This window comes from Mytilus galloprovincialis, chromosome 14 (assembly GCF_965363235.1).
Source record: "Mytilus galloprovincialis chromosome 14, xbMytGall1.hap1.1, whole genome shotgun sequence".
Classification (NCBI taxonomy): Eukaryota; Metazoa; Mollusca; class Bivalvia; order Mytilida; family Mytilidae; genus Mytilus; species Mytilus galloprovincialis.
In genome coordinates, this window is record NC_134851.1 from 23,602,111 (window position 1) to 23,746,289 (window position 144,179).

At 30.9% G+C, this 144,179-nt stretch overlaps 2 protein-coding genes and 1 long non-coding RNA gene across 3 annotated transcripts; all 3 read right to left on the reverse strand.

The window, feature by feature from the left end:
• Positions 1-3,398: 3,398 nt before the first annotated feature.
• LOC143058605 (uncharacterized) lies at positions 3,399-9,501 on the reverse strand. Its single transcript, XR_012973148.1, has 5 exons — positions 9,083-9,501; positions 7,482-7,551; positions 6,799-6,864; positions 5,871-5,947; positions 3,399-3,846 (listed from the first exon to the last, which is right to left on the reverse strand). It is a non-coding gene; the product is annotated as an uncharacterized LOC143058605 (long non-coding RNA).
• Positions 9,502-15,202: 5,701 nt separating this feature from the next.
• On the reverse strand, positions 15,203-60,392 carry LOC143058771 (cardioacceleratory peptide receptor-like). Its single transcript, XM_076232214.1, has 7 exons — positions 60,083-60,392; positions 23,117-23,225; positions 22,242-22,371; positions 19,975-20,300; positions 18,313-18,448; positions 17,723-17,809; positions 15,203-16,112 (listed from the first exon to the last, which is right to left on the reverse strand). The coding sequence occupies exons 2-7, from the start codon at positions 23,201-23,203 to the stop codon at positions 15,868-15,870; spliced, it is 1,011 nt and encodes a 336-aa protein (XP_076088329.1). The 5' UTR covers positions 23,204-23,225; positions 60,083-60,392; the 3' UTR covers positions 15,203-15,867.
• Positions 60,393-94,132: 33,740 nt separating this feature from the next.
• On the reverse strand, positions 94,133-103,918 carry LOC143058772 (cardioacceleratory peptide receptor-like). The gene is made up of 6 exons (XM_076232215.1): positions 103,722-103,918; positions 101,614-101,743; positions 99,425-99,750; positions 96,238-96,373; positions 95,632-95,718; positions 94,133-94,470 (listed from the first exon to the last, which is right to left on the reverse strand). Exons 1-6 carry the CDS (start codon positions 103,800-103,802, stop codon positions 94,238-94,240), a joined length of 993 nt encoding a protein of 330 aa, XP_076088330.1. The 5' UTR covers positions 103,803-103,918; the 3' UTR covers positions 94,133-94,237.
• Positions 103,919-144,179: the final 40,261 nt, after the last annotated feature.

Sequence of the window (144,179 nt, forward strand, 5' to 3'; positions counted from 1 at the left end):
CTTTTTTTTTGGTATTGAATCATCTGGTTAACATTCATATAGATCCATTTAGTTAAATTAAAGTTATTATCCAGAAATACGCTGACGTTGACGCTGACGACATCATACCAATATACGACGCACAATACATGTTTGTGGTCGTATAAAAATGTGTGTGCATAACTTTCAAAAGTAGTTCGCACGACTATCAAACAAAGTTTGACTGATTCTATACGGAGGAGCGCACAAGTTTGAAAGTCGTTCGAACTAATTTTGAAAGTTATGCACAAGTGTTTTCGAATGTTTGAGCTCTGTTTATAACTTTTGTAAACTGACTTTTTTTTACATTTCTAAACAAAAATTTAGTTGGTAATTTATATTTATATATTTTGCCATTTCAATTATATAATAACGTGTTTATTCTATCGTTGAGTGTGAAGTAACTAATGTTTTTAACTGTTTGTCTAGAAAAATAATCAAAACTATGTGAAGATCTATTTCACGTGACTGTCCTATTTTTTCGGAGTAACACTTACCCATATATATATATATATATATATATAAAGTATATGCATATCTTCCGACAGTGTACAATATTGTGTTTATCCTGACGTTTGTCGCAACACTTGAAAAAGTAGTTATTAAACTCTAAATCATTGTCTCTAAATTCTTAAAGAAATCGACATAGTTGAAACGAGAAAAGCGAAGAGGACCACAAAATGAACTGGTTACGAAACAGAAATATTGATAATCCTGCTTGCTCAACATGGAAGTGGGGTAACAGGAGGTTCACAAGTATAAATAAAGCAAATATTCATTTGTATACCTGTTATTTGAATAATAAATGGGTAATTGCAGGATAAAGAACTTTTAAACATACGTAACACTGATTAACTCATTGTGTAAACGATTGTAATAAATTAGCATGCACAGTATGGAAATATACGAGATGTCAGCGACGCATGCAATTGCTTGCAATAAATCCAATCAACGGATGTGTTTATGCTCATACAATCAGACATTTATAGGTATTCTTAACAGACGTGTTATACTGTTGTTATACGTTACTGATTTACATTACCGTTCACAATTTCAAAATCGCAGGAGGCAACTTACTATGTAATGAATAGAAGGAATGAGCCTCTTAAATAGGTCACTATGTGATGTTCAATTACATATGAAGAGGGTTAATAATGCAAATAAGATATGTACAATCATTAGGATACTATTAAAACTTGCTTCAATATATCACAAGTATATGTAACGTATCTGATGACATTAGTTATTCCTGATACAATTGAACAACAGCCACAAATGCATCATCTATTTAGCGAACCAATGAATTTCTATTTATCTTACAAGGTGGTATTTCCACTGATGCAAGTTGATGATGGTATTAATCCGAAATTCAATACTTGTACATACTATTACCATACAAAGGTTTGTGTAGATGCAACATGATAACAATTATTTAAGGAAATTCCGTAGAATCACGACAGTCTTTTAATAGGGAACTGCAATGAGTCTTATGTATCAGTTCTTTTTTCATTTAAAACGTAAAGTGTTAATATCTTACCAATCATATTTTATACTTTATTTCTATGGACATAGAATTGTATTAATAATAAAAGACTCACAAGGTGTATATAGAAAGAAGTGTTGAAGAGAAGTCAGAGATTGGTAAATGTTGTCAAGTGTTTAATAAAATAGTTTGGTCAGGTTTTCCTTAGTATAGATTGAAATAGGTTGAATGCTAGAATTACAGAGAAGTTATTCGGACAGTTGTTTTTGGTCCAAAAAATAAAGGTTCACGTTGCTTTTCTTAACGTAATTTGTACTTATCTCCTATGCTATCAATTTTGCACTTAAAAGTACGCGTCACGTCCTATTGTTGATGTTTTAAAAGTAGTAGTTTTCACATATTCTTAATTAAAGGAATCTATCCACAGATCTGTTTTTTGTTGTTAAATATCGAAATACGAAACTAGATCCGTTTTCTTTTTTAATACACAATGTATCCAATAATATATGAGTAAGTGTTATGAGTAATAATGCAATTCTTAGATGGGCTTTTCAACTTCAACTTGTATATTTATTTAACTTTTGTTTTCATACCAAAAGTCAGAGCTTCCATCCGCAAAACATAGGTGTAAGTGACCATCAAATATCAAATGGTTTGTCATTAAGAGTCATTCTCTGTAAAAACCAAAGAAATTCAAGGGACTGTTCACACCAATGTCACAGATTTTCAATATCTTTTCAATATTAAGCCCATATGATGCCCTGATAACAAAAATAACTTTCATTTTTGTTTTTGGGGTTTCTGTTGCCATGGTTACAGGTCCCATATATATAAGCCCAGTAACAGAGTAGCAAAATCTCAAAATGCATCATTTTTCAACTTTCATTATTTTTAACAAAAATACATTTTTAGCCTAAATCATAGGTATACTGAACAAATAAAGGTCTGAAATAACACATTAAAGTAAACAGACATTGTCTTGAACCCATTCAAAACATTAAAACTTGTATCTGAAAAGTGCTGATTTTGCATTTTTTCAAACTGCTGAAAAAGGCATTTTTTAGTAAATTTCAAAATGATTTTATTTTTTATCCCAACGTCAGATTTATTTATTATGCCTCCAAAATTATCTTTATATATCACTCTTTCACCAAGAAAAAAAATGGCTGTGTGTTTTTTGTTGTTAAAAAAAAAAATTGTTCAAAATTTTCTGAAATTTGGCAAAACTTGAAATTGCATTGTGCAGATTAAAAGAAAATAAGTGGTTGTATTCGTCAATTTCAAAGTTTTTCTTATTTAACTTTGTAAAACCATACCGATTAGGAATTTTTTTGATACACAACTAATATTATTCAAAATAAATATCAATAACAGTTGCTATGGAAACACATTACAAAGAACATTGCAGTTGGCTTCAGACCACAATTAATTCCCTTTTTCTATGGCCTTTGAATATAGTTCCCAATTATTATATGGGGTATTTCTTCCTAAGTATTCTGGCTACTGTTTTCTTTGAAATGTTTACTATTTAATTGGTCCTATTAGTTGCAGATATATATTGAAAAAAGTAAAACATTTGAAAAAACAAATTGTTTAAAGTGAAAGTAGTGATTTGGTCAAAATGAAAGTAAGGTAAAATTCACAATGGAAAATCCCTTATCAAATGGCAAAATCAAAAGCTAAAACATGTCAAAAGAATGAATAACAGCTCTCATATTCCTGAGTTGGTACAGACCTTTTTTAATGTAGAAAATGGTGGATTAAACCTGGTTTTATAGCTAGTTAAACCACTCACTTGTATCACAGTTGGATACATTTCTAGAGGTTACAGGTAAAACATGAAACTTGAGATGTGACTATGACAAAATAATTGGCATTAACAAAAGAGATTAACAGAAAACTTGAAATCAGTTTTATTTTGCAGCTAGATGTCACATAATATTTATTCTCAGATATGTCTGGAAGCATCTGATAAACTTGATTATACAACATGGTCTGTGTCTAGAATGACAGTATTTTTTTTGTGGTGCTAAGATTCAGCCTTTTCCAATGAATCAACAAAAGAACCAAATGAACCTTTTGGTAATACTTGAGGTTTCTGTTCCTGGTTATTAGAACTCAATTACATTGTCAGTGAATGAAGGACATCTTCTATATTTTGTGGAAAAACAGTTGTAATAATTTTCTTCATTATTTCAAGTAATCTATTACAATAAACAGATTTGGAACTTTTAGAATACATATTCTAGGAACTCATTTCTTCTTCTGAAAAACACCTCATCCTAACTGCTTGTAAAACTCATTATCATGATGAAATTCATAATCTGGAAACTGCTGGATTATTTCTAAATAAAAGAAAGTATTTTATTTTACAAACTTAATCAAATATTAGATATAAGCCATTTTTACTACTGTGGATTCATTTATTTTCGTGGGTACCAATTTTCGTGGATTGCGAAAAACTCACATATTCGAGGATATTTAAATTCGTTCTGTTGGAAAAGTTTGCATGCATTTCTTTGGTAAATTTGTATTTCGTTGAACATTTAAATTTCGTGGTTCCCCTGTTCCCACGAAATCCACGAAAATTGGTATCCAACGAATATTAATGAATCCACAGTAGTTTAAATATTTTTTTCCTAATGATTGATGCTTACACAAAATTCAAAAGATAGTTTTGTTTCTTTCATGGTTAACTTTTGAGTGCCTTATTTATGCACTTTTTATACATCATTTACAGGACTATTATGGCATACTGTTGTCCGTTTGTCTATCGGTCATCAACATGTCAGACATGAACTCAATAAACTGCTGCGCTATGAGTGTATGATATACCCTTCGTCTTAAGTGTAAGTTTTATGCAATAATCATCAACATTTTCTGAGATACAGCACGACAGGTGGAAAAAACCCTTTTAACCAGAAAACTCAATATCTTTAAAATATAAACATTTTGAATATTCACCAAAAAGTAAACAGATCTTTAGATTAACATAACTAAGAAGTGTGTACAGTTTTGAGCAATCATCATAAATCATTTTTGAGATACGGCGCGACATGTGAAAAAAACACACCCCTGTTTTAGTTACAAAGTCCTGTAACTCAAAAAGGTTTAATCTTATTTTTACCAAAAAAGTATACAGATCATTTTGACCATTATAAGTAACAACTATATTATGTTTCATAAAATTTGGAGAAGTCCTTCTAATGTTTTGGTGTGACATGTTTACGCTGGACAGACAGACGGAGGACATTTGTATACCATAATAGGTCTTGGGCATATAATTTCTTTTTAACCAATTTGCATAGCCAGAACCAGGCTTGATACAGCTCTGAATTTGGATTGTGATTAAACATTTGACAATTAAGCTAAAATGGTTCAATATCCAAACTCTAAATAGATTCAACATGTCAAAGAACCCCAAGATTTCAATTTTTGTTGAAATCAAACAAAGTTAAATTTTGGAACTTGCAATTGATGTGGACCAACTTGAAAACTGGGCCCATAATCAAAAATCTAAACACATGTTTAGATTCAGCATATATAAGAACCCCAAGAATTCAATATTTGTTAAAATCAAACTAAGTTTAATTTTGGACCCTTTGGACCTTAATGTAGACCTATTTGAAAACGGGACCCAAAATTAAAAATTGAAATATACAGTTAAATAGGGCTTATCAATTAACCTCAAGAATTCAATTTTTGATAAAATCAAACAAAGTTTAATTTTAGACCCTTGGTACCTTATAAGGGTAGATCAATTTGAAAACGGGACCCACAATTAAAAATCTAAATAGACAGTTAGATTTGACATATCAAAGAACCACAATAATTCAATTTTTGATAAAATCAAACAAAGTTAAATTTTGGACCCTCAATGGACCCATTTAAAAAAGGGACCCAAAATCCCTAAACTTAATACATGTTTAGATTCAGCACATGAAAGAAGCCCCGAAATTCAAGAATAAAATCGCATTGAAATGGGTCAAGAAATAAGCAATTTATAAAAAATTATAGAAAAGTATTGTTTCTGAGTCATGTTTCTCCCTATTGCATAGATATTTCTAATTAAAAGAAAAATTTGGCTCTAATTTTGGCCAATTGATGTTATAATCACATGTAAGCATTAACATTTTGGTATTTAGTTTAGATTCCCAAATGTTTTTGACTGGAACTGGACAACAGATTGTTTATTAGATAAATACCCCCTCCCCCCCCCCCCCCTTTGCAAAAAAGGGCAATTCTATATATAGCTAGTTTGAAGGGGTTTAGTAAAACATTTAAACACAACTTTAAAATATTGATTGAGAAACTGTTGTTGTTGATTTACAAGGCAAAACACTTTTTAATCTGTCTGTCTAAATAATACCTGTGATAAAAATTCCATGCTACTTTTAGAAGTGATGCTGTTTCATTCACTTAAATTCTTGCCTGTGTTACATCACTCTGAAAAATATAAGGTTTCTGATGACGTCATGTTGAATTGCTATTTCCCCTGGTTAATTCTAAGGAATATGTCAAATAAATCTGGCTTTGAAAAGATAAAAAAAACAACCTGAGGAACATTTGTAACTTACTACAATAAAACTCAGTTATGGGCACATAAAATATTGACTCTGACATGTTTGAGTGATCATGGCTGACCTATACTGTTTACTTCTATGTTCTTTGATCTCTAGTAGAGATAATTTTCATTGGCAATAATTCAGCAAAAATATATTTTTATTTTTGCCAGTAATAGTTTCTAGGGGTTCAATTCTATGCAATCACTTAATGATTATTTTTTATATAACATTTGCTTTCTGTACACCTTTTCATTAACAGTCTGCATTGATAAAATTTCTTTAAAGAATAAAATTGAGAGTGGAAGATTTATTACAATGATTACACAACCTCAGGAATAATGGATGTCAGCATTTCTGATTGTGACAAATTTTACCTTTTAACTGATGAGTTATGGAACTTAGTTAATTGGAAAATATCGCTTATGTTAGATGTCTTGTTACTTGTGTTTTATATTTGTATATTGGCTGTCTTATATTGTTTATATACTCTGTATGCACTGCATATGAATTTCAAGTAGTGAGACTAATAAAATATTGAATCTGAATCTGTCTTGATGTTAGATAGCATTGCTCAGCAATTGCATAAAATACAAAGTTGATTATAGTTCTTAATATAAATAGAATCTTCTTAAATGGATTGTTTTGGGGAAATACAGGGATAAATTATTTGGCAAACATTTTTGGGAGAATAACAAAATTACTAAAGTGGGTTGATGTTGTCTGATAACATACATCTTCTGTTGTTTCCATCTTTTCTGGATATGTTGGCAAATCCCCTTTTCTACTTGTTTATTTAACCTGTAAAATAAATTTTAATTAATACTAACAGGATCTATAATACTAACAGCATCTATAATAAGCTGAAATATTTGCCCGTAATAAAAATTAAATTGCAAAATATAATTTTAAACAGCAATTAATTCCCTTCATTGTATCTTACTAAATATATAAGGCATTATCAGTTTAACAAAATATTTTCTATTTAGTGGAAGTAAATTTAATTTTGATTATGTAAGAATAATAATTATTTACACAACAATTAAATTGATTCAGCTTATTTAAATGGAGAATAAAAATAAGAATCAGCAATATAAACAGCAAATAAGGTTTGTAATTTTTGTTAAAATGATTATTTTTTCATAGACAAAAAAAATTATTATGATACAGTTAATAAGTATAATTTTTTAAATAAATTTAAATAGGTGCAATTTGTGAAAAGGACAAGACTCTCTAACATATATTTTTTCTAGCCTACCTGCCTCAGGGAATGTAGCAATTAGTCTCTATCCTTGTTTGTGAAGACTTTGTATGACAAATATGTACATGTCTGTATATCATAGTATTATTGCTAAACACATGCTGTACCTTTTGTGAAGATACAAGGATTACTTTTAAACAATATATATTATTATTACCTCATTTCACCTTCAAGTACTGCATCATTGACATTTATTCTTATTTTCTTCAGAAACAAAGTACAACATGCTGGAAAAAATGATAGCAATTATTTATAAAACTACAGTTAAACATTGAAACAAGTTCTGTGTTAATCTATACATGTATTGCTGTTCAAGATTTATTACAGCTAATTTCCTAATGCTTACAAAGTAAAACTTTGGTTTTCTTGCTTGCTTTGTTTGTATAATTGTTTATACAAGCTTTATAGATAAGAATGACATCTTCAAACAATTTATATTGGCATAGTTTAACCTGTATATCATATTTGAATTTAATTGGGTGTTATCCTTATGAGTGTACAATATACAAACAAAGCAAGCAGGCTAACCAAAATTTTATTCTACATGCATTAAGAAATTAGCTGTAATATTGCATACCAATTATTCATATGTTAAAGTGAAAGGTACTAAACCATACACAGATTTTATTTGCAACAGAGTACTCATCTATTTTCTATCATTATACAATTTTTTTTCAATATATTTTTTTTGGGGAAGCTGGTTATTTACAGCTTCAAACCATTGTTAAAAGATAATCCTTATTTAGGATGTTTACAAAAACCTGATCAAATCTCAGAGATGGGGAGGAGGGATATAGAATTCACATCTAATCTTGGGTCAGGGGGTGGGGAGCTTGATATTGAATGCAAATCAAATATTTATATTCACAACAATGGTGTTATGTAAATAGGAGTTTTAAAGTTTTGACAATTTTACAGCTAAAGTACTGTTTTGAAATCAATATCAAATAATTCATAAATTGTAAAAATAATTTAAACCATGAACACATCATTTAAGAAGCTTAATAGGGTTTACCAAACAAAGAATAATTAATATAAGCAAATTATTGAATTAAAAATAATTATGAACATTATAATTGGAGATAAATAAGCACACATAATTGATCATAATTAAAATAAAGAATAATGGGATGCAAAAGTAAGGAGAATAACTGTGGAAAACAAAATAAGGTAATACAATCAGAGGTGGATTTAGGGGGGGCCAGCCCCCCCCCCTTTTAGGAAAAAATTTGGTTGCTTATATAGGGAATCACTGAAGCGTGACTGAAGCGGGCCCCCTCTTAGGTCAGTCAGTGGGCCCCCACTTATGAAAATTTCTGGATCCGCCACTGACAATATAGATTATAAATCTCAGAATGAAGGACAAACATTAAAAAGAAATCAAATTACTACAGAAATCTACATTTTAATTATAAAATCATTTTCCTTAGAATTGTACAGAATAAGGATTTGTTTTAGAAAATGTGTAAAAAGTAAATAATACATAAAAATTAGAGGACCCCAATTCTTACACTCATGAAAGTCATGAAAGGAGGTACATTGTAAATTATATATCTGTTTTGAAACTAAATAAATACATAGAAAGTGCTCCTGCTTTTCATTAAAAAAATGTTTGCATTGTCTTAGTAATTGAGAATGTTTAACAAATAATCAATGATGAATGATAATTATGAAAATCTAAATATTACATAAACTAATCCAAACTATAAAAGGGGGAAAGGGGGGGGGGGTCAATTTTATTTTATTTTCATTACTCACATTCTTGTCTAGTTAATAAGATGAATAAAATCCTTTTCCTTCGGTCAACTTCTTGCTAGTTTAAGGCTAGTTCTGTAAGGTAACGACTTGAGTCCAGAATCCTTGATGTGGTCAATATCTGGATGAAAACTTTTTGTTGGCATAACATGCGACGTGCACAATTTGAATTGTTTTTTCTTCTTCATTTAATTGAAATACAATATTGATGTGAAGATCTAGAGCTACTGATGGTTTAAGACCATTCTCAGAATAAATAGCAAGCATTTGGTACATGTATGTACTGCCTGTGTTTCACTGTTTCAGTGTTTGGCAAGAGGTTCATCAAATGAGTTCATCACAATCCACAAACGTTGGAGAGATATTGCACTCCATAGTACTATCTACCTTGATATATCTTATTTTTACCAACATTATAATGATTTTATCAATGTCTGCATTTCGTCTGCACTTTATTTTGGGCATTAACCCTTGTACTTCCTGTTGTTTCTTTATGTTTTCAATGAAGAAGAACCATAAAAGGGAGATAATTCATAGACACATAGTTGATTTTTTCAAGTTTTCAATCCACATTTTTTTTCTTAAATCAAAAAACACATCCCTGAATTTTTTTTAATTTTTAAATGGGGGGTTTATCTTTATGATTTTGACAATATTTTCTAAAAACTATCTCGGAAATTTTTTCAAAGCTTCAATGAATTTTGGTGAAATTTGGGTTTCATTAGATGTCAGAATCACCCCCTTCTCCAATAGAAAATAAGCATATGTACACAATTGTCAGCCAAATATGTGATATATTTTTAAAAAGGCAAAGGTAACAGCTTTTAGATGTGATAATTGTCTGCATCATTTACAGTCAGAATTACGGGAAAATAAGCATTGATATTTAGGAAATTTTTTAGAATTTTCATTGAAAAAAAAGCCCAAAATCAAAATGGCCGCCATTTCCATAGTAACAAAGCCCAAAATCAAATTTTAAAGTGTTAGTTGTTAAGTATATTAGTTATGTAGTATGTGTACAAAGAATGGTAAAAATCTGTGACATAGGTGTGAACACTAATTTTGGTCCTTACAGAGAATGGCTCTTAAGTGTTATTTTCCTGTACGTAAAGGGTTATTATTTTGTAATTGTGTTGAACAACTTGTTTGTATTTAAAGGGTTATGTTTTTGTTGTTGTGTTAAACAACTAGTTTGACTTTTTAATATTATTTTTGTTTAAAAAAACGCAAATTATAATCTAATCTTAATGTGTCGATTATGAAATTAATCCAAGTGTTTATTAAATTGCTTATGTTTTTTTTTATCGGATCAATAAGGTAATGAAGTAAGTCGCATTTTATATTACATACTTTGTTATGTTTATTTGTTAAAGAAAAAAACCAAAAAACCAAGGTTATTAAATCATGATACTACACAAAAAAAGTCGTGGTGTTTCTACTTGAATCTCTTGACACGAGAAAGGACACTTATAACTTCATACTTTATGTCCAAAATAAAATGTAAAAGATACTGTATCAGTTTGAAGTGTAAAAAAAAAAAAAAAAAAAAAAAAACAACACACATTTTAAAATTAAAAAGAAAATCAGTTATTATATTTTTTGGAATACTTTTTTGTAAATTCATACATTAGTAATTTCGTATTCAGTATATTTACAGCTAATTAATTTTCATCTTTCTTTTATACAATATGTCGAAACAATTAAAATATGCATGTATAACGGGGTAAGGTGTATATTTCAACTAGGAATGGTGCATTGTTCCATATAAGTTGCGGTGACTTTAAATAGGACATACATTGACTTGTTTGTTTCAGTTTGATGCTTTACCTAGTATGTTTGTTTGTTTTGTTCGCACATCGTTGTCTTCATGAAGGAATACAAGTACGAGGTTTAGCTAGATGTACAGTTGTACTACGAGGATTATTCTACTTAAGAAAATGCATTCACCAAGTAGGGAATAGTACTGGTAATTGACTCGTTTCATTTGTTTGAGCTTTTAATTTTGCCATTTCATTACGGACTTTCCGTTTTAAATTTTCCTCATATTTTTTTTTCATTGTACTTTTAAGAATTGTGAAACGGCAATTTCCTCTGTTTTTTGTTTAGATCACTTAAATAACCACGAAAAAAAACCAAAATAATCTGATCAGTAATGATATTCGACACGAAGAGCTGTGTTTTAATTAGTTTGAACGTCTTTATCATATGGAACAAAGTCCTATGAAATGCTCAAAATTGGAAACATTAGGAATTAGTTCTTGATAGAACATATGTGGAAATGGGTCAACTTTGAATTAAGTCATTTTCTACAAGGTTAACGAAGCCAATACATGAAAAATGGAAATAAATCAAGCAGTTCCAGTTCAAGATACAAAAAAAATATCTCGTTCAAATGCAATTGATAGCATGTATGGTATTGTATTGCAATATTTCATAATTATAGCAAATTATTGTGTTTGCTTTGGACATGCATGGTTATCCCGATATGGTTGGTTTAACGAATACAATGCAACAGACAATTTCTACAATTTCGAATTACTTTTTGTAAAGGATCTTGTTACTTCTGATCACTAATAGAAAGTTTTGTAGTTTTCATGTAGATTATAAATATTTTCTTGTTTTCGCATCAAACGATCGATTTTCAACACATGTTTATTCTGGCGTATAACGAAGAAAGCATTTGCAGAAATACATATTTATTTAAGTTTATTTCCGTTAAAATCAGCAGTAACATTCGTCAGGAACCTGCTGTTCAGCGGTTACTGTTTATTCATATGGTTCATATGGTTCTTAAGTGTATTTCGTTTCTCTTTTTGCATGAAGATTACATTGCTGCTTTTCCTGTTTGAATTATTTTACACTAGTAATGATACATGTACTGATTAAACGTATTCTTTAAACTGTGCGGAAATAAAAATGGCCGTAAACGACGATTTTTTTTACTACTGATGATGCCATTATAATCTTTTGAATATCCTTTATTCATAATATTTATATCATGAAATATTGCTAATTTATTAAAAAAAAAATCATAATTTGGTTTTTAGTCTAGCATTGAGCATTTACCTAGTATCATGCTGAGGATATCGCCTTCATGGGTGTAACTAATTCAAACAATCTATCTAGCAACGAAACGATATCACAGCTCAATGATAATATTGTATGCATTCCGCAAATGATTATGTAATAAAGAACCTTCTGTTTTAAGATCGCCTTCTTATCATCACAATTGCAAAAATAATAAAATCTATCGCTCATTTAATATATTTTGTCTTTTTATAATATGAAACATATAACAGGTGGTGTCTTTCAGGTCAGAAATACATGATATTATCTAAATGATAAGGTGTTCTTATCAAACGTGATGTAAAGTTCAGCAATAAATGTGTTACTTGATTTAAAAGTTCATGTGTTTGTTATTTTTCTTTTGAAAACGTAAACAAATAATGTAATGACGATATCTTAATGTGTATTGGTTGATAAATTCATTGATTCATGCAAAAGCTTACATTTGTTGTAGCTTACTTTTCATTTCCTGTGAACTTTTTCACTCAATGTGTACTATCATTTCCTGTGAACTTTTTCACTCAATGTGTACTATCATTTCCTTATTATTATACATTTAATATGGTAGAATTCAATACAAAGCACAGACATATGGTTATTCATCCAAACACATAATCAAACAGTTTGCATGAACCTGTCCACAAAAGGCTTGAACTATAGAGGTCTAAATCTTTAATTGGATGTTTCAAATATTGATGTTCTTTTATTTAAGAAAATGCCTGTACCAAGTCCGGAATATGACAGTTGTTTTCCTTTACTTGGATGTTTTTGAGCGTTTTATTTTGCTTTTTTATTACGGACTTTTTGTTTTGAGTTATTCACGGAGGTTGGTATTTTTCTTTTATTTGACATTGTAAATTTTAATGTTAGCCTCCTTTATTGGAAAAAAAGACAACATTCAAGATTAAAATATGAAAGCTTTAAAGTATCAAATGCTTAGGAAGCGATAAAAATAGATCATTCAATAAACATTCATCTACCATTGCCACCGCACAGACGATCAAACCACATCAGAAACACTTAACTGAAAACCAAACGGTGATAATAAAGATCTCATACGAAACAAGGATGCAACAAATGCATTAGCTATCTTAACGAAATGAAATATTTATACCTATAGGTCTCGGACATCATGAATGTATCTGAAATCGGAAAAAAAAACATTTTTTAGTTGTCTTCTAAGTATCACTGTGACCGCAAAAAGTCATAAAAAGGGACATGTATGGCTTAACATTTACAATTTTTTATTTCGACATTTGTTCAACGGGAAAAAGATTCAATTTAAAATAACTTCATCTTTTTGTTTTACATCTACATTGGAAATTTGAATTACTATCTAAACTAAGAAGTTTGTGGTAGATATTTAAATTATACAAAAGAAGATCACTGTATCTAATTCATTTGCAACATTCGAGCATTTTTTGTATATAAACATGAGTTTTGCCGGAAGCATGTCCTATTTTATATAGTGTATCATACCCTGTTTACTCGGAGGGTAAATACTTCAATACTTAATGAATAGGGGGTGTCACTGGGGTAATGTTGCCCTCCCTTTTTATATAATTTAGAATATATATTTGTTCATATATTGCGTAGGTGAACTGTTAATCTTCGCCATATTGGTTGGTTTTCGTGGGGTTTGTTGGAAAAATTGAATAACGGCGAGACTTTAGACTGTGAAAAACATGACAGGGGTTTTCGTATACAAGTAATTGAAACTTGATCGACATTATCATACATATGCCTGATGATTTTCCCCGTTCCCAAATTTTCAAGCTGGAAAAGGTTACCAATATCAGGGGCACGTAATATCACCTTGTATATAGGAATTGACCGCCGAGATTATTTATTAACACAACTACATATGTTCACTTTATCTAAAGTAACATGACTGGTGACTTGAATATACTTAACGAGATTCATTTAAATACAGCAGCTAACCCAAATAATGGGGTATAATAGTAATAGCAGTTATATATGAATTGTCTAAAGAATAATGCACTCGTAAAAATTGATTACCTTAGCTGTATTTGGCAAAACTTTTAGCAATTTTGGTCCTCAATTCTCTTCAACTTCGTACTTTATTTGACCTTTTTTAACTTGTTTTGAATTCGAGCTGATGAGAAGTTTTAACTTTCAATATTTTGCCGTGTTCACATTAATCTAAACTCGGGTGTTATGTTAGAGTAATTCACATATAATCTAAATACAATTTCGTTCCCATTGATAAAACTCAATGTTTTTTTCTGACATGAATAGTCATCCTGTTTTTTTTTGCAATGAGCTGTCTTGCCTTTTTACAAATTTCCTTTTCAGCTGTTGTTAACGAATGTTGGTATGTGGTAGTGTGGTTTTGTGACTAATATTGGTAGTGTTATGATCATACATATGACAACTATGAAATTATGTCATTGTGGTACAGGTGAATCCATTTATCAACATCACATCAGTGGTTGCATATACCTTGACATGACATTTAGTCGTTTACAACAAATGCTAACTGTAGAAAAGAAACAGAACAGGAATAACATAAATACAAATTAAGGGAACCTATTGTAGATTGGGAAATACTTGTTTTCAGGTTTTGTTTGAGATACCAAGCAAATGTTGGATTTTTTTAGAAACTTTAGATTTATCGCACTAGTATCAATCAAAAGAAAAGAGCAACTCGAACCAAGATAAAAGATGAACAGTGTTAACTCATATAAAAGAAGAGGTGGTATTATTGCCAAGTATACATACAACTCACAATAGACAAAATGAAACAGAGATTAACATCTATAGGTCTCTGTACCACCTTCAACAAAGCCCATACCACATAGTCTGCTGTAAAAGGCCACATGAATAAAAATCACAAATTTAAAATAACGTAAACGAGTAAACTAACGCACTTATCAATCTACAAACAAAACATAAAAATGAACGAAACAGAAATATGTAACACGGTAGCAAGCAACAACTACTGAATTTTAGGCCCTTGACTTGAGACAGGTTATTTACAGTCAGTATATGTTAAAGTGAATAAGATATTCACAAGTGTAAGTATTTAAACACAGATATTGTCTATTTTTTATTATTTGTATGGAGAAAAGCAAAAACATGTATCTTTTAAGTTTAAACATGTGTCTTTATTGAGTATTTGGAAAAAAGATATAACAACTTCTATTAAACCCTGTAACCGTTGCGGATGCAAATGTTACCGTGTAGCAGCATTAACATGATCTTTTGTGAAATCTACACGGTTGTCTTTTCCGTGCAAGATATATTGCTCTCTTAATACATGCGCCAGTCTTTTATGATCCACTTCCATCGTTTCTCAATACCATATTCGCAAATGGTGTCAATGGAAAGCCGAAAACTAAATCCCTAAATATTTTCCCCCGAAACGGGGATCGGATTAGGAGCCTTTGTGTTGGTAGTCCGATGCGTTAACGACTTCACCACATTATTCTATTAAATGTATAATCGCTGTTTGTTGATTAATCTTCCGTCGTTCTTGGGCTTATATTATTACATTGTCTTCTTTAGCTAAACTAAGGAGTCTTTTGTCGTCAAATCGCACTCCTGCGTACAAAATGTTTTGCCTGTTATCTATGATGAGTTTATTGACCTAAAAATGCTCAAACAACTATAAGCCATACTTTTGTTATCATACTCTTCACATGGATAATGAAATGCACCATCAGATCATCTGCATATAGAGAAATCTTGCTTAAAAAAATTTAGCTACCCAATGATACTGTTTCGGTTTCGGTTTTAAAAGTTGTACCACTAAATACTTTTTTCTTCGTCCTATTCGTCTTAGAACGAAACATTTTCTGGTTGAAAATAAGAAACACTAAAGGATTAGCCAGGCTGTTAACCGGAGCAAGTAAATAGAGTATCAGAAACCAAAGCCCATATTCTGCTATTTCATGGTGTGTTATGACTGCTGCGATTGTAATTGGAGCCCAGCAAATAATGTATGCTGTAAAAATATTTGTGAACTTATATTATTATTAATTGAAGTCATATTAAGTAGACTTTTTTCATGAATATATACATATATATTTTAGAATCATGATACGTATTATTACATTTAACATGCAGTTTAGGTACTATAAATAGATATAAAAACAATGTAGCTCGCAGGAGGATATATGTTTTGCACCAGTTTGTTAGGTCATGTCATTTTATTTTACGGTTTAATGGGATAATTTGTTCGACTAATGATTTAAAGCTTGATAGATATGAATTTTCTAAGGTCGTATATTTTTTATGGTCTCCTTGTGTATACATCATATATATCAGGTTCACATGTTTTGTTTATCTTTAATTTTTTATCTATCGCATCTAATTATTTGACTGATGAATGCTTTGTTTTTCTTCGTGAAGTTGACATTGTGCTACTCATGTTGTAGCAAAAACTCGTTTAGAATATAATTTTTTATTATTAACATTGATGACACAGGTATTAAATGGCATTTCTCTCATGCTCCAAGTTTGAAATCGTCTCATGTTTAATTGTATTTATTGTATTTAAATAGACACGTGTTCAGGCATAATAGAAAATAAATGATTATATTGTTGATATTTGATACATATTATTTTGTTCTTGTATATTTTACGTGAAATAATGACTTTTGGTTGCATTTAGGTATATATACAACACATGTCCTTAAATGAAAAAGAGCAGACAGTTGTAATGTTCTATTTTTTTTTTATCTTAGAAGGAGAGAGAGGAATAATTGACAGGACCAATCATTATACAGTTTATCTTAATGATAACACAATTTCAAGGATATCACTATTGTAGAAACCAAACAGTATGCTTCACGAATGATCATACAACACAACACTGTACATTGTATGTCGTTATTTCCTGAAACAGACAATAACAAACCTACAGCATGCATGTTTACAAGTGTAATTATGGTAATTTTACTCACTGCCGCAGGGGTCGAATTTAAAGCTTGTTTGTGTACTGGCCAGCCGGACCAGTGTACTGAAAATCTACTGGTCCGGCTGCAAATCTACTAGTCCTGCAAAAATGACATTCCCGTAGATGTTTTTGTGCTGTTCTGGATTGTTCATAAGCGAGTACAGAATCTAACTTAAATCGTGAAGATTCCGTTACAAAATTACATTTCTTTATATCAGGTCTGTTACTGCAAAATTTTCACCTGTTATCCAATTCATAACAGTGCCATCGACCATATAATTTAGTCATTCGCGATCTTTTTCCAAGGATTTTTGATATTTACGTTTCCTTTTGTCAATTTCAAAAAAATTATACCGATCAGTCTTTAGAAAGTCGCTTATTTTAATTATTTTGTCAAGCGTTTTAACTCCTTCGAAAAAGTCCACATTTTGTGTTGTTGTGAAGGACGCTCACCCATAACATTAATTAACTTAATCAATTGTAATACTTAGTACACCAAATAAATATAATTTCTAACTAATGCCTAGGCGACACCAGTATTGTAATGGTTGTTAAAAGATATACATTGAAAATAAAAAGTAATTTATGTTTAGATTTAAGAGTTGCAACCGTCGTGTTTACATAATGCAAACGGGTATAAAAAAGTTAATTCTTACCACATACAACAACGCATAGTAGTTTTATGGTTCTGATCTTTGCCTTTGAAATGCTGTTACTTCTTACATTTGTATCACACCCATTATCTACAATGATTAATTATATGTTCTAAAAACTAATTTTCATTTACTTTTCTTAGTTAATTTTTTAAAAAAATAACATCCTTCCTTGTTTAGAAAATTGTGGGATTGTATTCTTAAATTCAGAAACAAAAACAAATATAAGATATGAATATCTTTTTTAATTATTTGTTGCAGATCATTTGATTATATGCATGGTACAACGATGGTATGCAGTCTGAGAGCATCTGTATTTTGGTGTGCAATTTTTAATAAGGTATATCTGTTCATCGTTTCCAGGTTTTAACTACTATTGATTCGAAAATGACTTTGATTAGGTTCGCTTAATAATGAATCCTCGGGAGAGTAAAGAAATAGACATGAAACGTTATCAATAAAATCAAATTTAAAAACAATAGATTTCCTGTTTAAAAAAAATTGAATTTTTCGAAAAACTAAGGATTCTCTTATCCCATGCAATATTAAATTATAAGCTTGTACTTTTGATAATAATAAGATTGACAATGTACCTGCATCATTGTTTTTACCACGCAAGAATCCATTTCTTTCCCGACCACGTATAGTAATAATGATCACAATGTAGCATACCGTTATGATTACGATTGGCAGAATGATGATAGTGGTAAGATCTACGTATAAGAACACCTACATTAAATAACAAAACAAGAACAGTATATCAATACCTACAACATATAAGAAAATGTCTGTATTGCAATATCAAATAAATAAAACAATAGGTATGATAACAATATATGATATACGTATCAATAAGACAACTTTCGACCCTAGTAACATTTGCAAAAGTATGACAATATATGTGAAAGTACGGTCTTCAACACCTTTACTCACACCAAACAACAAGCTATAAAGGGCCCCAACATGATTAGTGTTAAACCATTCAAACGGGAAAACCAACGGTCTTATCTATATCAACAACGAGAATCGAAGAAACACTGATAAACTCTAAAACATACGACAACTGCTAAAAATCAGATTTACAAATTAGAACAGGTGCAAACAAATGCACCGGGTTCAAACTTTCTGAAAGGTACCAACCTTTACAACAAACACACTGTAAACTATCAATTGAAATGGCTCAACGAAATCGATAGACATATTAACACGATTGAACATACACTGATTGAACAAAATATCTACAATACTATTACCATTATGCATGACATTTTATGTTCAGAAGAAAATAATATGCATTTTTGATGCATAAATATTTATTATTAATGGTGTGGTTTTTTTTAACAATCTTAGAGTAACTCGTTATACTATCGAAGTATACTGTTAATTTGAGATTTGTATCAATTTGTAATGCATGTTAGTCATGTTTTGTTTAACTTTTGTACCCATACTATAAACAACAAGTTGATTTATTTTGTAACAAATGTTTTCCTTTTCCTATCAACAAAATTAGTATATTTACATCTACCTTTGAAAATTATCTAAAGCCATGTTGTTCCAGGTTTTAGTTGTCATGTTTACATTGTTTTATATCCCCTTTTTCAATTTATAGTGTACATGTTACATATTGTATAAATATAGTGTCATAGATAAATTTGACTCATTCAGTGAACGTCCACATGAGACAATAATATTTTTTTAATAAAGTTATTTTTTTTTCGTAGATTGTTTTGTTAGAAATAAGTTTGCCTAAGTTAACGTTTTTAGTGTGGAATTCAAGGTAAGTATTATATTGGGTTTTCAGTAACAGGACATTATGAGTACGGCACTCAAAAAACATATGAACTAAACAAGACTATATATGTAGGATGTATTCATAAAATTAAGAAGGCCGTACGGTTACAAATAATTTTTCACATCGCTTTATAAAAACTCGGTTTAAAAATTGTTTAATTTTCAGTCATGTTACCTTTAGTTATTGATATAACTAATATGTTGTGAAAGATATGATACATTACTTTGACATTATCATTACGCTAACTATTATATGTTGTTATCTAAATTGGTTGTTACGAGAGATACAATTTATTACAATCGGGAGTTATTGTGTGAATCCCTTTATCGACCTAACCACCAAAATGCAATTATGTACATGACAATGAATGTAACTGACTTCAAGGTCAATGCTTATACATGTTTGACTTTGATTTTTTTATATCCAGTCCATACCTACTTGTATAAAAAAAAAACAAACTTACAAAACTTGGTGAATCGTGCATACAGTAGACCTCCTTTTCACTATATGTACCAAACACTCCGTACGGAATTGCAAGGACACATCCAATAACCCATGCCGACAATGCTAGTCCATAACGGTATAGTTTGCCCTTAGAAGCAGCGGCTAATGGTCTTACAATAACATATGCACGGTCAATTGATAACACAACAATTGCATATGTTGACACATAAAACGGAACCATTGAGAAATACACGTAGTAAATGTAGCACACATGGGAATTCCATGGCACATCAAACCAATTAAAAAGGGTTTCAGGTAGTACAAAAAATACCCCTACACAAAAATCTGAAAAATAAGAATAAAACCTGGTATTTACATGTTTGTATCTTAGTATGTAACTTTTGCTTTTTGTAAATTAATCTTCGTTTAGTTGTGTGTACTCGCGACTAATTTTAATATATATATAAATTGGTGTTCGTAAATATTTTTGTGACTGTATCAATGTTAGCAGGTTCACATCAAATCATCTAATTAATTCCAATAACTGTGTACCCTTTTTTAACACCTATATTTAATTTGGTTTTGTATGAAATTCATGATGTTCAATATATTATATCGTGGGTTTTGCGGATTGTTTTTTTCTGTCTGCTATACATGCTATATATTGGCAAATTTTACCAATGAGACGATGCAAACATTTGCTATGAATTATCGCTTTTGGTTTTCGTTAACGCAAGTCGTATGTGTATAATCCTCAGTTTCTCTGATATTTAGTTTGCAACTGCAATGTTTTTTATATTTGTCGCGTCATGATTTTAAACTTCTGATATTGGAGATCTATCCTTGACACCAAAGCAGAACAAATGTACATGCACAGCAAACAAAAAAAGAACAAATGCGCATGTACATACAAAAAAAAAAAAAAAAAAAAAAGACAACAAGCGAATGAACATTATTTGTTTTGCTTTTTCATCACACAATCTATACGTAGCCTTCAAGACGTAACAAACACATTCTTATATCAATACATGTACAAGAGGTACTTTTGCATTTGTCAATGGTTTTAGACTTTATCCAATTCCTGTCCTTTGTTCTTGATTGTTTATTTAATTTGTTTGTCTATTTTTGGGTATTAACTAAGACATATTTAGTGGAAGAGAGAAACTGTTAAAATCCCACTTTAAAAGCATAGAAATTAAAGTAAATATATCTTAATTTTTACTATGTTTAACATATCTATTTAGAACGGTAAACATATCCCTTAATGAATCAATTAATCAATCAATCAAATATACACATAAAGTACGGTCTATTTGCAATATCAGCTTTGAGATCGTATACCGGTATATTATAGCTACTCTCTAGTCTGAGTCAAAAAATATATCTCATCTTTCAAATTATATAACTTAAAGTAGATCTAATTTTTTTCCACATTGTATAATTGACATAACAACCTTCATTTTTCATTGTTCAATGAATGTATATCTTGGCAGAAATGATAAAATAGCATCATATATTAATCAGTTGTAATTGTATTTGCTCTTTAGAAAGCTGTTGTAATCATTATCCAAAATTTCTTAGGTTAAATATTTTGTGTATGACAAAACCAAAATAGTAATATATCATTTTCTATTGGATGATAAGTGAAACGAAATAGGTTTCAACCTATTTCTGATGAGAAAATACTTTAATTTGTAAAATAGAAAATGAATTGAGTTGAAAGGATTTCTGATTGTTATTTCGGCTGAATGAACCAATTCGGAAATATACTTCCGTCTAATTGAACACTCATGAAAAGTAATATGCTGATATTTAAGAACACACACAAGACGCGTGTTCATGCATTCTTATTCTACAGGTAAGCTCTAATCAAGACATATTAAAAGCTGTGCCAAATACGACCCTGAACATTAACAGATAATTTAAACCACACAAATAAATAAGAAACCGTTCCACATCTAAATTAAAACATGTAGGCTTAAATATGAAAATAGTTTTGGGTTATAAATAGTTTTTACAATTAATTATCAGTAAATCAACAGAGCTGACGTCATCAAATATATTTCATATCAACACCATAGTGCTATTTTAAGGATTGGTTACATCATCTAGAATATTTTGTACTACATCAGTAGTTTCGAGCTGGAGGCTTTAAAACTTTGCCATAGAAAACAGGGTTATCATTTCGTACTTGCAGTACATGAGTCTGAATAGTGTAAACTGTTTCATACCATTATACAATATCGGTTCTGAATTATTTCATTGTAGATCTATACCATGTCTTACCTGCAATGGCTAGATTTGTTACGAAGAATCGCATTCTCGATTTAGGATTTCTTGAAACCAGTAGCACTACCACCAAAAGGTTGAAAAATATTATTCCAAGAAGAATGACCAAGGAAATCCATTTTAGACCCTGCAATAGATTGATACATAATAATAAATATAGTTTAAATGACTGCGTGATTAAAATATTTCTTATTAGGATATGATTTCCCAAAATTTATGTAATGAATAATGTATTTTTGTTTGTATCAGAGAGTCACCACATACTAAAAAGATATCCACTCATAAATGTAGAAAATACCCCTACAATGCAATGGCAACCTAGTGATGCCGCTTATATCGAGCTTCCCAATTTAGGAAACAGAACTCGGAAATGCAGTTAAGACTATTCGAACAAATTCGTCGTCGTATGTGAAACAGATATTCAGTTATGGTCAACCAACTTAAAACGTTTACGAAAGAGCAGCAGCACTGTATCATTGAAATCAGGGTAAAAACGCAATCCTTGGGATATTATCATTTGGGAGATACCTATGCAATATGCAGGCTTTACATACATTTGATTGCTAATGAGACAATTCCTCACATGAGATCAAGTCACACAATATTTAACAATTATAGGTCACCAAACAGTCTTTAACAATGAACAAAGCCATACTGCATACTCTGCTTTAAAAGGCCCCCAAATGAAATATGCAAATTAATTCAAACGAGAGTATTGTACAAAAAATAAAAAAAAAATAATCGAAAATAAATACGGCACAGCAGCGAACGACAACATAATAACAGTCTCCTGATGCATGCAACTTATAACTTGTTGTTTTAATTGTATGAGGTTAACAATTACTTGATTGGCTTAAAATATAATAAATTACCTGAGATTCGCGTGTGTCGGTTGTCGCTGTTTCATTCCCAGCGTCACTCCCGTTTATTTGAATTGTCATATTACTTAAGAACGCCATTGTTTCTTAGAATCAAATTAGCCTACAAATTAAAAAGAAACAAGTTTGCAACACAATTTTGTAACGTGTAATGTTTAAACAAATCTAATTGGAATAACAGACTTTCAAACCTCTGATGATTCGTAGTATATACATCAATGTGGTCGTTTGCTATTATTATCAATTCTTCAGATATAACATTAACAGTTTTGTTGCACTGTTATACATCAATGGACCCAGATTATGTAACTTATTGCATATCGGCTGAGACACGAATCGCGATCTATCAGATGATTTTCATAACGGCATCAAAAAAGAGAAGAGAAATTCGCATAGAAGACGTTAACATTGCTTATACCGAGAAAATCATTTTACTTAAACAAATTCCATCATTACAGATTTTCAAAAAAAAAAAATATCTTTACAAAGAAGTATGTCTTCTCATGAGAAAATATTGAGTTTATTTCTCATCTCACCTCTGGTTGATTTTTTTTTTATAAAAGTCCTTAAATCATACAACTTACAGTGCTGTAATTCAAGTGTTTAGTCTAAGAGTAAAATAAAAATGGTGGTGATTTTTTAACTTCATAGTAATTTCAATCTCGGTAAGGTTTGTATTTATACATATATTAACCAAGAACATATTTCCATGTTCGAGAACCTCTACATTCATTAACATAGATTCCCGTACACGTAGACTTTACAATTTATAGAAATATGTCGTAATCGGTTTAGCATAAACATGATATTATATTTTGTTTTCACAATATTAAAGTAATCTGTGGAATAATCTATGGAAGGTGGTGTCGATAAGGGATAACTTTATCAGTGGAATAATCTATGGAAGGTGGTGTCGATAAGGAATAACTTTATCAGCAGTCAATCAGTTATAAAACCTGATGTTTCACGTTTTGGTTCATTTGAAATTTTAAAATCTAATATTATCGCCAAAAGATCAAATGAATATGTTTGAGGATTTTTGTATATATGTCACACTTGTACGACCTGTCGAAGTTGCCGTACTCATCGAAAGCTAAGAAACATCTGCTCTTTACCTTTAGGATTTCTTTAGTGATAGTTGAAATAAAACATCCACCATTATGAGTTCATATCTAATTTATGATGGGGCTTATCTTTGTTTCAATCATTTGTCTGGTTAGATAGACTGTTGTCTGGCTTTGCCTATTTTTGTTCTCATTGTCATTTTCTTGTATTTTTTTTTATCTATTACTATTTATCTATCTCTTTTACATTGTATTCTACATTGCCGTTTAATAATATTTTATCACAATATTCGATAGCAACTAAACCTTTGCGGTTTTATAGATATGTATTGCAGAGCTTTCGATATTTTGCTGACACTTCTTTTTTGTTTAAAGATATGAGTAACTAGTTAAAAACAACCGTACTGAACATTAAAAAGTTAGCAACAGAAATATTAAGTATTTTTGATAAAATTGCCAAAAATTATTTTCTTTAATGTTTCAACGTCATTCTCCAAAAGGTTTGAATGTAATACAAATGTATCATGTATCAACTTCATGATTTAAAACAAATCTTATTTTCTGTTTAGCTCATTGATATGTAATTAAACCGGAAAACGACCTTGAAATTTCTTGAAAATGGTAGGCATTTAAGTCGGGTAGATAAAGGTGTAATACCACCAAATCATGGTACGTCACATCCGGTTGTATACGAAAGTAGGTCGAAAAAATATTCCCTTGAATTTGACAGTTGTAGGTAATTAATCCTACATTTTATTGCAGTAAAACCATTTCTGTGTAAACATATGTCTTGGGTATTTCAAAACACCATTATTTTTTATTTGGGATTTCTATAGAAAATTTTGTAATCTTGAGGTTACATGGTGTCCAAACCTTGTACACAGATAAAATAAGGGGAGAAATTTGATTGGTTAACTTTCAATGATTGTTATTTTCTTATATGCAATGAAATCTTATGTGAATTTTTTTCTATAGAACTTGACAGGATAAAACTTTACTCAAGCCAAGTATTTCTTTATTTGAAACAAAGATAAATTCTGCACATTTTTTTGAAAAGTGCAAATTTAACAAAGACTAATAGGGGGAAATCAATGGTGGTATTACACCTAAAGAGTATATACAGCCTACATTTAAGTATCACAAATGGATCTTATTAACATGTAAAGGCAAGAGCAATTCTAAGAAATGACTAAGATGAATGACGTTGTTTCGTTTTAGTCACTACGCGGACAAAAGTTGGGCTCGTAACACCAATCCCAGTATTGTGATTGGTTGAAACAGAAAATAGTTTGTAAAGCTATTCTCTTTATGATTGAATTGTGTTTGTGTCATACAGCTGAACCCCATTTTGCGTGTTATGTATGATAAAATCAAACCATTATTTTCACCTACCAGTTTAAAACACAATTATTCAACCCCTGGAGAAATGTCAGAATATCACAGGTATGAAATGGGATTTTTTGCTCTATGATATGGATTTTATGTGGTTTTATTTAACTATCGCCTACGCTTCTAATTAATATATCCTTTTTATTGAGAATTTTCTTCCCTTTTTTCGGCATGGGAAATCATAATTTTTGATTAGAAAACGTAAACTAATATGTTAACTCTATTGTGTTCAAATTATGTATGGTCCAATGATTGTATGTTCATGTTGTTAGCTGTTGATTGGTATTTATTTGACAATTTATCTTATCACATGTATCAGTCGAAGAGAAAACGATTTGAACACATTGTTTTATTGTTACAAATAAGAGACGAATCCACGAGAGACTGAAAGATAATTATATTCACAAACACGGCCTTCAACTGATTAGTAAAACTACAGCCAGAAGATATTGCAATTAATCAATACATAAAAGGCATAATAAATCTACGATGACGTCTATGTATGATGATATGTTAAACAGGTGCTAAAATTTGGACTAATAATAGACTATATACTAGGGATCCTGGCAGAGTTGTAACAAGGGTTCTGCCAAATGTAGGCAGTATGGCATTTTTAATAAACGTTGCACTACGTCGATTCTCATTTAATAGTCGGACTCTGCAATGGAGAAACAGGAATTAATTCGTGTACCCCGGGTACCTTTCGAGCAGGATAACTGTTGTTGTAGATTTTACATAACAAAATATCCTGTAAAAAAGGCACCAAGTCAAGAATATGGCAGTATTTTCTAATCGTTTTATACTATATATGTTGCATATATTTGATTTTGTTGCATTTCGGTGTTTCTGTTGTTTCGTTATTTCACTCTGTTTAAGTTTAATTATTAACCTGGATTATTTTACTCTCTATCGATTATTGACTTTTGAACAGCAGTATATCTATCGTGTCTACGACTTAATATCTTCCCTAGATACTACGCTCGTTAAAGATTAATGTTCTCGTCATTGCAATCCGATCGGTTACCTACTTTTGTATACATGCACGAACTGTGGTCTCTGTAAGATAGTTGTATGATTGGCAATCATATATTTGAAACACATCTTCGTTATATCATATTGACGTGTTTGCTTTCCGACTTTATCGATAAAGTGAGATTAAATTGGATTTTTACTCTAAAAATACTAGTTACGCAATTTCCATATAAATGCATGCCTGTCTTAAGGGAGTTTACATAATAATGAATAAGAGACCAATATCACATCTTCTTTTCATTTCCTTGCATTTTATATCTACGATTTTATGGGAAATGTACCCACAAACTAAAACAAAAAAATCGGCAATCATACCTGATAGTGAATATTGGACCATTACAACATCATGAACATGTTCTTGTAATATTCCTTGCATTTTTACATTTCTTTTATTTTTATTTTTATATATATTTATGGAAAATACACCGATAAAAAGTAGAGCATTATGCGGCATTATAATCACTGGTATTAAAGAGATAATCGTAACTGGAATTACGACTATCTCAATAAGGCGATCGCAGATATAGGTAAAATCTTTACAGTCATTTTTTCTTAAATGTAGCATACTACTTTTACTGTCCATCGGTTTTTGTGGTATCCATTTTACGTCTCGTCATTATGTATGTGTTCAATTATAATTATACATGTTATAGTAGACTTAACTTTGTGTTATAAGAATATGCTTTGTCTATATATTCCTTTTTGTGTAGTTTCGTTCCATATGACGTGACTCTGTACTCATGCATACCGGCTTTGTGTTATTTTTCTATGAGCATTTATGTATTCTTGTCTTCTTTTTTTTGGCTATGTTCTGCCTTTTTGTGCTTCTTTCTTACATATGACATAGCTCTGTACTTAAACTTGAATCATTGTGTTATTGTTCTATGATACTTTTTGTATTCTCGTTTAACATTTTTTGCTATTCTTTGTTAGTATGCCTTTTTGTGTTACCTCGTTAAATGTACATATGACGTTTGTTTCTACTGATTCATCCCGTCATTGTCTTTTTTTTTCTATGGTAATTTCTGTATTCTTATTGTATTATTCAGTCATGGTAAATGTTTGTTTGCATATTTAAAATTGAGAATCGAATGAGTTCATACATGTGTTTGTTTAAATAGAGATTGACATAATAACACAATGTTGACTGCCGCATTCCTATTTCTGACATTTTTACCTGTTATATATGTTTGTTTTGTGCACACATCGTTGTCAATATAAAGGAAGTTAATGCACCTCTCATACAAGTGAGAGGTTTCAATCATTGTTTTTTCACTATTGTTTCATATGAAAAATGTATGTACCAAGTCAGAAATATGACAGTTGTACTTTCGTTTGATGTACTTTAGTTGTTGATTTTGCCTTTTGATGAGAGACTTTTCGTTTAGAAGTTTCCTCGGAGTTTAGTATTTTTGTGATGAGGTTTTTGTTTTAGATATCTACATTGATTCCTATACGGAACATACTATAATTCATAAATGAATCGTTATATTTCTATCTAAAAAACATAATGTCATATGTTTTATCTCAGCAAAGTAAACTATTATAATCTATGACAGGTGGTTTTGATAAGGGGTAACTGTATCAGCAGTAAATCAGATATAAGCCAAACGCTATGTTTAAAGTTTTGGATCATTTAGAATTAAATGTAAAATCTGATATTTTCACAAAAAGATAAAATGAGCTTTTTTGCAATTTTTTGTATATATGTATTCTCATCATAGGGTTATAAATATATGCTATTCAAATGTTTAATTGCATAAGCGGTAATTGAAATAAAACTTTCGGAGTTCCAATAGAAAGTAAGCGTTGTTGAGATCGATATTCTTTAGGTTCCACTTTGTAATTACATTTATTTCTCAAGCCACGCCTCTTTTGGGGAGATCTAGACTATTCATTGAAAATTTTTTTGTGTACATACTGGTTCCATGTTCTGCTCTCTGTGTTGCATCTCACAGAGACTTAACTTGGGAATGTTACCAGTTAATATACATAGATATAGGGAGATGTGGTGTGAGTGCCAATGAGACAACTCTCCATCCAAATAACAATTTAAAAAAAAGTAAACCATTATAGGTCAATGTATGTTCATATTGTTTATATTGAAATGTGTGGTAACCCTACTTTCGAAGTAGGGGTAGTTAAGAAATGATTCTAGGTTTAAACTCTGAGAAGTTCAGGGCATATACACGTTGAAAATATGACGCACAGCCCTATATTATGACCTTTGAAAAACAATTGTAGTCATATCCATTTTCAATTTTAGGATACGAATTTTTAATAACTTCATAGTACAGTTTTGGCCGTAAAAGGAGTTCCTATGGGACATTGCATTGTCAATATTTACAGAAATGCAACCTATGATTAATAAATATTGACCGATTGTGGGCTTGCATCTCTATATGGGCACGTGTATACAGCCAATATAAAAGCTGTTTGTTGAATCAGATAACATTTTAGTTTCAATGATGTAATTCGGTTACTTTCTCAATTTCTTTAAACTAAAAGAGGGGTGCAGGATACAAGAGGGACAGTCAAACCCATATATAAACTTTGCGAATGCTGAACGCTTTGACAACCCTTACAAGTAATGAAAACTAACAAAAAGTAGTCAATTCTTATAGATTTATCTAGTATTTTGTTTGTCAGTCTTTGCATTGCATAATTGCATATCATTTTCGTGGATATCATATGCTTTCAAATCTGGTGTATGTAATACCTTAATGAGATATTACTTTTAGAATAAATAGACAGATCAATATAGCGAGATTAAATTTGTACAATACTTACTTTTTGGTTGATTTCTAAGATGACGAACATAACTTCATGTATAATATATCTAAATGTAAAGTCATCCAGAAGCAAGTCAGTATGAAAAGAAATTGCACCATAGTCAATAAAATACAATTCGTACTAACCATTAATCCACGATATATGTTCCTCACAATCTAACTTCCGTCCTGTACATTATTTGAAGTTTCTGAAGGATGTGCATCGCAAAAATGTTCATTACATTGTTAACTTGTTAGCAACGACAATACGATCGATGTTATCATTTATAAAAAAAAGTTACTTTTTAATAATGAAAATCTTGTCGAAAGACTGAAATATACATATTTTATTTCAATAGATGATTTCCCGTTTGCTTTCATATCATCCCATACAATCACACAGACTTCCTGAACTCACAATGTACTTGTTAATATATGTTTTATTTAAATACAATCGAATAAAAAATTAAAGTAAAATATATATTATAGAACATAATCACGTGAGTGATATTTACCTTTGTTCACACATAATGTAATCTACGCTCCTTTTGAAGTAATTGCTATTCCTTATTTTTTATTTAACCATATTATATATCTTTCTAATGGTTTTATGAAATTTAATACTTGTAAAAAACTTTGATCTATACTCCCACTCTACGTATTATTATTATAACTCATATGAATAACTGGGTCACCGATCGTGAAGTTGTTCTCAGTTGTGACCAAACTAGCAAATGCAGTGTTTTGATTGGCTGTTTTTGGAATTTGTTATCGTCTTTAATGACCACAAGGTTAGAACCAGTTAATGATGGTACAGAAACTAGTTAATATTTCGTATATCTATTCCTGTAATTATTGAATCATGCTTGAATCAAGCAGTTGAATCCTATTTCTAGTGTTATGGATATAAAAGACAAACCATTATATTCAATACAACTCACTGTTTATAATACGTGTATCCTTTCCCTGAAGAAGTGAGAATATTAAATGCATAAAACAATTGTAATACTTCCCTTGAGATAATCTATAATTCGAGTTGACTTTGTTGTCATTAAACAATGTACTGTTTGTGTTCTAATGTATCCAACTATCGCCTACGCCTATAGGTTGCACTTTGTAAATACAGCTGTTTCTCAAAACACGCCTCTTTTGGGGAGATCTTGAATATTCATAGAACATTAATTTAGTTTACACCCTTGTTCCCAGTTATGCTCTCTGTGTTCAATCTCACAGAGACATAACATGGGAATGTTACCAGTAAATATACATGTGCATATTGTTTACATTGAAATCTGTGGTAACCTTCCATGCCAGGTAGGGGAAGTTAAGAAAATTAGTGTTAGTTTAAAATCTGAGAAGTTCAGGGCAAATAAACGTTGAAAATATGCCGCACAGACCTATATTTTGACCTTTGAAAACAATGGTGGTGTATATGAACTTTCAATTCTAGGATAAGATTTTTTTTTCAAAATTTCATAGCAAAGTGGTACAGTTTTGGCCGTTAAAGGAGTTCCTATGGGAAAGTGCATTGTCAATATTTACAACCTATAATTAATATTTTCTTTATTGACAATTATCTTCAACTTTTTATATTGAGAATAGATTTATCACAGTTTTGATCAGTTTAACAATATGCTAAATTTCTTTTTTTTCTTAAGGTTACTCAAAGTCCAATTAGTCTTTAGTATCTAATTGTTGATATGCAATAGTCAAACATTAAACAATTGAAAAACATTGTTTTGTGATTGTTTATGAGAGAAGTATCCACAAGAGACTGAAAGATAATTACTATTAACGTACTGCTTTTACTTATTATTTAGTAGTAAAACCACAGTTAGTAGATATTTCAAACAATCAAAATTTTAAAGATATTAAATAAAGGCAAGGGTAGTATACCGGTGTTTAAAGTAAAAAATTGATCAAGAGAAACCGAGGGAAACACATCCACTATCAGAGGAAAACAACGAATCAACCGAAACACTGAAGTGCACACATAACAATCGACAATGCAAAACACACAAACACGAACAATAGTATAACAACTGTTATTTTCCTTATGACTTGGTATAGGACATTTTAAGAAAAAAATCGAGTTTTGAACTTGGTTTTGTGGCTAGCCAAAACTCGCACTTCTGTTGCAATGTTAGATATAACACTTAATTGACATCAACAAATGACAGTAATACAGTACAATTAAATGCAAGAATATTGGGGACAGAGAAATACAAAACTTAACAATACACTAGTACATTTCGACATGCTAAAAACACAGACCCGTAAAACAACATAGACACCACACAAAAACAACACAACATAAATAAGAACTGTCTTTCAGACGGTGTCATCCTGGTTTGTCCACTTTTAATTAAATGAATATGTAAACATAGAGGGAATTGTTGTTTTAACAATTATAGTTTTTTTTCTGAATTATAGTCACATTTGTACCTTTTATTATACCTGTCAAATTAAAAAAGAATATAATATTCTGCTATTAAATCAAGGAAAATGTGAAGATTTTTTCTATATTCTATATATATTTGGCACGATAATGTATTTATCAAAACGAAAAGTAGGAAAAATTGAATTATTATTCCAATTTATCAACAAATAGTTTTAAAAATAATATTGGCTCATTCTAAAAAAAAAAAAAGGAAAAAAGTAAAATAATAAAACTAAAGATTTTTAAGAAAAAATAAAAAAAAAAATATCTTTTAATTAATTTAACTTGTTTTTGTTAAATTTTAACAAAACACACTGTTACAACTTCAACCAGAAACACTATTTATTGATCTCGAGACTCCAACCAACAACACAGCACAGACAGTGTGGCTAGGGGTAACCGTGAAATGCTGCTTCTTCCACTTCACCCAGTGTATTTGGCGAAAGCACAACAATATGGAATATAGTCCTATTATAAAAAAAATGAAGACATAATTCAGCTGATACGACGAGTCGCAGTACTACCATTTGTTCCACCCCACCTTGTTGATGATGTTTGGCTAAACACTTTTGAAGATATTGGAGAAGCTAAAAACACACCCGCTAAAAATGCGTTTACAGATTACGTGACAAAGTTTTGGGTTGAAAACTACCGCTTTCTTTGAAACCACTATTACACAGATGGACCCCGCACAACAAATTGCCTTGAAGAATGGCACGACAAACTTAAGAAGAGACTCAAACACGCCCATCCCAACATCCCAAACGAAATTTGTTTGTTATCTGTTATACATGTATGTTGAATGAATTGATTGAATTCATATTAAAATTACTTGAGAACAAAAATATTTTTTTTTTAATTTTTCTAAATAAAAACAAAAACATAATGAATATCTAGAAAACACTTAAGTGTCTAACTGTTATATTCATATTTAACAGAGATATAGATGTGTTTCAATCAATAAACATATCCCGTTTCAATCGAGAATTGTGCTTACGTAATGCACCAATTTGACTATCGTGGTTACATAATCACGAAGTAAATGATTTGAAAAATACGTTGAATGTATAAAGAGTCATGATATTTCCGAATGCAATCAGGGTCTATCCGAGCACTTTGGTTGAAAACCTTGGTCCCATTTGGGTGTTCTGATTCTGAACCTTGTTTCTATCCAGGTTTTTAAAATGTTATCCTTGTCCGTCTGTCCCGTGCATTCCAAAAATAGTTTCCGTTCTCTTAACTTTTGTTTGCCTCAACAAATTGTAATAAAAATTATGCACAATCCTTGTCCCAACAAAACACAAAACCAAATTCGAAATTAGGAAGCTTCAACTTTAATGTTTATGAGTTATGCCACTTTATATTTAAAAAAAAACATGTGACCAGTATAACAGAGTATATCACTGGATTGAGCTCTCTTTTTTTAAGGTTTTAATTAGCATTGAGTTCAGTTTATTGGTATGCGTATACCTTCGATGTGTATTTTGAAGATTTAAAAACAGACGACCGTATCTACTAATACATGAAATGAACTGTAAGGTAAAATGATTGAAACATTTTGTATTATCTATATTTAAATCTCTTGCACAAGTGTCAGCACTTGTACTGAAATTAATTGTTCACGGATATTAAAGGATTTTAATTTTCATATACTCTGATATTAATCACTGTCAAATATTTACTTAATATATTATAAGTTATAAAAAATAAAAAAATGCACATTTGGCGGTGAGACAATTCGCCGCCGGAAACTTAACGACTTTGATAATGAACAAACCCATGCCGTACAGTAAGCTTCAAAACGTCACTGAAATTACAAAAATTATGTAAAATAATACAAACGAGAAAGCCTGATTTGTGTTAAAAAATTTACGAGAAAACAAATGTGATAAATGTGATAAATATATGTAACCAAGACTAAAATGTCAGGCAGTACACATCCAGAATCGAATAATCTAATTTTGAATGTAACGCGTCTTTTGATTGGCTTACAGTGTTGTGTCCACGAGTTCTTAACATAATTTTGAAATATGACCGTAAGGTCATCAACGTTTTTTCATGATTTACTCAAGTTTAAAATGTAATTTTGAATTAAATTATAAAGAATAACTGTAAAAGTTTTACCCGTATATTCGAGATGAAAAATGTGGTTCACACTTTAAACAACCCGCTACGTTGGTTATTGGGTTATATATTGGTTATACACATATTACAGTCATAATTTCTATGGATTAATATATAGACAGCATTAACTGTCGATGACAAACATGACCTTTTACAACGAAATACAGATTGTGGGATACTAAATTTACGATTGTGTATAATGATGATATGCTGTTTAAAAGTGCTTATCATAATCTTTTACTGAAAACATAAACTAAGGCGCATATAAAGGCGATTACAATCTCAATCAAAATCAATCAAAGAATACAGTTAGCATCATTTTATCAGAAATCCATCAAATAAATATAACAAAAACACAAGAGGAACACATAGTTATGACGAATGAATTGATAAACAATTGAAATATATAAAACGCATTACGATTCAAACAAACCGTTACTGTAATGTGCCAAGAGCTATCAAATGTTAACAAAACACGTTTGATAGTTCGGCCTCATGTTTTAGGGACATGCAGTTGCACATGTTACCGGGTTATATATTTTTTAATTTCGTGTTGATCTTTAAAACAAATGTTATCCTCATTGAACGTTTTTGAGCTTTTGATTTTTCCATTTGATGAAATACTTTCCGTTTTGCATTCTTCTCAGAGTTCAGTATTTTTGTTTTGAATTTTTCATCTAAAACCTCTACTTTAATTCCTATACGGAACATCCCATAATTCATAAATAAATCGTTATATATCTAAAAACAATATCATATTATGTTTTAACTCATCAAAGTAAATTCTTATAATCTATGACAGGTGGTTTTGATAAGACATAAACATATCATCAGTCAATCAGATATAATTCAAACGTTATGTTTAAAGCTTCAGATCATTTAACAAAATGCAGAAATCTGATATTATCATAGAGATCAAATGAATATTTTTTGTTGCAACATTTTATATATACGTATTGCTTATGAGAAGTTATACGAGTTATGTGATATCACTCATGTCTGCCATTCTCATCATAGTGTAATGGATATATGTTGTTCCAATGTAAAATTGCATATGCGCTATTTGAAAAAAAAAAAAAAAAAAAAAAAAAAAAACAATCGAAATTTCAATAGAGCGTTGATAAGATAGATATTCTATAACTTATCAATATTGGACGATTTTTGGCTTGACTACTATATGAAAGCTGTATGTGGACTCAGATTTTATTTTGGTTTGATTGATGTTTTTGAGTTACTTTCTCAATTTGCTTAGCGCTTTACACTAAAAAAAGGTGAAAGATACAAGTCAAACTCATAGATAAACTACGCAAATGCTGAACGCTTTTACAACCATTGAAAGTAATAAAAACTAATAAAAAAGTAGTAAGTTCTATTAAAGTTAAGTCTAGTATTTTTGTTTGTCAGTCTTTTCATTGAATATCGTTTTCTAGGATAACACCTGCTTTCAAATCTGTTGCATATAATACCTTTATAAAGTATCACTATAAATTAAATAGACCGATCACTACAACGAGATCAAATGTGTGCAATACTATTTTTTTGTTGATTTCTAAGATGAAGAACATAACTACATGTATACTATTGCTCAATATGACTCCTTCAGAAGCAAATCAGTATGAAAAAAATTAAACCATAGTCAATAAAATACAATTCGTACTAACCATTTATCAACGGTATATTTCCCTAACAATCTAACTTGTATATGATTTGTAATTTTTGAAGGATATTCGTTGCAACAATGTTCATTATACTGTTGAATTGATAGCAATGACAATACGATCAGTGATATTATTTATGTTATTTTTAAATAATACAAAATCTAGTCGAATGTCTAATTTGTTTTTAATATGTTATTTCCCGTTTCCTTTCATATTATCCCATGTAATCAAATACACTTCCTGGCCTTAAAATGTACATGTTAATACATGTTTTATATACATTATGAATATGCATTATTTTGTTTTAAAGATTGTTATTGTTGTAATACCGTCTCAAAAATGGAACATAATTACGTCAGTGATATCTTTATTGGTGCACAAGTAATGAATTTTAAGCTTCTACTGAAGTTATTGCTATTCGTTAATTTTTACATTTTTATTTAAGAAATAATTCTGGGCAGTCATAAAAATTAGAATGGAAATGGGGAATGTGTCAAAGCGATAACAATCCGACCATAGAGCGTAGCGAGAAACTCCTGTGATTGGAGACGTGCTTTAACTAGTCCCTAAACAAATAAGCATACTAGTTCAGTGATAATGGACGTCATATACACAAGAAACTAAAATTGAAAACTCCAGACTAACAATGGCCGTGAACTATTTCGATTCTAATAGGAAACTTACGGTCATTAAAAATCTGAAGCGAGGATGGGAATGACCTGTGTGAGGCGTTTTTTTTTATTCTCTGTTAGATAGAGATAAGACATTCTAATAAATATGTATTCTGCATGAATTAGTTTGTAAATAACCGCTTGAAAACATAAACTTAATTCTTTTAATTCTTAAACCGAACATTTGCCTTTTTTAGTCTACATGTTTTTTTTCCTCGTCAGCTACCGTCAAATTCAAAGTTGACATTTCAAAACTAAGGAACCAGCATGTTGACTTGCTGAAATAAATAAATAAATGCGAATAATGCAATGGAATAAAACATTAAACACCAACAACCTAAATAACATTATCATGTAATATTATACGAATTTCGACTGTTCAAGTAACGTAAAAACCTTTAGTTTTTTATCGTTTTGTTTTTACAACGTCATGTTTTGGAATGACTTAAATGCGCCAAAAGCATTAATGAACTTACCCGGAATTTTGTTTAATTTTGATTTTGTACATTTCTACGAACTCTTGCGCATTAATTGTTTTTATTATGCATTCGACTAAGAATAGTAGTGCTGGAGTTATTTTTGGATATAATTTTTTAAGACAATAAAATAGGCATAGCGTTTGCAAATAGGTACAGATACATTTAGATTTACGTTTATTGTAGCGTCCATTATTATGTATATCTCTGAGTCTGCGCTAAGTATAGGTACATCGAGATTTTTATCACGGTGTTGTTTACAAAGCGAAAGAAACACGTCATATTATAATAAATCATGATATATATCTCTCTAAAGGATTTATAAGATTTGATATCTGTAAACTACTTTGATCTATTCTTCCACTCTTTGTATAATTATGTTCATAACTCAAATGAAAACCTGTGTCTAAAATTGTTAAGTTTAACTCATTTGTTATTGCAATAACAAAAACAATATTTTGCTTGGTTTACTTGGGAGTTTGCGATCGTGCTCGAAAATAAAATGACTACAATACTAGAACTCGTTAATGTTTTAACAGAAACTGGATATTATTTTGTAAAGCTTATTTCTCTGTGTTTGGATCTTTTTTGAGTCTAACAGTTTAATCCTATTTTAGTCATATGCATACAAAAGGCAAACCATTACATTCATGAGAACTCACTGTTTAAAATACGATATGTTATTCCGTTAGGAAATCTCCATATCAAATGTTTAAATCAATTTCAATTTTGCCTATGAGATAATCTTATATTTGATCGACTGTTTTGTAGTAAAACACTGTATTATACTTGGTTGGTCTTATCCATCTATCGCCTACATTTCTAATTAATCTATCCTTTATTTGAAAATAATCTTTCACGTATTACCATGGGAAAAGATTTATTACATCTCTGATCAGGTAAATATTAAGTTAACTGTTTTATTCTTAGGATTATCTGTAGTCCAATGATTTTTGTTAGCTTATAATTGGTATTTATTAGACAATTTATCTTCTCAGTCAAAGATTAAACAATGGACAGACGTTGCTTTGTGATTACACAATGATAAAAGTATACGCCAGTGACTCAACGATAATTACTATTTATTGTACTGCTTTAACTAATTATTTATTAGTAAAACCCCAATTAGTAGATATTCAAAACAATCAAAATTTAAAAGTCATATTAAATAAAACGCCCGTCGTAGAGTAATCAAACGATGACTTTGATTTGTTAAAAAACAAAATTATAATTTTATATGATTAGTCAAATATATATAACGATTCATTTGATGAATTGTAGTATTTTCGGCGAATGGATCAATGTAGAGGTTTTAGAAAAATACTAAATAGATACCTACTGTATGTTTGAATTGTTTTTTCGTCAAGCAGTTGAATCCTTTTTCCAGTCTTATGCATACAGAAGGCAAACCATTACACCTCAATGTTTAAAAAACGATATTTTATTCCCTCAAGAAATCTCAATATCTAATGTATAAAGCATTTCTAATAATGGGGTCAGTAATTTCAATATGGAATTCACTGACCCCATATATACCGTATTACGTCACTAGCGCACTATGTAACGAAATTATCTTACCGACTATCTTAACGTGTAAAATTTAGACTAGTGACCTATCAAAAGGAGCAAGTCTTCATTACAGTTAGCATTAACATGATTAAGAACCTATTTCCTTTGATCCTCCAAAAACAGATGCCAACAATGACAACTTTAAATTTAAATATGTTTTATGAATTTATTTCATTTTATCACTTTCTCCGTCTGTTTAAACCTTTAAGAATTTTTCTCAGTACTGTTTTTTTTCTAAAAGGACGTAACACCACTACTTACCGTGTATGAAATAAGCCCCGCCTCCTTATTACCTTATATGGAATATAATGGGACGTAACTCCAGTTCTAACCGTGTATGAAGTTAGCCCCGCCTCCCAACTAACCTAATATTAGATATACATGGTTTCCACGATGACGCTTTTAACCAATCATATTCCTAGAAATGTATAGGAGGTAAGATAATAGGTATTCATTAGACAATTTATCTAGTCTGTCAAAAAATAAACAATTAGAATATTTATTTTGTGGTTGTTTATGACAGAAGTACCAACCAGAGACTTGTAGATTATTACTAATAAAACAAATGGAGAAATCAAAACTCGAAAGAGTTGTAAGGCGGGACAGTCAAAGTGTTTACGTTACCAATGCAATTTCAGTAACAAAAAAATGAAAATCGGAAGTGTCTTAATAAGATTAGTATTTAAAACAACTTCAACTCTTTTCTGGACTTAATGCCTCATTTTCTAATAGCTTATTTTCTCGTCATTGAAAACCAATATGTAACCTTTATTTGCTTATATTTACTTACTTTGGTCTTTATTGGATAGCTGTATGATTGCCTATGAAAATACATCTTCATATTGACGTGTTTAATTTCCGACTGTTGAGATGATGCGAGATTAAATTTGATTTTAGCACTAAAATTAATTAACTAGTTACAAATTTTCAATTACATGCATGCTGGTTTGTAGTGAGTTACATAATGCAAAATAATGGACAATTACAAGACCTTTTTAATGATCTTTCTTGTATGTTTATATCAACAGAAAACAGACCAACAAAATTAGAATTGAAGAATATGGGGTATCAAGAGATAAAAAGAAGAGATAGATTAATATAATCAGGACATGCAGAATAAAATTCCCACATCTCGATCCTCATATTTGAAGTCACATTTATCTTATTCGGCGTTTCTGTATTCGTCATGTTCGTTAATTCCTAACAAAAATGTGATATCTGCATTTTCTACAAACATCAATCATTTTTTATGTATAATCTATGAGCTGTTTTCGTTTTTAAATAAATACATTTTACCCGCGATTAGCTAGGAGATCAATAGACTTGTATTAAAGTATTGTTATGAACAGTTTTTATTGTAATGAAACAGAAAATGTAAAAAAGTAACCCGGATTTGTTTTATCTTAATCGATTAATGACTTTTGAACACTTGTATACTATTGTTGACTTTATATCTATCTCGAAAAAAGGTGAATAATATACTGAAGGACCAATCACGATTTGCATAATGTCACAACAGGAAAACTCTAACCAAACATAATCCAAAAAGTGAATACAAAAAAAAACCTGTTATTATGCCCTTTTCAGTGATTATCTACATTTTCACAAAAACATAACAATATATTCATGGTTTTGTCTCGTTTCAATTGTTCAACTTTTTTTCAATTTGGGACCTTTTATAGCCAACAATAAGGGGTCGGGTTTATTGCTGAAGACCGTATAATATCTATTTTAAGTATTACTTCCTACTACTGCATTTTAAGTTTTATAGATTTAAAAAAAGAGAGTTGTTTCATTGGCAAATTATTACATATGTCATCATGTTTGATATGATAATTTAACCTCCATAGATGTTAAACATATACATACTTATCATATAAGTTACTCATAGTTATATAAAAAGGAGCATATGTTGATTTCCATTGCATTTTTGTCCTTCAGAGAACAACTCAAAATTTAAAAGTTATTTAAACCTACCTATATAAATGTATCAAAGAGTATACATATGGTATATATATATATATATATATATATAAGTCTGAAAATTACACCAAACAGTGTTAGAGTTAGATTTTATACTGACAAATTTTTGTCCGTCCCTCAGCGGGATTCGAACTCACACCTTTGATACACTACAGCACCAATCGCTTAGCCTCATGTCCAGCGCTCTAGACCACTCGACCACATCCGCTATATAAAAATATAACTTCAATAGTCGTAGTGTTACCTTGTCACGGAAGGTGAATCTAGAGATAGACATGAGACACGTGTTTTTTAAGCGTGTGTAGATGTTATATTATTATTTTCATACACAATGTATTTATTATTTGTCAGCAATCTAACTCAACAATTTTTATATATCATATAGGATCATGATTCATTTCATTATACAGTCACTAGAAATAAGTGTATTTTACAAACAAGTCTGAACAAGTGACAAACCATACAATATACATGTCCACTGGATCTAAGAGTGATATAGATACAAGGTTAATGCAAATATTTATATAAGTCTGAAAATTACACCAAACAGTGTTAGATATATATATATCAATATCATTAGATAAGCATTTTTTTTTTATTTTAAATATTCCGTTTTGGTTTTCGTTAAGAAAAATCTCTTATGTTTATTCTTTTGAAAGTATACTTTGTTGGTAAATAGTGAATTTTGTTTTAATTTTTTCAAAGTTTTTTTTTTTTTATTTTTCGTTTATAGTGAGGACGTAGCCTTTTTATTGTGTAAAACGGTTTAGATTTCACGCTGTTAAATTTCATTTGATATTGATATACACGTCTTAACATGCCGAAATCATTTTATAGCATATTACAGCACATCTTAAAATGTGCTATAACCATAACACAATGTAAGATGGAAACATAAGCCAAAATAAAAAGGGAATGAATTAACTAGCTGAGAAAATTACAGTGATAAAACCAACATACCTTACTCAAACAAAACTATTGCACAAATTAGTATTGAAGTTGTAATTTGGATCATTGGTAATACGTCTAGAGCCTCCTAAGACTACTTATCTTATAAAATGCAAAAATTTAAGTAGTAGAATTATTTTGCCACTCCTGTTTTTGTCTACTCTTAAAAACAGTCGCCGTTGATAAATTGATCAATGCGTGAAAATAATGTGGATGTATGACAATTATTTAAAAGGTTTAACTATAATTAGTTGCTTTGGTATGCATGCTAATAAAACAATTATCGACAACAGCTCAGTGCGCTGTTTCTCTTTTGTTTCGTAACTGCAGACATTCGAGCTTAAGGATGTACGGTAGTCATGTTTTGGGATTTTTGTCAGATTCTTAGAATCCTCTGTTTTATTCTGTATGAATGATTTTAAAAATTGCCCATTGACCCCAATTATTCTTTTTTTATAAATTTTTATCATGTGTAGTTATAGTCATCTGTAAAAATCTAATAAAACGCAGTTCGTGCTGTTTATTCTTTAGTTTTCTATGTTGTAGGAATTGTACTACTGTTTGTCTGTTTGTCTTTTTCATTTTTAGCGTTGCTGTTGTCAGTTTATTTAAGATTTATGAGTTTGACTGTCCCTTTGATATCTTTCATCCCTCTTTTATATATATACTTTTTTTTATAGATTTTAGAACTTGAACTTGTCAATAATAAAGCTATGAAAAATCAAGAGAGAACATTTCCCCGACAACAATTTTATGGCTAATATCTCGAAAACAAGTACATTGACCTATATATTTCTGTTTCGTCAATATTCCCCTAATAATATATATTTTAAACTATACTAGTTTTAAAAAAATCGAGTAGCGAACCTCCTGAAGTATAAATAGCGTAGTTTTTAAGGTATATTTTTTATGTCGATATGTTTTATAGACGTAGTTGCTTCTTTTTTTGTTTCGTTGTTTTCTTCTCATTAGGTACCCTATGTTATTCCAATTATCAAGACAATGATTATGCAGATTGATATTGAATAATTATATAAAACAAAATAACCTCTACAAATTCATATAATATATGAAAAAGAAGATGTGGTATGAATGCCAATATGTTTGTGAATGTTTCAAAATCTGCAATTTCGTCTCGTCCTGTTCGAAAATAGCAATTGTTATATTTTAGTTCGTTTCTGTGTGTGTGTTTTTTCAATGTTGTGTTGCTGTTGTGTCGTAGTTCTCCTCTTTTATTTGATATGTTTCCCTCAGTTTTAGTTTGTAACCCGATTTGTTTTTTTTTTCTCAATCGATTTATTAATCTCGAACAGCGGTATACTACTGTTGCCTTAACTTAACAAGAATCGGGTTAGAGATTGAGTGTTATGTGCTTATCTAATGCAACAAAAGTGTTCTGGAAGGCTTCTTAATATTTAGCCACTTTTCCTGTCCTCTAACGATATTATATCACAAATTAACATGTGAACCCACTGTTTACCATGTATAATTCTTAATTTTCTTTTCTCTGTTCCAGTACCTAATTATTCTCAATTACTGTTAATTAATTCGTTACACGTTTTGACCCTGATTCTGCAATTTTAACCACCATTTGTATGTATTATATCCACCCTATCCGATCAGTCATAGATATTATACGTATAAAAAAAATACTTACTATCTGCTTTTCATACAGTTATGTATCCTCAAATATTTATTTTAGAATTAAACATCCAAAATAAAAACAGCACACAAGACATATAGTGAGATTGATTACCATCATACGCATCCAAATCAATAAATAATATCAGTGTTAATGTCTTCATGGATTTGTGGATAGAATATTAAAAAAATCTAATCAAACATGAATCTCCGACACCTTTCTCATTACTAGCAACTTTTTGAAATAATGAACTTTACTTACAAAAGTGTTTATGTCTCTTTGGATAAAGAATTTTATGATTAGAAAAAAAATAACTGCGTTCTTTAAAAATAAATCGGTACCATGGTTGAGTAATTTATCGAAGCTAAATTCAAAAGACATATTTTACATTAAATAATACTTTAATAGACAAAAAAGTTGTTTACTCATTTGGGAATAGTGCATGCCATTACAATACATTTAAACTTTGAGCTGATGTTGTGTTGAAACATCATTTTAGATAAATATTTAATGAGAACAACGATCAGATAATATTCCAGGATACAGTTGTAGATATGCTGAAATTAATTGAAAAATTGATTTCTTTCTGAGCATTAATCTTTTTTTTCAAATCCATATTTTATGTTACTTCACCTCTAATGTATTCATTTACTAACAACAGTACATATATGTGGTGTGTTGTACATGTCATCGTGCATAAGATGGTAACTAAATCACTTAAGCGTAACAATACGTCAATTATAGCATAATTAAGAGTTGAAGGTTTCTGTATATGTAGCATATACTGGTAATTCGCTGCAAAGTGTTCATCTAAAATACCTTGAAACTGTTTCAATTTTTTTTTTTTTGTATTATTTAAAGTTTTTTTTCTGCAGGTCTCGAAAGAACATAATGTAAATTTGGTTTTACACATATAATGGAATTCTATTTCTTTGCTTTTTTTGTAGATATTTTTCTAAGACATGAATACTACATGCAGGGGCATAGTGTGTTTGCAAATTGATAAGTGCATGGATCATTTGTTCGAATAGCTACTGTCTTATTTAGCTATGTTCAAGGTTTTTTTTCATAGATACTTTATATGTCCTTGAGGCCAGGAATAAAGAAATAACTTTGTACATAATAATACTACAAATATTAATGTATCTTGTTTTCATTAAAAAAATGACTTACACTAAGAGAACTCATCATAGCAAATTATCAATTCTAACTTTTTCTTTAGAATTCTACTCATCAATTGTACAATACAATGGTATGGAAAACATATATGAAATATACCATTCCTCTCCAATTACAGATATTTCTAATAAATTCTAGAATTGTTATAGTACTGCAACATCTGTGTGACTCTCACAGACTTTTAAAAAAAGCTTTGCCTTTTCTCATAGAACCACTTGGACTAAAGAACTAAGAATAAAGACACACTTCTTGTAGTCAAAACTATGAATTCGGGTAGGGTGACATGTTTTCCTGCGAACTCCTATTCTGAGCACAAGCACACTAAGAAATTAATCAACGTGGGCCTCGCGTAAAAATCAGGATTAGGAATAAAAAATCATATCGCAGAAACATGTTCTCGCGCTCATAATGCGATCCATCATCATCGTAATAATTAACCATTTCAGATATTGAATAATTTTGTATTGAATGTTACCTCTGAATCATGAACCCGCTTATGCATGCTCGGAATAATGTCCCCTCAAATTCAGACTGATAGTGTATTCGCCTTGTGCATGTTGTGGGTGATGCACATAAAACGTTTAGCATATCGATACGTTCGGGTTTGCTCCTTTTTGGGTGCATGAAATTACTTTAAGTGAATGAATATTCTAATTGGGCAAATAAATGTTTGACTGAGATAAAGACATGTGCTAATCAATAAACATATCACGTTTCAATAGACACTCGTGCTTAGTAAGGCATCCACTTTACTATCTTTATTATATTAAAACGAAGGAATGTCTAGCCAAAAAGGAAAAAAAAACTACAACTCTTTCATAGTAGATTCAATCGATTTCAAAATGCTAAGGAAATTGGGCAATCGAGTCAGAGTACTTCAATTGTACTTTAAACAAAATATATATACACTCAATAAATACGGAAAATACGTTGAAGTAGTTATCAAAAGTACCAGAATTATAATTTAATGTATAAAAAGTCATGAGATTTCCGAATGCAATCAGGTTCTATCTGGGCACTCTGGTTCAAAACCTTGGTTCCATCCGGGTCTTTTGGCTCTGAACCTTGGTTTTATCAGGGTTCTTTAATAGAAACCACGTTAACTGGTTCAACAGCTTGGTTGCTTGGTTATTGCAACCCAATATTCAAGTGGTATAAAAACTTTATTCCAAATACTAATTCAACCGCCGTCAATCGAAATTCCCCATCTAAATTTAGCAGTTTTTATAATTGTGTTAAAGGTGGCAATGCTGCTGCAGCCAGATTATTCAATAAAAATGCACGTGGATATCCACAAATATTTCCGTGCAATGCCAGAAAATGACAAACCTGTTCCAGATTATCTTCATATAATACTATAAGGTCAACAGTGAACGGGAGAGCTTTTTCGCTTTCCCTTTCCTGTGACATAACATGAAAAACCCAAAGCCTCATTTATTTGGCTACATGAACTAAGCCCAAGTGTGATATACAATATGTAGGACAAACACAGGAACATCTATACCGCTTCCGAAAACCTAAGAAATTCAAAAGCATAATTTATCAACATTTAGGTAAACACAACCACATATTAAATTTTTTAGATTTCAACCGCTCGAAACGGTCAAGAAACAACAAGGGCAGTCGCATAAACAATTTGAAGATTCCTGTAAAATTATCGAACTGTCTTGGATTAAACGACTTCAAACAGCTTATCCCCTTGGTCCAATTGACAATATACTTGGACAGGTCGGGACCACTACCTTATATGGAAATGCATAAATTAGCATACTTATGTTCTATCACATGTAATTGTTTATGTACATGTGACGCAATTTATTTTTACCTAGGTTTTTGACCAATCCACTAAATGAGTCACAATGCATGATGGACTACTACGTGTTTACAATCAACCAAGAACACGTGTTATTTACTAAAATACAACACATTTTTTCGTGCAATAAGGGATTCACAATTTCGCTTAGTTTTTCATTTTGTGTATCCTCATTTATAGTTCGTGATATAAAGTATTACTTCCATGCTCAGATTAACGAAGAGTTGTTTCTATGCGAAGAAAAAAGGGTTTGAATTACCCGATATATAGCCATTAACATGTTTGATGATGGCACAGAGATTTCATGTATTTGTCCACCAGAAGCAACGAAACAACAGCGAAAAAAACACAATTACCCATGAGACAAACTTACTGGTGTAAAGTAAGCCGTCGATAAAATGCAGCCGGTGCTGATATTCAAGAGTACAGCAATGTTCGTATAGATATTTAAAGGCAAATGTGGGATCCTTGAATTTTGTGTTCGTAAAAAAGGCGAAGAAATATTTACATACATGGCAGTGTTAACAAAATCTATAAGTATTTTTGTTGGTCACATTTCAGTATATGGGACTTCCAAACTGTTCCCTTTTTTTTAAGGTAGTGAAGTCAGCAACTGTAGTTTCAGTTTGTTCTTTTTTTAACGGGCTCGGACATCTGCCAAACTGAATAAAATCATTACAGCTGATTTCTTAAACCTGCAAAGTAAAACTTTGGTTGGCTTGCTTGCTTTGTTTGTATAGTTGTTTATACAAGCTTTGAAAATAAGATTGACATCTTTAAACAATACATATATATAGGCATAGTTTAACTTGTATATTTTATATTTTGTACAATATACTTACAAAGCAAGCAAGCTAACCAAGGTTTTGCTCCACATGCATTAGGAAAAAAGCTGTAATGATTTTATCCATATGTATGTGCGACAAGGTGGAAAATTTGATATGTTTTGTGAAAATTGCAGCGTTGGATCTATAATAAAAAAGAAGATGTGGTATGATTGCCAATGAGACAGCTGTCCACAAGAGACCAACATGACACAGATATTAACATTTATAGATCACTGTACGGCCTTCAGCAATGAGCAAAGCCCATACCGCATAGTCAGCTATAAAAGTCCCCGATATGACAATGTAAAACAATTCAAACGAGAAAACTAACGGCCTTAATTATATAAAAAAAAAATTGAACGAAAAACAAATATGTAACACATAAACAAACGACAACCACTGAAATACAGGCTCCTTTACAATATATTTATTTTGATGGGATAGATTTCTTGTCCTTTTATATATTTAATTGGGCCCTTTTTTTCTTTTTTTTTGTTTGGATTGTTTTACACAAGTAATTTTTGGGTCATTAATAGCTTACTTTTTAGCATTTGAACTATGACTGCTTACTTTACTAAATTATGTCTTTGTTGGAAAGATGTCTCATTTGGCACTCATACCTCATCTTCTTATTTCTATATACAAAGCACGTTTTAGAAAAAAAATTAATAGGTAATATGGCACCCACTATGATCCAGAGACTTTTAATATTGGAGATATTTTACTTATGTCAACAGGACAGCAGCCGAACGATAAAAAAACCTCTGAGGTATATTTTGTGATAAAGTTAGCAACAAACGGATATTATCGATGGATGAAACTATAAAAAAAATGTATTGAGCTATATACCGTACTCGCTCAGTGGCGGATCCAGGGGGGGGGCGGGGGTTCCGGGGGATGGACTCCCTTTTTTTGGACGATCAGTGCATTTGGATGGGGACATGTAGTTGGAACACCCTCCCCTTTTGTCCAGGGTGAGGACCCCCCTTTTGAAATGGCTGGACCCGCCCCTGCCGCTTTCATAACACTTCTTTTTAGCATACTGAATATTATGATGTTCTTACTATTAGTTCAGGTCCTGATAAAAAAAAATACACATTCAGTACAGAAAGAAGTGTTTCAATAAAAGTTTCGTGTTTTTCTAGGCAGAAATGATTTTGCAATGACATTATACAGGTTTAAAAGAGCTCAAATGATTTTCTTACTGGACAGTGGTCACTTCAGGTGGATATTTCACTGTGTCATGTCGTGAAATTAATGCAGGTTCAAATTATAACAATGCACAAAACCGGTTCAACTACTTTTGCAAGGCGAAAAAGAAAGTCGAATCGTGAGACCAATAAACAATATTTTTTTAATCTGAGCATGCACATTGAAGATTACGTTATATATTTTACATTAAATATATTTGCAGAATAAAAACTTTGGTAATGAGAGTCCCAGACAATATATTAATTTACTGTTTTCCCACTAATTCCACGTGTTTTAAGTAGTAGTTTACTCGTAGTAGCCCACAATGCATTGTAGTTCATTGAGTTGATTGGTCAGTTTTTCAAGGCCATATTGGCCTTGTGTTTTGAAAATTACTATGCAAATATATTCTGACGTCAGAAAATCTAGAGTTCTCGACCTGTTGGACAAAGGAACATATCTACTACTTCCTCTATTGATATCATGAATATAATGGATAAAAAACAACGAAATAAAAGGTCTCATGGGAAACGTATCAATCGAAATCAACGAGTTAAACATCGTATAAATTATACACTTGATAATCTCCTATATCTAAATTTAAAAATAATGGTAGGCTTCAATTATTATGTAAACTGGGTCAAATACCCATTAGTAAATTACACGATATTTTCAAAGAGTGTGACACCATCTCTTTCTTCAGCCCACTGTATGAATATTCTGGTATTGTTACAGCTTTTGACGATCATAAACGTCATTTTTTGAAAATTAAATATATTAGCAGAGGCATTGATTTTATCAACTTATCTAGTATATTTAATGACTCTACCGTTCAAAACTTTATACCTCCCTATTTTGATGATATAGAACCACCTATAATTTCATACACTTACAAAAAACCCAGCAGAAGTTTAGTTTTTAATTATACGTCGGTTACATCAGACGTGAATATAGATAGTAATACTCTCTTAACTTGAAACTGTGAATCGTCGAAGTTTAGATATTTTCCTTATGGTCATGTTATTACAGAGGACCTCAATATCGTCCAGGACATAGAGGTTAAAAACTTTTTGAAAAAAGGACCAAAATATCGTCCTCACCGTCAAGTCACCAAAGATGCACTTTCCTCGTTTTGTAAAATATGGTGTAAACGGGAAAATTTGATAAAAAAATCTCTTGATTCTTATTCAAATAAAAGTATTAATTGTGGTAGATAAGAGAATATCACATTTTGAAAATAATTTAGAAGTAAATAATAGAGTACATAATACATTTATTTCCAAAATAAGAAATAAACTTCAAATACTTTCAAAGCGGTTTGTGTTTGTACCGGCCGACAAAGCAGCCAACAATGTGGTGATGGTATGCCGTAAATACTACACGGACGTTCTTAAGAATGAAATTTTAAATTCATCTACATTCAAGTCGATCCGCTCAACAGAGAGTCATATAGTAAACAAACATATCACAACCACATCAAAGCGTAAGGCTTCTTCTGAACATTTGAAGGTCCTTACTATGTATTAGCTACCTAATCTACATAAAAAACCACTTAAATATCGTTTCATCTCGGACTCTAGTAAGTATTTTACAACTAATCTTTCAGTGCTCTTAACTAGTTCATTAACTACTATTAAAGAGCTTATCATAAACTATTGTAATAAAATATATGAACATAGTGATATAAACCATTTTTGGAGTGTAAAAAATTCTTTGGATGTTTTAGATAAATAACGTGCTTATGCTGGTCCTTTTTATTCTGTTAATAGTTTTGATTTTTCTACTCTTTATACTACACTTCCACACTATCTTATTAAACAAAAGTTTTCCTATTTAATTAATGGTCGTTTGGTAAAGCTGAATGTAGATATATTTGCTGCAACTCATCTAAAGCCTTCTTCTCTAATGAGAAAGGTAAATATGCTAGATATACTTACTGGGGGTGTGATGAGATGATTGAAGCTATTAATTTTCTCCTTGATCACATTTATGTACGTTCGGCAACAAAGTTTATGGACAGGTTGTAGGTGTCCCCATGGGCACTAATTGTGCCCCTTTAATAGCAGACTTGTTTTTGTACTGTTACGAATCACAGTTCATGACTAAACTCAGTAAAGACCCGTCGAAATTGCATTTAATTGATAAATTCAACAACACTTACCGTTATCTTGATGATATATTTTCGTTAAATAATTAAGAGTTTTCTGAATATACTGCTGAAATTTACCCAAAGGAACTTACTTTAAATAAATCAAATTTATTTGGTAATAACTGTCCTTTCCTGGATTTAGATATTTCGGTTTTAAACGGGAAACTCTGGCTGTTTATGACGTCTTTACACTATCCATAGGATGTTGGATGTGTACGGATTGATAGTTTAGTCTTAGTTGCATGATTTTTTTTATTCGTTGTTAGTGGCTTTGAACTAGCTGTCAGATAACTGCAAGTACTCTCAGATCTGTTCATTATGTCTGTTTGTGTCGGGATGTATCAGTACCGGGCCACGTCCACTTATTTTTTGTCCATCTGATGAGTAAAGCGTTTTTCAACTGATTTTTATAGTTCGTTCTTATGTTGTACTGTTATACCACTGTCCCAGGTTAGGGGGAGGGTTGGGATCCCGCTAACATGTTTAACCCCGCCATATTATTCATGTATGTGCCTGTCCCAAGTCAGGAGCCTGTAATTCAGTGGTTGTCGTTTGTTTATGTGTAACATATTTGTTTTTCGTCAATTTTTGTACATAAATAAGGCCGTTAGTTTTCTCGTTTGAATTGTTTTACATTGTCTTATCGGGGCCTTTTATAGCTCACTATGCGGTATGGGCTTTGCTCATTGTTGAAGGCCGTACGGTGACCTATAGTTGTTAATGTTTGTGTCATTTTGGTCTTTTGTGGATAGTTGTCTCATTAGCAATCATACCACATCTTCTTTTTATATATTCTTCGTTTTATCCGGGTTCTTTTCTAATGTTCCCTTTGAAATGTGGGAAGATATCTGCAAATATCCGAATAAAAAGATTAAGTTGGTCAAAGACGCTTATCTTGTTTATTTCATTATACAGTTTTGTATCGCCGAAAAATGACGCTGTTAGGTAAATAATTATTATCTTCTCATATTATTTAAGTTTGATTAGGAAACTGGACAAGAATATAGCATCGCATATATTTATTTGAATTCAAAATATATATAAATTATATCTAACGTTATTTTTTTAATCAGTGTCCGTTTTTTATTTATTTTTCACTACTCTTTCCTTAATTCCTTTCGTTTTTTTTCTAGAAGTAGAAGTTTTAAAAAAGCTTATCTGGACATGTTGACAACGATATGTGCATATAGCAACTTGACAACTTGCATGTAAACATGATTTTAACTTCGCCTGAATTGTATTTTGATTGACTTTGTAATAATGTGTAACATAGTGTAAATAATGTCAGATTTGCTAGGAATACATGTACAGTATATGTAACAAATCGTTTTGTTCAAAACGGAATATTAATTAAGAATTGAATGCTTCTTTTTGTAAATTTAATGGGGTGTAAAAGCGTTGACCGAAGTACATTTTGGACGCATTTACTCAAGGCTTTAAGATTACGATTGAATATTTCTTTAGTAAAATTGTGTTGGTTGATGTCAGTCCTGGAGTATCAACATCCCGGTAGTCAGAACTTATGTGTTGGCACCGTAGCTGAGGGAGCATCAATTTTACCCTTGTCCGTCTGTTTCGTACGTCCCAAAAAAAGTTTCCGTTCTCCTAACTTTTGCTTCCCTAAACAAATGATTATCAAACTTAAACACAATGCGTACTCCTACTAAACACAAACACAAATGTGAAATCGGGTAGCGTCAATTTTATTGTGCATGAGTTATGCCACTTTATAAACATAAAAAATGCTGAATTTTTCGTTTCTGTTCTCTAACTGAAGGTTGCCTCAATACGTAAAGCTGATGACCACAAAACACATATCAAGCTCGATATTCGGAGGCGTCACTTTTACTGTTCATGAATTATTAGATATTTAAGAAGATGTGATATGAGTGCGAATGATACAACTTTCTATCCCAATCTGAATTGGTAAAAATCGAACTATTATAGTTCAAAGTACGGCCTTCAACACGGAACCTTGAAATGGCAAAAATGTTAAAACTGTCGTTTCTGTTCTATACTGTTAGTTTGTCTCAACCAACGGACTCATGTATATTAATAAGCGGGGTGATATGTGGTCCAAAGACATATTCTACATTTATTTCAAATAACAGTTTCTTTCTTCCTTTGAATTCTACTTCTAATATAGAAGTAATTTGCATATTTATTTCAGGATTTCAATGCAGTTTGGCTTAGTAAAGTAACATGTGACCATTTTAAAGTATATCACTGGATTTAGCTCTCTGTCTTAGTATATTTTTAAGGTTCTTGGCATTGAGTTCAGTTTATTGTTATGCGTATAACTTGTGCGTGGATTTTTTAAATTTAAAAACAGACAACCATACCTTCTTGTACATGAAATGAACCGTACTGTAAAAAGATTAAAACATTTTTCAATATCTATTTTTAAACCTCTTCCGCAAGTGTCAGCACATGGCGCTACTGAAGCAATAAATCATTTTCATTAATTGTTCACGGATATTAAAGGATTTTAATTTTCATATACTCTGATATTAATCACTGTCAATTTCGGGAAATATGTTCTTACTATATATATTATTAGCCATAAAAAAATACAAAATTGCATAATTGCCAGTGGAACAATTTACCGCCGGAAACCTAACGGCGTTAACAATGCGAAAACCCATGCCGTACAGCAAGCTTCAAAACGTCACTGAAATTACAAAATTTATTCAAGAAAATTCAAACGAGAAAGCCCGTTTTGTGTACACAAAATTTACAAGAAAAAACAAATGTGATATATATTTATCCAAGACTAAAGTGACAAGCAGTACACATCCAAAATAAAATAATTTAATTTTGAATGTAACGCATCTTTTGATTAGCTGACAGTGTTTTGTCTATGAGTTCATAACATAATTTTGTAATGAGACCGTGACGTCATCAAAGTTTGTTAATGATTTACCCTAGTTTAAAATGGAATGTATAAATTATAAGGAATGACTGTAATATTATTTCTGTATATTCGAAATGAAAAATATTTTGCACACTTTTACATAACCCGACATAATGACAAGTTGTACTACATTTTCTATGTTATGTTTTCAAAGACAGGACAAATATTACATACTTTAAATGGATTAGGTATAAAGACATCATTAACGGTCGATGATAAAAATTACTTTTTGCAGAAAAATACATATTGTGGGATACCGAAATTTACAAAATTTATTTGTGTAATGATAATAGGTTGTTTGAAAGTACTTATTAAATTATTTAATTTTAAACCTGGTACCTTTTGTTACCTATTATTCGTGTGTTTTTCTGTCCTATATGTTCTTCCATTTATGTGTATTGTAGTCCTGTCATAAAATGTTTTCATTGTAATGTTATATTTAACATTGCCATAAAAGTGGGGGGGGGTTTGGCAAGCTACAAAACCAGGTTCAAACCACTTTTGTTTGGACTGTTGAAATGTCCTGTACCAAGTCAGGAAAATGGTTATTGTTATATTATAGTTCGTTTCTCTGTGTGTTACATTTTAATGTTGTGTTTCTGATGTTTCGTTGTTCTCCTCTTATATTTGATGCGTTTCCCTCAGTTTTAGTTTGAAACCCGGATTTGTTTTGTTTTTCTCAATCGATGTATGCGTATCGAACAGCAGTATACTACTATCAATCTTAACTTATCATAATCGTTTACTGAAAAAATAAACTAAGGTGCATATAAAGGCGTTTACAATCTCAATCAAAATGAATCAGAGAATACAGTTAACATCATTTTATCAGAAATACGTCAAATAAATACTACAAAAACACAAGAAGAACACCTTGTTATCACACATAAAGTGATAAACAATTGACATATATAAAACAGATTACAATTCAAACCAACCTTACTGTGATTAGTCAAGAACTATCAAATATTATCAAAAACATTTGATATATCGGCCTCAGGATTCAGAACATTTAACACATGTAACTGGGTTATATATTTATCAATTTTGTGTTCATAAGAAAATAGATGTACCAAATCAGAAATATGGCAGTTGTTATCCGTTCGTTGAGTGTTTTTGAGATTTTGATCTTGAGAAGGGATTTTCCGTTTTCCATTTCCTCGAAGTTCAGTATTGTTGTGATTTATTTATTTTTTTCTATAACCTCTACATTGATCCCTACGTGCAAAATGCTATAATTTATAAATTGAATCGTTATATTTTAAGCTAATCATATGAAAATACATTTTTATTTTTTAAAAGTAATCTTTTGAATACCCTACGACTGGTGGTTTTGATAAGAGATAAAGACATCAGCCGTCAATCAGAAATAAACGATAATGTCTGAAGTTTCGGATCATTTGATATCTGATAAGATCGCAAAGAGATCAAATGTGTATTTTTGTGTTACAACATTTTATATATATACGTATCGCTTATGAAAGTTATACGACTGATGCGATATCACTCAGGTTTGCCATTTTCATCATAGTGTGATAAATATATGCTATTCAAATATACGAAAAATAAAAACTTTCGTTATTTCAAAATCATCAATTGAAAGTAAGCGTTGTTTAGATCGAGTTTTCTATAACTTATAACTTGTATTTGGGCTTGACTAACTATATAGATACGGGTTTACAGCCTGTGTGAGAGCTGTATGCTGACTCAGATTTCATTATGGTTTCATTGATGTAATTTGATTACTTTCTTAAACTGCTTAGCGCTTTAAACTAAAAATACGCGAATGTTGAACGCTTTTACAACCCTTAACAATAATGAAATATTCAATTATCATAGATAATACACCAAATATTTAATCTAGTGTTATGTTTGTCATTCTTTGCATTGTGTATCGAATTCGTGGATAGCACGGTATTTAAAATCTGTTGCATTGTATACAATTAAAATATGTTACTTTTAGAATAAATAGACCAATCAATATAACATGTATAACGAGATCAAATGCGTTAAATATACAAATCTCGTCAGTGATATTCTCATTGGTGCACACATTATGATTATACCCTCCTCTTGAAGTTAAATTTATTCCCTACTTCTTGTTAAGTTTTTATTTAACCATTATATATAACTTTCTAATGGATTTTTCAAATTTAATAGTTCGAAATTATTTTGATCTATACTAGCACTCTAGTATAATTAAGTTCATAACTCATATGAATTCCTGGGTTCCGATCGTAAAGTTTAGTTGTGCTCGAACCATCACATTCAGTATTTTGATTTGTTAACGTCGAAGTTTGTGCTCGTGCTCAAAAAAATAATAACCATAATGCTGAAACTAGTTAATGTTATAAAAGAGGGACGAAAGATACCAAAGGGACAGTCAAACTCATAAATCTAAAACAAACTGACAACGCCATGGCTAAAAATAAAAAAAGACAAACAGAAAAACAATAGTACACACGACACAACATAGAAAACTAAAGAATAAACAACACGAACCCCACCAAAAACTAGGGGTGATCTCAGGTGCTCCGGAAGGGTAAGCAGATCCTGCTCCACATGTGGCACCCGTTATAACTGACACTAGTTATAAACTCGAATTACTATTCTCTTTATGATTGAATCATGTTTGCGACAAAAAGTTGAACCATAATATGGTTCAGGTTTTGATTATTTTACACCAGGCAGTAAAAACTGAAATCTTTTTATCGATTATTTAGAATTAAATGTGTATGTTCCACTGTATGCGAAAATATCTGATCTTCTAACCAATAAATTACCAAGACGAGCAAAAATGTCTGCACCTATATTGTATTTTAAAAGCTTTTCATATTATTTCTAAGCTTTATTAGCTTTGAGAACCTAAAATTGATTCAGTGAACTGTAGCTGTTATGATGCCAGCTGCCGTGCCGTGTGTTTTTCTTTTGAGATACGATATTTTCGAACAACAAAATGTCTCACCAATCCGACTACACTTTTTCGTCACATGTCAGAATTCAGGTTAATGATTGGTTAGAAGATCAGATATTTTCGCATACAGTGGAACATACATATTTAATTCTAAATAATCAATAAAAAGATTTCCACAAAAAATTGAGATACGAGGTTTTTGCATAACAGCGACGAATATTTCCAATGTTATGCATACAAAAGGCAAACCATTATCTGCATCAAATCTCACTGTTTGGAATAGGATAGTACATTCCCTCAAGAAATCAGAATATTTAATAGGTAAAGTAATTGCAATATTTTCTTTGAGATAATTTACAATTGGATTTGTCTTTTTTGTCGTAAAATAATGTATTGTACGTGGACGATCTTATCCAACTACCGCCTATGCTTCTAATTAATGTATCTTTTATTGAAAATAATTCTCTACTTTTCAGCATGGGAATATATTTATCACAATTTTGATCAGAAAGCGTTAAATGATATTTTAACTCTCCTTATTTTTCTACAATTATTTATAGTCCTTGTTACCTTATACTTTATATTTAATAGACAATTTATCTTGTCAAGCAAAGAGTAAACAAATGAAAGGCGTTGTTTTGTGATTGAAAATCCACCATAGACTTAAAGATAATTACTATTTACCGTACTGCCTTTAACTGATTAGTAAAACCACAGGAATTAGATATTCCAAAGAATCAAAATTAAAAAGTTATATTAAGATATTCACAATTTTTAAGATTGTGATAAGTTAGTCGACGGGAATAAGGTGAGGGGTATTCGACTACTTGTTGAAAATAATGGCACATGGACGTGATGAGGGCTACACAGGATACCTCTTTCCATTGACGTTGTAAGGTGACGTTGTGGAGAGGTCTAGCCACAAATGGAAGAACTGGAACTTATTTTATTTAACTCGGATACCTTTCGAACAGGGGGACTTTTGTTCTAAACCTTACAAATTGTAGCGGATGTCTTTGCCTATAATTTAACTGTTTCTTATATTTTTCACAATATATGACGTTCTAATGCTTTATGACAATCAAATGCATAGATGACGATAGTACATAACAAAATTCCAAAATCATTCTTGTTCGTTTTAATATTAACTGAAAATTATTTAAAAGTCAGCAGTTTCATATGTTCATTTTGTTATTAAAGGAATGAGTAAAATTTTTTTTTTAACTGTATGAAAAATAACATAAAAAAGTGGGGTGCACACTGAATTAACCGCGTTTTCTTTCAAGTATGCATCACATTTTTACGTTATTTTGAATACACACAAAAATACAAAATCCATTTCTTATAGTTTAATCCTAAATTTCATTTTAAACCAGAGTAAACCATGAAAAAACGTTGACGACGTCATGGTCACATGACAAGATAATGTCTGTCAGCTGATTTACAAAAAACTCAGCCAATCAGAAGACGCGTTACATCCAAAATTAAATTGTCAGTTAATAATCTTAACACAATTATATTATTGATTTTTTTTAATTTCCAAGTTCTACAAATACAACAATGAAACATTCATGAAAATAAGAAAACTTGTATATCAACAAAAGTTTTAGTTTTACTTTAAAAACTGATGAATTCCAGCTAATGATATTTACTGATGTCTTAATTTCATTAATTGATGAAGGGATCAGATCAAGGTTATAAATAAAAACTGAAATCAAAACTCCAAACGGTTTTGATTGCAAGACTTAAGGAGGCTCGCGGGTATAAGATTTGCAGAAAAAAATTAAACTTAAATTGTTCATTACAAAATGTATCTAATACTTTTAGTAGTTGTTACTTCGAGTGTTATGTGAAACTATTTAGATTTAACGCTGTTAATTTTCGATAAACATTGATATACTTGTCTAATTTGGTCAAAATCATTTCATATTGTATTACAGCATATTTTCAAATTTGCTATTACAATAACACATTGAAAAAAAAAAACATAAGCCAAATCAAAAGGGAATGAATTAAATAACAGTAATATTTCCCACATATCTTACTGTACCAAAAACTATTGCACAAATTAGTATTGAAGTTGTAATTTGGATCATTGGCAATACGTCTCGAGTCTCCTCAGAAAATTAATCCTATAAATGTAAGTTGAATTTATTAATATCATAAATAAAGGCAACAGTAGTATACCGCTGTTCAAAACTTATAAATCTACAGACAAAAAACTAAATCGGAGTAACAAACTAAAACTGAGGGAAACGCATTAAATATAATAGGAGAACAACGGCACAACATTTAAATGTAACACACACAGAAACGAACTACGCATTAGACACAATTCGATGAGAATAACAAATATAACATCAAAACCAAATACATGAATTTGGGCTAGAAAAATACCGAGACACTTCTTATAGTAATGTGAATTCACACTCAAATAAAAGACAAGACAAACGACACAACGGAAACACAACGTTAAAATGTTACACACACGGAAACGACCTATAAAATAACACTGGCCATTTTCCTGACTTGGTACAGGACATTTTTAAAGAAAAAAATAGTGGGTGAACCTGGTTTTGTGGCATGCCAAACCTCGCACTTTAATGGCAATGTTAAATATAACATTAAAATGACAACATAATATTACAGGACTACAATACAAATAGGTAGGAGAACATATTAGACAAAGAAACACATGAATAATAGATAACAAAAGGGATCAGGTTTAAAATTCAAAACACCAAAATAACGCGCCTCGTCCACTCAAGACTTACTAGTGACGTCCAGATATAAAAGTTTGAAAGTAAAAAAAAGAACAAAGTTGTACAGCACTGAGGATCAAAAGTTGAAAAAGGTTTTGCCAAATACTGCTAGGGTTTTCTGCTTGGGATAAGGACATCCTTATTATCTAGAACAATTTATGCTATTGCAAACAGTAAATTTTATCAAATGAATATAAAAGATATGTATGATAAAACTGAAGTATTAACTAATTACAGAAAACAAAACCCGAATACATAATACAAAAACCAACCCAAAAAATAGACACACCCGACTTATTCCAGGCCTCAACGCAAAAAGTCATAAAAATGACGTCACATGCGAAGCGGTGAAAAGGTTACGCAAATTACGTCACATTAGAATTTCTGAAACAGCACAAATATGACGTCACATTTAAATGACTAAAACTATAGCTCAAAGTTATAATTAGTTGCTTGGGAATCATTGCTAATGATACAATAATCGACCACAGTTCAGTGCGCTGTTCCTCGACTGTTTCGTTACTACTGGCATTATACATTACGGATGTACGGTTTTCATGTTTTTGGATTTTTGTCAGATTTTCGAAATCCTCTGTTTTGCCAATATTGAATGCCTTGAAAAAAATTGCCCATTGTCACCCATTTTTTATATTTTTTTTCATGTTAACTTATTCATGTTATTAGCTATCTTTAAAAGTCTATTTTTTAAATTTTTATAGTTTTTGAGATCTTAAACTAGTCAATGATAAAGCAATGCAAAATCAAGATAGAACTTTTCCCTGTCAAAATGTTAAGGCAAATATCACGAAAACAAGCACATAGAACTATATATTTTAATCTCTTTTGGTTCCTTTACTTATCTCCTATTAACATATACTAGTTTCATGAACATCTTGTTATTTTACTAACATAGTAGCGAACCTACTTGATTATAAATAACGCAGTTTTTATGGTAACTGTTTATGGCAATATGTTTTATAGATTTAAGTGCTTCTTCTTTTGTATCGTTATTTTCTTTCATTAGATATTCCAATTATCAAGATTAAGATTATGCAGATTGATATTTTATATTTTATTGAAAAAAACCTATACACGTTCATATGACATGTTTGTGAATGTTTCCAAGTCTGCAATAGCCAGTGGTTTTTTTTGGGGGGGAGGGTGTCGTACGACCCCCCTTGAAAACAAATAAGAACTGTTTAATGTAATGTTCTGTTTGAAATGTTACTGTTCAAGTTGAGCTCACGAGTCAAAATAACCCCCTTTGGAAAATCCTGGCTACAGGCCAGAACATGCATATGTGGGAAGGTCATTTATTTATTCTGTAACTTATTATTCTCAATTAATATTAATTATATCGTTATACGTTTTCACACTGAATCTACAATTCTATCAACCCTATATAATCAGTCATATAACGTATTCGTTTAAAAAAGATACTCACTATCTGCTTTTCATACAGTTTTAAATCCTCAAATATTTGTTTAAGAATTAAACATCCAAATTAGAAACATCACACAATACATTTAGTGAGATTCATTATCATCATCCGCATCCCAATCATTAAATACTATTAGTAATAATGTCTTCATGGATTTGTGGACAGAATACCAAAAACATCTCATCAAACATGAATATCCGACACCTTTCTTATTACTAGCCACTTTATGAAATAATGAACTTTACTTAGTAAAGTTTACGTCTCCTTGGAAAATGTTTTTTATGATTATAAACAAAAAGATTACTGCGTTCTTCTTTAATAAGTCGGAATCGTGACTGGGTAATTCATCGAAGCTAAATGTAAAACCATAAATATTACTTTCATAGTTAACTCCCTCTGGAATATATAGTGCATGATGTTACAATAGTTTTAATATATTGAGCTGTTGTTGTGTTAAAACATCATTTCAGGTTAATATTTAATGAGAACAAAAATCAGGTAATATTTATAGGACACAGTTAAAGATATGCTAAAACTAATTAAAAATGATTTCTTTCAGAGCATTGATCTTTTTTTCCAATTCGTATGTTAAGTTAATTCACCTTTAATGTATTCATAATATAACAACAGTATAAGGAGGTGTTGTTTTGGTAAAGTCTGCATGCATACAATAGTATATTAGTCAATCAAGAGTAACAATACGTAAAATATAGCATAGTAATGAGTTGAATGCTCCTTTATTTATTAGCAAGTTTTTCAATAATGTTTTTCTATATTATTTAAAGGTTTTTTTTTCTGCAGGTCTTGAAAGAATATTATGAAAACATTTGTTTTTCAAATATGAACGAATTCTATTTCTTTACTTTTCTTTGTAGATATCTTTCTAAAACATGAATATATCATGCAGGTGCCTAGTGTGTTTGCAAAAGTGCTGTGCGTACGGTTCATTTGTTCGAATACCTATTTATTCACGACGATAAACTGTCTCTCTCTTGGCTTTTTTCAAGGTTTTGTTCATAAATACTTTATATGCCCTTGAGGCCAGGAATAAAAAAAAATAACTTTGTACGTGTAATACTTATAGTATTAATGTATCATTTTTTTATTTAAAATTTGGCTTACACTAAGAGAACTCAATTATTAGTTACATACTAGTAAAAAACTATTATTTCTAACTAGAATTCTACTCATCATTTGTACAATACAACGGTATGGAATAAATGTGTGTAATATACCATTCCTCTTCAATTACACATATTTCTATTACACTCTATGCTCGTCCTGAACATGCATAAAAATATTCGTCACTGGAAGTTAAGCAACTAACAACCGATCGATCATTCACTTAAACTCTATGATAGTTATGGTATTGCAACATTTGACTGACTCTCGAAGTCTTTTAAAAATCACTGGTGCTTCTCCGAGAACCACTTGGACCAAAGGATTGACAGTAAAGACGGATCTTCTTGTAGTCCAAACTATGAATCCGGGTAGGGTGACATGTTTTCATGCGAACTACTATCCACTTAAACATGAAATCAACGTGTACCTCGCGTACAAACCATGATCAGGGATAATAATCATATCGCAGAAACATGCTCTTGCACTCAAAATGCGATCCATTATAATCGTTATTATGAATCAGTTCATACATTGAATTATTTATGTATTGAATGTGACTTCTGAATCATGCATCCGCTTATACAGGCATGAACAATATGTCACCTCAAGTTATGACGTAGTGTGTATTCGCATTGTGCATGTTGTCAGTAACGCACGGAAAATGTTTAGCATATCGATACGTACGGGATTGGTCCTTTTTGGGTTCATTTACTTCTCTAAAGGGACATATCATGACTGTAGTGTTACAGAATTGATCCATTGTTTTTTTTATTGTATTTTGTTAAAATAGTAAAGTTTAACTGTTTTAATGTTTGACAGATATATAGACATATTGTAAACAATAAACCTATCCCGTTTCAATAGAGAATCGTGTTTACGTACGGCACCTAATTGACTATCTTGGTTATATCAATGCGAAGGTACGTCTGGTTGAAAAATGAGAATTAACTGAACTATTTCAAAGAGGGTTCAATAGGTTGTAAAATGCGAAGGAGATTGTTCAACCGAGGCAGTAAACTAGAATTGTACTTTGAACAAAAATCAATTGATAAATAAATAAATCGCTCCATCCATTCATTCATCCACACAAAGAAGATCTATTTCCATCCTCCCCTACCTACCTACCTAGCTATCAATGGCTATGAGTTTACTCAGAGATACATGTGTGTTTATATACTAGATGCATGTTTCAAAATGTAATGTTTTAAACTTATTCACAGATTACAACATGGCGAATTAAACACCAGAAGAAAAAAACTAGTTTGTTAAGGGATTCCTCTTTTTAACCCCTTTTCTCCGTTTCTGTTTGAAAGTAAATTACAAAAATACCAATCAGAAACTCCAATGAAAACAAATCAATAGAAATTTCGTAATACAATTGCAATATCGAAAGTTCATGCACATCAGACGAATGGATAACAACTGTTATATATCATGTATATCTAACTTTATAAAAGTATTTTCTTATGTTAACAATGGTGGAGTAAACCTGGTTTTGTAGCTAGCTAAAAATCTCACTTGTATGATAGTCACAAAAAAAATATAATTATTTTACAATGATATGTGAACAAAACAAACAGACGTAATATGTTACATGGAGAATGTTTTTAAGAAATCTCTCCTCACACAATAATCTTAAACACAGTTCTCTACAATAGTAAATTAATGAAATAAAGAATTGTTACTAACGTTACAACTACCCTTGCTCCAATGAGTATTATCTTATCGTTTATTCTTAAGACAACAACACTTTAAACTCCTTGTAGAATTGTTTTCGATAGTTAAACAGTTTAGACGAGAATTAACTAGAGTTCACGGAAATATGATTCCAGCTACTATAGATCATGAAACATCCTTAATAAAATGAGCAAAATTGCTGTCTTATATTCAGCTTTAAAAAAATCAGTATCATTAATAATGAATCAAAACAAAATTAATAAAAATAGTGCACTAGTCGATAGTAGTCACGAAATACAACTTAAATGCAGACTACATGCATGGGATTAACTTAAAAAGAATTGATCAGATTAAACAATATTTACCTGAACCCCTCAGTTCAGAAACAACTTACAGAACGACACAGAAGAATATGCTCTACGAGAACCCATTAATTATCGAAAGCGAATTCAAAGTCAATTGCAATACAGAAATACACCATGATTTTAAAGTTTGAACTTTTAATCAGATCACGTTAGCAGCTTTAAAAAACTAGCATTATGCGGTGCCAATATACAGGTATTGACAAAACGCAGGGCAATAATTGATCGATCGATCTTCCTTATGTTCTGTTGTACATACTGCGTCAAGAAGTCTGCAAATGTTAAACATTTACTTAATATTCAAATGCATGTACAAAATTCGAGAGAAAAAAAAAAAAACTCAAATGGATTTCGAATAAAGTATGACTAATTAAAACGTCATATGATATCTCTGTTCTTCTGATATTAATCAATGTCAAATTCAGAAAATTTGTTCTTACTTTATATGTTATTAGTAATAAAAAATAAGAAATTGCATAATTGCTATTGAGACAATTTGCCACCGGTAATCAAACGACGTTAAGAATGAGTAAACCCGTGCCGTACAGCAAGTTTAACAAACGGCACTGAAATAACAAGATTTATGTACAATAATTCAAACGAGAAAATTTACAGCCTGATTTATGTACACAAAATGTTTAAAATTGTGAAATTTATATGTATCCAGGACTCAAATGTCAATTAGTACACATCAAAAGTCAAATAGTTTAATTTTGAGTGTAATGCGTCTTTTGATTTCTAGACAGTGTTTTGTCTATTAGTTTATAACATAATTAATAATGTGACCATGACGTCATCAACGTTTTTTTTTATATAACCCTGGTTTAAAATGAAATTTCAGAATTAAATTATTATGAATAATTGTAATATCTTTTCCGTCTATGTGAAATGAGAAATGTGGTGTACATTTTGAAATAACCCGCTACGTTGGTTATTCAGTGTACACTACGTTTTATAGTCTTTTTTTTCAAAAACAGGACAAATATTACAGTCATTCTTTAAATGAATTAAGTACAGACATATCATTAACAGTCGATGATAAACACAACCTTTCGCAGGGAAATACAGATTGTGGGAGACTGAATAAATAAATGTGTTTAATGATAATATTTTGTTTGATTTTTCTTAATAGATATTGTTGAAATTGATACGTTCCTTTGTAGTTTATATACTGTTTGAAAGTGCTTATCATAATGTTTACTGAAAAAACAACTAAGGTGCATATAAAATCGTTAACGAAATCTAAGTCAAAATGAATCATAGGATACAGTTAACATTATTTGATCAGAAAGTCACCAAATAAATACTACAAAAACAAGAAGAACACATAATTATCACAAAAAAGTGATAAAAAATTGAAATATATAAAACAGATTACACTTAAAACCAACAGTTATTGTAATGTGTCAAAAACTATCAAATGTGAACAAAACATTTGATTTTTCGGGTTCATGATTCAGAACATGCATTTGGACATGTTACTGGGTTATATGTTTATCAATTTTGTATTTATCTTTCAACAGTTATATAGGTAATAATCATGTTAAAATTAGTGCAAAAGCACGTGTGTGGTCTTTTGATGATATTTTTTTTTTAATTTTTGATTATTTATTTTGGAGAGGTTTGTAGGGTATCGCATGGTTGTTTTAACATTGAAGTACTGCAACATCTCCTTTATTCATACTTCAGATATCATTTTTCAAGTATCTTTCTTTTCATACTGGATGTATCTGAAAATGTTTTAAATTCTTTAATGTATATGTTCTATGTCAGAATTCAAATGAATAAATCCAGATGAACTGTGTAATGTTTTTTTTGTATGATGAGAAGACAATACCAGAGCACAAGATAGTGTATTGAATTTAAAATGCAGATAAATTTGAGTTAACATTGACATTCAATGATGGATCATGCAATTGAAAGTGATAACAAATATCAATTGAATACTGTTTGTGTGAAACATAAAAATTAACATCTTCTTATATAAATCTTCTAATTTAAGGATGTTTGCTACTCTTTTTAAAAATAACAAGCTTTTTAAAAGACTGTTATGAATTGATAGTATATAAATAAAGAAACAATAAAAGCAGAAAAAAATGGAGGGTCCATGTGCTTGTTTTCGAGATATAAGCCATAGAAAATTTGGCGGGAAATAATTCTCTCTAGAGTTTACATACATTTAACATTGACACCTTTTTTGGTTCAAAAACTATGAAAAAATAACAAGGATTTTATAAGATTTTGAAATATGGCTTTTTGAACTTTATGTGACAAAATTATGAATAGAAAAGTAGGGGTTGATGGACAAAATTTTGAATGGCAATGCATGGATAAAACCAGAGGATTCCGAAAATCTGGCAAAAATTCAAAAAGTAGAGGAGCAAACATCCTTAAGTATTTTCCTAATATTAAAATTCAGAATACTTAGACTACTCTTACATTAAGTGTCAACTAGAAAATAACACGTTTCTTTGTGTACACAATACTACTTGAAAGAGTATATGCTAATCTTTTAATGAAAAACAAAGTTTGGTGCGTGTAAACGCATACAATTTCAATACAAATTTATTTAAAGATACAGTATGCATCCTTTCATCAGTAAAACAGCAATCAAAAACCAATCATAACTAAAACACAAGAAACACATTTGTTCTTCCGCAATTTATATAGTAATAATTCTTCAAGCGATCAATAATTTACAGATTAACTACAGTTTTTAAAACAGTAGTAATTCACCAAGTACTACGAAATGATAACAGACACAACTACTGTCTAGAATATTATATTCATTATCGTACTTGTCGCCGTGTTATACATTCACTATGTTGTTGCCTTGATACATTTAAGATTAAATTACACAGAGCAGTCGAAAGTAAAAACAAGTCAAAAGAAACGCACTACCTAATCGGAAGAACAAGTAAAGGGAACATAAAGGTACTAGATAGAAAGCGTCTTAACCGTTTCACATATTTCTTGTAGAAGAATAAGATTTCTTCAAACGCAAATGGTATATCAATAATCATATACAGTAGTTACTGAAACAATTTGCACCCTTGATTGGAGACTGTTTCTCCGCCTTGTAATATACAGGTATCTATGTCAATAAAGGCAACAGTAGTATACCGCTGTTCAAAACTCATAAATCTATGGACAAAAAACAAAATCGAGGTAACAAACTAAAACTGAGGGAAACGCATTTAATATTAGAGGAGAACAATGACAGAACATTAAAATGTAACACACACAGCAACACACTAAGCATTAGACAAAATCCGATGAGAATAACCAATATAACATCAAAACCAAATACATAAATTTGGGATAGAAAAGTACCATGACACGTCTTATAGTAATGTGAATTAACACTCAAATATAGGAGAAAACATACGACACAACGGAAACACAACGTAAAAATGTCATATAATCAAACTATTTCATGCAGTTGTCGGAGTAAAACAAATAAAGAACAGGTAATCAGTATATAACAAATTGCTGATATGAGTGCTGTTGCTTTAAAATACTTTTGAAATAATTGTTACCTCTACTGATTCATTCGGCTTTCACGTTCTAAGAAAACAACAAGAATAAATTTATCGTGAATTTCAAACATACCGAGAGGGAATAAAACACAGAGAGACGATTCAGGACATTCTATACGTATTTCTTTGAATGTGTTTAAATCAGTTTCATAACATGATTTTAGTTATTAGTTTGTTCATGGGTATATTGTCTAATTGAACTATTTATTCCTTTGTTCGTATACAAAATATTTTCGACTGAATAACTCTTTGTCATATGATCATACACCTGTTCATTGTAGTCGTGGAATATGAAAAGGGATTTGCTTCAATGGAACAATAATCAAACACCCACATGATGAAAGCTAACGCACAGAAAAACTGTCGACTTTGCCATAAGGATTGGTAGATTGTCGCTTGCTGATCGTCCAGTGTCAGAAATGCCATGAACGTCCAGGACAAATTAACAACTTAACGTAGAATTAAAACGTTTCTCATTCCATGTTCAGACCAATATTTCGTTTAATGTTGACAAAGAAGCCTTCGAAAATCAATCTTTTATTTGAACAATAAAAGAGAGGAAAGAAATATATTATTTAACCAACAAGCCTATTGTAATATACAATTTCAACAGAAACAGTTAAAATTTAATATGTCATGATATTTAAACGTGGGGTGTTGTTGACAACCTATACACAGCAAGAAAGACAAATATTTAATACATTTTTGTACAAATTTTATAAAGCGTATCGTTAAGCAAAGTAATTGCAAAGAAATGATGGACCTTATTGAAAGAAAAACAGAGGACATTTAAAGATAGAAAGCGTGTACAATGTACCACAGTGTTGTCTATTACAGTATAATTTGAGTAATGATTAAAGTGTGTTTCTTTCGAAATATATTCGATGTTTCGTTTTCAGTATTTACAAAATACTATGTATGGTGTTGCAATATTAATTTTTCTAATCATTTCTACTAATACTTATCAAACAATCGTGAACATGTGTACATAAAATGTTGATACCTATCACACATGTATGTCAGATTTGAAAAGTCTTCTGGTAAAATATAACAACTGTTAAAGTATTCTTTCAATTAAATACATTCTGTCACAATATGTCGATAAAACAAGATAAAACGTTGCTGTAAAATTAACTAGAATCTAGGATCACTAGAATTTTAACAAACAAGATTGAATAGTGGGTAATATTTCGTCATTTATCAGAAAACTCAATCCTCAAACGTATCAATGCAATGAAATGTTAACAATACGTGTACTTAAATACTGATTAAACGTTAAACAACATATTATATTACTTCTATTTTATATAATATAAATGTTTAATGTGCAAAAATGCATTTTAAAGTAATGTTCCAAGTTTGACGGTAGGATAGCATTTATCAATACATGATACAAAATCACTACATGCCATTAAAACAAAATATGTAAAAGAATAACGCATTAGTTGTCCTTGTTATCTCTGATAGAGGAATTCAACGTTAAGAAAAGACAATCTCTTCTTGTATTTTATATCGACGGCACCTGTCATAATATTTTTGTTCAATTAAACGTATAATTATATATAATAGCTGTTAAATAGTTTGTATAACATCAAGCTTCTTAGCGTTTTCATATTATTGCGATTTCTGATCTTAATATTTATAAACAAAATTACAAAAAAGTAGTTTTTTTGTGAATCATTATGTATACACGATCATCAATGTCCTTTTTCTCGAATAAGTTAAAAGTTTTGGTTCAATTAATTACTCTTTATTTAAGAAAAACAGATTTCTGTAAAGTACGAGTGTTTTATGTTTTAAGGTAGCACTACAGTCATATTGTTCTGACTCCAACCAACAGTCTGTAAAGGTTAATTTCTCCAAAACTACTCAATGCTTTTTTAAAATCTTTAACTCATTTCAAAGCTGAATTATTACTCCTTTTTAATATGTAGATGAATTTATTTTGGTATGATTAAACTCAAAATCTAGCTCAATAATTGCCAAAAAAGTGGTCTTCCAACTTGGATGAAATGGCACGTTCAGGTCAACTGGTAGTAAAAATTTGTTTGCATCACTTTAATCAACCTTTCACAAACTACAAAACAGTGTCTCAGATTTTTTATATATACCACAACATGCACAAGTGAAAAGATATATTCATTTAACTGCTGGGTGCCAAACCTCATTTCACCTTTCATCTTTGGACACCTATAAATTCATTTAGAAACAAATTATCAAAGTCAAATCGAAAGGGATACCCATAAAGTTTCTATTTTATTTTGTTTGCTAACAATTCTCATGAAAAATTGTTATGCAAAATGACCTAATAACTGAATTTCCCCCTTAGAACACCTATACATGCTACATAATTACACTGAGAACACCCCAGGAGTGTTCTGACTCCAATTTTTGTAAAATAAAACTACGCACTTTGTGTCTTTCATGCTCTAATACTGTTAATTGTGCATTATGTGTAAAATGAACAATACTAACTTGGCATTTGGCGGGGGTTTGACGTCACAGATTTGACCAACATCTGTGATGTAGTTATTCAATATAGACAAAGCTCCGCCTTTGTCCAGACAACGAGACAGTACATTAATGAAACTAAAGGTGACTTCCGGTTTCAAAATGCCGGCATGAAAGTCAAAAATTTCAATTTTTATACTTTCAAGCAACTTCACAAGGGATGTATATCTTTGAAAGATGTGTTATAGGTATAATCCAATGTAAGTTATGATAAACGTTAAAAACAAGTTCATAAGTACGACAAAACTACACACAAATGAAGAAAAATAGTGAGTTCCTGTTCCAAAATGGTGGCAAATACGTTGAAAATATGTTTTATAATTTCCATCAACTTAACAAGTGTTCACACTTTTTGTTAAGTTTAAATGTCTAGTTTGGTTAGAAAGACAGGTTGCTTATTTTATAATCATCTGATAGTTGCCTATACAACAACCCGCACAAGGATGGCCAGAACGGTAGCATCTTCAGTTACCAGCACAACTGAATTTTTGCCTCCGTATTTTAAAATTTTACGGGGATGCAACGGCAGTCAAAGAAGTCAAAGAAGTCCATTTTGGTTTCTAACTGTCATTGATTCTTTCTTTCATCTAATCCCATTGTTCATAACTTGAAACACGTACCTGTCGAATACATGAATCAGACTGAGCCCAAACAACTCCTCCTTGATAAACTTCTCTTTTGATGTGCTCTGGAAAAGAACCTCTTGTAGGCGGAATCGTATCGTGCCTCGCTTCATACTTAAGCCTAAAAAAACGTCCTTTACATCTGTAAAACCTTCCATTGTTAGCCAAGCTGATCTTTTGCCTTTCTCATGACAATTCGACAAAGTGCCACATCCACTAAATACATGGACGAAGGGAAGAGCAGCTACACAAGGACCAAACGCATTTGATATGTCACGTGCAGGAAGCCATCACAAGTCGTTGTTCCTTCCATAACCTATCCACAATTTGTTCTACCTAATTTTGCGATTGCTGCAATTCTTGATACTATTACATCTGTGTCAGTACTACCTACAACTACATTTTACAGCACTTTTCATAACCATGCCGAACATGGACAAACTTTCGTGTATCTGCTTCTTCATGATTACACGGGATAGATAGGAAGTATCTTTATTGAAATTGCAAAGAACATTTTCACCATGAGTAACATGCACATTTTCATTAGTCTATTAAGAAGCAATTTTGTAAGCAAGAAACTTGAACAATTTCGTTTTGTTGTCATCTTCACAGAGAAAACCATACCATTGGTGTTCTACCAGAACCAACACCTTTCCATCTGGCCCACGAACCTTGCCTTTGTCTTGTCACAGCCTTTAAATTATTCATTTAGTAAACATCAAATACAATGTCTACTTTTGAATACTTATCGATGCAAGATTTTATATAAGGCAGTATGAAATCAGTAGGATAATCATCAAATATTTTTGCCCAACTTTGTGACCTGGAATTAACCATTGCTGCCCCACCAACGATAAATGCGTCCGAATTTGGATCAGCAAATCGCAGAATGTTTCAAGTAAACCCATTTAATACCACTATTTTAAGTGACATCCTGATATAAAGACGGAGGAGCAGTTTGGTTTCTATGGATAAAGAAATATTCCAAGTAAAACTGTCTACTGTAACAAGAAATGAAAAGTCTAGAAAAAATATTGCAATCACTATTAAGGTTCTGTAGCTTTGTTTCTGACAAAGACGTTTCCAGTTTCATTTTGCGACCAAAATAAGAAGTTTTTCTTTTTATTTGGTTATAAAAAGCAGGATTGGAGTCTTTTTTTACAAATCTGACGACTCTTCTAGAATTGAATTTCCAAACTCGTTTCTCACTTTGCAAAGTCTTTAACGCTGTTTAAAGAAATCTTTTTGTGCTTTCGTAGAGTCTTCATTATGTCGTTCGTCTGTTTTAGAATGACCCAAACCACTAGATCTTTCAAATTAATCTTCTAGTATACTGACTCCTGGTCCAGCTACCATCCATTTGTCTAAAAGGAATCTTCGGTTAATCCTATGGCACCAACATCGCCCTTCACAATTGCATTATTCTGTCTTGTGCCTGATCAATTGTGTTACAAGAAAGACATATGCTGGTCTTACGTACAGTGAAATTATCATTTTCAAAACCCATTGCCACCTGTGGGTGATGTTCGGGAAGGGAAGTCATATCTCGAAGATGAGTCGGTAACGATCGAGTATAATTTACACGATCAAGACATAAAACAATACGCTATCATGCTTTAAATGGACTGTTTGAAAATTATGAAATCTCACTCATGAAATGAGCATAATTCCAAAATCAGAAGAAGTTCTTACTTTATAATTGAATGCCAGGAATTAAACTTTGGTCGAGATGACTCTATTTCCTTACACTAGTCTTTTAAATCATTGAACGCCAGAGAGTCATTACACAATTATATAATATTCTGAGTAAAGCTTTCATGATCTGAAATTAACAATTTTGAAGCAAAATACATGTACATGCAGTTGTCTGATGCGCCTGTCTAGTCCTAGGTACATTTGAACATACATGAAAGGAATCTGCCGTTCTTGGTTTTGCAATATTGGCTCCCGTAAGACAACATGTCTATCCCCTATCACGCAATATATCATCCAGAGTTTTATAACAAGTCATTTCAATGTGCAATCCACCAAAGATGACCATACACTTATATTTTTCTTACAAATCAGGCCATTCCCACTAAATTTGCTTAGGCATTTCCAAAAGTGGCTGATCTGCAGATACAATTGATATTTTTCCGGGATTAACCACATTTTTGCCTTAACCATCAAATACCTGTGAATTGCCTGGTAGTGTATACAATCGCTCTTGGTGTTAATAAATAGTTTACACATGTGCAAAAGTGTGAAACACATGTGTATCTTAACCTTAAAAAATGTTATAAAACCAATTCATAATATCATTAGAAATCCAAAAACACTAATATTTATTTTTAATAAATATGTGATGTAAGGAAGGTAGCTACCAAACCTGGTAATTGATTTTTACTAAAAGAAGTTCAAAGAAAAGTTTTCCAAAAAAATCAGTATTTTCAAACTAAAAAAAACAGCCATTTTTTTTAATGGCCAGCAGTTATTTCTTACAAAGTATAAAATAATGATGCTTTGTGGTAATTTTCATGCTTGTATCATTATTTGCACAATTCCCTCGATTTTGCTTGCTAACATCTTCCACTATCTGTTTACTTCCAGGTTATATAAATAACTTTTGTTGCAATACACATGCTATAATGAGAAAAAACCACACTATATATCTTGTGGTCAGGGATTAACAGCTGTGTACACTGGTATCCTAGCCCTCCTAAATGACATGGTGATAATTTAACCCAGTTTTTTTTCAAAATTCTTGATTTAACTTCTTTATTAAAAAAACGATAGCTTAAATCTTAGCGAATAGGTTCTATTATTCAAATTGTAAATGAAAATAACACATTATTTTGAACTTATAAATACAATAAGTTGAAAGACAAAAAAGTATGCGTACTGAATACGTGTAAGTGACATCTCTTACTTAGTTTTTACAATTAATACTCAATCACTGACTGAGGGTAATCAGTCCATTGCGTACTGGTATCTTTACAGTTTCAATCAAAATTGTTAAAGGTATACTTTGCGCATCATTTCATCAGAAAGCAATAAAACAACTAATAAAAAATACAAGATAAACACATGGTATTCTGTAATAAACACATTTATCGTAAATTAAATGAACAGGAAATGACAGAATTAATACAGATAACAAATAAAACCAAAAGTTCCATAAAATCATCAGAACAATCAAAGTAAAAAAAAAAAAAAAAAACACTGTCACAATTTTTGATTTAGGACCGACACTTGAATGTATTGCCAAGTCGTATATTTACCCGATTGTTTTAATCATCAAAATGCATTTGTAGTAACAGTAAGGATTGCAATGCAAAAAACAAATGGAAAGAAACACATGGTGTGATAACATCGATAGTACTGTCAAAAATCCGATAGCATTTGTGAAACGGTTATTCCATAACGGCCAAACAACTCGTGATGGCGTCCGTAGAATTTACGGAGGGATTATTTCAACTTCACCATTTGGAACTCTTGGTTTGATAGCTTCCTTGTGAGCAGCAACCCTCTATCAAGAAAATCATGATAGGAAATGTAAGCACGGGAATATCGTATCAATTGGGAGATATATGCCCCGTATGCAGGTGCTGCTGGAATGTTGCTACTTAGAAATGGAAAGTTCACAATTGGAAAGCTGAAATCATCTCTTTTGTCGTTAAGTTTTGTTTTCAACGCACCCTCATTGTCAATTTCTAGATGTAGGTCAATATATGAGGCCAAATTAACTGTATCTGTAGTATCCTTTATCTCTAGTTGAATACGATAAATGCGTTCCACATAGTCACCAAATTTTGAATTATTTAGTGAAAGAACATCATCTATATAACGGAAGTAGAGTTGAAAGGATATCGCTTACTTCTTATCATTCTTCCTAAGAGGTTCCTGCATGAAGTCAGCCTCATAATAATAAAGAAAACTAGTCAGCAAGTAGAGGGGCACAATTTGTTCCAATTGGAATGCCGACAGTCTGTTGACAAACACGTCCTACGAACGTAACAAATATGTTGTCAATCAAGAAATTATGCATCTTGAAAATATCAGTTTCAGAGAACTTTTTTGTTTGAATAAGAGTGATCCTTTAAAAAGTAGGATGTTTCCCTCCCGAAGACAAGAGAGGGACGAAAGATACCAAAGGGACAGTCAAACTCATAAATCTAGGACAAACTGACAACGCCATGGCTAAAAATGAAAAAAGACAAACAAACAACAGCACACATGACACAACATAGAAAATCATAGAATAAACAGCACGAACCCCACAAAAAAAAAAAAACTAGGTGATCTCAGGTGCCCCGGAAGAGTAAGCAAATCCTGCTCCACATGTGGCACCCGTCGTGTTGCTTATGTGATAACAAATCTGGTAAATAGTCTAATTCAGTAGGTCACATTCATGAAAGGCAACGGTATTGTAGTGACGACGTCAGGAACATATCTGATATCATTTGTGAAACGATTATTCCATAACGGTCAACCAACTCGTGATGGCGTCCGTAAAATTTACGAAGGGATGATTTCAGTTTCACCATTTGGAACTCTTGGTTTAATACCTTCCTTGTGAGCAACAACCCTTTATCAAGAAAACCATGATAGGGAATGTAAGCACGGGAATATCGTTTGGGAGATATGTACCCCGTATGCAGGTGCTGCTGGCATGTTGCTACTAGAAATGGAAAGTTCACAATTGAAAAGCTGAAATCATATCTTTTGTCGTTAAGTTTTGTTTTCAACCGACCTTCATTGTCAATTTCTAGATGTAAGTCAAGATATGAGGCCGACTTAACTGTATCTGTAGTATCCTTTATCTCTAGCTCGATGGGATAGATGCGTTCCACATAGTCACCAAATTTTGAATTATTTAGTGAAAGAACATCATCTATATAGCGGAAAGTAGGGTTAAAGGATATTGCTAACTTCTTATCTTTCTTCCTAAGAAGTTCCTGCATGAAGTCAGCTTCATAATAAAAAAAGAAACAAGTCGGCAAGTAGAGAGGCACAGTTTGTTCTCATTGGAATGCCGACAGTGTGTTGACAAACACGTCCTCCGAACGTAACAAATATGTTGTCAATGAAAAAATCAAGCATCTTGATAATATCATTTTCGGAGAATTTTTTGTTTGAATCAGAGTGATCCTTTACAAAGTAGAATTTATCCCTCCCTGAAACAAGATACTTGTATCTACGTTGGCCATTCCTTTTTATGAAGCAAAGTTGTACCAACTCTTTCAATTTGTCTGTTAGTTTGGAATGTGGAATACTTGTGTAAAGAGTAGAAAAGTCAAATGCTTTAATACTGTTACAAGATGAAAGAGAGTTAGATTGTATGTACTCTAAAAGATATTTGGAAAGTTTAAGCATCCACATCTGACAAGATACTTGTATCTACGTTTACCATTTATTTTATGAAGCAAAGCCATTCCAACTCTTTCAATTCTTCTTTTAGTTTTGAATATGAAATTTTTGTATAAAGAGTAGAAAAGTCAAATGTTTTGATACTATTACAAGATTAAACAAACTAGATTGTATGTACTCTAAAAGATCCTTGGAATTTTTAGTATCCACATCTGATTCACGCCACCTCTAGAATAGGCAGTTTCACAATAACTTTGAAGCCTGTCTTTGATTGCTGACAAAATGGATGTTAATAGTTTAGAGAGAGGTTTCGTGGAGCACTTGGAAGAACAAGAAATATACCGTTGTTTGTAAGGACACTTATGTAGTTTAGGTATCCAATACAGTGATGAAAGATCTATTTCTTCATCTTTGGTTGAAATTTTAAAGGAACATAGAACAGACCTATGCATATCCAGGATTTCCTCTATTGCAAGTGTCGTAAAGGTATATGTGGAGTTTCCAGGTGAATTGTCAATACCTAATTCGTTAATCAAGCAGTTAATGTAATGAGTTTTACACACAAAAATGATGTTTGGGGCTTTATCTGCGGAGACAACAGCAAATTTTCATGGAGGTAGGATAAGTGTTGTGCAACATTTGGGTCTTTAAAGATTGACGTATCATGGGCATTGATAGACCCATTCAGTTTCTTAATTCTGATTTGTATCAACGACCTCACTGCCTTAATCCATTCGGAAAGAGTGTCTAGGTCTTCCTTCTTGCGCTTAGCCCATTGCCTGGCATAATCACTGACTGAATCCATCAACATTTTAAAGTTGTATTTCCAATTGATGGACTTACTTCTCTAACTTGATTATTAACAATTAATACTCAATCACTGACAGAGGGTAATCAGTTGAATGCGTACTAGTACCTTTAAAATTCAAATCAAAATTGATTAAGATATACAGTGTGTATCATTTCATCAGAAAGCAATAAAACAACAATAAAAAAGACAAGATGAAAACAGGGTAGTCTGCAATAAACACATTTATCGTTCATCAAATGAAACACAAATGACAGAATTAATACAGATAACAGTTAAAACCAACAGTTATTTAAATCATCAGGAACAATCAAATTGAAAAAAAAGCAAGCACTGTCAACATTCTTGATTGAGGACCGACACTTGAATGTATTGCCAAGTCATCTATTTACTCAGTTGTTTTTTATCATCAAAATAGTAACAGTAAGGATCGCAACGCAACACAAATGAAAAGAAACACATGATTTTATAACATCTATAGTACTGTCAAAAATAAAACCACAAGTGCTAATAACAAAATCTATGCACATCTTCTCTATAAAGGGTACTATAAATTACTTTAAAAATCTTATTTTTGTTGGTAACTGCAAGGTAACTTTGTCACACCTGGCCATACGTTCCATGCAAGAAATATTTGTCACAGAACGTAAAGCAACCAACAATCAAGCAATTAATTAAGATGTTTTCAAAATAGATCTGTACGTTTATGTCATGCTGTGATCAAATTTTCCCTCCCATAAAACATATATACAGCTGAGGAACAGTACATACTTAATTAAATAAATACTCTGTCTGCAAACAAACAGATGAACGTATACATTTAGATTGACCTTAAATAGCATCAACATATAGACAAATACAATCGAAAACTTCTGAGGGAAAACGATACTTGCTTCGTTCATGACAATAAATCTGTTGAGGGAAACATGTAAAACGAAAACACAAATAGTATAAATTAAATATATTTACCAAATTGGACTTAAATTACCAATACAAGTACATGTATAGAGACATGTACTTGTCTATAAATTAAGCCCAAGATGTCGTTAAACGAACATTGATACTCAAATTCCTGATTGCGTAGTCAGATTTTAGAAAACAAAATGTATCTTGTTCATGTTGTTGGAATATTCTCTGTATATCTTTGCAACATAAAAACACTTCTGTCACGATTTAGTCAATCGAAAACCAACCCTGATTTGGTTTAAATTTGATTTGGTTTAAATTTATTAATGGTAAGTAAAAGTTTAAATAAAATAGATTTCTTTCGAATATCCTTTACTATTTAAAACAGCCTATAATAATCATGCAATGTAAACCAAACCTTTATTCCGTAGGAGACGTGATAAAATGTCAATTAAAACTAATATAAAGATACTGAGTATATGATTTACTTACAAAACAGTCAAATTATTACCATAAAACACATGATGAACACACTGTTTCAGCAATACACCTATTTAATGCAAACCGAATGATAAACAAATGCCAGATGTGATCCAGATAACATTTTAAAATCAACAGTTACTGGAAATCATGAAGAATTATCAAAAGTTTTGATAACTATTGAAAATATTAATTTGGGACCAACATTTGAAAATATTACGAAGTCCTTTATTAACCCGGTTGATGTTATCATTACAACAGTTACATAAAGCATCGTAACGAAAAACTAGGGAAAAGAAACACATGATCTGAACAATGATATTCACTCGGAATCAAATATTGCGAATATGTATAAACCTAATGAAATAAGTAAGAGAGAGAGAGAGAGATTAGGATGTCATACTGACATACCTCACATACTCTACATTTCTAAACATCAAGCTATAAATAATTTATGTGAGGAATATCGAAAAAAATACGTTCGTTAACTTCAAAGGACTATGTTCTCGATTATATATAATTCTTTAATTATAAACGCTTTCTGTATCTTTTGATATCAAGTTAGGAATGAATCTTGAAATTACGATACATAAATACATTTAATAACTTTAATGGGACCAATCTTTCTGCACCAGATAGGCATTTCGATAATAAATGGCTCTTCAGTGATGATCGAAACAAATATGCCAAAAAAGTGTGTCCTGATGTGACAGATAGAACTTACTTTGCTCAATGTACGATGCATTTAACATTCTGTTTTTCAAGCTTTTAAACTAAAACAATACTATATATTAATGTGCTATACTTATTTAACAACTATTTTCTTATATATAAACTGCACACCAATATACATTGATAATTCTATATTATAATTAGATTAGCTAGATTGGAGTTAAAATGATCATTTAATGGCAAAAAAAAAAAAAAAAAAAAATAAAATGGGGAAAGATATTTGATATCAAATAAATGGTGATTTGATGACATATGAAAATAACATGCATATCTTTAAATGTCTTACTTTAGAACTTTCCGGTTATCAATCCATATCAAATGTTGCAAATATACTCTGACAAAGTATGTTATCAAGATGTAAAGAATACATTTTTGTGGAGTAAACAATAATATTTGACAAAACCGATCATAAGCATATAATGAAAAACAAAACGGAAGTGAGCAAAAAATACATTCATCAACACAATTTTGATTAGAAATAATAATAAAATGTAGTGTAGATCCTTATTTTCGTGAAGATCAAATATCTATCATAACAAACACAGGAAGAACACGTGCGCTTCTGCAATGAATGTAACTATCGTAAAGGAAGCATTGCACTTACAGCAGACAGATTTAATACAAGTTGAGAACATAAGTAATTCACAAAAACATTGAAATATAACCGAAAACGTATATATTATCCTGATTGGGGAACTGCACTTGACAAGCTTCCGTGTAATTTGTTTTTCTCTGTAAATGTAGATGTATTTGTTTGTTTGTTTTTTGTTTGTTTATTTTTTTCCGTGTTTTAAAATTAAACAATACTAGTACAGATGTTGTAGATCAATTATTCAACTATTTCTACTAGTATGTGAGTAACCGGACAACGATACTCAGTATATACATCATTTTATATCGATCATACATGTAGGTCAAATTTTGAAAATTCAACGAGTTATGGATTTTGTTTATTGTTGCAGGCGTTACTATGCAATTAAAAATACATAGTTGCTAAAGTCTGATACTTGTATAGAGATTTAAAGTTGATACATATAAATTAACTTATTTTTTTAAAATATTTTTTATACAATTAGTTTTTTCAAACATTATGTATTATATGAATTCTGTATGCTCTGAAATGCAATTGAAACCAAAACTTTGTTAGTATAATGTGAATGGAAAGCGATCATGTGTTCCATAAAATCACAAAAATGATCGATGAGACAAAGGCAATCATAACACAAAATAAAAAAAAAATTGCATGTACAGACAAATCTATGATAGAATCAAAAAATGAATATGAAATAAATGGTGTTTGACTGAAATACGAAAATAAGCATGTATCTATTAAAAATGACTATTAAGTTCAGTGTTTTTCTAATAATAATTCCATTGAAATTAAAGAAACATATAATCTATTATTTAAAAATTTTCATTTAAAATATTTGAATTCAATTTCGTAAAGTATGCAATAATATATCATGTATTTGAAAGAGTTTAATGCAAAACAAACTATGGTGTAAAAAGTAAAATCACAAAAATACTGAACTCCAAGGAAAATTCAAAAAGGAAAGTCCCCAATCAAATGGCAAAATCAAAAGTTCAAACACATAAACGAATGGATAACAACTGTCATATTCCTGACTTGGTACAGGCATTTTTTATGTAGAAAATGGTGCATTGATTCATACAATTTCAATCAAAAGTAATCGAAAGACGCGGATGGCATACTTTTTGCAATTAGATAACCACTATGAAAAACATATGAGAAATACAAGAGAAAACACGTGGTCTTTTGCAATTAACGTATCACTGTGAATGAAGCGATTATGAACTGACAGATTTAAATCAGACTACGAGATATTCAAAATAGTAATTCATCAAGTGCATGAAATATAAAAAAAAACAAAAAAAAACAAAAAAATGATGTCAAAAATATCGAATATTGTAATACATATTTACAGGATTTTGTCTTTTATCTTCGAAATAACCATTTATATATCCAATGTAATACAAATGCAGAGAAACGCCCGCAATATTACATCGCGATATGATAAACAAACAAATGAAAATCATATGTACTATAAAATAACGTCTGCACAGTTTCTCTTCGCAATTCTTGCAATAGAAAATTAATCTTTAAACGCGTTCTGTGTATCAGAGATAATATCGATACTTTAAAATTAAATAAGACAGTAGACAACTAAGTCATAGCCCATTTGCTTCTAATGTTAAATTCAAATTGTTAAAACATCATTGATTTTTTTTTTTTTTTCAAATAAAAAAAAAGAAAACCAGAGGCTTCCTGTTTATGATTCCTTCTATGAAGGGATAAACTAACGTAAGTATATTAAATAAAAAATGTTCCTGTTTTAAAATTTTTAAACGCGTTTTGTGAGATGGATGATCGTTTTTTTTTCTCCATCTGCATTCCTGTAATCATCATTACCATTATTGCTTAATATTCGTATATTATAAGCCCTCTGTACTGAATTGAATAAATAAAGTCGAAGTTAGGTGAAACATCTTTGTAAAAAAACTTTACCTTTGTAATTTGTAAAGGAAAATGATAACGTATAATGTGTTACGTCCGATGCGCTCTTCTATGTTAACTTCCATATTTTGCCATGTTCTGGCATTAAAACATGTTCTACAGTGTGACGTCATTGTCACTGATTTTTGATGTATTGAATAACTGCCACGTCCGATCAGATTGTGAACTATAAATATTGAATAGCTCATGAATGACCAACTCTACGTTGTGTGTACATTATAGAACACTTTCAAAGACTCGTTGAGTCGCCTGTGTGTAGGGTACTGCAGGTCAATATGGTCCTTTGCATCTTAGATTATACCATTCAAAGGTATTCTTGTTGTTTTTTCACCTTGAAAATGTTTGCAAAAATTGCCACACGCATTAAGCAACAATCAATCTTTTATAGATCAAAGTTTTGTCAGTTTTACAGATAGGATGACAAGCTAGATTGACCACAGAAAAACAGACAAAACAAAATTTATTTAATGACATTTTTCGACATAACCTATGATTTTGAACTGTTAATTTATATACGAACTGAAAAGAGGAGTAAAGTCGAAAGGACACAAAACAAGATCATTATTAATGCATGAATACATTTAAATTGCGCGTATTAGATGACCTGCTCTTCGAAAAGAAAGGAATATAAATAAACTTCACAGAAAAGTACCCGTAGTGTATTTAAGCTCATACAAAAATAATAAAACCAAAGCCATTTTCTATTAATTTATTTTTATGTGTTTTGATCGACGTCAAATAATTTTATGAATTCATATGAACGTGGATTTATTTAACTGATTCAGCGGGTCTATCTATGAACAATTCCAGGTTAACCTCTTCTTCACAGTTTAGTTTTTCGGGTGTCTCATTTACTCATGTCTGAGTTGTTTACAAAAAATACAATCTTCTCCATAAATATAATTTTATTTGTCCCTATTATTGTTTGTTACGAATATAAATAAAAATGAAAAAAGGAAAATTATTTCATTAAAGTGTCACGTGTTGATTAAAAGATAATGTACTTATTTCAAATATAACCTATTTATTTTTTATTTTTTATAGAATTAGTTTTCCGCTTTGGAAAGTATTCTATTTTGACTTTTCCCCCGCTAATATCTCTCAGCCGGCGTTTATCATTTGCGCCGATCTGCATTTAATTTGCTGTTTTTTCTAAAAAAAAAAAGAATAAACTTAAACAAAATAAACAATCAAAACTGAAGGTTTGATCTTACATTTTTAAAGTCTTATTAAATATCTTAACTATCAAATTTTAGAATTTTAAAATATTGAATTTTAATAATTTGGTGAAATTTGAAAATTTAAAACAAAAAAATTGGAATGTTAATCATGACAATATTCACAACTTTGATTAAATATCCCCACGACAAAACTTTTATAATTTTGCATGAGTGTTAAGTGTTTCATGGATCCGACCATGTGTATGTGTTTTACTTAGATGCAATTGCCTGAATTGGATGCGTTAGATTGGTAAGTAATTGACCTGTTAATTGGTGATTAACAAGTGCTGACAAAAAATGTTGTTTGTAAACAGTCCAACTCACCAAGACAAATTAATCACTGTATGGAATCAATTATGGCATGTATACTTTTGACATCACGTACACAGAACAATTTACATCTGTTTTATATGACTCGAAAATTTTCACACAGTTGATCTGCATTCTGATCATAACTTTGCAATATAAACAATGTATCTTTCATCAAAGGGACGTCGCTGCTACATCAAATTTATATATATATATATGATTATAGATTATCTTATTCTAAGATAACGTTATTGTCTTGGTCTGATCGAACAAATACTTATGTGTTACTTATAACAAATAATTCATATAACTTTTCTTTAATTCAATTTTGAAATATCTGAGATAGAATGAAATATTGCATCTAATATGTCTCAATGGATTGTTCGAGATGCAAATAACTTCAAATGAACAATGAATAGAAAAAAAATCGAATGTTTTGAAAGGAAAAAATGATGCAAGAAAAGATAAGTTAATAAGTTGGTAACCAAGCGATAACCTACCCCTATACAAATTTTGTCTGCGGGATATTTTATCTAATTTGTGAAATATAAATATTCAAAATTTATAATCTGTTTTCAAAATTTCACCAAAGTATTAAAATTCAAATATTCTAAAACTCAAGAATTTTTTTTTGAAATTTGATAGTAAAGATATTTAATAGAACTTTAGAAATATAAGATTAAACGCTTAGTTTTGATAATCTATTATTTTTAAAAACAGAACAGAAAACAAGGGTCAATGCTAAACGGAATGAAACAAAACAAACAAACAAAAACGCAATTTTCCAAAACGAATCGGCAGTAACGAAATGAAAATGAAATGTTACTTTTTAAGAGGCCGTGGCAATAACCATTGTGCTTCCTACTGTACAAACCTTGAATGTGCAAAAATCATAGATTCAGTTTAAAAGGCTCTTAATTGATTTGCTATATCACAAAAAAAACATGTTTAAGACAAAAACCATATTTTCAATCACGTCCTTACATCTTGCATCTAAGGAAAATATTTCCTAAGTTATGATTCCAAAGAGCGTACCAAAATTAGACAGAAATCAACACATTAGTAGGCCAAAAGTGTGACTAGGAATGTGTTTTTGTTACGAATACAAAGTCAGGAAATTATTGCCTATCATATAAAACATTTTTATCAGTAATGATGTTTTTGTAATACGTTGCCGTAGTAAATATTGCACATAAAATTGAACTAGAAACATTATGGAATAAGACCCATTTTTTATCATATGGATACACATATCCGGACAATTAGTGATATGATATACATTGTATTCCTGACGTTAAATTTCTATATTGTTAATCAAAGATATTAAATTGGGTAAACTGTAAGTTTGGTTTTTTTGCTGGAGGCCCATTTTCCCCTTTTTCTAAGTTTTCTGAAGTCTGCCAGAAATGGCCTGTAGACTGAAATGATCGGTGTCTTCCTACTGCTCATCTGCTCACAATATTTACTGTTTTGTTTCACGATATAATTGCTTGTTAAAGGAATATGCCAATAGTTAAGTGGTTGGGACTAATAACGGCGAGTTCATTGCGTGAAAGAGGGAGGGAAGGGGGAGGGGGTTGAGGGTTGGCACACAGTGCAAACGTTTTTCTTTTTCTTTAATATCCATTATGGGCATTTAAACTTCACAGTTTTGAATCCTCTTTTAATTCACCAACCCTGGTTATGCCCCTCAAATGTGATAGTAAGTCATACATTTTATAAATGATTTTGATTTTATTCCGCAAAATATTCAGTCATTCATGTCAACCTTTCAACATAAACGAATGAGATTTTTTTTATGTTAATTAGATGATAATTCAACAAAGTTGATCTTATTAGAATTCACTCTAATTATTAGGTCTTTCCACTTTTCTGTGGAAAGACCTATTATATTTGTTCTGATTATTTTTTTGTTCTTCTGGACAATTTTGTTCTTGCGATAAATATTTGTTTTACAATATGTTGCTTAGATATTTCCCATCTTGGATCGTAAAGTTCATGCTCTTTTAAATTTCATCTTGCTAAAACGAACATTTTTTTTATTTGTAAGAGTTATCTCCCCGAACACTATTTTCCTTATGACTTCGTCTCCTCCGTAACCTTAAAAAAAGCAACACATTTATTTTATAAAATTGCTCGTTAATCATCGTTTTGCATGATTTGTCCTATATTATCCGAAGCGATATGGACACTGCATATGAGAGTGTTTTCCCCTTATGCCTGTGATATAAGTGATATGCATTTCTATCTTGTAAATCATAAGTGATAGAGACCTACGATCTTTTGATTTGAGGTTCTTGATCCAAAAATTAGAAATTTAGGTCAATGTCAGAGGTCAAGGTCATATTTCAACTTTTTAATTTTTATTTATTTTTAATTCTTTTCAAAAACCGTATAAGATATCGACAACATATTTTTACTAAATTGTAAGTTTTGACATGTCATATTATATAAACCAAGATTTTTGGTTGAAAGAGACCCCTAACATTAAATTGGAGTTTTCTTCCCTCTTATACTAGGCATATAGTGATATAACCCATTAACCATATATTAATGAGACCTATGGTCTTTTGATTTTAAGCCCTAGGTTAATGACCTTCGAACTGAATTCAATGTCATAGGTAAAATTGGCTTTCTAGATTTTGATCTTTGCTTTTACCTCATATTTATACATGATAAAGCCATGGCACTTTTTGCATTACGTTGCAAGACATTTGACTATGGAAAAGTCAACACGAAGGTACCTTGTGTCCATCAGAGGTAGTTTTTTTCCACTGATTTGATGTAAACATATATTAAACAATATATTTTTGGAATCAGTATCAGGTAAAGTATAAAAAAAACGGAAGTGACATATTTCAGACCGGAAGTGACATATTTCAAACCGGAAGTAACAATTCATCTCTGGATATAATATTTCAAACTGGTTTTTTATAGTTCTTATATCAAAATTGATCTTCATTGGTTTTTAATTGTTCTAACTTCCTTTTCTAAAAAAATATTACTTTTTTGCCCCTTGTTCTTAAACGTCTTGGGCAGTTCCCCAACACTAAATCCCAGATTTACCTTTGTGATATAGAACCATGTGATACAATTACAGAGATATCCATACATGTAACACTTAAATTAAAGTTATTATCCGGAAACTAAATGCGTCTTTGGATGGCGTTGACGCCAACGAAGACGACATCATACCAATATAGGACGCACAACAAATGTGATCGTAAACTTATGCGCACTGGTTGTAACTCGTGTAAGCTGACTTTTTTTAAAATCTGAATAAAATATTTAGTTGTTAATTTTACATTTACTCAAGGGTTATAAAAATATCGAATAATATGTGTTTATGTTATTTGTTTTGATAAATTTTTCATCGTTCATGTCATGCAATGGTGTGTTTAAAATAAGCTAAATATACAATACATTTCAATTGTATTTATATATATATATTACCATTTCAATCATACAATAACTTGTTTATTCTATCGTTGAGTGTGAAGTCATTTCTGTTTTTTAACTGTATGTCTTCATTTTACCAGAACACTAATCAAAACTGTGTGAATATTTTCTTCACGTGACTGTCATATTTTTTTCGGAATAACACTTACCAATATATATAAAGTATACGTATATCTTTCGACAATGTACATACATGTATATTGTGTTCTTTCTGAAATTTGCCCCAACACTTGAAATAATAAGATATAAATCATTGTGACAGTCTCTAATTTCTCAACAAAATCGACATAGTTGAAACGCGGACCCTGAAGAGGACCACAAAATTAATTGGTTAGGAAACAGAAATATTCATAATTCTGCTTGCTCAATGTGGAAGTGAGATAACAGGAGGTCCGCGAGTATAAATAAAGCAAATATACATTTGTATACCTGTCATATAAATAATAGATGGCTAATTGCAGGATAAAGAACTTTTAAACAGTAGACATAATATACGTAATTCTGATTAACTCATTGTGTAAACGATTGCAATAAATTATCATGCACAGTATGAAGATATACGAGATGTCAGCGATGCATGCAGTTTTTTGTAATAAATCCAATCAACGGATGGGTTAATATTCATACAATAAGACATTTGTATGTTCTAAACAGGCGTGGTATACTGTTGTTATCCGTTATTGATTTAAATTACCGTTCACAATTTGAAAATCTCAGGAGGCAACTTACTATGTAATAAATGGGACTATGTAATGTTCAATAATATACAAAGAGGGTTAAAAATGAAAATAAGATATGTATCATTAGAATACCATTATGACTTGCTGCAATGTATCACAAGTATCTGAAACTTATCTGGTGTCAGTAGTTATTCCTGGTGCAATTGAACAACAGCCACATGCATCAATTTTTTGGCACACCAATTAATCTCTTTATCTTTAAAAAAAGTAAAATCACAAAAATACTGAACTCAGAGGAAAATCAAATTGGAAAGTTCCTAATCACATGGCAAAATCAAATGACAAAAACATCAAAAACAATCGCATCAAATTCTGTTATATTTACAATGATGTAAAAACTAAACAGACATAATAAATAAAATAGTCGTAATGTTGGAACAGCAATCATCATCGTGTAGCAATGTGATATTTCCATTGATGCTAGTTGATGATGGTATCAATCTGATAATTTGAAATGTGCACCTTATATTATCATAACAAGGCTTTGTGTCGATGCAACATGATAACAATTATTTATGAAATTCCGTAGTGTCACTGTCTTTTAAGATGGAATTGCAATGAGTCTTATTTCTCAGTTATTTATTCATTTAAAATGAAAATGATAATAGTTTACTAAACAAATTTAATACTTAATGTCTATTTCAATAGAACTTTATTCATAATAAAGAACGCACAAGAGGTAAATAAAAAGAAGTTTCGAAGAGAAGTCAGAAATTTGCAAATGTTGTCCATGATAGGTAAATAAAATAGTTTGGTTTTCCTTAAATACTGAAATTGATGAAGTTACTGACACAAATGTTGTTATTTTTTGTTGTTTTTAAAGTATTAGGTTTCACACATTTTCAAACAGAGGTATATATCTTCAGATCTGGGTTTTGTTTGTTAATTGATTTATAAAAGAGTTTATATTTTTGATAAATACGTGGAAAAGGTGGGGTACTTCATGTATTAGCTCCTTATCCCTACAAAAGAACGATTTAGGAGCTCCTTCTGAGTTCTACATTTTACAAAAGTATTCATTCCAAAATATAAAACAAGTCAAACGAGGTGATAGTGCTTTGTTTCTTAAAAAAGAATGACCAACGTTGATACACGCAGTGAGGAAAAAAACCCTATATTCTGACATATTCCTCAAACTATAAATTTGACCAAAAATTTACTAGAAATTGATTTTTCATATCGATCAGTTAATCAAAACATAAGGTAAAATTAAAAGAATTACATGCCATTTTCACCAAAATAAATGTATCAGATTGTGAAAACATAGTTCATAACATAAAGTAACAATGGAATATATACAAGTAATAATGAAAGAGCTCACGTGGCTCAAGAGTCAGAGAACAAATCGTTTGTATTAACTGTGTCCAACATTCAGAAATACCCATCAAAATACGAAACTAAATCCGTTTGTTCTTTAATACATAATTTATTTAATAATATATGAGTAAGTTTTATGAGAAATAATGCAATTCTTAGAGGGTATTTTCAAATATACATGTATATTGATTTCATTTTTTTTTGCATACCTATAGTCAGAGTATTTACTAGGTTCCATCTGCAAAAAATAGGTTCAAGTGACCTTTACATACATTTGTATCAAATGGTTTGTCATTAGGTGTTATCTTCCTGCACATGGCTTGGAAAAAATGTTTTGCTTTTGTGTTTAATAGACTTTAAAGAGTCATGTATTTTTTGCAAAAGAGGGGCGATTGATACCAGAGGAACAGTCAAACTCATAGATTATAAACTGATATCTTCATGGCTAAAAATACAAAAAAGAAAAACAGACAAATAATAGTACAGAACATAGAAAACTCAAGACTAAGGGATACGAACCCCACAAAAAACTGGGGGTGATCTCAGGTGCGCCAGGAGGGTAAACAGATCCTGTTCCTTGGCACCGTCGTGTTGCTCACGTTATTATGAACCAGGTAAATAGTCTAGTTCGGTAGATCACCTTTATGAAAGCGAAGTAGATTGTAGTTACGACGTAAGTAACATATCCGATATCATCTGTAAAAAGGTTATTCCATAATTGTCAACCATCTTGTGATGGTGTCCATAAAATTTACGAAGGGATGATTGCAACTTTACCATTAAACACACTTGGTTTAATAACTTCCTGGAGAGCAACAACCTTCTATCAAACAAATCATGATAGGAAATACAAGCACGGGAATATCTTATCAATTGGGAGATATATACTCCGGATGCAGGTGCTGCTGGAATGTTGCTACTTAGAAATGAAAAGTTTACAATTCGGTATTGTATTCATGTTCATTGATGTTGAACAACTAGTTTGAATTAAACGGTTATTTGTTTTATAATCTTGTTGAACAACTAGTTTGTATTCAAAGGGTACTTTTAGATCATGTTGAACAACTAGTTTATATATTATTTTTTGCATATTATTTTTAATTAGAAAACGCAAACTATAATCTATTTTAAATGTGTCGATTAGTAAATTAAACAAAATGTTTATTGAATTTCTTGTGTTTTTATCGATTCAATAAAGTAATAAAGTCAGTCGCATCATATATTATGTACTTTGTTATATTAATTTGTTAAAGAAAAAAAGACAAAACAAAACAAAAAACAAGGTTATTAAATCATGATACTACACAAAAACAGTCTTGGTGTTTTTACTTGAATCTCTTAACACGAGAAAGGACACTTACAACTTAATTCTTTATGTCCAAAATAAAATGTAAAGGTTATTGTATTAATTTGAAGTGTAGAGAACACGTTGTTGAATTAAAAAGAAAATCCGCTATTATTATTTTTCTGGCAATACATTTACGTGAAATTCACACATTAGTAATGTTGCATTCAGTATATTTACATCTTTAAATTTAAATATTTCTTTTTTTTTATGAAATCTATGGAAAAAATATAAAGATTCATGTACAACGGGGTAAGGTGTATATTGCAGCTAGGAATGGTGCATTGTTCCATATTAGTTGCAGTGACTTTAAATAGGACATACATTGACTTGTTTGTTTCAGTTTGATGCTTTACCTAGTATGTTTGTTTGTTTTGTTCACACATCGTTGTCACCATAAAGGAATACAAGTTAGAGGTTTATCCAGCTATACAACCAGGTTTATTCTACTTAAGAAAATGCATGAAACAGGTAAGGAATATGAAAGTAGTTATTGATTCGTTTTATTTGACTGAGCTTGTGATTTTGCCATTTCATTATGGACTTTTTGTTTTAAATTTTCCTTGTTTTTTTTGTTTTTTTTATTGTACTTTTAAGAATTATAAAACGCCAATTTCCTCTGTTTTTTGTTTAGATCACTGTAATACCCAATAGAGAAAACAAAATAATTATTTGAATGTTCTCTTAGTAATGCTATATTTATTCGACACGCGGAGGTATGTTTTTATTAGATCAGACGTCTTATACGGAACAATGTCCTTTAATATCTTGTTTTTTTCTACATTCTTTAAAGATATTTCCGAAGTATTCGCTATAACAGGTTGCATAAAACAAATGTGTCCGAAAACCTTATTCATAGGAAACATTCTGAACTAGTTCTTGATAGAGCAAGTTTTACCAGGTAAACGAAGCCAATGCATGAAAAAAGGAAATAAATCAAGCAGTTCCAGTTTAAGATAAAAAAGAAATCTCGTTCATATGCAATTAATAGCATGTATGGTATTATATTGCAATATTTCATAATTATAGCAACTTCTTGTGTTTGATTAAACGTGCATGGTTATCACTATGTGGTAGGTTTCATGAATACAACGCAACAGTTTATTTCTATTATCACGAATTACTTTTGTAAAGGATTTTGTTACTTCTGATCACTAATAGTAAAGTTTTGTAGTTTTTATGTAGGTTATTAATGTTTATTGTTTTCGCATCAAACGATCGATTTTAATCGTTATTTTAACAAAGGAACTGGTGTTTACAATAATGAACTTGACAATGTTTTATAGAAAGGCATAACATTCTTCCAAAATCCACTGTGGCATGATGCAGCTTAAAAGAATAGGTTAATTATTGCATGTTTCATACCATTAAAAGACTATTCAAATGCAATTATTTTGTATCAACGATTCTGATTGGATGACAGTTAGCGTAAAATTCTCTATCTCCTTGTCTGTAACTAAGGAAGCCGACATTTTGAATTGCTGAATGTATTGACATGTAATTTGTACAATAATAAGCCAAAAAACTCACATGTTTCACCTAAAAACCTTCTTTTTATCAAACTTTATTACATTCTGAAGCGGCACAGAAGCCAGAAAACGCCCGATGTTTATGTTTGACGCCGGAAGCATACCTATGACGTCAATTAGTGTAGGGACCAAAGAAGATAACATCTTTTCACGGTTTTTTCTTTAATGAAGATTTTACACTGAAATAATGATTGAAATTTAATTATGATCTTGTTTTGCATTAGAATAGAGATAACTGTATTGTATTTGAAGCTTTTGCGGACGTCCATCGGTAGTTTTACTGTCGCAAATACCTGTTTACCTGTCTCCGCTCCGCGTCGCCAGGTAAACTAAATTTGCGACAGTAAAACTACCGATGGACGTCCTTAAAGCTTCAAATACAATACAGTTATCTCTTAAGTGTAAAACAATTCAAACAGAAAAAAGCAGCATTGTAATCGATATACGAAAGAGAAACGAAAGACTTTTAAGACAGCTTTTGTTTACATGTACACTTCTAAAACGTCATGAATAGTCAGAAAGACTACAGAAGAGCATGGTTTTTTTTTTAAATAAGCAGAAGATTTAAACATATTGAAATTAAATTGAGGAAATATCTCAATTTTTACTGTTTAAGGTTCTTGAGTAAAAAGTTGATGCGGAAATGAAAATTGCCTTGAGGGTGAAACTATTTTTACTCTTTGATGATGTCATTTTATCTTTTGAATATCCTTTATGTATATTGTTATTATCATGAAATATTACTAAGAAACAATTCCTAATTTGTTTTTAAGCCTAGCATTTACCCATGATTGCTGGGAATATCGCCTGCATGGGTGTAACTTATTCAAACAATCTATCTAGCAACGAAACGATATCACAGTTCAATGATAATATTGTATGCATTCAACGAATGATTATGTTATAGAGAACCTCCTGCTTTAAGATCAGCTGATTATCATCACAGTTGCAAAAATAATAATGCGTTACTCATTTGATTTAAGATGTACTTTCTAATATAAAACAAATAACATTTGTTTTTTGCAAGTCAGATAAATATGATACTATTGAAATATTAAGATGCTCTTGTCAAAGGTGATGCAATGTTAGGCAACGCATGTGTTACTTTAGTTAAAGTTCGTGTACTTGTAATTTGTTTTTGAAATAAATTGACACAAGTCTTACACTAAGCAAAACATATAAATTAATTGCTATTTCAACTGTTGAAATGGGTTGATGGATTCACTTGATTCTAACAAAAGCTTACAAATGAAGCTAATTTCTTTATTCATGTAAACGTTTTTACTCGGCGTTTATTAAAAAGTACCTATGCATACAAAGATCATATAGAAGAATTCAATACAAAGGACGGAAATTTCATCTTCCAACTTTACATTTATTCAAAATTTCAAATAGACTTATTCACAACGGCTATTAACAGTACTGTTGCCAAGTCATTTAAGGTGTCATTTTTTTTAGATATTATTAATTCACTCAAATGTGAGTTAAATCGAAAACGCTGATTTATTCTAAAACACATTGTTAAAGGACCAGCTGAAATACGACTCTCATTGCGGGATTTGCTCCCTCCGTTGAATATCTATTGGTTATTGTAATATTTGTTTTTTTCTTTTCTTGGTCAAATGAATATCTCTTTGAAATATTCCATGTTTTGATTTTTTATTGTAATATTGATAATTCAATAGATTTACAAAAAAATTATATAATTTCGAAGGAAATGTCTGTACCAAGTCAGGAATAAGACAGTTGTAATTTCTTTCATTTGATGTGTTTAAACTTTGGATTTTGGCAATTTTTAGAATTTTTCGCGGAGTTCGGAATTTTTTGTTAATTTACTTTTGTTTTTATTATCTATGTATTACAGAAGCCTCATAAAAGTTGAAAAAAAAAGAAAAATTCATGACTCTAACATTTGATTATTATTATTGTTTTTGGTTAGGTGTTATAACAAATTAAGTTGGAATGCCCCTTTAAACTTCACAACCTCTCCGTGTCCTTTGAGTATGGAGCGACCTGAATGATAATTGCATTATCTTGGACTTTTGTGATTACACAGTTTGAACTGAAGGTTATGTTACTTGTTACATAGTAATTTTGAGTGACACAGACTAATATATTGTATAACGTATACTCATGGATTGGTACCAATTTGCAACATGGGGTTTGTTTGTTCATAAAAACTATTTAAAAAGTATCCCTCGTTTTAAATCGATGTGGTACTGCGGAATTGTTACTGATGTTGGTGGTGTTATGATCAGCAATGTACGCACATCTAAATGCGCTTATTCTTTCGTCGGATATGATATAGCGTCATTGTGGTTCCTGTGAATCTATTTTGTTTAAATCACATTAGTGTTTGCATATACCTTGACATAATATTAAGTCATTTACACTGTAATAAATGCTTACCGCTGAAAAGAAACAGAAAAGAAATAACATCAGTACAAATTAATGGAACCTGTAAATTGGGAAAACATACAAAATGTTGGATGTTTTAGAAACTTTCGATTAATTGCATACCTATCAATAAAACGAACAGAGCAACACAAACCAAGACAAAAGTTGAACATTGTTAATTCATACAAATGAAGATGTGGTATTATTGCCAATTATACATACAACTCACAATAGACCAAATGAAACAAAAGACATTAACAGCTATAGGCCACCGTACCGCATTCTAAAAAGCCTATACCACATAGTCTCATGTAAAGAGCAACAAAAATAAAAATCACAAATATAAAATAATTCAAACGAGTAAACTAACGCACTTATCCATCTACAAAAGAAATAAAAATGAACAAAACAGAAGTATGTAACACAGCATCATGTAACCAACACTGACTTTTAGGCCACTGACTTGAGACAGGCATATTCACAGTTAGTATGTAAAGTGAATAACATATTCACAAGTGTAAGTATTTAAAAACAGCTATTGTCTTTTTTCTATTATTGGTATGGAAATAAGCCAACACATGTATTCTATAAGGTTAAACATAGTGTATTAGGAAAAAAGATATAACAACTTCTATTAAACCCTGTCACCGTTGCGGATGCAAATGCTGCCGTGTGGCAGCATTAACATACTCTTTTGTGAAATCTCTACAGTTGACTTTTCTGTACAATATATATTGCTCTCTCCTAACATGAGCCAGTCATTTATCATCAACTTCCGACAATTTTCCATCGTTTCTAAAGACCATATTCGCAAATGGTGTTAATGGTCAGCCGAAAGTTAAATCCCTAAAATTTTCTACCCGAAACAGGAATCGAATTAGGAACCTCTGTGATGGTAGTCCGATGCGTTATTCACTTCACCACAGTATTCTTGTAAATGTATCCTTGCTGTTCGCCGGTCTTGGGCCTGAACTTCTTTCCTAGTTTTTTTTAGCTTTTTAGCTTACCTGATCAAATCGTACTCCCGCGTACAAAGCTTAAGCCTGGTATTTATGATGAATCTATCTACTTAAAAATGCTCAAACAACTATAAGCCATATTTTTTTTTATCATAATCTTCACATGGATAATACAATGCACCATCAGATCATCTGTTTATGAAGAAATCATACATAAACAATAAATTAAGCTACCCAATTATAATGTCTCTGTTTCGGTTTTAAAAGTTGTTTCACTAAATACTTTTTTCTTCGTCTTATTCGTCTTAGAACGAAACATTTTCTGGTTGAAAATAAGAAACACTAAAGGATTAGCCAGGCTGTTAACCGGAGCAAGTAAATAGAGTATGTGAAACCAAAGCCCATATTCTTCTATTCCATGGTGTATTATGACTGCTGCGATTGTAATTGGAGCCCAGCAAATAATGTATACTGTGAAAATATTTGTGAAATGATATTATTATTCATTGAAGTCATATTAAGTAGGCTTTTTTCATGCATATATACATATGTATCAGATACATGATACTTAAAAATGCAGTATTAGAAATAGATATAAATACAGTATTGTTCGCAGGAGGATAAATGTTTTGCACCAGTTTGTTAGCTCATGTTATTTTATTATACGGTTTAATGTAATTGTTTGTTAGACTAATGATTTAAAGCTAGTTACGATATGTATGCATTGTTCAACGTCGTATATTATGTATTGTCGCCTTGTGTATACACAATAAAGGTACACATGTTTTGTTTATCTTAAGTCTTTTGATCTATCGCATCTATTTATTCGACTGAGAAATGCTTTGTTTTTTCTTCGTGTAGTCGACATTTTACTATTCATGTTGTAGCAGAAACTCGCGTAGAATATAGGTTTTTTGTGATTAACATTGATGACCAAGGTATACTCAGGTAGTTTTCTCAAGCTTAAAGTTTGAAGTCGTCTCTTGTATTTATTGTAATTTCTATAGACACTTGTTCTGGCAATATAGAAAAAAAATATAGTTATATTGTTGCTATTTGATATACATATTTGTTCTTGTATATATTTTGTGAAATACTGACTTTTGGTTGCATTTCTAAAAAAGTATATATAAAGCACATGGCCTTAAACAGAAAAGAGCAGACATTTGTAATGTTCTGGATTTGTTGAGGTGAAAAAGGAATAATAGACGGGATCAGTCATTATACAGTTTATCTTAATGATAACACATTTTCAAGGATATCAATATTGTAGAAAACAAACAGCATGCTTCACAAATGATCCCACAACACAACACTGTACATTGTATGTCGTTATTTCCTGAAACAAACAATAACAAACCTAAAGCATGCATGTTTACAAGTGTAATTATAGTAATTGTACTTCAGATAACTCCCCCTCAAAATAATGGAAATTTCCATAAGCAATTTTTCATTTAAAAACAAATAAATATAATTTCTAACTAATGCCTAGGCGACACCAGTATTGGTTGCAACTCATAAATGATAAAAGATACATATTGCAAATTAAAATAATTTATTTTTTAGATTTATGAGTTGCCAACGTCGTGTATACATAATGCAAAAAAATGATGCAAAAAAAAAAATTCATACCAAATACAACAACACAAAGTAGTTTGATGGTCCTGATCTTTGCCTTTGAGATGCTTCTTTTTCTTACATTTGTATCACAACCATTATCTATAATGAATGATTACATATTCTAAAAACCATTTTTCATTTGCTTTTTCTCTTTATAATTTTAGAATCACATCCTTCTTTGTTAAATCAATTGTGGAGTGTATTCTCAAATTCAGAACAAAAAAACAAAAAAAGTTATGAATTCGTATTCAGTCTGAGAGCATATGTATTTTGATGTGTATTTTTATAAGGTATGAGTTTGATCGGGTTCGCTTGATCCTGAATACTCGGAAAAAATGAGACATAAACGTGAAACATCAAATTTAGAATAAATAGATTTCCTGTTTACAAAAGTATGGATTCTTCCTAGGATTTTCTTATCCCATGCATATATTACCTAAGCTGTATTTGGCACGACTTTTTAGATTTTGGGTCCGCAATACTTTTTAAACTTTTTTAACTTTCTGACTAGTTTGATTCGAGCGTCACTGATGAATCTTTAGTGAACGAAACACGCGTCTGTCGTATTAAATTATAAGCCTTGTACCTTTGATAACTAATGAAATTGACAATATGTACCTGCATCATTGTTTTTACCACGTAAGAATCCATTTCTTTCCCGACCACGTATAGTAAAAATGATGACAATGTAGCACACTGTTATGATTACGATTGGTAGTATGATAATAGTGGTAAGATCTACGTATAGGACCACCTACAACAAATAAACAAGCAGATTATGTCAATGCCTACATTACATAACAAAACAAGCACGGTACCTACAAGAAATAATAAAATCTCCGTATTGCAATATCAAATAATAACAAAACAGGTGTAAGAAGATATGGTATGAGTTCCAATAAGACAACTATCCATCCTAGTAAAAAAAAACTTATTTAAAGTATGACATTATATGACAAAGTACAGTCTTCAACACAGAACATTGGCTCTCACCAAACATGAAGCTATAAAGTGCCCAAATATAACTAGAATTAAACCATTCAAACAGGCAAACCAACGGTCTAATCTATATCAACAACGGGAAACACTAATGAACTCTTCAACAAACGACAACTGACGAACATCATATTCATGACTTGTCATTACGTCGTCTAATCTTTTAATTACCGAACGTGACTTATTCCCGATTGTGACTGTTTTGCTGAGTGTGAAGTCGCATTACTATAAGTACGGTACTTATCTATCCCAAGTTTATGTATTTAGTTTGATGTTATATTTGTAATTCTCATCGGATTTTGTCAAATTTGTTGACGTCTTTTCTATTATATTCATGTGTTATGGTAAAGAAAATTATCACCGCTTTCATTAATTAGATTTGATTTTGTTCAACGTAATCTGAACGATGTTTTACGTTTGAAGTTAGATTCAAAACAAACCGGACATATAATATAGTTAATTGCTATTAATAAGTTTTGCAATGTGCATTGTATTTAAATGTAATATCAGTATTTAGTGTTGTATTATAATCTTAAATCAATCTTAATTTTAAGTTATTTTTGAGATATAGTTTTTCAAATGTGACGTCATTTTTGTGCTCTTTCAGAAATTCAAATGTGACGTATTTTTTGTGCCTTTTCACCACTTCGTATGTGACGTCATTTTTATGACTTTTTGCGTTGAGGCCTGGACTAAGTCGGGTGTATCTTTTTTCCGTATTTTGTGGTCTTTGTATTATGTATTCCGGTTTTGTTTTCTGTAATTAGTTAAGACTTCAGTTTAATCACGTATATCTTTTATATTCATTTGATCAAATTTACTGTTTGCAATAGCATAAATTATTCTAAATAATAAGGATGTTCTTATCACAAGCAGAAAACCCTAGCCGTATTTGGCACAACCTTTTTCAACTTTTGATCCTCAGTGCTGTACAATTTTGTACATTTTTTTTACTTTCGAACTTTTATATCTGGGCATCACTGGTAAGTCTTGTGTGGACGAGGCGCGTTTTTTGTGTATTGAATTTTAAACCTGATGCCTTTTGTTATCTATTATTCATGTGTTTCTTTGTCTAATTCGTTCTCCTATTTATTTGTATTATAGTCCTGTAATAATATGTTGTCATTTTAATGTTATATTTAGCATTGCCATAAAAGTGCAAGGTTTGGCATGTCAAATCAAGGTTCAACCCACCATTTTTTTTTAAATGTCCTATACCAAGTCAGGAAAATGGCCATTGTTATATCATAGTTCGTTTCTGTGTGTGGAACATTTTTACGTTGTGTCGTATGTTTTCTCTTACATTTTAGTGTGAATTCACATTATTATGAGACGTGTCACGGTACTTTTATATCCCAAATTTATGTATTTGGTTTTGATGTTATATTTGTTATTCTCATCGGATTTTGTCTAATGCTAAGTCCGTTTCTGTGTGTGTTACATTTTGATGTTGTGTCGTTGTTCTCCTCTTATATTTAATGCGTTTCCCTCAGTTTTGGTTTGTTACCCCGATTTTGTTTTTTGTCCATAGATTTACGAGTTTTGAACAGCGGTATACTACTGTTGCTTTTATTTAGAACAGGTGCAAACAAATGCACCGGTTTCAAACTTGTTTATAGGTACCAATCCTAACCTTTATCTGAAACAATAGTGTAACATCACAACTTAGAAAGACACACTATTAACTATCAATTGAAATGGCTTAACTCAATCAACAGACATATTGATACAACTGAACATACACTGAAAGAATGAATTAAATACAATACTATGGTAGGGCATGTTATGTTGAGAACAATTCTTTATAAATAAAATTGAAAATGTGTCAAAGAGATAACAACCCGACCATATAACAAACAACAGCAGAAATATGCACTTTTGATACATGGTTATTGATCTGTTAATTGTTTTTGGTTTTTATCTAGTTTTGGATAACTGAGTATGCTATCTAATTGTACTGTTAGTTTGAGCTGTTGTATGCATTTGTGTTATTCAAAGTCAAATTATTCAGTGTCATTATTTTGTTATTGTACCATCTTTTAAACTTTTGTTCCCTTACCATAGATAAGAAGTTTATTTATTTTGTAACAACTTTTTCCCTTGTCCTATCAACAAAACAAGTATATCGAAATCAAACGTTTGAACACTATTTTATTTAAAGCCATTTCGCTCCAGGTTTTTGTTGTAAGTCTGACAATTTTTTGCATTCCCCTTTTTCATTGATAGTGTCCATATAGCACAATTCATTAATATTTTGTCATAGATAAAGTTGATTCATTTAGTGTATGTTAACTTTTGCAATAGCATGTGGGGTGTATTCATAAATCTGGAAGGCTGTACGGTTTCACATAATTGGTCCCATTGGTCTGTTTGAAAGTTGTTCAAATTTTCAATCATTTATACATTTCGTTATCAATCGAATGATATGTTGTGAAAAATATGATACATTACTTTGCCATTATCATTACGCTTAACTACAATATAGTGTTATATAAAGTGGCTGTTACGTTTGGAAGGGAATATCCGCCATAATCATTCAATTCTTAATTTGTGAAATACAATTTCTCAATTCGTAACATGTAATTGCTTAATTTGTAAAATGTTATTTCTTAATTTGTTACATGTATTTTTTTCCATCCGTTACATGAGTTTCTACATTTCTTGATTTGTGAAATGTAAAGTTGTAATGTTTAACCCAATTTCTTAATTTGTTCACGTATTGTCTTCATTCGTTACTTTCTTAATTTGTGAAATGTAGTTAATTTGTTTGAGTCACGTTTGAGTATCAATTTGTATAAAAAACACTTACTACACTTGGTGAATCATGCATACAATAGACCTCCTCTTCACTGTATTTACCAAACACACCGTATGGAATTGCAAGGATACATCCAATAACCCATGATGACAATGCCAGTCCATAACGGTAACGTTTGCCTTTCGAAGCAGCTGCTAATGGTCTTACAATAACGTATGCACGATCAATTGACAAAACAACAATTGCATATGTTGACACATAAAAAGGAACCATTGAGAAATACACATAGTAAATATAGCACACATAGAGATTCCATGGAACATCAAACCAATTAAATAGGGTTTCAGGTAGTACAAAAAATACTCCTACACAAAAATCTGAAAATACAAAATATATACCATGCAGTTTTTACATTCATCTTGTGCTGTGTTTGTATTAGTATAAAAATGTTTCTCTCTTTGTGAATTGGTGTTCTTACATTCAGTTGTGATTGCTTGCGCGTAATTTCAATATATTGATATTCGTAGTGATTATTTACTGTTTAACCCTTTCATGACACCTATATTTAAAATGGTTTTATGAGATTCATGGTTTTCAATTTATTATTTCGCGTGTTTTGGTAATGGGTTTCTCCGTAGGATTTATTTGTCCATTTACGTCGACAAATGTTGACTAAAGAGACGGCGTGAAAAATTAGCGTTAACCTAGAAGCAATGTCAATTGACAAATGGAGTGTGTGAGTAATTCTTAGATAGCCTGGTATTCAAATTATGATAAGAATTTGCTTAAATCACTGATATTAAATGCCATGTATAATATTATAACTGCAGGATAAAATAGAAAAAAAGATCTTTTATATCAGATACTATAAAAGATAGAGGGAAACTGTGATTAACAACATGAATTACATTGAAAATGTACAAACTAGTACAAGTTAATAAACCAATCAAGTAACCTCTAATTGTTTATTGGTCTTATTTTTTTATTTGTTGCACATCTGAGCGTTTTCATTTATCTTAAACAAAATAATCGGTTTAGTGAAACTGAACAATTGTGGAATTTGTACTTGATGATTGGATATGGAGTATACAATTATAACACCAAATTAGTACATGTACATTTTTAAAAATAAAAAAAAAAAAAAAAGAACACAAAAAAAGCAAAATAACAGCGCTTCGTCTGCAGTGTTTCATCTCAAAGTTACAGTGATGCCCTTCAGACGGAACATACACATTCTAACGTCAAAATTAATTTAAGAGGGACCAAAGCCTGTGACAATGAAATTAAAAACTCATAGTTATGAAAATTTTAACTATTTTTTGAAGTTCCTACCACTTTCTGTTGTTTGCTTTCCCCCATTTTTTGTCTTTTTAGATACTGTCTTAAACATACTTAATGGAATTGAGGAACTGTCAGCAACAAACATTTACAAATGATTTATAAGCATTGGAATTAGTTTGTTTTCGGAAATAAATTAGAATGATTAACATAACAGTTCACTAACTAAATTAATATATCAATTCAATAAATTACATAAATGAAGTTCTGTTTGCCCGAATATATTTAATAGCATCTTTAATATGTATACAATACAGTATATAGGTATGTTATAGCTACTTTCTATGTATCAGACAAAAACAAGATCTCATTGTCAAATCAGATAACTATAAAGTAGTTCTCAGTGATTTTTTGTTAAATGGATGTTTTTCTTGGCAGTCATGACAAATAACATGATATATATTGACAACTGTAATTGCATTTGCACTTTAGAAAACTGTTTGATACATTATCTGTAATTTCTGACGTAGTATATTTCGATTATGAAGAAAACGTAAAAATAAATATATATGTTTCTACTTTATGATAAGTCAACCGAAATACGATTTCAAATATTTCTGATAAATATATACTTTGATTTGAACACAAAAATACAAGTAGGAAGTTAATTATGTTTAAAAGCATGTAATCAAAATATTTCTAAAAACCAGATCAAAAGAATTATCCTTGAATTTGAACATTAAATTCACAGTTTCAGATAGATTACACGTTTAGTTCACAAAGATATTCTGGTATTGACATAAATATAAATTATTTACTAATTTTTATAAATTTTCTGTTTACAAAAGTATGTCTTTTTCCCAAATACTAAGGATGGTCTTATTCCAGGCATAGCTTACCTTAGCCATATTTTGGAATTCAAGAATCTGAGTTGCTCTATGGTAGTTAAATACAATCCTTACCTGCAATAGCGAGGTTAATGACGAAGAATCGCATTCTTGATTTATGATTTCTTGAAATCAAAAGCACCACCACCAAGAGGTTAAAAAAGAGTGTCCCAAGAAGAATAATCAATGATATCCATTTAAGACCCTGTAATAGATCAAATCTTTTATTATCCATGCATTATTGGGTTATACACTTCACGTACGAATAGTTAATGACGGCAACCATGTTATTTCTTCTAAATTTATTATTATAGCGTATCTAAGTTATAAATCACATCCAGACAATTGCATCCTGTTTTTATCATGAATGGTCTATGTTATTAAACTTTTAGAAATACTTGGATCACGTTTTTATGACAATAAAACAGCTATACCCCCCACCCCGAGATGTGAAGTACTACGGGGCACTATACTCTATATTCAAAGTATCATAAGACAACACTGATATATAAAAAGATGTCAGAGTACCCAGCAAGAAACAATCAAAATGATCAAAACAACGTCTTTCATATAGTTCAAATGATATTTAAGAATTGTTTCCAGTTTTTTAACCTTTGTTTGTGTTCTTTTCCTGATGATTATATTTAGTTATCAAAAGTACCAGGGTTATAATTTAGTACGCCAGACGCGCGTTTCGTCTACATACATATATGCCACTTGGTAGTTTATCGATTTAGTTGTATTTCTAGTTTTATTTTAGTTTTAATAGTAACGATCCTGTAAAGAGTTGGTTAAAAAGTTAGTAATATCATGGTTTGTATTTTAAATCTTTTAAAAGGACATGGTAAAAGTCAATGCAACCTTTCTTCTTTTGATATTATGACTTTGTATGTATGACAGACCTTGACGTATGTAATTGATTTCACGTAAGGACGAATGTCTCTTTATCATACATTGACGACTCATTAAAAATAACTACGTAACTACATATTTGAGAATCATATATTAAATAGTACTGGGAAAGTAATTTAATTCGTGGGGAATCAATTTTCGTGGTTTTTGTGAATAAGTTTATCAGCGAATTTAATTGTCCAACGAACCAAAACAGTCGTTGTCTAAATCAAGACATGGAAAGATCACCACAAAGGTTTGACTGCTGATATGATCTAGAGAATAGAATAGTAGTCACAGGGCAAACGCACTATATACCCATATAATCTTTAAAAATCTAAACTGAACAACTTTTGATCTGTTGATGTTCATAAAAAAATATTTGTGTTCATAAAAAAAAAATATTTGTGATCAATGAAAGTCAGACTTCCGGTATTGATATGCTATGATAGAAACTATAATTCACTAATTTAACACCCCACGAACATGCGAATGTTGCTCAAACTACGAACACTGAAACCCACGATTTTAAGTGTGTTTACAGTATGGTAAGTGTGCTCTAGCATGTCTAGAACAAATTATAAATATATGATTCTATATAAGACTTTTCAAAGCACTAACACAGACTCAAAAAACTACAATACAAAAACAGATTCTGAGTTAACCTTTTCCTCTTACATTTAAAAAAATTTCGTGATATAATCCAGGAGTGCGTTATCTAGGTAAGAACACGTATCATCAAATCGTTATATCAAACAGTTCATATCGAGAATGCTTCATGAAATGTAATAACTCATTGTGACTTTATGACTGGCCTATGTTCATGACACAAACCCATTTTGACCCTTCAATACTAAAATATGACATGTGAGACTATGGACTCTACATTTATGAAGTCAAACTTCTCTACTTCTATGACAACGCACTGTGTGCTAATGAGATCAAAATCGCTTATAAGACACATGTCGTGCATGAAAGGAACGGTTTGTCACCGTATGGCCGTCATTAGGCTGTAATGAAGCAGCACACTCTCAAACAATCCGAGGCCTATAGTCAATGTTCAATTAGCAAAAGCACCAACTTACCCCCCCCCCTACCACCCCCCAAAAAACAACAAAAAAAAACATTAAGAAAACTTCAAATAAAACAATACGTTTACTGATATATTTTATTTTATATAATGTTAAATCAATAGAACTGAATCAAACGCATGCAATTTATATCGTGTTGTTTTCATTTTTTAATGGTTAAGATTGCAGTATTACTTGTTTGACTTTAAAAATCATAAATACCTGAGATTGTAGTGTGTCGTTGGTCGCCGTCTCATTCCGAGTACTGTTTATTTGAATTGTCAAATTACTTATGAACGCCATTGTGTCTTAGATGGAAATAATCCTACAAATTATAAAGAAACAAGTTTGCAATAACAAGTATGAAACGTGTAATGTAGAAACAAATCTAATTCGAAGAACAGACTTTCAAACCTCTGATAACTCGTAATATATACATTAATGTGGTCGTTTGCTATTATTATCAATTCTTTAGATAAAAACATAACAGAGGTGTTTTGCACTGTTATACATCAATGATGCCAGATTATGTAACTTATTGCATATTGGCTGAGACACGAATCACGATTTATCAATTGATTTTCTTGACTCCATCATAATACGAGAAAAGAAATTCGGATAGAAGATGTCAGCATTGATATTACCGAGAAAAACATTTTACTAAAACAAATTTCATCATTATAGATAAGACTTTTAAAAAGACAAATTTTTACAAAGAAATAGATCCAACTTCTCATAAGAGAACATTGAGTTTATTTCTCTTTTCACCTCTGGTTAATTATTTTTTATAAACGTCCTTAAATCTCAAAACTAACCGTTTTTATTTTAAGAGTAAAATTAAAATACCGATAATGTTTTTAACGAATTAATGCCTTAAAATTGCTGACAATTGCATTTGTGATAGAATTTTGTTTATTTCGCTAAAATGATTCACAAAAAAAATCTATGACCAGGCTAAAGATCAACTTTATTATTACTTCAATCCATTTGATTTAATACCAACATTATAGTACGCTACCACGAGATAATAAGGTTGTTTGTGCTTTTCAGAAAAAAAAGCATCAATACTCTTTACCATGTTAGTACCATCAATTTCTTTAAACAATTATAGATATTGACTTATAAAACAAAATATATACACCTTTCATGCTTTTCTCTGTTCGTGTGTAAATGTGAATGATCGTGTTTTTTGCTGACAACACTCTTTGCGTACAATTCCAAAAAGGCCAGCAACAACTTTTCATTAAATGTTTAGAGACGCTTACATTCCAAATGACACTTGTGCATCCTTACATACGATCAAAAAGCAATACTATTTTCCTTTGCAATATAAAAAAATTGTGATATATATACAATTGGCGGGAGCAAGTTGCGTTTTGTACTTTTATATTAACAGACAGACACACCAAGGACATGATTTCATATCGAAGACTCTACATACATTGATGTAGATACCAAAACGGAAAATTGTATACTTCATCAACCTGAATCGTGATATTTCTTACTAAAATATGATATTATATTTTGTTTTCAACAAATCAAAGCAATCTGTTGAATAATTCATGGCAGGTGGTTTTGATAAGTGATAACTGTATCAGCAGTCAATCAGAAATACCACTTGAAGTTTCACGTTCGGATCACCTAAAATCAAGTTTAATATCTGATATCATCGCTAAAAGATAAAATGAAAATGTTTACATCATTTGTATATAATTATGCAACCCTTATGAAAAATTGTACGACTTTCGTGTTATTACTCGTAGTTGTCATACTCATCAAAGGCTGATAAACATATACTATTCAACTTTAAGATTTCTTTAGTGTTATTTGAAAAAAAACCTTCAAACATTATGAGTTTATATTTAGTTTCTGATCGTCCTTATCTTTTTTTCATTCCTTTTCTGTTTAGATAGACTGTTGTCTGTGTTTGACTATTTTTGTTCTCATCATCATTTTATTGTCATTTTATTTATTTACATTTGTTTACTATCTCTATTACATTTTATTCTCCATTATCATTTAATGATGTGCTTTCACAAAATTCAATAACAACTAAAACTTTGGAGTTTTGTATATATGTATTTGAGAGCTTTTGATATTTTTCTGACACTCTTTTTTATTCAAAGATATGTGTAACTAGTTAAGATGTGTTTTACTGAACACACCAATGTGAACAACAGAAATATTAAGGATATTTGGCAAAATTGCAAAAAATAATTTTCTTTAGTGTTTCAACGTTATTCTCTAAAAGGTTTGAATGTTATACAAATGTATCATGAAAAATCAAATGACCTTGCATCCAGTCAATGATTATCTCTGTTATATCTGCCATCCTTATCATATAAAAACAATATCATTTTCTGTATAGTTCATTGATATTGAATTAAACCGGAAACTGGCTTAATACTTCTTGAAAGTGGTAAGCATTTACAAATATGTCGGGTAGATAAAATGTGGATGTAGCGTAAAAATAGGTATGACATACGGATCTTATTAACACGTCAAGGTGAGAGAGATTCTAAAAAATGACTAACATGAATGACATCGTATAGTTTTAGTCAGTACGCGGATGACCAAAGTTGTGTTCGAAACACCAATGTCAGTATTTGTATGGGTTGTAACAGAAATCACTTATTATTTCGTAGTGTATTTCCTTTCTGACTGAATTGTGTTTGCATCATACTGTGGAATCATATTTTCCTCAGCATGATAACGGTACGTTATTACTTGTTTTACACCAACAAGATTTGAACAAGGTAATTATTCCCATGAAGAAATCAGAATATACCAGGTAGGAAAAATGGTAATATTTCCCTTGAGATAACATACAATTGTATTTAACTTGTAAAGCCGTAAACTGATCAGTTGTATTGTATTGTACGTGGTCCTAATCATTTATCGCCTACGCTTCTAGTAAATATATACTTTATTAGAATGATCTTCCTTTTTTTGGAATGGGAATAGACTTATTTATTAAAAAAACGCTGAACTAATTTGTAAACTCTATTTTCTTCAAATAAGTTATTGTCCAATCGCTTTTTGTTCATGTTTGAAGCTGTTGATTGGTACTTATAACTAGACACTTTATTCTGTCAGTCAAAGAGCAAACGATTGGAAGACATTGTTTTGTTGTTACAGATGAGGAACGTATCCACAAGAAACTGAAACATAATTGCAATTTCCCATTTGACCTTAAACCAATTCATGAAAACCCAGTCAGTAGATATTTCAATTAACCAATATGTTTATGTCATCATCAATTTACAATTAAGTAAAATTATGGGGTATTTTAAAAGTTGCTACAATTTGGACTTATAATAGGCCATCTACTAGGGTTTCTCGCAGAGTTGTTACAAGGGTTCTACTCCATGTAGACAATATAGCAATTTAAATAGACGTTGCAAGAAGGTGTTGTAATTGCTACATCGAATGGAGACACTGGGTTGAATATATGTACCCTGGATACATCTGCAGCAAGATAATATTTGTTGTAGATATCACGTAAAATATAACGGCTTCATTTTCGTTATAATTACTACATAAGGTAATTGCTAACATTTTAAAATGCCATGAATGCATGTTATGTTCATGCATGCTCATATTATGCGGACTTCATATACAGGAGTATGCTCCTTATGCAACCATTATTCCAACAAAGTTATAAGAGGAATGCTCACAAATGAACTCTGTAAATTTTATGGACACTATCACGAATTAGCTTATCCTTACGATGTGTCTTTGCCTAACCTGACTAAAGACATGGTCACTATGTCTTGATTTTGGTTGATCATTAACGTCTTCTGTTTTTTCTTAAGAACCAAACGTGTCCAATTCCCGAATATGTCTGTTTTGCTGAGTGCGAATTTGCATTGCTATAAGACATGTCTCGGTGAGTGTACATCCAACATTCACGAATTACGTGATTTTTTATTTGTTATTTTGATCGGACATTGTTTTATATCCCATCGTTTATAGTTGTAATTCAATTTTTTATTTTTTATTCGAATGTAGAAATTGATATAAATAATAACTTTGTTCTTTTATATAATTGTAGTTCTATAAATACGCATCGAGTTTGTTTGTTTTACACAATTTGATTAAGAAGAAAACCCGACATAATTAGATAACACAATTGAATGCATAATTGCTGTTGTTTCGTTGTTTCCTTGGTTTTACTTTGTAACCCGGATGTTTTCCTCTTTCCTCTCAATCGATTAATGACTTTTGTGCAGCGGTTTACCCATCATGTCTACAACTTTAAATCTTCCCTAGACATAAGGCTTGATAAAGGTAAATGTTCCTGTCATTGCACTCCGATCGGTTACCTACTTTTATTTACATGTACGTACTGTGGTCTCTATTAGATAGTTGTATGCTTGGCAATCATACATTTGTAACACATCGTCGTTAAATCATATTGATGTCTTTGCTTTTCGACTTTACAGATAAAGTGAGATTAAATTAGATTTTAACTCTAAAAATTACTAGTTGCGCAATTTCCATATAAATGCATGACTGTCTTAAGGGATTTGACATAATAATGAATAATAGACCAATATCGCATCTTATTTTCATTTCCTTGCATTTTTATACCTACGAGTTTACGGGAAATGGACCCACAAACATAAACAAAACAATCATACATGATAGTGAATATTGGACCATTACAACATGTTCTTGTGATATTCCTTGCATTTTTATATCAACGATTTTATGGAAAATACACCGATAAAAATAGAGCATTATGCGGCATTATAATGCATACAACATAATTGAATTACATACAATCAGAATAAAAATCCTATATCCAGGCCTGTGTATTTCAACTGTATATTCTTTTCATTCAGTTTTTCTGTGTTATTATAACTTAGTATAGGTTGATCGTGTAAAATTGGATTTCTGCATTTTTAACAAACATCAATCATGTTTTATACTTAATCTTTGACATGATTCAGTGTCTAAATGCAATTACTGCATTCGATTCACGATGATCTAGAAAGACTAATGTAATAAAATCAACTTATTGTTTTGAACATGTTACTTTCTCAAAAAAAAAACAAACTATATGATGGCGTGAATTACTTGATATCATTTATGCAAGACTTAATGGAAGCATAATCCATATTGTTAATACAAAAATATCTTATTATTATGCATTATTCAGTGATAGTATCAGTTTGGGCAAATAAAGATTAAAACTTTAACACTATCTATAAAGTTGTAATTGATTAAGATAAGGATTGTTGCAGCATTAAAACTTATTATTGTCTCCGATATATCAGATTTTATCTGATTAATCAGTCAACAGTTGACCCATTCTTAAAACACAAAATAACATCAGTGACGATCTTAAATGGAGGAGCGAAAGATACAACAGGGACTTTCAATCTCGTCGGTATCAGCTGTTTGACGTGATAATCGACTGTTCACCCCTATTATTGAATCTCTCATTGACATCATATTCTTATGTTTTTTTTTTATATTCTAAACATAAATAGCAAAATAAGAGGTATCCTTAGAAGGGTTCATCGATTAATGCCTCTGGCACGGTTGACTAAGATAAGCGAAGAGACAGAGAAGGTAGAAAAAAGGGGCATCAAAATCTATTTTATAAATTTTGTGCTGCCAAGAAATATTCATATATCAATTTGCAATGCGTCTTAAAACATCAATGAGTATGTCAGGAACGGAGAGTTAGACAAAATAACTGTCTTAATAAGATAGCAAAGAGACAAATTATATTAAAGAATAATACAAAAAGTCTCCAAAAGTAAACGCGATGAACGACTATGTAGTCCGACATTGTTAAAACAAAACCTTCAAATCAAATTATAAAAAAAAAGACCGTAAACGCATTTATCAATTTTTGTCGTCAGTAAAACCGGTATTTTTTTAAGGACTGACTTCTTTTAAAAATTAAAAAAATAAAAAAATCTCTCCATATATAGACTTCTATACACACGAAGAAGTCAACCAAAGTGTCGGTTATATCTGATGATAATAGTGTATATGTATACAAAATTGATGACGTTTATATGGAACGCCTCAGCTGCCTTATGACAACAATAACCATATCATTAAGGGTAGAGATCTATCATGAAGAAAATGCTCTATACTATAACGGCATTTGACTATAATACTCTGTCAATTCGCTATATCACTAAGATCAATTTATATACTATAACGGCATTTGACTATAATAATCTGTCAATTTGCTATATCACTAAGATCAATATATATATACTATAACGGCATTTGACTATAATAATCTGTCAATTCGCTATATCACTAAGATCAATTTATATACTATCAGTAGGACAACCGGAAGCGCCTGAGTAAGGATTTCGCCGCTCAGTGATACGGTTCACTAGGCGACGTTGTCAACACGTAATGGCCGCCATTATTTGACGTTGGATTTGGCATTCCATGTTGAAAAGTTGCATTAATGACATTCTTGGATGCTTAATCTTTATGCTGAATAACACAAAAGGTAATGGTTTATACCATATATTTTAGTTAATTACTATCAAATAAGTCGGATCCAAAGAAATGATTTAAACGGCAAAAATAAAATCAAACATGAAAATTGAAATCCAATATATCATCATTTCCTTATAATATACTAGTATTGAATCAACTATATACTGGTGAATTACATTCGGATTTCGGTCTAAGGTATCCGCACTTGTCTCCGGAAATATTATACCCACACAAGTTGTCAACATCCGTTTTTAAACTTGTCAAAGTGTTCTTCACGATCTCCATGGAAAATATTCACGCTTTCACTTTTTGCTCAGATAATAGAACATTGTAAATCTCTAACTGAAAATACGGACCAAAATGAATCAAATTCGAAAGCACGTATGATCACGTTTCATGCCGATTGCAAGTTCTCGAAAAAGGGGGGTACACATGTAATTTCAATGCCCCATAAATTGCAAAATATAGGCTACTGAGGCACCACGAATTTTGATGAACGTCTCGGGTTCAACTCAAAAGTGGACCCCATAGGCGGATTAAGGGGGGGGGGGGGCAGGCTCTCCCTTTTTGGGAAAACATTTGGTTGCTTATATAGGGAATCACTGAAGCGTGACTGGAGCCCTCTTAGGTCGGTCAGTGGGCCCCCACCTATGAAAATTTCTGGATCCGCCACTAGACCCACTTATACTGTTGGATGTTTTATACCAAGTATAATATTTAATTTGGAAAAAAAATATTTGTGTCCCTGATTTCATATATATATGTTAGCGGCAATAAGTAAAATTAGGCATTGAGCTTAAATCCTAGGCAATACGCTAACGCCTAGGCATTAAGTTATTGCCTGAAATTTTCATGCATTAAGCTTATTGCCTGAAATATGATGATGATTATTCATCCTATTGCCGAGCATAATTTTAGGCAATAAGTAAACTCTGGAATTTATGCATATTGGGTGATTTATTCTTGATATAGAGTCGGTTTTTTTATTATATTTCTAATTCTACATTTATAGATATACATTCATTTGTCAGATCTTCAAATTTAGTAAGTTTATTTAGTAATTTTAGCAGTTGAAGAACAGAAACTCATACTTTTTTCATGTTTGTGTGGTATTACTAAGTATCAAAAAGTAATTGTATCCAATTGATAAAGGGGAGTTTGAACTGGTCAAAAGTAGACCAAATTAAGATATGATTTTTTTTATCACATCATTTTCCATTTTTTTATTGGATAAGTAAATTGTCTTATTCAACTGTCCGCAATTTGTGATAAAAAAATGATTTTTTAACACAAATTTCTATCAAGTTTTTATATTTCTAAATTATTATTTGATGCATTTTAATATAAATAACATATTTTATTAGGTAATTTATTTCTGGTCTCTAATGCCACATCTTCTTTTTTTATATTTAGGATGACACTGGGCCCTGTACTTTTACATCGTTAAAATCGGTGATATTCGATTTTCTTCTTCTGCTCATTTTCAAACGTATGCTATTTGCAGTAATAAATAAAATAGTTGAAGTACTCATTATTTATATGAGAGATGCATGAGATTTTCCTTTAAACTTTTAAGTATGAAACCGTGACGCTTCGAAATCAGGTCCCTCAAAGCATAAAACGATTTTACCGATTATTTATTTAATTTTAACTATTTACAAATATGTTGTTCAATTCTATTTTTGTTTACTTATTTTTGTTTCAAAGTTTAGATCTACAATTATAATATAAAAAATATTTATAACCTTTCATATAAAACTTATAATTATTTTCTAATGATTAATCGGTTTATGAATTAAAGTTGTTGGTTGAATTAACAGAATACTGTGCGATAAATGTGGTAAATATTTTCTAATAATTAATCGGTTGATGAATTAAAGTTTTTGGTTGAATTTGATACAATATTTCTTTTTTTTTTTATTTGCTATTTTCTTTTACGCCAATACTAAGGACACCCCAGCTAATATAATCCTCAGATAGCTTCGATGTGCAGCATGCTAAGAAATGTCGTAAGTCGATCCTAACTATATCATATTTTCTGTCTTAAGAATATCTTATAGGACTAACCTTAGGACAGTGTCGATAAACAGGCCACAGTTATCATAATGTTAGTATGTAACAAATGTATTTTAATTTAAATGAATAAATGTCTTTTATTTACTCGCATTTACATTTTAGGCATAAAGCACACATTTTTCCGGATTTAAGCTTAAATCCTAGGATTTAAGACTAATGCCTAACAACATTTAGGCAATAGACTTACTGCCTAGGCGTTAGCTTATTGCCTAGGATTTAAGCTTAATGCCTAATTTTACTTATTGCCGCTAACATATATATATGTCATGTACATATGTACACCAAAATGTAAAATTCATAAAAATTAAACTTTCATAAACATAAAATACAAAAGGAAAGCGACTACAGGCACAGGCTCCTCTTTCCCATACACAAAAAAAAAAAATAGATAGCCATGCATCCTCTAAATTCATTTATCATATGTTTAGTAGTAAATACAGTAGTTTTGCATATGTGATAAATAGCCTGCTGTTTAATCCATATCGCGCAACTTTGATGCGCACCCTTTATCGCATACCCTTTATCACACCCCTACTTTTTTTTTTTTACATAAAGTTAGTTTTGGTTTTTTTTTTGCTTAAGAAAAATTTTCCTCAAAATAGGTAAATTTTTTGAATGACGTCATTGTTTGGTATGTGACGTCACGAACGTCGAGTTTTCATATTGTATGTGACGTCACAAACGTCAAGTTTTCATATTTTTTGGCACACTAAATGCAACTATGAAAAATACAAAACACACAAATTAATACAATAATAAACAAAATATTTTTAAAACAACAGCACGCAAATCATATCCAGAAATCAACGCCACTTTGCTTATTTGAATATTATACTAAAGAAATCGGATACGGGTCACGGAAATTACATTAGAATGATAGGGAATTTTGAAAAAATGTCTGTTTTAATTTTATTTTAAGTGATAGACAGGTTGCCGGGGCAGAAAATGAATATACACAACAATATACACCATTTAAACGAAACATAATGACTGTTGTTGCAAAAATACAGGTTCCTGAGCTATTTTAAAAATCGAAGCGAGAGGCTTTTACCATTGCAGTGTAAAATACAGGTTAAAATGGCTGAAATGTCAAATTTGTAAACTTCATGTTGAAAATTGGCTAACAAGGTCATTACAAAAACAGGTTGCCGGGGTGAAATATGAAACTTGAATTTCCAAAGAATAAGCAAGTTCAAACCTTGTATGTGTAGTCGTAGAACTCTATGTTCCCACGTAAAATTAAAATGTCACTATTTCAAGAAAAATAAACTCACGAAGGCACGAAAAATTCACTAAATTCGCGTTCATTGTTTTGATTTTGACCGCCTGACAACTTTACGGAAATATCAAAGTGATTGTAAATAAGGACTCTGTGACGGGCAACTTATAATATCCGTGTTTTAAAGATTTTAATGATATCAAGCCTATCAAGCCAGTCCAGTTCAAAGTACTATCACGTGGTACAATTCTCATTTACATATTATGAATATTAATTAGCAAAACCACTACTAATTTCTGGCTATGTTGTAAGGTAACCAAGGTGCTTCGGATAAGTAATTGAGCAGTTCTTTTAAGGTAGATAGGGTGTCTTCCTCCATCTTGGATTTTGAAATACTAGAAAACCAGGTCTAGATCTTTGATGAAAAGTGCAAATTTTTATAGTAGTAGGTAATTCATGTGTAAGAATTTTCATTGTAATATAGAAAATGCCATGTTTGATCATATTTATGATTGTATTTTACAAAAATAGGAATTCTTTTGTTTGATTCATTTTTTTCCAACTTTGTCAAATAAAGGGAGGCAACTCAAATGCAAGGGCAGATAATCCAGATAGTGTTACTTTTACAATAGAATGTGTTAGGAATTTACCCATTTTTACATGTAGCAAGAAAACGAGTTCGGTGACCCCATTTTTTCTTTTTCTTATCTGAAAGCATAATATTGAAGCTATCTTCTCATATTTTATCTCAAAATTCTATGGTGTGGTTTGCGTTTTATGGCGGAAAAATGGGTTTTCCATGCATAATCTATACAAAATCTTGACAATTTTGAACAACCTGTAGCGTGAAAATAAGTCCGGTGACCCATTCTTTTTATTAATGTTTTTAAACAAGCAGGATATGAACTACATTTTGGCAAATTATTTAAAGATTCTATGGATTATAATTTAGACACCCCATCTACCTTAAGGCCTTTGAAACAAGACAAAAGTAGAACTAAAGGTAACCCAGTGCTATGGATCAGAAAACAGTTCATATAATATAATACTCTTCTGTTGAAATATATGATAAAGTGTATAATACATGGCAAAATCCGTATCACATGCCGTATCACCCTCGACCAATATCATCCCTCGGGCCTAAAGGCCCTTGGGCTGATATTGATGTCTCGGGATGATACGACATATGATACTGATTTTGCCATGTATTTTTCTCTATATCTCATATTTTAAAAGTAATTTACACATTGAAACTAACCACTGAATCACCCACCCATTTCAGAGCTTATACATGTACATGTATCTCATGACCAGGAAATATTACAAATTTGATATGCCTGTACAGATTCTTTATATCCCTTATGTTATATTATTCCTATAGGCTATAGCAATATATATTTATACAACTAATCATGCTAATGATCATGCTACTTAGAAATGATAATTCATTGACAATATTAATTTCTTTCAAAAAATGTACTTCAACTTGATTGATATCATAATATTATCAAAATAATGGTGTTATGACAGTGGTGGTTCATGGATTCAAATTAAAACAAGGTTGTGAGTGCCCTGAAAATGTAAAAAAAAATCAGCTTGCATATATTTATGTACACTGTACACTATTATAATACATGTTTTCTTTGCTTGTAACTTTTATGTATTGAGCAGAAATTTATAATAATAGATATATATAAAATTGCGAATGGAAATGGGTTATGTGTCAAAGAAACAGCAACCAAACAAAGAGCAGACAGCAGTCTACAGCCACCAATGGGTCTTCATTGGATCAAGAAAATATGTTTTTTCTTGGTAATTTATTTGGCTAATTTGTATTCATGTGTTGATAACAACAATGCAAAATTAATTAAATTTTGCTTTGAATAATTTAGTATAATAGATTTAGTAATTGTATGTACCTTTGCTTTACATTTACAGGATGGAGAAAGGTGTTCACTATGAATCAAAAATTCAAAACAGAGGACTTTTATATATCAACAAAAACAATTGCAGTACATGCACATATACATGTATTTAAGGTATGATATACATACAGCAAGAAAACAGTAATCAAATGGAATGTCAAATTATTTTGTTTAAAATAGAAAACAAGATGACTAGAATATATTAACATGATTAGGGTAAGAAATCCAAATGTGTCGTTTCAGGGTAACACCAGTGGGTTATTTTACAATGCGCTATGATTTCAATCTCACAAATATGGAACAAAACATGATAGACGAATATGAATTAACACTATTTTAATAATGAAATAGACTTAAAATATTTTACATTTAACAGTCAGACAAGAAAATTGCCAATGGAATTAATTTGGAATGGAAGTTAAAATTTGTAGTTTATAGGTCCAAGAATCATACACAGAATTTAAGACCAAATGGTATACTTTTAATAGTTTAAAGATTTTATGCTACATGTATTATCTATACTGTATAATTTCAAGATAGTTTCATTTGGATTTAAAACCTAATTTCAAGAATGAAGGGTTCAGTACTTTAAAATTCATTAATAAAGATTTAAAACAATATAAGGGAATTAACTCTTACATGATGTGCATCATATCCATGAGAATATCAGAAGTGTTTAAATAAACTTGAACATTTTTCAGATACATGTAAGAGAATGACTTAAACAGACCATACATGTGTATGTGGGTCAATGATGCCCATAACAATGAAATATAATATATTAAAATTATCATTTATCATTTATCATTACTTTTCAATTGAATCAACACACTTAATTTAATAACAAATTTATTTTTTTCATTTTCAGTACACTGTCAGCATGGTCAGAAGAAGAATTTTACTGGAGGATTAAAATTTTTGAAAATGAAAATGAGATATATTCATGTACAGAATGGTAACCGAAGTGGCTCAATTGTTTATTAGCAGACATTTTTTTTGAACTTATGCAGGATTGAATAAATGAAACTTAAGCTGACTATGGGCTCAATGTGTAGTAAAAAGAGGATTTTGAAATATATGCAAGATTCATCAACATTAAAATGTGCACAAGTGAATTCAAATATCACCTTATTTAGTAAAAAAAAAAAGCAGATTATTGACTCAGTTGTTTTCATGAAAAAAAATTTCAAAGCAATATATCACTGTTGTATAATTAATAAGATTCCTCATTTTTGTTGAACCTGCAACTTTTGTTGCAGAAAGCTCTACAAAGAGATAGTGATCTGGCCACTATGGAAGTGGGGTTAGGTAACTACTCAAAAGACTTATATTTTAAAGGGTTGAAGACCTGGATGCTTCATCCTTGGTATATAGATGCCTCATGTTAAGAAGTTTCTCTCAGGCACATGTCCAATGTCCTTGACCTCATATTCATGGTTCAGTGACTTCTTGTAAAGAAAGTTAAGATTTTTTTGTAATGTTAAATTCTCTCTCGTTATAAGTAATAGGATAACTATATTTGGAATGTCATACATTTGTACCTGGCAAGGTCCTCATGCCCGTCAGACAGTTTTCACTTGTCCTCTTTTCATGGATCAGTGAACAAGGTTAAGTTTTGGTTGTCAAGTCCATATCTCAAATACAACATGTATAAGCAATAGGTCTAGGATAGTTGGTGTATTGAAGGACTGTAAGGTGTAAATGTCCAACTCGCAGGTGTCATCTGACCTTGACCTTATTTTCATGGTTCAGTGGTTATACATGTACATGTAGTTAAGTTTTTGTGTTTTGGTCTGTTTTTCTTATACTGTATACAATAGGTCTACTGTATTTGGTGTATGGAACGATTGTAAGGTGTTCATGTCTAGCTGGCAGGTGTCATCTAACCTTGACCTCATTTTGATGGTTCAGTGGTAAAAGTTAAGTTTTTGATTTTTGGCCTTTTTTTCTAATACTATATGCAATTGGTCAACTATATTTGGTGTATGGAAATATTTTATGATCTATATGTCATTCACACAGGTTTTATTTGAACTTGACCTCATTTTGACAGTTCATTGTCCAATGTTAAGTTTTTTTTTTTGTTTTGGTCTGTTTTCTTAAACTATGAGCAATAGGTCAACTATATTTGTTGTATGGAAGATTTGTTTTCTGTACACGACTGCCTGTAACAGTTCATCTGACCTTTATCTCATTTTCATGGTTCATTGGTCAATGTTTAGTTTACTTGTTTAATGTTAAGTTTGTGTGACAGTTGTAATAAAGCTTTATATTTAGGACCATCAACATAATATCAATGATAAGTTAGTAAAGAAAAAGCGAGACATTTCAGCGTGTGCACTCTTGTATTGTATACTTCTGAAAAACGAATATATCATCCCTCTGGACTGAAGTGTTTCCCTTTTATTTTGCATGCGTGTAATTTAAAGAAATCTCACTTTTACCTTTTGGCTAATTCAAGTTTTACCATTCCAGAATTATTTGACTATTTTCATGGTAAATAAGACTTTTACCTTTTACCCATATGTTGTAAAACTCTATTTTCAAGAATTGAATCACAAGGATGAATTTGATCAAATAAAGTCACTTTTGGATACTTATCACATATCACATACTTAAATTGTCTATTAAATTGAAAATGGAAATGGGCAAGGTATTAAAGAGACAACCCTATCAAAGAGCGGAAAACATGTCTGACAGAGCAGAAACAATAGTGTGCTTAGATTGATTTTTTCACTTTTGCCCTATTATTGAGATTTAGTGAAAGAATTTTTAATTGTTTTATCCCTATCAATTTAGGGAGAGGGGAATCAGTATTCAACACTGCATTACTACATGTATATATCCTACCACCAGTTACAAATGTATGATATAAACAACCATGCTTTGAACATAGCCCCTGTGACTGAAAGGGGAAAAGAGATGCACAACATATAAAACATATTCCATATGGCTAGCTACATTATATCATTTAAAATACTTCATTGATTTTTTTAAAGTGGAACAGTTTTTTGTAATAAGTTATTTTACTATAGGTACTACAGTTCCCTTTCAGTTTGCCTGCTTAAGGCTTGATTACAGTTCTAATATGAAAATCAGAAGTTTGAGTATGATTGCCAATGAGACAACTCCTCACCAGATACTAAATGACTTAATATATATTATAGATCTCTGACAGCCTTCAACATTTATTATAGCAGAACCAATAACGTATAGTAAGCTACGTGTATATAAAAGACCCCTAAATAACATGACACAAAACTACCTGAAAAGGAATATTCTGTGACTGTGTGCAAAAGTGAAATATGTTTAATTAAAAATAAAAGTATATGATGCAATGGATGCAGATTAAGAAATAGTCAATCCAGAAAAAAATCCTACTATAGATCTCCAATGTTATAGTTTATGTGGTTTATCAAAAAAAGTTGGCAACAAACTTTTACATACTTCATTCAAATAATTTACATTAAACAAAATAACAAAAAAAAAAGATGAACATATAGGCCTACTGTTGAATGGATATAAAGGTAAAGCACCTAGGACAGACAAATACTATGACCAAACAGATAAGTTGTTCATTTCAAAAACTCAGCGGCCGGTAACAATATGCACGAAATGAATCTTTTCTCAACTTTATTAAAGTACGATGATCTACGATGTCAACAAGTCAATCTCATGATGTTGATGCAGGCCTTAAACTGTTAGTTTACCAAGTAAAGCCTGGTTTGGTATAACGTTGATATGGTTTCAACATACTGCCTGACTTTCCTGACAATAAGATTTTTACAAAGTCTACAAAGAAGAAAAGATTCCAACTTTTACTGACATTTTACGTTGACATTTTTGGCGCCGGAAATTGATGTTTTAAAATATATTCATTTTGTTTCAATGATATTTAGTTGATAATTAATTTAGAGAGCAGTGGCGGATCCAGAGAGGGGGGGGGGGTCCGGGGGTGCGCACCCCCTTTATTTTTGCCGATCAATGCATTTGTATCGGGACATATGTTTTGCACCCCCCCCCCCCTTTGCCCTGGGTGCCTGGGTTAGCACCCCCCCTTTCGAAAATTCCTGCATCCGCCCCTGGAGAGATGAATAGCTATCGTGTACTTCAGAAACAAGGGGAAAGGAGGACCACGCCCCCATAGTGGGGACATACAAAATAAAGATGACCGTTCTCCATTTCTACTCGATAGAAGTGCCTAATTTTTTTATAACATCTGTATTATGTACCAAAGATTATAAAATGCAAGTATAAACAAAATCGAGGCGGAGATTTTTTAGAATCAGCTAATAATTATAGCAGACCAATAAACGTAATAGACAAATAGGCGAAAATGGCGCCTTCTTCAATTTCGAAAAAAAGGCTATAATTTTACAATTTATTGACACATATTGATATTTTTATAAGGGTTACATATATAAAGTCAGCTATTCTTGATAGTTGAATGAATATTTACTTTAAAAACAGAATCTTTCCCAATTTCTAATTCTACCGGCCATGCTAGGAAAAACTTATAAAAAATTGAGACCCCTACTTTAAAATGGGTACAATTTTTTGCCCTACTTTGGACACCCCTTTTCTTTACGGATTTCGATGTGAAAAACTAGCAAAATTACGATGTAAAAAATTGGAGGTAATTGAAGGATAGGCTTTTTTTTGTACCCCTTTTTAATATCGCTATTTAATTCTATAGTGCAGAAAATCGAAATCCGAAATTCTATGTTCAGATGTGAAAAAATAAGATTTTCTTTAATTTTTTTGTTCAAACATGAAAATAATAAGTAAACTCTCTTTTATAAATGTGCTTACAATCAACAGCATTTACCGCCGGTACTTTGCTGTAAACGAATGAATATTTTGTACAAAAGCGCGCCATTTTTCAGCTGACGTCGGCCGACGCAAAAAAGTCCAATTTTCGGCGTAGGACTACTGAGCGCCACCGAATCACATTTTGGCCAAAAAGGTACATCCGGTTGTCCTACTGTATAACGGCATTTGACTATAATAATCTGTCAATTTGCTATATCACTAAGATCAATATATATACTATAACGGCATTTGACTATAACACTCTGTCAATTCGCTATATCACTAAGATCAATTTATATACTATAACGGCATTTGACTATAACATTCTGTCAATTCGCTATATCACTAAGATCAATTTATATACTATAACGGCATTTGACTATAATAATCTGTCAATTCGCTATATCACTAAGATCAATTTATATACTATAACGGCATTTGAATATAATAATCTGTCAATTTGCTATATCACTAAGATCAATATATATACTATAACGGCATTTGACTTTAACATTAGAGAAAGTGTAACAGCCACCGGAACAACAGAAGAGGTAGGCGAAAATATCAGAAATATATAAGATTGAAAAATAAATCTTACTTCTTGTTAAATGAAAAGCCAGGTATTTTTTCATAGCCAACAATCTGGGTGTTCATGGCTGTGTTTCTGTCCATAAGTTTTCCCTCTTGTCACTTTGGTAGTCAATTTTTCAACACACCTCATGAAACCAAATTTTGAAATGTTATGCATTCTAATAATCTTAATTATACGAAAAGGGTAGGGCACCCTATCAATTACGTATTGAAATGCACCCCTCCCTCTTTGACCCGAAGGTGTCTATAAAACGCTAGATAAATTCATAAAATAAATAGAAAAGTGAAGATTGGTCAACTTTCAGCATTGATTTGTTAAATTCATTCTACAAATAATTATGCTTTTAACAATACTGTCAATTTAAATATATGCCAATCTGGCTCTCAGCTTTTTGTTCATACTGATATTCAAAAATACAGCTAAATTGTTAAAGGTAAGGGGAAAGTTTGTACGGGATACGGCTTATACATTGTGCACCGTACCTGTCAGCATGATTTGCAAACACGTGCTAAAAGTAAACTATCGAAAAAGACAGGTTGCTTTCATGTTAAAATTTGGGGAAAAGAATATAGGCCATCTTTTTGATTAAGGCTTGTATGTTATTCATATTTTTGTTTGTTTATTATCTCACCTTTTGGTCATGTGAGCTTTTCTCATCACTTTGCGTCCGTCGTCCGTCGTCATCGTCGTCGCCGTCCGTCGTCGTCTGTTAACTTTTACAAAAATCTTCTCCTCTGAAACTACTGGGCCAAATTAAACCAAACTTGGCTACAATCATTATTGGGGTACCTAGTTTCGAAAATATGTCCGGTGACCCGGCCAACTAACCAAGATAGCCGCCATGGCTAAAAATAGAAGATAGGGGTAAAATGCAGTTGTTAGCTTATATTTCAAAAACCAAAGCATTTAGAGTAAATCTGACTGAGGTAAAATTGTTTATAAGGTCAAGATCTTCCTGAAATATTTAGATGAATCGGGCAACCCGTTGTTAGGTTGCTGCCCCTGAATTGGTAATTTTAAGGAAATTTTGCCGTTTTATCTTGAATATTATTATAGATACAGATAAACTGTAAACAGCAATAATGTACAGAAAAGTAAGACCTACAAATAAGTCAACATGACCAAAATAGTCAATTGACCCTCTAAGGAGTTATTGCTCTTTATAGTAAATTTTTAACAATTTTCATAAAATTTATGAATTTTTACCAATTTTTTCCACTGTAACTACTTGGCCAAGTTTATTATAGATAGAGATAATTGTAAGCAGCAAGAATGTTCAGTAAAGTAACATCTACAAGCACATCACCATCACCAAAACACAATTGTGTCATGAATCCATCTGTGTCTTTTGTTCAATATTCACATAGACTAAGGTGAGGGGCACAGGCTCTTTAGAGCCTCTAGTTTTTTGTAGAGGAATCAACCTGTAAATTAACTATGTGAAAATATCTCTGATTTTGATTGTATTGTAATTTGTATGTGAGGGCCACAGGGAAGATTCGCTTATTGTAACTATCTGATATAAAGAAGCCGAAGATTTAGACATAAGTGTGATTGTCAATGAGACAACTTTCCACAAGAGACCAACTAGCACAGAAATTCCATGTCACCATACGGCCTTCAGCAATGAGCAAAGCCCATACCGCATAGTCACCTATAAAAAAACGCCGAAATGGTCGAAATGAAAATGTAAAACAATTCGAACGAGAAAACTAACGGCCTAATTTATGTACAAAAAAAATGAACGAAAAATAAATATGTACATTAACACTTAAACAAGCGACAACTACTGAAATACGGGCCCCTGACACATACATGAAGAATATGACAGGGTTAAACATGTTAGCCGGATTTCAAACTTCCCCTACCTTGGACAGTGGTATAACAGTACAATATAAGAATAAATTATAAAAATCAGTTGAAAAAGGCTTAACTCAATAGATGGATTGAAGAAATACAAATACAAGTGGACGTGGCCGGGTACTTCTACATCCCAACAACAAAAAGACGCTGTTAAGCATAGATCTGAGAGTACTCGCAGTTACTGACAGCTACTTCAAAGCCACTTACAGCTAATAAAAAAAATTCACGCATGTTAGACTAAATTATCAATCAGTACACATCCAACATCCAATGGATTAGCCGGTGTAAAGACGTCATACACAGTAAGAGAAAACACGACCTTGTACAATGCCATGATACAGGTATCGACAGATTGTAGATCCATGAATGTGTATATGTATATAACATAATAGAAATATTTAATTTGCTTTTAATTTACTGAATGATAACAAAATCAATATTAATACCAACAAGCATTAGCCTTTCAAAAAGGACTAGTCGTCTCTTAGCTGATGAAAATGGACAGTGCTCTGGCTTTGTAAATCAATTCATTTACTACAATAGCCACGTGCATCAATCAATAAATTTTACCACACACGTGAGGTCACACGTTATGAAGTAGTATATGTCGTTTAACGTTGTTGTTTACGAAACTCCAGAAGATTCGATCAAATCCGATACTCTACGGGATTGAAGGACATTAACTAGGTTTTGATTGTCCTAACCAATCAATAAACTTTGATTATTCACGTCTCGTAATGTCTTCCAATCAGGTAGTAAGAAGCATTCACGCGCTAACTGTCCAGCGTTCAAATCTTAATATCGTCTCCCAGGAGACGATAATAAAACACAATATTTAACTATTTACCGTTCCTATGACCCGAATTCGGGTCATAAGCACTTTTTTTGCGTCAAATTTGGATTCAAACCTTTAATTCTTTGCCATTTGACTATCAACATATTTCACTAAGGGCTTAAATGAAACCTGTGAGCTACACGTTAAAATTACAGTTGTGTGTTTTGGGGTTGATCTTTGTGGTTGAATAAAGCAATTAAGCTATCATCGTTTGAAAAAAAAATTAACTAAAATTTAAAAGAAAAAACTTTAGAATTGTGCTTATCTCAAATTATGAAAATATTGTGTTTGGGTGCTATAAACCGCAAAAATCGGTCCGTTATGGATCTTTTTCTTTCTGGTTTGTGTTGAGACTTATAAAATGAAGGTTCATTGAGTTATTTCTTTTTATTAATTTCTACGAAAAACGAATACAAACAGTGAACATTGTCAACATGTCAGTAATTTGCAGGAACTATTTCTTACAATTTCTGCCCATACAAGTAAAAACGTGCATATGGTGGTGTCAGAGGCCAAATAGTATAAATAAAATGCATTTCTTACTACTTGTGTTACTTGTTTTTGAATTAAAATCATAATTACTCCCCCCTTTTCCCCGTCTCATTCCCCCTGGTTTACGGACCATACCACATTGTGTGTTCTTTCAAAGATGTAAAAAAAATAAAGTTTTTATGTCTTTCTGAATATCTTGTTATATTCTAATATTTGTATGTGAAAGGTTAACATAAAAAGAATATCACAAATAACATTGAAAATAAGTATGAATTTAATCAAATTTAACCGTCTGCTTCCGTAGCTGAGGGGATGCATCTGAGGATAGTAATCAAGCGATCCGGGTTCACATCCCGCAAGGATGAATGTGAAGTTTAAAAAAAACCAATACCAATATTAAATAACTTTAATTTAATTCTAATTTCAAATTGAAAATGCTTTTTTCCTTGTGACAAAGTTACTTGTCTGTCTTTTGTTTATAGTCATTTATAGATTAATAGAGACATACATGTTAAGATAATCTATTACAAATCGATAACTATGGGATTCGGAAGCGGAAGACTTTTGTTTTCTGTCTTTTAAATGATTGTTGGGATGAGAGTCTGGATGCACTTCAGATGCATAGTTTAGCTACGTTTTTTACCCAGAAAGCTCGAAAATAGCATTTTTGACCCAAATCACCCACATAACATGTTTGGCTATAAACATTGCTGTTTCTCACATAAATAGACCATGCAGGGTTCTTTTTCTTAGAGATGCTATTTCTAACATTGTATTTGAATGCTCTGTTGATACTATTTCCATAAATAAACTTTACAATTTTCTGAGTTTTTTGTTGTTGTCACGTGACATTGGATTGATTATCATGTGATCAAAGATGATATATTTTTTTTTACAAACCTGTCATTAATATTACTGAAAAACTATTTTTCATAAAAAGTCTGAGTTGATAAGCCTACTAACAGTAATAAGAAAGTTATGATTGATTGAAAATTGATCGTTCTTCAGCGGCAAAAATAGTGCAATTTTTGCCGAATGGTAAAGAGTTAATGATCTAATTACAGTTTTGAATTGGTAACCTTTTAGAATAAATTTACTAGTATTTAAAGGATCGATAATAAGTGTACCAGAATCGTTTTTAAATTACCAGGAACAGTAAACAACATCCGTAAAAATGAGGATGTGCTATCCCGTTTGAAATAAGTTTTCGAAAAGTACAACCAAATTTCAAAACCAAATCTTTAATTACATCTATGGAAGAAATTAGTAACAGTGTTAAGTATTTGGTGGTAACGAAATTCCTGGCTTGAGTTTATTCTCAATAAATAAAGATATTTTTTTTTATATTATTACTGTATGTGTCGCCTTTCGTGTCTTTTCAGATCCGCATAGCATAAGTCGATAAATCCATTCATCTTGAAAGCGATTTCCTATGGTCCACAAAACAACTTCCTTCACGATCTTTTTTTTTATTATTTACAATTGAAGTTGCTTATGAATTTCGCGGGGAATTTTCGCCGCTATTAATAGATTTGTCTTATGAGAATAATATGAAAAGCTAACTCCATGTTGTATCAAAGTGTTTTTATGGTTTATAAATATATCTTAGTGACATAGCAAATTGACAGAGTATTATAGTCAAATACCGTTATAGTATATAAATTGATCTTAGTGATACAGCGAATTGACAGAGTATTATGGTCAAATACTGTTATAGTATATAAATTGATCTTAGTGATAAAGCAAATTGACAGAGTATTATAGTCAAATGCTGTTATAGTATATAAATTGATCTTAGTGATATAGCAAATTGACAGAGTATTATAGTCAAATGCCGTTATAGTATATAAATTGATCTTAGTGATACAGCAAATTGACAGAGTATTATAGTCAAATACTGTTATAGTATATAAATTGATCTTAGTGATATAGCAAATTGACAGAGTATTATAGTCAAATACTGTTATAGTATATAAATTGATCTTAGTGATAAAGCAAATTATGAAAATATTGTGTTTGGGTGCTATAAACCGCAAAAATCGGTCCGTTATGGATCTTTTTCTTTCTGGTTTGTGTTGAGACTTATAAAATGAAGGTTCATTGAGTTATTTCTTTTTATTAATTTCTACGAAAAACGAATACAAACAGTGAACATTGTCAACATGTCAGTAATTTGCAGGAACTATTTCTTACAATTTCTGCCCATACAAGTAAAAACGTGCATATGGTGGTGTCAGAGGCCAAATAGTATAAATAAAATGCATTTCTTACTACTTGTGTTACTTGTTTTTGAATTAAAATCATAATTACTCCCCCCTTTTCCCCGTCTCATTCCCCCTGGTTTACGGACCATACCACATTGTGTGTTCTTTCAAAGATGTAAAAAAAATAAAGTTTTTATGTCTTTCTGAATATCTTGTTATATTCTAATATTTGTATGTGAAAGGTTAACATAAAAAGAATATTACAAATAACATTGAAAATAAGTATGAATTTAATCAAATTTAACCGTCTGCTTCCGTAGCTGAGGGGATGCATCTGAGGATAGTAATCAAGCGATCCGGGTTCACATCCCGCAAGGATGAATGTGATGTTTAAAAAAAACCAATACCAATATTAAATAACTTGACTTTAATTTAATTCTAATTTCAAATTGAAAATGCTTTTTTCCTTGTGACAAAGTTACTTGTCTGTCTTTTGTTTATAGTCATTTATAGATTAATAGAGACATACATGTTAAGATAATCTATTACAAATCGATAACTATGGGATTCTGAAGCGGAAGACTTTTGTTTTCTGTCTTTTAAATGATTGTTGGGATGAGAGTCTGGATGCACTTCAGATGCATAGTTTAGCTACGTTTTTTACCCAGAAAGCTCGAAAATAGCATTTTTGACCCAAATCACCCACATAACATGTTTGGCTATAAACATTGCTGTTTCTCACATAAATAGACCATGCAGGGTTCTTTTTCTTAGAGATGCTATTTCTAACATTGTATTTGAATGCTCTGTTGATACTATTTCCATAAATAAACTTTACAATTTTCTGAGTTTTTTGTTGTTGTCACGTGACATTGGATTGATTATCATGTGATCAAAGATGATATATTTTTTTTTACAAACCTGTCATTAATATTACTGAAAAACTATTTCTCATAAAAAGTCTGAGTTGATAAGCCTACTAACAGTAATAAGAAAGTTATGATTGATTGAAAATTGATCGTTCTTCAGCGGCAAAAATAGTGCAATTTTTGCCGAATGGTAAAGAGTTAATGATCTAATTACAGTTTTGAATTGGTAACCTTTTAGAATAAATTTACTAGTATTTAAAGGATCGATAATAAGTGTACCAGAATCGTTTTTAAATTACCAGGAACAGTAAACAACATCCGTAAAAATGAGGATGTGCTATCCCGTTTGAAATAAGTTTTCGAAAAGTACAACCAAATTTCAAAACCAAATCTTTAATTACATCTATGGAAGAAATTAGTAACAGTGTTAAGTATTTGGTGGTAACGAAATTCCTGGCTTGAGTTTATTCTCTTTAAATAAAGATATTTTTTTTTATATTATTACTGTATGTGTCGCCTTTCGTGTCTTTTCAGATCCGCATAGCATAAGTCGATAAATCCATTCATCTTGAAAGCGATTTCCTATGGTCCACAAAACAACTTCCGTCACGATCTTTTTTTTTATTATTTACAATTGATGTTGCTTATGAATTTCGCGGGGAATTTTCGCCGCTATTAATAGATTTGTCTTATGAGAATAATATGAAAAGCTAACTCCATGTTGTATCAAAGTATTTTTATGGTTTATAAATATATCTTAGTGACATAGCAAATTGACAGAGTATTATAGTCAAATACCGTTATAGTATATAAATTGATCTTAGTGATACAGCGAATTTACAGAGTATTATAGTCAAATACTGTTATAGTATATAAATTGATCTTAGTGATAAAGCAAATTGACAGAGTATTATAGTCAAATGCTGTTATAGTATATAAATTGATCTTAGTGATATAGCAAATTGACAGAGTATTATAGTCAAATGCCGTTATAGTATATAAATTGATCTTAGTGATACAGCAAATTGACAGAGTATTATAGTCAAATACTGTTATAGTATATAAATTGATCTTAGTGATATAGCAAATTGACAGAGTATTATAGTTAAATACTGTTATAGTATATAAATTGATCTTAGTGATAAAGCAAATTGACAGAGTATTATAGTCAAATGCCGTTATAGTATATAAATTGATCTTAGTGATATAGCAAATTGACAGAGTATTATAGTCAAATACTGTTATAGTATATAAATTGATCTTTGTGATAAAGCAAATTGACAGAGTATTATAGTCAAATGTCGTTATAGTATATAAATTGATCTTAGTGATATAGCAAATTGACAGAGTATTATAGTCAAATGCCGTTATAGTATAAAACATGTGCTTCATAATATATCTCTACGATTAATGATATGGTTATTGTTATCATAAGGCAGGTGTGGCGTTCTATACGTTTACGGTAAAAAAAAATTCAAATTCTTGATCAATAAAAAAGGTAAGATAACACGAGATGCCATGTACATAGATATGTAAACTATATACACCATGCCTCCTAGTCACATGTGCAAAAAATAAAAAAAAAACGATAATTGTTAAGATCTATAAATAACTAAAAAACATTTTGGTAGAAAAAAATAGGCTGTACCTAAAAGGCGTATACAAATTAATTACAGACAGTTATCGATAAAGTTAAAAAGGAATGATCACACTGATTCAATTCTCCAAAGTATACTCGCAAGATATAAATTTATCATATCAAAAAATACATACCCATATAAAAATGTTTATTTAAAATTCCACATTCATGGTGATTAACAATTTGCACCTCGTGAAGGTTAATTATCCGTCGGTGAAGGTTAAGATTGTCTACCTGTCACTGATTCTACAAATAGGTAAAAACCTTGAAGGTATTCTTATTGAAACGACATACATGTATAATGATTACACTTGTATGTATATTAGTAAGAAGGAAGTGTAAAAAAATGTTTATCATGATAGAATAATGATCTTGCGTCTTTTTCCTCTTTCTCTATAGGGTCTTTTTGATTTTGAATAGTTTAATAATTACAAATACCATACCTATCACATATGTTTCCTTTAAGTTGCAAGGGATTAAAAACATAACAAAGGTTAACCTGTTTGGGTGGTTGAAAAGTTTAAAAGAAATGCAATATAGTATTTGTTTTTGTATAATTCTGTAGATAGATAATTCAAATTAGAAATATATTACAGTTTTGGAAGTACACAAGAGTAGTTTAGTTTTTTTCTACAAATAAACTATATCATTGGAAAATATGTAAATGAACAAGACATAACCTTTTTAATCAACAGGAAAATAAATAACAATACATTTTAACTTTTTATTTTCTTTTCTATAGAAAACCCTGTGTTATTTTGTTTAAGTGTATGCACGTATAGATGTCTAACATCACTCTATGTTTGTATAAATAATCACTGATTCCTGCTGGAATTATGCATCTTTAAATATTTTTGTAATACAATATCATATTTTATTGCAGTCAAGCATTACATAAACAATTGCAGGGTTCGTGGTCGGTTTTCAGATAAAATAACCGAAGACATAATCTTTTAATTGAAGACACAACAAACACGGCTACATCTGCCGCATTTTTAAACTGATACCTTAAATTTGCCATACACGGTCATCTTAGTACCAAAATGTATGGCAAACCAAACGAAATCATTTTCATTTTGACATTGTAATATTCCTCTACTTTATTAGCATTAGCTTCAACTGCATATTGAATATACATTTCACAACCTATTTCACGGCCGACACTCGGCTAACTGAGAGACTGGTCGGTTAATCTATATTGAGTATGCGGCTATATGGGAGATTGGTCTGTTAATCGGGTTGGTTATACGTCTGTTAAGAGTAAAACGTACAATTTAATGTTAAACTGTATCAAATATACAGATTTTTGGCATATTATAAGAACCAAATCAAAAAAAGAAAAGTGTCTGACAAATTGATATGTATCATAGAACATTTTCCACTTGTAAAAACATTTCATAGTCTACGCAGTTTTCAGTAAAATCAAAAGGCGTCGCGCAAGTATGTAGTATTTATGCTTATACGCATAGGAATTTTTTAATAAAAGTCGAAACAAAAAATTTTAGATACCATTTAAAGGACACAAAATAGTACTTTGGGTCTAAAAAATGAATTTGCATTGGTGAATATTTCATAATTGTAATATAACGTGAATATTACCACGTTTTAGTGAAAATTATGGGAATAAAGTCTGTTAATGGGTTGGACAATTGAAATTGTGTCAGTTAAGAGTTATTTAGCAACAGTTATTTTTGCTACCTATATATTTTCCCATAGAAAAAGTTAAGAATGAGATGTTCCTAAGTAATAAAAAAAAAAATGATAATACGGTGCAACAGTATCCTACTAAAGCGAATTAGCGCCACACATTTTTTTTTTTAATTTTTCTTCCTTTATTTGCGTTATAACGCAAACCTCATTAATTGTTCATTAAGTTTTGTACAAAATGTCCGTCTGTCATTCATTTCGGTTGTGATTTACTAGTAAGAGCATTTTTATTTTGACTTTCTTTGCATTTTATTGAAGGGTGTCACTTCAATATAGCGTGATATAAATTGGCCGCTGGAATATGCATGATTTTATTATTAATGTTTTCGATCAGCCTCAATTTGTGTGTCTGTTCAAAGTAGCACGTTCTCAAATCCAACTGAAAGTGTCTTTCTAATACAACACAGGGTACCGGTAAAATAAATATAAACTGTACATCTGTCCAGTGCATATAACGTGCTGTCATTCTCATATGCACATGATATTTGTCACTGGACGAAAAATCCTAATTCGTAAGCATCCTCCAATTGGTTCTTTATTTCTATTATTTAATCATATGTTGTTTACAAAAAAAAGTAAAATCACAAAAATACTGAACTTTGAGGAAAATCAATTCGGAAAGTCCATAATCACATGGCAAAATCAAATAACAAAACGTATCAAAACCGAATGGACAAGAACTGTCATATTCCTGACTTTGGTACAGGCATTTCAAATGTAGAAAATGGCGGATTAAACCTGGTTCTATAGCGCTAACCCTCTCACTTTAATGACAGTCTCATAAAATTATGTTATATTTACATTGATGGCGTTAAAAAAACAGACACAATAAATAAAATAGTCAAAATATGGGTACATCTGTCATCATCGTATAACAATTTTAAAAGGAACAATTTAACAGAACACAAAAAACATCTACTATCTACGAACACATTCATTGATTTGAGTGTCTGACATCAGAAAATTTTATACGTCACATAAATTTGTCGTTCAATGTGCATACAAACGATTTTAAAATTTTACATAGGCATTGTTAGTCATTCTCAAGAAGTAAATGGAAAGGAGCGAATGCAGCTACATTTGGTCATCTTAAGTTTTAATACATTTTATTCCGTTTAGTTCCTTTCTTCATAAGTGTAGAGGAGAACGGCAGTTGTCCGCATGTAAACTTCTAGCATTTGTCACCAATATGAGTACATCGCAATCCGTTACTGTTTCAACACCAAGGGGTGTTTCATGTGTGTATTCTTAAACAATTATTATTTTTTTCTCTCTTTTTTAGCAATGCATCACTCTCTACTGTCCTTATCTATTAATCTATATTTTGCTACTCCATCCAGATTATCGTAAAATTGAGAAAGGAAATGGTGAATATGTCAAAGCGACAACCACCCGACCATAGAGCAAACAACAGCCGAAGGCAACCAATGGGTCTTCAATGTAGCGAGAATTCCCGCACCCGTAGGTGTCCTTCAGCTGGCCCCTAAAATATGCATAATAGTACAGTGATAATGGACGTCATACTAAACTCCGAATTATACACAAGAAACTAAAATTTAAAATCATACAAGACTAACAAAGGCCAGAGGCTCCTGACTTGGGACAGGCGCAAAATTGCGGCGGGGTTAAACATGTTTATGAGATCTCAACCCTCCCCCTATACCTCTAGCCAATGTAGAAAAGTAAAACAATAACAATACGCACATTAAAATTCAGTTCAAGAGAAGTCCGAGTCTGATGTCAAAAGATGTAACAAAAGAAAATAAATAAAATGACAATAATACATAAATAACAACAGACTACTAGCAGTTAACTGACATGCCAGCTCCAGACCTCAATTAAACTGATTGAAAGATTATGTCTTCATCATATGAATATCAGGTACAATCCCTCCCGTTAGGGGTTTAGTATCATACTATCATAAAATATATGAGAAGAACATAACCCGTGTCATGCCAACAACTGTTTTTTTAGAAATAAATGTGTTTAGTTCCGATGCAAAGACCCTATCAGTGAATCAATGTTAAAGCCAAAATATGCAATCTTTAATGACCTGACAACAGTATCGTAACTATATCCCCTTTTAATAAGTCTATTTAAAGGTTTTGTTAGTTTCTGAGGAGAATACTGACATTTTTGTGCTTTATAAAGAATATTTCCATAAAATTTTGGATGTGAAATACCTGAACGTATAAGATGTCTGCATGTTGAGTTATATTTACGAATTATTTCCTTATACCGGTGATAAAATTTAGTAAATGTTTTGACCAGTTTGTGATATCGAAAACCCTGGTGTAATAATTTTTCAGTAATACATAAATTTCTCTCGCTAAAATCTAATACATTGTTACATACACGAGCGAATCGTACAAGTTGAGATATATAAACACCATAAGATGGTGACAAGGGAACGTCACCATCTAAAAATGGATAATTAACAATAGGAAATGAAAAATCATCTCTTTTATCATAAATTTTTGTATTAAGCTTCCCGTTTATGATATAGATATCAAGATCGAGGAAAGGGCAGTGGTCATTGTTATCATTAGCTTTATTTAAAGTAAGTTCTACAGGATAAATTTCTTTAGTATACATACTGAAGTCGTCATTATTTAGAGCCAATATATCATCCAAATATCTAAAAGTATTGTTAAATTTTTGTATCAAATGTTGTTTTGATGGGTCTTTGCTAATTTTAGTCATAAATTGTAACTCATAACAATACAAAAACAGGTCCGCAATAAGTGGTGCACAGTTAGTCCCCATTGGAATTCCAATAACTTGAGTGTATACCATGAGGGTTCGGATTGGGGGTGTTGTTTATTTCTGTATTCTTTAACTTGTTATGTCACGTTTCTTCCGTGACGTTTTTTCCTTTTACCTTTTATTTATCTTACTCATTATTCTTTCTTCATTCTTTATATTTTAGCATCCCAATATATTTTACTTACTGATGTTTAGTTACATTACGACGTTTATCTCTGACTTATATACTGGTTACCAATGTAGATGACAAGTTGGTGTCATGCATGACAATTAAACAGAATCCACATGACATATGCGACCATTCTTGGATGAAATTAACATTATTTTAATATTACACTTTTTGAAACCGTTTTTATCAATTTTCTGTTTCCATTGTTTAAATTGTTCATTGTTCACAGTGGCGGATCCAGCCATTTTATAAAAGGGGGTTCCCAACCCAGAGTAAAAGGGGGGAGGGGTTCCAACTATATGCTCCCATTCAAATGCATTGATCGGCAAAAAGAAAGGGGGGTTCCAACCCCCGGAACCCCCCTGGATCCGCCACTGGTTCATGTGTTGTTTCCGTATATTTTATGTTTCATTGCTCATGTGTTGTTTCCGTATATTTTAGCCGCTCGTCTTGAGCCTACCCATTTGATCCGATAACACCCCATATAGCAATACAATTATACTTTTATTGCCATTCATAACTCTTAACAGACCAATTAACAGACCGGGTTTTATACATCCGACCCATTAACAGACCAGATTTTAATTAAAGATTGATTGATGTCACCAAAATACAGATTTGCGTGAAGATTTTTCACACAATGATTTCAGTATGGTTAACAAACATAATGCCTGTCTTTTTTCGATGTTTAAAATATTGCATGCACGTAAATTCAACCAACGTGTCATTTTGTGTACAGTTTGTGTGTGTAAAATGTGTATAAATTTATTGATGAGTAACCCGCCTTTTCATTTTATAGATCGTACATTGAAGCTAGAAAAATATTAATTACACCACTGGATTCAGTACATTGAATTGTTTTGTTAGACATGAATATTTTTTATGATAAACATATATTTAAAAAGTTATACAGTGAAACATGCTGAACTTTCAATGATTTTCTCGATAACACCTGATTAACAGACTTTAGCCAACCCTATTAACAGACCAACCGCCGATATAGCCGCATACTCAATATAGATTAACCGACCAAACTCTCGGTTAGCCGAGTGTCGGCCGTGTCTTTGGTATTAAAGAGCCTACAGCCTCTGTAAAATGTCAACAAAGTCTGAACGATAGTTATTGACACATCATTTTTCTAATCATAAAAGTTCATCGGTAGGTACCAAGACATTGTTTATAAATATTCCATATCACATTTACAACTAATTCACGTTGGTCGCACAGTATTGATTCTGTTATAGTATTCATTTATTTGTTTTTATGAATATCACTTTTTCTGCTTAGTCGGTTTTGGTGGAATCCATTTTAAGTTTCGTCATTATGTATGTGTTATATTATAATTTATGTAGTCTTGTCTTTATGTTATAATTATATGCTTTGTCCATATAATCCTGTGTGTGTGCTTCCGTTACATATGACGTGCTTCTGTACTTATGCATACCGGCATTTTGTTATTGTTCAATGCAAATTTCTGTTTTCTTGTCTTTCATGTTACCAATATGTTTTGTCTGTATGCTTTTGTGTGTTTTTTCTTACATATGACATATATTTGTAGCTCTGTACTTGTTCATGCTGACTTTGTGTTATGGTTCTATTAGATTTTCTGTGTTCTCGTTTAATTTTTTGTTAACTTTTTTGTTTGTATGCCTTTGTGTTTCCTCGTTACATATGACGTTCGTCTGTACTTATTCACCCCGTCATTGTGTTATTATTTTTGTATGGTTGTTGTTATATTCTTGTTGTGTAGTTGTGTCATGGTACATGTTTGTTTGTATATTTAAAATTGAGTATCGTTACAATTTATATATTTGTTTGTTTAATAGTGAATAACATAATACCACAATGTTGACTGGTGCATCCCTATTTTGATATTGTTGTCTGTTTGTGTTGTTCACAAATCGTTAACAAATCGTTTTCAATATAGTGGTATATAATGCAACTGTCATACAAGTAAGAGGTTTCGATAGCTTTCAATTATTGTTTTTTCCACTATTGTTTCATAAGCAAATGTATGTACCAAGTCAGAAATATGACAGTTGTTGTCCTTTCGTGTGATGTGTTTAATTTTGCCATTTGATGAGATATTTAAATTCAGTATTTTTGTGATCATTTTTTTCTTCTAGAACCTCTACATTTATATACAGACAATCCTATAAGTCATGAATACATCGTTATATTTCTATCTCAAAAACATAATATTATATGTTTTAACTCATCAAAGTAAACTGTTATAATCTATGACAGGTGGTTTCGATAAGAGATAACGGTATCATCAGTCAATCAGATATAAACCCTGATGTTTAAAGTTTCGGATCTTTGAAAATAAAATGTAAGATTTGATATTATTACAAAAAGATAAATTGAGCATTTTTTGCAGCATTTTGTTCATTATGTATCGGTCATGAGAAGGTGTACGAAGTTTGCCATGTTCATCATAGTGAAATAAATATATGCTATTAAAAAAAATAAGCGGTATAAATTAAACAGGAGCTTTTGTCAAAATCGCATTTAAGTCTAAAATGACAAAATCGAAATATAAATAATTTCTGAATTTACGACTAAATTAAATGTATCAAAAATATACTTACTATTTGTGTTCGATACAGTTGTATATCCACATATATTTTTGTAAAACTTAAACATCAATTTTTAAATCACAAGACAAGACATTAAGTGATTCTGTACATCATCATCGGCATCCAAATTATTTAATAATATCAGTATTTACATGTATGTCTTCATGGATATATGGATTGCATATAAAAACATATTCTCATCAAACATGAATCTCAAACACCTATCTCATTTATAGCAACTTTGTGTTATAATAAACTTTATTCATACGGTTCTATGTTTCCTTGAATTGTGTATTTTATGATTAAAATAATGATTGCTTCGTTCATCTTAAATAAGTCGTCGCCATGATAGATTAATCCTCGAAACTCAATTCTAAAGACGTATTTTACCGTAACAAAAATTAGTAGACAACAAAGCTATTAACAACCTTTGGGAATAGTGCATGCTATTACAATAGGTTTAATACATCAGTTACATTGAGCTGCAGGTAATATTTTCAGGATACAGTTTGAAACTTATTGAAAAATTTCTTTCTGTCAGAGCATTGATCTTTTTTTCAAATCCATATTTTATGTTACTTCACCTTTTATGTATTCATTTACTAATAACAGTACATATATGTGTTGTTTTGAACATGTGTTCGTGCATACAATAGTATCTAAATCATTTAAGCGTAACAATACGTCATTTATAGCATAATTAAGAGTTAAATATTTCTTTATATGTAGCAAAGACTGACAATTCGCTGCAAAGTTTTCATCTAAAATGGTTTGAAACTTTTTCAATGTTTTTTTTTTTGTATAATATTTTTTTCTGCAGGTCTTGAAAGAATGTTAGATAAATTGTTTTTTTTTCAAATATGAACGAATTCTATTTCTCTTCTTTTCTTTGTAGATTTCTTTCTAAGACATGAATTTGGCATGCAGGGGCCTAGTCAGTACAGCGGTCAACATTGTGTTTTAATCTTAATCACTATCCAAAAAGGCAAATATGTCAACGATTTAATATCACAAATAATCATGCTGATATGATTATGTACATTTATTAATATACTTACCTTTTTTTTCTTGATAAAGTTTTATTTCCTTAATACTATATTTTAATCTTCAGATTCAAACAAAAATCAAGTCATACATTGAAATTTCTGAAAGATATCAGCATCGAATTTATGAATTGAAATTAGTAATCATACATTCATGAAAAAATGGTTATTAGAATGTTTTCCTCACACATTAATTTCAAACACCGTTCCCATCAGTAGTAACTTAATCAACTAATAAATCTTTAACTAACGTTATAAGTATCCTTGCTTAAAAGATGGATCTATGACAAAGTGATTTTACACTCTTTTCTAAAGAATAGTTATATCGTTTCTTCTACAGACAAGAACATTTTAAACTCCTTGGAGATATTCAATGGTATAATGACATGTATTATATTCCGAAGAGCTGTTGCATTTAAGCATATATTTAGGGTAATTTTGACAGGTACATTTTTAAAGATAGATTATAATGGAGTTCTATAGAAATCGATTTGTAGAACAGTTATTAATAATTAAGTTTGAAATAAGAAGTAGTGATATTATTGCAATGGAGTTCACGGCAAGATGATTCATACTTCTATAGACCACGGTCAGTCCGCCAAATATGAGGAAAATGCCTGCTTTATAATCAGCTTAAAAAAACAGCATCATCAAAACTAAAAAAAAAAAATATTGCACTAGTCGACAGCAATCACGAAATACAATTTAAATGCAGACTACATTTATGGGATAGACTAAACAAAAATTGACCAGATTAAACAATATTTAACTGCACCCCTAAGTACACAAAACTTACAGAAAGACACAGAAGAATACACTCTACGAGTACCTTCAATTATCTTAAGCGAATTCAGAAGTAAACCATGTTTTTCAAGTTTTAAATTTTAATCCGATCACGTGTAAAAACGTCTTTAGCAGCTTTAAAAAAACTAGCATTATGCAATGCCAATATATAGGTATTGACAGAACGCAGGACAATAATTGATCGATCTTACTTTTGTACTGTTGTTCATACTGAGTAGAGTATTTTGTATATTTTTAAACTTTCTTAATATTCAAATACAAAATTGGAGAGAGAAAAAACAATTAAATGGATTTCGAATGAAGTATGACTAATTAAAACGTCATCTGTTAACTCTGTTCTTCTGATATCAATCACTGTCAAATTCAGGAAATTTGTTCTTACTTAATATATAAAAAGTTATAAAAAATAAAAAAAAAAAAAAATACATAATTGCTATCGAGACAATTCGACGCCTGAAACCTAACGACGTTAACAATGAGCAAACCCGTGCCGTACAACAAGCTTCAAAACTGCACTGAAATAACAAGATTTAGGTAAAATAATTCAAACGAGAAAACTGACATCTTGATTTATGTACATTTTTTTGTTTAAAAGAACAAATATGATATGTATATGTATTTAATACTCTAAAATCAAGTAGTACACATCCAAAATCAGCTAATTTGATTATCAGTGTAACGCGTCTTTGATTTGTTGACAGTGTTGTGAGTTCATAATATAAGTTTGTCATGTGACCGTGACGTCATCAACGTTTTTTCGTGATTTACTCCGGTTTAAAATGGAATTTAGAATTAAATTAAAAGGAATAACACATGAATAACTGTAATTTCTTTTCTGTCTATTTGAAATAAGAAATGTGATGCACACTTTGAAATAACCCGCTTCGTTGGTTATTCAGTGTGCACTATTTTCTTTATGTTATTTTTCAAAGACAGGAAAAATATTACAGTCATTCTTTACATGGATTAAGTATAGAGACATCATTAACAGTCGATGACAAACATGACCTTGTGCAGCAAAATACAGATCGTGGGACACTTAATTTACAAATGTGTTTAATGATGATATTTTGTTTGATTTTCCTTAAATGATAATTTTGAAATAGGGAAACATTCCTTTGTAGTCTACATACTGGTTGAAAGTGCTTATCATTATCTTTCACTGACAAAAAAACAAACTAAGGTGCATATAAAGGAGTTTACAATCTCAGTTATAATGAATCAAAGGATACAGTTAACATCTTTCATCAGAAAGTCATCAAATACATGCTACAAAAACACAAGAAGAACACGTAGTTTTCACAAACGAAGTGATAAACAATTGACAAATATAAAACATATTACAATTAAAACCAACAGTTATTGTAATGTGTCAAGAGCTATCAAATATGAACAAACACATTTGATAGTTAGGCTGCATGATTCGGGACATGCTTTTGCACATATTACTGGGTTATATATTTATCAATTTTGTGTTGATATTTAAACAGTTATATAGGTAATCTTAATGTAAAAATAAGTGCAAAAACACGTGATCTAATAACATCGGTTTTACAAATTAAAAAAAAAAAACACTATACAAATGGAGACACCCAATGTCAGCATGACTATAAGGGACACATATTGTTTCTGAATTCATTTCATAATTACATGTTGTGTGTAGAAATATGAATCCTTTTTTCAAATTATCAATTTTCAAATGGTATTTTCTTCTTCTTCATTTCTTATTTTAAGATCTCTATTGATTCCTTTACTAGATAACAGATGAGAGTTGCAGTAATGATAGACCTCACTAACTTTACATTTATAAACAAATGTGGGTGGTCTGTTTTAAAATGCATTTTAACGTCGTTATTGCATTAACTCACACGAATTTTTCTTCTTCTGAATATATAATTAACATGGATGATACTCTCTTATGTTTATCTGAATAAATAATTTATACTCTGAATTAAAAACAGACATGCTACAATGTTTTAGGAAATTTCGTAATCTCTATGTCTCCAAATATGGTCCTACTTTTAGTTTATTAAAGTAGCTTAGCCGTATTTGTCACAACTTTTTGGAATTTTGAATCCTAAATGCTCTTCAACTTTGTACTTGTTTGGCTTTATAACTATTTTGATATGAGCGTCACAAATGAGTGTAGACGGAACGCGCGTCTGGTGTAACAAATTATAATCTTGGAACTTTTGATAGCTAATAGTTTGTATAGTAACTTATAGACTTCAAATATTCGATAACTAATGATTTCTAGTGAAAGCATTTTCATTCGTAATGAATGTTTTTTTTAGACATTTTTTAATAATTAAAATAGCGCTTATATTTTATCGTTTAGGTTTATTTTCCTTACAGTATGTCTTTATTTCTCAAATAAAATCATCAACACAATATGAATATCTATTTTGCTTTCGAATTACATTTACCTATATATCTAGCACGTGTTCCAACTATGTATGCTGTCGTCAATATACAATTTACACTCGCTGTACTAATTGTGCCAAGCAAATGATTTAAATAAATTATTATGCACAGTATGAAGAAATACTGTATATCAGCGAGGCATGTCATTTCTTGCAATACATCCAATTAGTGGATGTATTTATTTTTATACCTTAAGACATGTATAGGTATTCTTAATAAGTGGGGTGCTGTTTGTTTGTATGTAATGATTGGAAGGGATTACCCAGTGGAATATATCACTATGTCATGCTTCGTGATATACACAAAAGGTGAGAAATTCAGATCAGATATAGCGCTTGGTTGATATTATCACTTGCATAAATATCTGCAACTTATCAGTTGTCGGAATTAATTTTTGATACAGTTAAACAACACAAGAAAATGCATCAGCTGTTTGTCAAACCAATCAGTCTATCAATCTCCCAATGTGGTATTCTCACCGATGTTTGTTATAAATTGTATGCATTTAATCATTGTATCATTTGCACCTATTATTATCAATGTATACATTAAATATGAAAAACATTTAAGGGTGGCAGCGTCCTTTAAAAGAAATTGACAATGTATCTTTTTTACGAAGTGTTTATCACTTTGGTGGTACTATCCGACATAACATAACATAATGAATAAGTATTGTTTATTAAAATTGTCTTCGTAATGCAAGACACAGAATGAATAAACCAAAAAAAAGGAAATATTTATAGGTCTGTGTTTTTTGTAAATTGATAGAAGATGGGATATATATTTTTGATAAACAAAAGGGTGAGGTATTTGTCTCAGCTGGTAATCCCTACAAAAGAAAGAAGGGAGTAATAAAACACGTTTTGAACCAAGATTTCCAGGTGTTAGAGTTGGATATCATTCCTTCACCAACGTTACGGATTTAATAATGAGTTGGTTGACCGGTATGAATATTCTGCTTTACAAATAATGACACAATCCCACCGGCTTTCTAGCATATGACCTACTGATTTGGATCTTTCAATCGGGGTTCTAGATTTTAGTTTTTAGTTTTTCTGCGTAACATTCTATTAATTAATAAATAAATAAAGACTTTTTTTGTCTTTTGTCGTCTCTTGTCATGGAATTGTAAGCTAGTGTATGACAAATGAGTTTGATTATTCCTCTGGTATCGTTTTTCTCTGTTCATAGTTTCCTCAGATATGTATTATGTAGTTGGCCGAATGTCTCCTTTCTTTTGATCAAAGATTTGCTGATCTGTCGTGAAAAACAACTTCAGTTGGTAAAAGATGATGATATCAACACGGACTGCGCGTAAAGTCATGACAATATCTTAACTGACCAGGATTGTTAGTCTTCTTACCGAAGATTTCCTCTAGGCACTCCTGTTTTTCGATATAAACTTACCGCCCTGAAATAGCACCTGTCGTCAGTGTTTAAAATGGGGTTAACAATAAACAACCAGCCCTTCAAGATTCATGCGAATTTTTGAAATTTGCAAGTAGACCTAATTGTGTTTTGAATAACACATCCTTTTTTTTAATCAATTCCCCCTCATTTAATAATACATTGCAATGAAACGGATTTTACTCTGTTGAAAATTCAGCAAATAAGTGATAATGCATCAATTGTAAACAAAAAGAGTTAAATTAAGGTAGTAAAATGATCGACTGTCAAAAGCTGTTTCTTCATATTTAAGTCATACTGATCAATGGAAATTAAGAGATGTGATATGATTGCTTATGAGACAACTATCCACCATGGTTAAAATGAAGTGGATTATATGCAACTGTACGACCAATGGCATTAAGAAAAAAAAAACGAATACTGTTGATATGGTTTTATTGGCTATAAAAAGGCCTAGACATAAAAATAAAAAAATAATTCAATTGAGAAAACTTACATGTACGGCCTGATTCATAGCAAAACTATTTGCAAAATCATATGTGACAAACTTGAACAAAAGACAAAATCTAAATACTAGTGATGATGTAATTATTTCATTTTTAATATCCTGACTGTTAAAGGTTTTATCAAAACAAATAGCAAACTTGCATATAATTAACCAAGGAACCAGGATTATAATTTAGTACACCAAACGCGCCTTCGTCTTAAAAAGACTTATCCGTGAAGTTCGAATCAAAAACGTTCAAAAGCCTAACAAGAACAAAGTTGAAGAGCGTTGAGGACCAAAAATTCAAGAAAGTTGTGCCAGGTACGGCTAAGGTAATTTATTGATATTCATGTCAACACTGTGCTGACTATTGGCCTGATGATGCCCTCGGGGACGAAACGTCTCCAACATTACTGAAATCAATCATTCTGCATTGACCACAGTATAATGATGCGAAAATTGACTTCATGGGTGTGTTGAATTCAAACATGTTATCCCGCATTAAAATGATAGTGCAGCACAATGATAATATGTTATGCATTCAGTAAATGCTTATGTAACAAATAATCTTCTGTTGTAGATCATCTTCTTATCATCACAGTTTGGAGAAAAAACAAAAATAATTTATCACTCTTTACACATATTTCATTTTTTCTTATATGAAACACATAAGAGGTGTTGGCTTCTGGGTCAGATGCATACGACATTATGTAAAATTGATGTGTTCTTATCAAACGTGATGAAACGTTAAGCAATAAATGTGTAACTTTAGTTGACTGGCATGTACTATATGACTTAAACAAAGATTTGAAACAAATCCAGACTTAAACAAATTGAAAACACAAACAGATGAATTTATGACGATATAAATACTATGCATTCGGTTATTTTTGGGGGTACCAATTTACGTGAATTGATATAAACGTGCATAATCGTTAATATTGTAATTCGTGGATTTGGAAAGTTTGTGTATTTCGATGAACATTTAAATTCGTGGTTCCCTTGTTCTCACGAAATCAACCAAAATTGGTATCCAACAAACATTAATGAATCCACAGTTTTTGTGATGGATTGCCATTTTCATTTGATTATAAGAAAAGCTTACATTTGATATCCATTTCTCTTTTCTTCTGAACCTTTCCCTATACGTGTATTACCAGTTACCTATACATACACAGTTAAAATGGAACTACAAAATGTATTCGATACAAAGAGCGGGAATGTACGTTTTCACCTCAACCCCTAATTAAAATTTTACACTGACCTATTTACAAGGGCTGAAGTAACGATACTGTTGTAAAGATGACATTTGTTTGAAGTTTATTTATCCATGTATAGGTTACGTCAATCGGAAATACACTTAATTATTTAAGATATGGACCAGCTGACATCTGCTTTATTGAGCTGATGTTTTCCTCTGTCCGTTGAAGATATTTTCCTGGTTGTGAAAAGTGTATTGTTTTTTGTTAGAAGGGTGAACTATTCAAGGCTTTGATTTAAAGTGTAATGTTCACTTACGACTTGACTTTCGGCTGTGGAAAAAAAAAATACAGGGCTTTTTTATATACAATTAATTGGAACTTTTTGGACCTTCTCATATATGTCTGACAGTTTTCTCTATCCTTTCCCAAATTTTCGATTTGGAAAATGTTCCCAATATCAGCGGCACATGGACAAATACAATAGATATAAGATGATGTGGTATGAGTTCCAATAAGACATATCTCCACCAAATTCACCGGTCAGCAAGCAATCAAGACCCCAAAACGGGAAAACCAACAGTGTAATCCATAAAAAAAAACGACAAACGAGTAACACTCATGAATCACATAAAAAAACGACAACTTCTGACGATCAGATTCTTGACTTAGAACAGGCGAAATAAAACTTCACATAAATAACATGACTATACTTTCATGTAACGAGATTCACTTAAATACAGCGACTAACCCAAATAATGGAGTATGATAGTAATAGCAGATATATTCCTAATTTGTATAGGGTGATATATCTGTAAACATCTTGTAGATCAGAGCAATTAAAAAAGGGAAATTCGTCTGTTATATGCATGTGTTACTCACTGGAATAACGCGGTATAGATTATAAAATACCATTATTATTTATCAGTTACAGAGACACCATTATTTTACGATGCGATAGAAGTTATGTTTTTAAATTTATAGCACACGCATCAGGGGGTATACTGAAACTAGGCGTGTTTAATCGTAGATATAAAAGTTCATATAGGCACTAAACATTAAACATGTGTTTGTAACGATTTTAAAATA

Excerpts from the sequence above, each read along its gene's own strand:
- LOC143058772 (XM_076232215.1), bottom strand. The coding sequence starts at position 103,802 with ATGGCGTTCATAAGTAATTTGACAATTCAAATAAACAGTACTCGGAAT. Across the intron at positions 99,751-101,613 it reads CATTAACCTCGCTATTGCAG|ATTTTTGTGTAGGAGTATTT; the intron begins GTAAGGATTGTA and ends TTGTATTTTCAG. Across the intron at positions 96,374-99,424 it reads TGCATGATTCACCAAGTGTA|GTGGTCCTATACGTAGATCT; the intron begins GTAAGTGTTTTT and ends TATTTGTTGTAG.
- LOC143058771 (XM_076232214.1), bottom strand. The coding sequence starts at position 23,203 with ATGGCGTTCTTAAGTAATATGACAATTCAAATAAACGGGAGTGACGCT. Across the intron at positions 17,810-18,312 it reads TGGTAAAAACAATGATGCAG|ATAATGGGTGTGATACAAAT; the intron begins GTACATTGTCAA and ends TAATCATTGTAG. Across the intron at positions 16,113-17,722 it reads ACTATGCGTTGTTGTATGTG|CATACATTATTTGCTGGGCT; the intron begins GTAAGAATTAAC and ends ATATTTTTACAG.